Source organism: Mustela putorius, unplaced genomic scaffold, assembly GCF_011764305.1.
Source record: "Mustela putorius furo isolate JIRA1106 unplaced genomic scaffold, ASM1176430v1.1 tig00003853_pilon_pilon_pilon, whole genome shotgun sequence".
In the NCBI taxonomy this organism is placed as follows: Eukaryota; Metazoa; Chordata; class Mammalia; order Carnivora; family Mustelidae; genus Mustela; species Mustela putorius.
The window spans coordinates 20,139,353-20,278,889 of record NW_025422005.1 but is presented as its reverse complement, the minus strand read 5'-3'; the positions used below and the strand labels follow the sequence as shown (position 1 = coordinate 20,278,889).

General features: G+C 53.6%; 3 protein-coding genes across 19 annotated transcripts; all 3 read left to right on the top strand.

Moving 5' to 3' along the window:
* The first annotated feature begins 13,635 nt into the window (after positions 1-13,635).
* Positions 13,636-16,959, top strand: IFI6 (interferon alpha inducible protein 6). 2 transcript variants are annotated; one of them, XM_004741051.3, is made up of 5 exons: positions 13,636-13,759; positions 14,722-14,817; positions 15,162-15,245; positions 15,328-15,477; positions 16,594-16,776. In XM_004741051.3, the coding sequence occupies exons 2-5, from the start codon at positions 14,748-14,750 to the stop codon at positions 16,698-16,700; spliced, it is 411 nt and encodes a 136-aa protein (XP_004741108.1). In that variant the 5' UTR covers positions 13,636-13,759; positions 14,722-14,747; the 3' UTR covers positions 16,701-16,776. The 2 variants fall into 2 exon arrangements, with proteins under 2 accessions (XP_004741108.1, XP_044919974.1); XM_045064039.1 differs by having other exon boundaries at positions 13,648-13,759; positions 14,648-14,817; positions 15,328-15,520; positions 16,594-16,959.
* A 26,903-nt stretch (positions 16,960-43,862) lies between these two features.
* On the top strand, positions 43,863-63,586 carry FGR (FGR proto-oncogene, Src family tyrosine kinase). Of its 10 annotated transcripts, none has more exons than XM_013047110.2 (13): positions 43,863-44,009; positions 51,831-51,892; positions 52,866-53,092; positions 53,583-53,685; positions 54,501-54,599; positions 59,097-59,200; positions 59,426-59,575; positions 60,255-60,410; positions 60,488-60,667; positions 61,284-61,360; positions 61,622-61,775; positions 62,556-62,687; positions 62,800-63,586. In XM_013047110.2, the coding sequence occupies exons 3-13, from the start codon at positions 52,876-52,878 to the stop codon at positions 63,006-63,008; spliced, it is 1,581 nt and encodes a 526-aa protein (XP_012902564.1). In that variant the 5' UTR covers positions 43,863-44,009; positions 51,831-51,892; positions 52,866-52,875; the 3' UTR covers positions 63,009-63,586. The 10 variants fall into 10 exon arrangements, with proteins under 10 accessions (XP_012902564.1, XP_004741111.1, XP_044919973.1 ...); XM_004741054.3 differs by having other exon boundaries at positions 52,863-53,092; XM_045064038.1 differs by lacking the exon at positions 43,863-44,009 and adding an exon at positions 44,373-44,574.
* A 7,717-nt stretch (positions 63,587-71,303) lies between these two features.
* AHDC1 (AT-hook DNA binding motif containing 1) lies at positions 71,304-135,320 on the top strand. Of its 7 annotated transcripts, XM_004741059.3 has the most exons (8): positions 71,365-71,765; positions 72,000-72,094; positions 114,252-114,430; positions 114,802-114,878; positions 119,598-119,709; positions 119,850-119,887; positions 120,279-125,195; positions 134,869-135,320. In XM_004741059.3, the coding sequence occupies exon 7, from the start codon at positions 120,353-120,355 to the stop codon at positions 125,150-125,152; it is 4,800 nt and encodes a 1,599-aa protein (XP_004741116.1). In that variant the 5' UTR covers positions 71,365-71,765; positions 72,000-72,094; positions 114,252-114,430; positions 114,802-114,878; positions 119,598-119,709; positions 119,850-119,887; positions 120,279-120,352; the 3' UTR covers positions 125,153-125,195; positions 134,869-135,320. The 7 variants fall into 7 exon arrangements, with proteins under 7 accessions (XP_004741120.1, XP_004741116.1, XP_004741113.1 ...); XM_004741063.3 differs by lacking the exons at positions 71,365-71,765; positions 114,802-114,878 and adding an exon at positions 71,304-71,328; XM_004741056.3 differs by lacking the exon at positions 114,802-114,878.
* The last annotated feature ends 4,217 nt before the right edge of the window (positions 135,321-139,537 follow it).

Below are 139,537 nucleotides of genomic sequence, written 5' to 3'. Positions count from 1 at the left end.
TTGGGTGGAGAAATTGCTTGAATAAATAAGTAAACTTTAAGGGGAAAAAAAAAGCTGTGATCATTGGTAAAGGCTGATAAGAGCTTTGGCAGGGTGGACAAGAGCAGTTGCATGGGGTTGGCAGGAGGAAAAGCCTGACTGAGATCTAAGTTCAAGACAGATGGGGCAGGGGGAAAAAAAGGAGAGAATGGGAGGTGAGGAAGTGGAGTCAGTGCGTAGAGAGAAGCATTTAGAGGATTTGGAACACAACAACCAAGGATAATTTTAAAAGATTGTGAGAGGCAAGAGAAGATTTACCTTTCTATTTTCTCAAAGGGGGCTATTACAGTAAAAGGGAAATTTGATGGTGTGGGAGGAAGTTCAATGAACAAAGCCTTTGAGTAGGTGAATAGGGATGAGATCCAGGATACAAGTTGAAAGTTGCTGTGAACAGTAGTGGCAGGAGTAACTTAGAGTCTGTCCACACCTTCCCAAGAGCTGTACCTAAGTTCTGGGAAGTTTTTGAGCTGCAAACACATGTGGGTTGGAGCAGGGTAAAGATTATCTAGTCTTCGTCATCTGTCCATACTGACGTCCTCTTTCCCATCTGGTGTCAAGTCATTGGCCCATGTGTCTCGCTGCCATGTCCTCCTCAACTAGACAGTAAGTTCCCTTCATGTCTGCCAGCTATACATGCCATACCTGCTTTGCTCAAGGCGATTGTAGGAAATGTTCCACTGCTCCCTGAACCAGCCTCCAGCAATGAGGAGCCACACCCTTCAACCATTCCTGTCTTCTGCTCCTGGACTATGTTGGGGGTAGGGACCTCCATGAGCTTTGCCACCTAGGGTAAGACTAGGCTGCTGTAGCAACAGGAATGATCAGTATGGCTTGACCAAGACAGATGTCTATTTTTCTCTAGTGTAATTGCAATGCACAAAGTTTATGTCCTCCTGAAATTCACATGTTGAAACCTAATCCCAAATGTGATAGTATTTCGAGGTGGAGACTCAAAGATGATTAGCTCATGAGGGCTGAGCCTTCATGAATGGGATTAGTGCCCTCATAAAAGAGGTCCTCGAGAGTTCCCTTCCCATCCACCAGGTGAGGACATGGTGGGAGAACAGCAACCAGGAAGCGTTCTCACCAAACACCGAACCAGCTGGTACCTTGATCTTGGACTCTCCAGTTTAGAACTGTGAGAAATACATTTCTGCTGTTTATAAGCCACCCAGTCTATGGTATTCTGAAAATGAAAATGACAATAATGGTCGAAAGACTAATGTTCCATGTTGTCATCCAGGCACCCAGATTTCTTCCAGTGAGTTCCTCCACTGCCTGCCTGGTTGAGGCTAGTTCATGCAGGCTACAACTGCTAGGGAATGTAAAAACTACTTGGACTTTTTTCTCTTTCTCCACTCATCCTATGAGATCTCATGTAGCTCTTGGCTTTTCTATTACCGATGACTTTGAAATTTGTCTCTAGAGTGCCTGGGTGGCTCATTTGTTACACAGCTGCTTTGGCTCAGGTCATCCCAGTGTCCTGGGATCAAGCCCCCTATCGGGCTCCCTGTTCTGAGCAAAGCCTGCTTCTCCCTCTCCCATTCACCCTGCTCATGTTCCCTCACTCTGTCTCTCTCTTTGTCGAATAAATAAATAAAATCTTTAAAAAGAAAAGAAAAGAAAAGAAATTTGTCTCTAGTCCAACCTCTCCCCTTAACTTGACATGTTGTTATATCTAGAGCAGCAAGTTGTACAGATGGACACCACATTCAGTAGGCCAAATTGAGGAGTCTTTATTAAAAAGCCAGCGGCTGTGAGGGGACTTGTGCACTCCAAAATCTTGCAGCCTCGAATGAACTCAGGGGTAGACTTATAAAGGCATAAACCACATCCTGTTGCCAGTTTCTAAAAATTGCCAAGCACAGTACAGAGGCAAAAATGCTGGGGTAAGCAGATATCTAAGATCTAAGGTAGGGGTACATTTCCGGGAATTGTTTTATCTGGAGTATTTTGCGTTTTTTTCTGCTAAGGTTCCAATAACACGGGTACGGTAACATGGCTGCATTACGAAATGCCCACTTTTTACAAAAATGGTGCGACTTATGCTAAGTCCTTCTCCTAGGTGTCTCAATCTCCCTTTGGATGTCTAGAAAGCATCTCAAATTTGGTATCTCCAAAAAAAATATACAGCTCCTTCTGCAGTCCTCTCCCTTTCCGTTAACAACAGCTCCATTTTCCCAGTTGTTTGGCTGAAAAATCTTGGTGTCATCCCTGACTTCTCTCTTTCCCTCTTATCTCACCTCTGATCGGTCCATAAATGCTATTGATTGGTTCTATTATTGAAATAACAGGTTGAAATATTGAAATAACAACTCACTAGTTGAACTCCTGTTATCTAAACTCAGAAACCGAAGGGACACAAATAAAATTTTTGAAATATCCTTCAATATCAGAGACCTGACACCACCATGCTTAGATCCAAGCCCTGTGTTTTAGAGAACCCCGCATCACCACGTACATCCGTGCTTCAGGATTTGGAAGTTCAGCGTTAGCACAGCACAACCTGAAATCATAAACATCTAGGACTAGCACAGTTCATGTCCCAGGGAATGACGCTAAAATCTTGGGTCCTGTGTTCCCAAAACAAAAGTGAATTGTGTTAATCGCAGGAAAGGTTTACAGGTGGTGTCACTGCCAACATCAGAAAACAGACATCGCTTCAGAGTCTGCAGAAGGCTGAAAGAACAAACTCAGGCAAGAGAACTGACAAATTCATTGCCTTGCCAAAGCTTTCCTCTCTGATGGCATGAATGTAATAAATTATGGCACAACAAAGTATCATTTTCCAGTAGTGCCCAGTGTCCATTTTCTTGTTTCTCTTTCAGTTTCAATTCCAAATGAGAGGTACTCATAAATTACCTTGGCATTCACAACAGTTACACATGGCAGCTGAGGGATGTTTTCCAATTGAACAAATCTTATTACTCATCTGGGTATGCATAGATCTAGATGTAACATGTGTGAGGCATAGTACCAATTCTTTCTATTGGCATCTAGATGGATATTAAACACTAAAAGGGCAGAAAGTTTTATTTAAAAAAAATTTAGTAAGACTTGAGAGAATTTTCAAAACAAAAATGTATCAACTTTATCATTTTATTTTTTAAAGTATTTATTTAGGGGCTCTTGGGTGGCTCAGTCGTTGGGCATCTGCCTTCGGCTTAGGTCACGATCAAGCCCCACATCGGGCTCCCTGTTCCACAGGAAGCCTGCTTCTCCCTCTCCCATTCCCCCTGCTTTTGGTTCCTCTCTTGATGTGTCTCTCTCTGTCAGATAAATAAATAAAATCTTTTTTTTTAAAGGTATTTATTTATTTATTTAGAGCACAAGTGTGGGGAGGGGCAGAGGGAGAGAAGCTGAAGCAGGATCAGACTCCATGCTGAGTGTAGAGCTGGATGCCATGACCCTGAGATCATGAGCTTAGCCAAAATCAAGAGTCAGATGCTCGACTGACTGAGCCACCCAGGTGTCCCTTAAATTTTCATTTCATTTCATTTTTTTAAAGATTTTGTTTATTTATTTGTCAGCGAGAGAGAGGGAGAGAGAGAGAGAGAGCGAGCACAGGCAGACAGAGTGGCAGGCAGAGGCAGAGGGAGAGGCAGGCTCCCCGCCCAGCAAGGACCCCGATGCGGGACTCGATCCCAGGACGCTGGGATCTTGACCTGAGCCGAAGGCAGCTGCTTAACCAACTGAGCCACCCAGGCGTCCCTCATTTTATTTTTTTAAAGATTTTATTTATTCATTTGACAGAGATCACAAGTAGGCAGAGAGGCAGGCAAACAGAGAGGAGGAAGCAGGCTCCCCACCGAGCAGAGAGCCAGATGCGGGGCTCTATCCCAGGACCCCGGGATCACGACCTGAGCCGAAGGCAGAGGCTTTAACCTGCTGAGCCACCCAGGCAGCCCTAAATTTTCATTTTAAATGTCATATTAAGGTATTAATTTTTAATAGATGATTTAAGTATTTTGGAGAGCGGGGAGTCTTGATTTTCCCTCTGCCTCTCCCCCTGCTCGTGCTCACACGCACTCTCTCTCACAAATAAATAAATAAAACACTTTAAAAAAGAAAGAAATATTAGAGTGCACTTGTGATGAGCACCAGGTGTTGTATGGAAGTACTGAATCAGTATCTTTTATCCCTGAAACTAATGTTAGGCGGTTAGGCATGACAGAGAAGGTCCAGAGCAGATACCGGCCACAGCCTGGGAGCCACCCCAGAGGATTAACAGCCACACGTTCAAAGCCAGTTCTAAGGGCTAACAGAATAGGAAAGGCTGCAAGGGGCCTTCCAGGAGCTGAGCATGAGCATGAAAGGTGCAACTACACTGTATGTGAACTAATTGGAATTTAAATACAATCTTTAAAAAAAAATTAGTAATTTTGGTGAAAAAAAAGTCAAGAAAGATATATTCTAAGTGTGTTAATTTTCTCAGCCAAAAACCACTGGAAACACACCTATAGATAAATAAAATTGGGATTTATCACCCATTGCAATGAGGAAGAATAGACACATTGGGAAACATGAATGTTACAAACAGATCCTTTTATAGGATCTGGACTAGGGTTGAATGACTTGGGGAAAGTGACTCTGTGGATGTCAGAAGGCAAGGGCAGTTCTATAAGTGGGAATCTCAATACACAAATCTTTTTTTTTTTTTAAGATTTTATTTACTTGACAGAGATCACAAGTAGGCAGAGAGGCAGGCAGAGAGAGAAGAGGAAGCAGGCTCCCTGCTGAGCAGAGAGCCTGATGTGGGGCTCAATCCCAGGACCCCGAGATCATGACCCGAGCCGAAGTCAGAGGCTTTAACCCACTGAGCCACCCAGGCGCCCCTCAATACACAAATCTTATCCATAGGGAGACAAGACTAGCACGAGGGTAAAACTAATTGTTAAGAAGTAGCAGTCAGGGACGCCTGGGTGGTTCAGTGGGTTAAGCAGCTGCCTTCGGCTCAGGTCATGATCCCAGCGTCCTGGGATCGAGTCCCACATCGGGCTCCTTGCTCAGCAGGGAGCCTGCTTCTCCCTCTGCCTCTGCCTGCCATTCTGTCTGCCTGTGCTCGCTCTCTGCCCCCCACCTCTGATAAATAAGTAAAATCTTAAAAAAAAAAAAAAAGAAGAAGAAGAAGTAGCAGTCATGCGGTGCCTAGGTGGCTCAGTGGGTTAAAGCCTCTGCCTTTGGCTCAGGTCATGATCTCAGGGTCCTGGGACTGAGCCTCGAATTGGGCTCTCTGCTTAGCAGGAAGCCTGCTTCCCCCTCTCTCTCTGTCTGCTTGTGATCTCTCTCTGTCAAATAAATAAATAAAATCTTAAAAAAAAAAAGTAGCAATCACTCATTTTAGCTAAGGAGGAAAGGGTAGCTTGATATTCTGAGGGAGGCACAGTGATCTTGTTGCTATCTGTGCTACAATAGTGTATGAAGTGTCCTTGTTTTGTCTAATGTTATCATGGTCTCAGAGTAAACATGTAACCAGTTGAGTATTGGTATTCTGTGAGATCATTTATGTTCAGTAACGTGGTTCAGCTGTGAGTTACAGGTCAGCCCTTTTTTCTCACTTTTTTATATGGAATAAATATATAACAATTTATTAATTATGTATATTTTTTGTATCCCTTGTCCAAATATTTCCAGTCCATCACCTGAAAACCCAGATATGTAATGTGATCATGAAATGCCTTCACTGTGATAGACTTTCGGTCCCATAAAAGTTATAAGTCTACACATATTTTTTATTTTGTCATTTTGGTATACAGAGAGAATATATTTTATTTTATTATTTAATTAATTTTAAGTAGGTTCCATGTCCAACATGGAGCCCAACATGGGGCTTGAATCCACGAACCTGAGATCAAGACCTGAACGCCCAACCAACTGAGCCACCCAGGTGCCCCAAGCTAGAATACATTTTAAATTATATGCTGTGTCTTCATTTAGAGTTTTAAAATATTTAGATGTAATAGGTGCGCCTCTATTTATACATTTGTCCCAGCCTTTATAGATGTGCATGGTGGGCATATGATTTTCACTCAGCACATGCTACTTTTGCATCAGAATTCACCACCCAGGCTTAGAAACAAACAGATTTAGAGAGTAAGGGATATTCAAGATACCTCCAGAGTTCAAGCCCTCTCCCATCCCTGTTGCCAATACTCTGGGTCAAGCCACCCTAATTTCTTACTTGGTGTGGTGGAATTTGTATTCTGTCAATTTAGCTAAGCCAGAACTATGATTCCCAGAATTCCCTTTCTTGTGTAGCTCTGTGCGAGAATTTGCCACAGAGGAAGATTTAGGCAGGATTTGGCAGAAGAGAGACTGTAGTCATGCCTAGTCTTGGAAGGCTGATACAGGGTCAGATGCTGCTGTAGCTCATGCTTGTTTTCCCTGATCTGCTATCTCCCCTTATCCATGTAAGGCAGTAGCCAGACCCACAACTCCTCCAGCAACCCCCAGTTCTCTGTCTTCTGCTTCTCCAACTACAAGCTGAAGTGTGTGTATCGATGAAGGGCATCAGCTTCTATTGCTACTCCTCAAAACTGGAGGCTTGGAGGTGTGGAAAGACCAAAAAGAGATCTAATTTGTCCTTGTTGGTTCCAGTTCACCTTCAGAGGCCCAGTTTGACCTTGACATCCACCACTTCATGTCCATCTTTCAGAACACCCATGTCTTGGATCTGCCTTGTTGACTCCTAGCCCAGCACCAGATACACAAGCAGCAGCTTGTGTCATCTGTTTCATCAGCCCTCGTAATTGTATCAAGTTAAATACCTATAACAAACCCCTCATTTTATACTGATCCTAATGGTTCTGCTTCTCTGATAGAACCTCGACTGATACACCTGGCCTTTTGCAATTGACTCCTGGGCAGTCAGATTAATCCTGCTAGAACCATGTCACTCTAGTCAAATCCTTCCAGAAGCTTCCCACCTCACTCTAAGAAAATGCCAGTCTTTTTTTTTTTTTTTTTTTTTTAGGGTTTTTATTTGACAGGAAGAGTAAGAGTACAAGCTGGGGAGCCGCAGAGGGAGAGGGACAAGCAGGCCCCCTGCTGAGCAAGGAGCCTGGTGTAGGACTCAATCCCTAGGACCCTGGGATCATGATCTGAGCCAAAGGCAGACGCTTCACCAACTGAGCCACCCAGGCACTCCATAAATGCCAGTCTTTATTCTCACTGTCCTGGACTCAGTTTGGGTTTCTTCCAGCAGTCCCTATCCTTGCCTCGTCTCCAGACATTACCGGATGCCTCAACATTGTGGGGAGGAGGCAAATGCTAGTCCTTGGCATGAATTCAATGAAGCCTGCTGTAGTGGGAAGCACAGAAGCTTTGGCACTCATGTCTGACCCAAGTGGACCCATGAAGGCTCTGCTTGCCCAGAAACAGCCCAGTGGAACGAATTCACACGATTCCCAAATGCAGACTGTTAAGACTCTGTTGGTGACCATGAGACCAGAGAGTGAAAAATTGCTGAGAGAGAAATTCCTCACGCCTCATCCTTCTTATGGACTATTCTGAGACACGGTGGCTCTGTGTGACCTCTTTGAAGTGATCCCATGTGACTGAGCAACTGGCTTTGATTTTTGTGGGACTCTGGCCAGCGAAGTAATGCACTAACTTGTATCTTTCCTTCCTTCTCTGTTTCACTTCTCTTTTTCCCTAGCTGTGGGGATCGCAACTCCCGAGAAAGCATTATCATCCACTCTTAGATTCGGGCTCTGTTTTCTAGGGAACAGATACCTCTTCCAGAAGAGGTCCTAGAAAATAGACCTTCAGGGTATGATTCTGTGGTAGTTTTTCTCATGTTTGTGAAGGCAATAGACATCTCATTGTTGGTAGCAAATGGAGTGATAACCTTGCCCTTTGGTTGGCAACAATGATGAAAGCTTTCTCTTGTGTTGAAGGGAAGACTAAAAAAACAAAAACAAAACAAAACACCCCAAAACCAAAATAAAAACCCACAAAAAAACACATGCAGGATCAGGTAGGTTGTAAGTGGCACAGTTGCAAAGGATTCAATTTTTTTTTTTTAAGGTTTTATTTATTTATTTGACAGAGAGAAAGACAGCCAGAGAGGGAACACAAGCAGGGGGAGTGGGAGAGGGAGAAGCAGGCTTCCGGTTTGGGGCTCCAGCCCAGGATCACAACCTGAGCCTAAGGCAAATGCTCAATGACTGAGCCCCCCAGGAGTCCCCGAAAGGACTCTGAATTTGTAACTTAAGTAGGTCTCCTACATCAGAGTCAAAGTCCTGACAGGGAAAGAATAGGACCCTGAGACCTGGGATAGAGACATTAGGGCAGACAAACCTAAGAATCTTTATCTCTCAAATTCTCCTGAGTTTCCTGGGGAAGGGGGTAGAGAAGCCCCCGCCCTCTTGCCAAGGAAGAACAATTTCCTCAGACTGTGCATAATCTTACATGAAGCAGATGCCTCTTTTTTTTTTTTAAGATTTTATTTATTTATTTGACAGAGATCACAGGTGGGCAGAGAGGCAAGCAAAGAGAGAGGAGGAAGCAGGCTCCCTGCTGAGCAGAGAGCCCGATGTGGGGCTCAGTCCCAGGACCCTGGGATCATGACCTGAGCCGAAGGCAGAGGCTTTAACCCACTGAGCAACCCAGGCGCCCCAAGCAGATGCCTCTTAAGATGACACTTATTCTCCTCAAGACCTGCTCCCATCACCTCCTCAAATAACCGGGGTCAGTTTTCGGCAAATCCTGAGTGGGGAAATTTAAGTCCTGAACTGGAAAACTAAGCTACATATCAAAGGAATAAAAAAAATATATAGTTTGGGGCACCTGGGTGGCTCAGTGGTTTAAGCCTCTGCCTTCGGCTCAGGTCATGATCCCAGGGTCCTGGGATCGAGCCGCACATCGGGCTCTCTGCTCTGCAGGGAGCCTGCTTCCTCCTCTCTCTCTGCTTGCCTCTCTGCCTACTTGTGATCTCTGTCAGATAAAAAAAAAAAAATACATAGTTAATATATATGGGAGAGTTAATATATATGGGAGAGATCTTGGGGGTTTTAGACATGGTTGTGAGGGGGCAGGTATGGCAGAACGTAAGACTGGCGAATAGGGATCTCATCATCGTGGACCACTGTCCCATAGTTCAGGCTTCAAAATTATTTTTTTTCAAGATTTTATATTTGAGGGGTGCATGGGTGGCTCAGTGGGTTGAAGCCTCTGCCTTCAGCTCGGGCCCAGGGAGGGTCCTGGGATCGAGCCCAAGTCGGGAATCTCTGCTCAGTGGGGAGCCTGCTTCTTCATCTCTCTCTGCCTCTCTGCCTACTTGTGATCTCTGTCTGTGAAATAAATAAATAAATAAATCTTAAAAAAAAAAAAAAAGATTTTATTTTTGAGTAATCTCTACACCCAATGTGGGGCTCAAAACCGGAAAACCGAGACAAAAAGTTCATGTTCCACTGACTGAGCCAGACAGTCACCCCACAGTCTTCAATATTCTTGCAAGGATAGCTAGATCTCAGGGGCACCTGGGTGGCTCAGTTGGTTAAGCATCTGCCTTCAGCTCAGGTCGTGATCCTGGGGTCCCAGAATTGAACCCTACATGGGGCTCCCTGCCCAGCGAGGAGTCTGCTTTTCCCTCTGCCCCAAACCCCACTTGTGCTCTCTCTCCTTCAATCTCTCTCTCTCTCTCAAATAAATAAATAGAATCTTTAAACAACAACAACAACAAAAGGGATAACTAGACCTTGCTGCTGGTAGATAGTTTCCAAAGATGGTCACCATCAATTCCTTCCCTTCCTCTATATATGTGCCACTCTTCACAGCAAGAGACGGAGTCTGTTTTCCTCTTCTCCTTGAATCTGGACTGGTCTTGTGATTTGCCTTAACTAACAGAATATGGTAGAAGGACACCGTTCCAGTTCCAGAACTAAACTTCATGAAGACTGGCAGCTTCCATTTCCTCCCTCTTGGAAGCCAGCCATCATGTAAGACCCGCACTGAGACCTTCTTACTGTGAGGAAGTACAATTTAGCCATGTTGAGACACCATATTACAAGATGATTGGGGAAACTGTGTGGCACAGTCAGTTAATCATCCACATCCAATTCTTGGTTTCAGCTCAGATCATTCATGATCTCAAGGTCATGAGATCAAGCCTCACACTGGGCTCCATGCTCAGCATGGAGTCTATTTGGGATTCTCTCTCCTTCTCCCTCTGCCCCTGCTCCCTCTGCACCTTCTCTCTCATTTTCTCTCTCTCAAATACATAAATCTTTCTCAAAAAGAGATGACTGGGGGGCACCTGGGTGGCTCAGTGGGTTAACCTCTGTCTTCAGCTCAGGCCATGATCTCAGGGTCCTGGGATCAAGCCCCGAATCTGGCTCTCTGCTCAGCAGGGAGAGTGCCTCCTCCTCTCTCTCTACCTGCTTCCCTGCCTACTTGTGACCTCTGTCTGTCAAATAAATAAATAAAATCATTTTTTTTTTTAAAGAGGGATGACTGACCAGTCCACAGGGGTTCCATCTATCCCAGCTGAAGTGCCCTGTATGTAAGTGAAAAGGACATCTTGGACATTTCTTCTCCTAAAAACACCTGTAAATACCACACAAATCATATGGACACCCAACTAAGCCTAGCCCAGATTGCAGAATTGTGAGAAATAATAAATTGTTTGATTATTTGTTTGATTAAATAATTGTTGTTTGAAGCCTTTAACTTTTTTTTGGAGGGGGAATGAAGGTTGTTACTCAGCAATAAATAATTGAAATATGGTCTTAATACTTTGCAAGGATGGTTCTTTATTTTTTTTATTTTTTTTTAAAGATTTTATTTATTTATTTGACAGAGAGAGATCACATGTAGGCAGAGAGGCAGGCAGAGAGAGAGAGAGAGGGAAGCAGGCTCCCTGCTGAGCAGAGAGACCGATGCGGGACCCGATCCCAGGACCCTGAGATCATGACCCGAGCCGAAGGCAGCGGCTTAACCCACTGAGCCACCCAGGCGCCCAAGGATGGTTCTTTAAAGCAGGATGGTGGCCTACAATAAATCAGGTCAAGATCCTAGAATTTCCATGGTAGAGTATTTAAGAAGGGGTCAGAAAGTTCGAGGAGGTGGAAATGTAAGATCCAAGAACTCAGCACCTGATTATGTTCTCTAAGAGGGCCCAGAGGATACTCTCTTTACCAAAGCAATGAGGGGTTCACTGAGAAATGGACCTCAGCATCTCTGAGTAGCTTAGTGGTGTTTGTCTTTGGTAGGCTGAGATGAAAAGTAAAAGATGTGGCCATGGAACTGGCGTTCCCAATATGAACAGTAATGTTTGGATTCCAGAATGGCAGAGGTGGCATCCAAGGCCAGGTGACTATGATTACTGTCATGGGTAGCAAGGCCAAAGTGACAATAAGGTGCCTTGCTCTGCAGGGATCTATGGCATTAGAAAGAGAAGAATATTCACGATTTTCAAAAGATTATTAAAGACATGGAGTCTGACCTGACACAGAAACTAACAGACACAAAATACCAACATCGCTTTCTGGTTAGAGTGGGGACTAACAGAGGCCAGGTGATAGATGGAGTTTAGCCTAAATCCAATGGATTACATGATCCTGCAGAGACAATGTGGCTGGAGGCTGTCCAGCCAGATGGACTATGGAGATGGAATGGAAGGACAGCTGACTGGGTAATTCTCAATTTTGATTGATTGATTGATTGATTGATTTAAAAGATTTTATTTGGGGGAGCCTGGATGGCTCAGTTGGTTAAGCAACTCTTGGATTCAGCTCAGGTCATGATCTCAGGGTCGTGAGATCAAGCCCCCCACTGGGCTCTATGCTCAGCATGAAGTCGGCTTGAGATTCTCTCCTTCTGCCCCTCCCTCCCCCCACTCTCATGAGTGCACTCTCTCTTTCAAATAAAATATTTTTTACAAAAAAGCTTAAAAGATTTTATTTGTAAGTAATCTCTATATCTATCGTGGAGCTTGAACTTATAACCCCAAGCCTAATAGTCACATGCTCCTTGCCAGGTATCCTCTCTCAACTTTTATATCATTAAAAAAAAAATCAAAAGACACCTGCGTGGCTCAGTTGGTTAAGCGTCTGCCTTTGCCTCAGGTCGTGATCCCAGATTCCTGGTATCAAGTCTTGCATGGGGCTCTCGGCTCAGTGGGGAGCCTGCTTCTCCTTCTGCCTGAAACTCCACCTGCTTGTGCTCTCTCTCTCTCTCTGTGTGTCAAATAAATAATAAAATCTTTTTAAAAAATCAAGAGCTGATAAGTGGAAGACTGACATTAGCTGCCACAATGGAAAATCACAGTCCCTCATCCAGATCTGAGATCTAAGTTCACAGAACGGAACACCTTGACTGCAGTAGAGGTCATGCCCCATTAAGGAACAATTCTGCAGTGAGTGATACCATAGTTACATATAGTAAATATTCCTCCTATCCTTTCCCAAAGGGATCTGTTGTCATTTGCTGGAGTAACTGTGCATTGGAAAGAGAAGAATATTCACGATTTTCAAAAGATTATTAAAGACATGGAGTCTGACCTGACACAGAAACTAACAGACACAAAATACCAACATCGCTTTCTGGTTAGAGTGGGGACTAACAGAGGCCAGGTGATAGATGGAGTTTAGCCTAAATCCAATGGATTACATGATCCTGCAGAGACAATGTGGCTGGAGGCTGTCCAGCCAGATGGTCATATGTCCCATATTGTGGATGTCAACTAAGTTCTGAACTTAGCAACTCTATTACTTTGCAAAAGATCAATTTAAAAAATGGCCATGGTGGCAAAGACGGACGCTATGAATGGATCCCGAAACTTGGGCTCCCTCTCACCAAAGTTAATCCAGCAACTGCTAAGAAATAACTCAGCAGGGAACTGTAGGCTGCAGTTAACAACATAGGTCAGGGAGAATGGCCAGCCACCTAGTGGCAGGTCACTTACACCAGCCCCCTTCCACTTTGGAGAAGGCAGTGATTCATCCTTGTTAGAACTGCTGTGTACTCCAAACATGGATTGCATTTCTTACTCATTGTGCTTCTGCAAGCATTACTATCCAAAGGCTTAAGGAATTCTCAATCTATTACCAGAACCAGAGGACCCATTTTATGATAAAGGATGTGTGCCAATGGCCTCATGCACATGGCCTGTGCCAGTCTTACCATACACCCATCACCCGGAAGCAGTCAGCCTGAGAAAAGATGCAATCGAATGACTTCATTTCCACAAGCTTAAATCTGCTCTGCAGAGTGAAGATTATAAACAATAGATGATATTTTGCAGGACTGTTGTGGGACAGGAAAGAGATCATGTTCATAAGGTATTTTACATAGGCCCTGCTATGCAGAAAGTGCTCGATACCTGGGTAGGCATTATTATGAACTGAATTGTGAAAGGCTTCTGCATCCCAAGAGGAACTGAAGCCCAACGGGGTCTTGGATCCCACTGTAGTACGATCTGCTTTGAATACTCTTAGCTATTCAGAAAGTCCCTGGCTTCAATTACATGTTTCTGCCTGTGGATATTGCAGAGATGCCGTCACTGAGCAAACAGAGCTGGAGGAAAAGGAAAAAGAAAACCGAGGATGAGGCCAGGAAATGGAAACCTGGACTAGGATTGGTTGGTTGCCTGGGGGAGGAGGCAGTCCAAATGTGATTATAAAAAGCCAGCCTTCAGCTGGAGAGCTGTTGCCTCACTGCTGTTCCCATCTAACGTCGGGCTCTGGGAAAGGAAGATTCACCTTCTTCCCCCTCCAAGGTAAACCCAGAAGCTAGGAAGTGTGAATATCCAGCTGCCAAACTCTACCAGGCTCCCTGCCTGTGAGCCTCATGCCCGAAGAGCCAGGACACCCATTCCTCAGGGAGGCTATGCCCCTGGGTCCCTTGCAGTGCCATGGGCTAGGACTGGTCCCAGGAGATGGGTTGGGGGCTTTTAGGGGGTTGGGGTACAACACCCTAAGAGGCATGAGACTTAGGTCATAGGTACCAACTCAGCAATCTGTGGCCTTAATTAACCCTGGCACTTCACTTCTTTGGATTTAGTTGGTCATCTGTAAAATGGAGACCAAGCTACCTTACCTGCCCAAAGGACTGGACGATTTCTGAAACCCCTTTTAATGTAGGATCTAAGGTGACAGTGAGTTCATCTTTGAGGATAGATGAAGTTACCTGGAGTGGTTGTTAAAAGTATGGGTTTGGGCATCAGTCAACTGTGGGTTTAAATCCAACTGCCACTTCCTAGCTGGGCAGTCTTAGGAATATTACTTAACCTCTCCCAGTTTCAGCTTCCTTATCTATAACACGTGGTTGAGAACAATGGTACCTGCCCCATGGGGTTGTTATGGGTATAAATGACCTTGTGCCATAAAGTGCTAAGTCCTCAATATATGCGAGGTTATTCGTTTTTAATTGAAGGAAAATTCATTGAGCTGACAAAGATCACATTAGAGGTAAGCGTGGGGGGGGGGCATATGTATTTTCCTATTCTGTGCTATAATGTTTGAATTCTGACAGTCTTGAATGTGTGTCTAGGCTGTACAGTTTGTTGTGTTGTTGCCACGAGGAGATTAAAAGCCCGTGGCTCCTTAGGAGGGTCCTGGGCTCAATCCAAAGCAAATCGCTGCTTTTTATGGATTCGCCCCAATAGGACGGGGAAACCACCGAGCAGGTCCAAAAGGGCTCTGGAGACCATCTGTTTCCTCTCCCCCTTCTCCCGGCCAGTGACAAAGACTGAGCTCGGCGCCACCATGCGGCAAGAGGCGGTATCGCTCTTCCTGTGCTACCTGCTGCTCTGCGCGTGCTGCAGGGTGGAGGCAGGTAAGGGTCCCCGCACCTGGGAGGGCTGTGGGATAAAGAAGCCCACAGAGTTTCAGAGTCCCGGCAGAGAGTCTCAGGATCCTTGATTCCCAGACGAGAAGGGCCATTGCGATGGCCAGCTCCGGGTCGCTGCAGCCAGGGTCCCAGATTCGAATCCCCATCTGTCAATTCCTCCGTTCCACCGAAAGGTATCTCGGTGCCAGTTCTGCGCCAGGCACGGCGCCTCGGGGGAGGTCTCTTCCTTTAAGGGAGGCTCCCCGAAATGGAAGGATGGGGGTGGTTTTGAGCATCCGGCACAGAGTAGGGAACCCTGCTCCCCACTCCACCTTGTTCCCTCCCGATAGGCAAACGACAACGGGAAAAGGAAGATTCGGAAGGCGGAGGCTCCGGGTTATGGGGCGCGCTAACCTGCATGGCTGTCGGAGGAGGTGGGTCCGGAGGGCGCAAAGCTCGGGAAGGTGGGGCGCACCCCTGCCGCGGGCGCTCTCTCATCACCTCTTCTTCCTCCAGGCCTCCTGGCGGCAGGGCTGCCCGCGCTGGGCTTCCTGAGCACGGGCATTGCCGCCAACTCGGTGGCCGCCTCCCTGATGAGCTGGTCGGCCCTGGCAAACGGGGGCGGTGTGCCCGCCGGGGGGCTGGTGGCCACGCTGCAGAGCCTCGGTGAGTGGGGCGCCGGGCCCTCCTCCAGGGATGCCAGAGCCCGGTAATTCTAGCAGTCGGGTGTTACTACAATCTCCATCCTGCAATGGGGAAACTGAGGCACCGAGGGACTGAATAATTTACTTGAGTTCTCCCAGTGAATTAACACCAGAGCCAGCATTCGAACCTCGTTTTATGCCTCGCTTTTAACCACGAAGGCCAGGTGCCTCACTGATGCTTTGGCCAAGTCACAACAAGCCTCAGTTTCCTCATCTGTTAATAGGAATGACCATCATCAATATAACATTTTATGAATCTGCTCAATCAGGGAACCAGATTGGCAAAGAAAGGTGGTGGAGAGGGGTGCCTGGCTGGTTCAGTTGGTAGAGCATGTGACTTTTGATCTCTCGGTTGTGAGTTCAAGCCCCATGTTGAATGCAGAGATTATACTGAAAAAAAAATTTTTTTTAAATTTTTAATTAAAAAAAAAAATGCATTCGCTGCTCGCTCTTTCTTTTTCTTTCCCTCACTCACTCTCTGAGGCCTCCAAAATCCTAGAGAAAAGTTGCCCCTGGCAGACTCCCCTCTGCCTTCCAGAATCTTCCATCTGCTCTCAATTCTGGATGACAAAAGCTCAAAGAACCAGCCCAAAAGAGAACAGAGTCCTTCTCAGGAGGGGGCAGAAGAGAAGACACAGATCAGGCCACACCCCAGCAGTGGGAGGTGAAGGGTGTGGGCAAAGCTAGGAACAGCCCTGTGCTGCTCTAAGATGCTTGTACATGCCACGGGCTTGCCAGGAGGATGAAATCCCTTACTAGTGAACCCCCAGTCCCCACAGGGAGGTCTCCACTGAGGTGGCTGTTGTTAGCATTATTAATAACACAGTGTGCTCACTGCAGATGTGAAGAGAATGAGTTGTTATTTGTGTATTTTCCATCTCTGAAACATATCTCTGATTTGAGATGGCAAGTCAAGGGGGAACTAGGATGCACTTTGCGGAAGTCCTGCCCGGGCTCGGGGCCCCCTGTTTCTCGAACTGGAAACGAAGAAGTTGGACTTCACTAATGGTCTCCTGGCATTTGGATTCCCAGGTCTGGTGCCTGGGCCCCAAGTGACCTGGTGATGTTTGCTTCCCAGGGGCCAGTGGTGGCAGTGCCCTCATGGGCAAGATTGGTGCCTTTCTAGGCTACACCGTCCACAGATACCTGGAAAACAGCAAGGAGGAGGTGGAGGAAGAGGAGTAGCCTGCAGCATCAGGAACCCCCAAACTCCTTCCAGCTGTAGTCCAGAGCTTTCTCTGTCGCACTCCTCGGTGACAGAGTAAAATTCGATCAGAAAACGTTTTGCCGGGGCATCTGGGAGCCTCTGCCTTCTGCTCAGGTCATGATTTCAGGGTCCTGGGAATGAGTCCCACATCAGGCTCCTGCTTGGTGGGGAGCCTGCTTCTCCCCCTCCCTCTGCCATTCCCCTTATTTGTGTGCTCTCTCTTACTCTATGTCTCAAATAAATAAATAAAATCTTAAAAACAAATTTCGCCCTTCTGTGAGTCACTCTTGCTGTGAGAAGCCCAACAAGATCTGCCCCCGATTTGCCTTCTCCACACACCTTCCACCCCTTCTCCCCTGCAGCCAACCACAGCTTCCTGGAACGCAACCAGGTGGCTTTGTCTCTGGGCCTCAGCACGTGCTGTTCTCTCTGCCTCAAATGTCCTTCCGAAGCTCATAACCCAGCTGAGACAGCCTCTCCTCTGGGATTCCTTCCCAGCAGAGTCTTCTGCCACAGCGAGAGCACTCGGGCTCGATTTCACAGGGTGCCTGGGGAGGCAGAGCTCAGTCTGTTCTCAGTGGGAGAACCTTCCAGCTACTTTTCTGATTAGGCAGAGATGGAGAAGCCTGATCTCCATTTTCTGAGGAAGCACAGAGCACTCTCCCTTAGATGGAGACTCAAAGGCCAGGGAACAGCAGCTTTTTGAGGGCTCGGCTCGGCCAGTTCTCTTTCCCTCCGAGAACTCTGGGGACCAAGTGGACAGTTGGCATCTGGAGCCTTTATACCCTCTGAATGGAAAGAAATGTCCATCCCAAACCTTTGGCGAGATTCAAAGTTAGCCAAGGCCTGTCCAGGAGAACCAGGGTGACTGAACCCAGGTTGGGGTCGGAGGTGGGGAGCCTAGAGTTCCCAGAAATCAAATGGCACTGAAGACAGGCCTGGTGCCAGCACCTCAGTGGGCATACCAGTCTCCAGACCAGACCAGCCTCCCTCTGCATCCCTGGGAAGTGGTCATGTGTGAACCACAAAAGCTGGTCACAAAAGGGCCACCACAGCTGTGTTCAGGCCTCCCCCGCCCTGCCTCACCCCACTTATAATCCAGAAATTCTTCTCTAGTTACTGATGTGTATGGGAGGATGGTCCCTCCTGCCTGCTCCTGTCCCCAGATCTGACGCCATCTCTGTGCTGGCCATCATGTGCCTCAGCTGACTTGCCCCAGGCCCCAGAGAAACACTGCCTGAGGAAGAGGCGTGTAGGAGGGAGAGACACCACCTGCTCCTCACACACTCTCCAGGGCTTATGTCCAAGAACAAAAGCCGGGCTGAGTCCCCTGACCTGATACTCACCATTTAGGGCCTCAGCAGAGTCCTGTCTTGGCTAGGGCCATCCACAGAGGGGCCGAGAGTGGACTTCTGCCTACAGAGGGAGGGGGAGTCTCAGGCATCATACTCTGCTCCTCGAGGCCTACACCCCAGTTTAGACAAGCTGGGTTTGTCATCCCAGAGACACAGTGTATATCCCTCAACACCTTCAGGGAGGGCATTGCCTCTAATTTGTCTAGGTCTAGCCTAGGCCTGGCATACAGTAGGTGCTCATATATGTGGGCAGAATTGAACCTGAGGCCAGTCTCCTTTCACGTACCTGTCCCTTCACCTCCCCCAGTATTCATGAGAAGGATGACCAGACCTCTTTTTCCTTCCTTCAGGGACCCTCGGTAACACCCACTGTCACTACCATGTAGGCCTGAGGATGGGGAAGCTCAACCCCCTTTAATACTACTGGTCCAAGGAAACCCAGTAAACCCAAGTAAATCCTTTCCTGGAGTAAAGAGGCCTTTAACCTCTTAGCGTTCTCCAGCATGGATGAGGCTGGGTTTTTCAAACAAGGCCGTGGAGCATAGTTTAGGAATTTCCTCTGGAGTCCTACAGACCTAATATCAGTTCTATCACTTCATGGGAGTCAGTTTCCTCCTTTGTAAGATGAAGGGATAAAGCAGAGAGGAAAAAGCCGAAGAACAACCCGGGACTGGATCATGTGACTTCACAGCCAGGGTTTACTTTCCAGAGCTCACAGACCCTGTTCTTCTCTCCTCAAGGTGGGCACCCTGTCCCAGGAGCATAAGCCCCCTCACTTATTCATTTGACATTTTTTTCCCTAAGACTCCATTTATTTATTTATTTGAAAGAGAGCGAGAGCGAGAGAGCAAAAGAACACAAGCAGGAGGAGTGGCAGAGGGAGCAGGAGAAGCAGGCTCCCCACTGATCCGGGAGCACGGATGCAGATGCGGGGCTTCACCCCAGGACCCCTGGGCTTGACCTAGGACGCTTAACCGACTGAGCCACCCAGGTGCCCCAGCATCTTTTTTTTTTTAAGATTTATTTATTTATGAGGCACCTGGGTGGCTCAGTGGGTTAAAGCCTCTGCCTTTGGCTCAGGTCATGATCCCAGGGTCCTGGGATTGAGCCCCGCACTGGGGCTCTCTGCTCAGCTGGGAGCCTGCTTCCTCCTCTCTCTCTGCCTGCTTCTCTGCCTACTTGTGATCTCTGTCTGTCAAATAAATAAATAAAATCTTTTTTTTTTAAAAAAGATTTTATTTATTTATTTAAGATTGATTGATTTATTCAGAATGCCTCCTCCGTGGGGTCCACCTGCCGTTTCCCCTGCTCGTGCACTCGCTCTCTCTCGCTCTCTCTCTGGCAAATAAATAAGAGGTTTTATTTATTTATTTATTTATAAATATTTATTTATAATATTTATATTTATAATATTTATTTATTTATTTATTTATTATTTATAAATAAATAAATAAAACCTCTTATTTATTTGCCAGAGAGAGAGGGAGAATGAGAGAGAGAAAGAGAGAAACGAGGGGCAGAAGAAGATAATTTTAAGCAGACCCCGTGGTGATCATGGAGTCTGACTCAGGGCTTGATCCCAGGACCCCGAGATCATGACCCGAGCCGAAACCGTGTATTGGAAGCTTTAACCCACAGAGCCACCCCGGCACCCCTTCCCTTGGCATCTTATTCCCTTGAACATCTTCAAAGCCAGAGAGCGACAGACAGCTCTGTCCCCAGAATTTCAGACTGAAGCATCAGCACTTCTCAGACTGATGGCACTGAAAACAACCCATCTTTAAGGGGACACTTGTCTTCTTTTTTTTTTTTTTTTAAGGATTTTATTTATTTATTTGTTTGACAGAGATCACAAGTAGGCAGAGAGGCACAGAGAGAGGAGGAAGCAGTCTCCCTGCTGAGCAGAGAGCCTGACTTGGGGCTGGATCCCAAGACCCTGGGATCATGACCTGAGCAAAAGGCAGAGACTTTAACCCACTGAGCCACCTAGGCGCCCCAAGGGGACACTCTTCTTACCACAGGATCCCTTGGATCCAAGCAGGATAGCTCTTTGCTTCCCTCCTGCAGACATTCACTGGGCACCTGGCCTGTGTCAGACACTGTGCCAGCTGCTGGGAACATCATGGTGGAAGAGATCCAGTTCCTACCTCCTTGGAGACCGCAGAGCACAAACTAGGACCCCCCACCATGTATCTAGGACCCCCTTCTCCCTCCCTCCCTGTCACCACCTCCTTGCCCCCTCTCCTTTCACCCACCCTAGACCCCTGTGAGCCATCATGGGCCACAATCATCATGTCAACAAAGTGTGAGGCAGAAAGATGAACACAAACCAGAATTCACTAATGCAACAAGTCAGGAGATGCTAATGCACTTTGAGCCACCTCCTTGGCAATGGCCTTCAGAGAGACAGAAAGCTGAGTCCTGGCCCAGAAAGAAGGTGGTGCCTCTGGCAAGTTCCCTTCTCTGCCTTCTCTGAGCCATAGCTTCCTTGTTGTTAAAACATGGGGGCTTGGATATTATGGTCTCTGAGGTACTTCCTGCCCTAAAGCTGCTGAGCCTGAAGCACACGCTCCAGAATCCTCTTGTCTGATCCCGGCCCTCTGAGAGTGGATTTTATTTTTAGAAGCTGCCAAAAGCCACCTTGTGGTGCCAACTTTGGTGACTAAGGTGGGTGATGGTGCAAAGAGAGGCCATGTTTGGTCACAAATGAGAGTGACTAGAAACCAGCAGGGCAGTTCCTCACTCTGAGACCACACCCTAAGACAAGTCCCAAAATAGATCCCATCTGTGTGGCTGACTTGATGGAAAACAACATTGAGGTCCTCTGTCCTCATCATTTCTCTCTGGACCTCAGTGTCCTAGTCTATGAAATGGAAGAGGGGAGGAGTTGGACTCTCACCTAGACCTAGAATGTCTTTCCCAAGGACTCAAGTGAGAGGCGTTTTTCTCTTTAATAAAATCCCTTCACGTGGGGATTTCTTTTATTCTTTAAGGGCCTCCCTGGCCCCCAGACCCGTGAAAGTCTGCTCACTCACTCCCTCTCAGGGTAGACCTCTCGGCGCCCCAGGGCGCTATGTGAAGCTACGGCCACCAGGTGGCAGTATAACCCCGCCCTGAATCTCCCTCCGCTGGCATCATCCTTTAGCAGCTCCACCCCTACCACCCGCGCTCCCTGTGGCAGACCCCACCGCGGATGCTGAAGACCAAGATGAATCAGACCCTGCCCCTGCTCTGCAGTAGGAGCTCCTGAAGCTCACAGAAGTGGTCAGTCCTGAGGATGTCTGCTCCTCCTCTCCCTTGCATTGCAGGCCCTCAGCCCTGCAATGCTGGGATGTCCAAACTCCCCAGCACAGCATTCAGGACCCTCTAGAATCAGGTCTCACCTCCAGGCCTCCAGCCTGTGCATTTAAACGGAGCCACGGGGATCTAAAGGAAACGAGAACACACCACACACACTTCTCCTTGGCTGGGCCGCAGAGAGTGATGCCAGGTATAGGGTATCCCCGGATTCAGCCTTGAAGGGGGCCTGGGCCAGCAGTAACTGGAGGGAGCTGAGGCCAAGGAGGCCTGTGGCTTCCTGTGAAGAGCTAAAGAGCCACTTCCTTTAAACAGATGGCTATGGGGGAGGGGCAGAAGAGTAGGGAGTATGGGTTTCCTGGCTTAGGGGGAAAAGAAAAGGGCCCCAACAAGGCCCCATGGAGAGGTCCAGAACAGCTTTCTATTTCCCTTCCATCTGAGGTTTCTGTGGAGCAAACAGTGCAGACAGGGCAGGTCACCCTTTTCTCATGTGCTATGAAGCCACAGAGAAGACAGTCAGGTTAAGGGCAGGCTCAAGAAATGGAGCCTTGGTTACTCTAAGAAGCAGACCTAAGCACTTTGTCCCAAACAGCCAAGTCCAAGTGCTAAGTCTCAGAGCCCAGTCCCAGACTTCCAGATCCAGGGTTTTACATATATTAACTCATTTAATTCTGACAACAATCCTCTTGGGTGTTATTAGGATCCTTGCTTTTTTTTTTTTCTTTTTTAAGATTTTATTTATTTATTTAACAGACAGAGGTCACAAGTAGGCAGAGAGGCAGGCAGAGAGAGAGAGAGAGAAGGAAGCAGGCTCCCCGCTGAGCAGAGAGCCTGATGCTGGACGATCCCAGGACTCAGAGATTATGACCTGAGCCCAAGGCAGAGGCTTAACCCACTGAGCCACCCAGGCACCCCGATCCTTGCTTTTTAAAAGAAGAGATCAAGGCAGAGAGAGGTTAAATGAGTTCCCTAAGGTAAACAGCCAGCAAGTGATAGGACCAGGATTTGAATCTTGACAGCCTCTCTAGAACAGTACTTGGCACCTAGAGAGGAATCTACAAATAATTGTCCAATAAAAGTACTTAATCTTAATCTCTCTTGGTCCCACCCATCCCTCCGCACTCAATCCAGCAACCAGCCAGCCTGTAGATCCTATCTTCTCATTATTTCTTGAGTCCGCTCACGGCTCTCCACCAACATCATCCCCTCTGTCCCCAATCATCTAGCACACTACCCTCAGTCCTGGAGGTCACCTACAAGGTCTTCCTAATGGGTCTCCCTGTGTCCACTCTTGTCTATTCTCCACACAGAGCCAGTAAGATCTTAAAGCAAAACAAAATGACCCCCTGCTTCCAGCTCAAAGGCCCCCTGGAGCTGCCCATCACACTTAAAATTCTACTCCCTTACTCTTGTCTTCAAGGTCTTGAATAATCTGCTCCTCCAAAGCTCCAGAGTCTTACCTCACCTTGCTTTCCCTCCCCTAACTCTTTTCCAGCCATACTGGCCTCTTTATCCTTTCCAGAACCTTCCAAGTGCGTGCCAACCTCAATGCCTCTCCACAAGCTCTTCCCACAGCCTACAACACTTTTGTTGCCTCAGGAGTCAGCTCGAACAGAACTTCTCCAGAGACCCAAGCCCCCAATCTAAATTAAACACTCCGTTATCCCAGCAGCCTGTACCTTATGTTCCTAGAACGGATCACGATTGTAATAAAAGCATGATGGGTGTAAGCATTTGTTACTGTCAGACTTCCTCACTAGAATCCGAGCTTCCTGAGCACAAGCACAGGGTTCATCGTTATTTATCACTAGCACCCAGCTCAGCTCCTGGCACACACAGAAGGTGTCCAAGAGCTATGGTTGAGTGCATGGTCCAGACGGATGGACAGACAGATGGATGGGTGGATGAAGAACAACTGAGTGAATTAGTACATTTTAAAATTAGGAGACTATTCACTCTGCCTTTATTTCTCAGGGCAGGTATAATGTGTGTGACTCACCCGGGAGTTATTTCCACCCTTGAAGAGCCTGCCTCCACTACCCCCCACCCCGCACCAAGGCCTTTCCCAGGGGAGGCCACTGGGCGGGGCTTCCTGGACGGCTGCGTGACGTCATAGGGAGGCGTGCCCGGAGTCCGCCTCTGCTTCCTAATTGGGGGACGCGGGGCGGCGGCGGACACGCTCAGCGGCGCGGCCGTCGGAGCAGCTGCGCTGCGATGTGTTCCCCGGGGCCGGCATCCCGACCCTGGCGCCGCGGCAGCAGCTTCAGCGCGCCCGGATACCCCGGGGCACGTTCACGGCGCACCGAGCGTTTGGCGAGGCTCAAGCCGTGCTCCGGGGAGATGGGACGGCGGAGGTGACGCGCGCTGTGTCTAGACCGCTCCCCGCAGCGGGCGGGGCTGAGAAAGTGTGGCCAAGCTTCGGGGCGCCCACTGGAGCGCAACTATTTTGGGTCTCTGATCTCAGAGAGGAAAGTCCCAGAGACAGAGCCGCATCCTCCCCCTCACTCTGCTGCACATGCCCCGCCTCCGTCCCTCCTACCTTAAAGGTAGACTCGAAAGTGCTGCAGGACGAGGAGTCCGCAGACCTGGTTTCCAGCCCTACCTCCGAAATGAGCCTGAACGAGAGTCCTGCCATCTGCACCCGAGTCAGCTGCTTTGCGGAACGAAGCGGTACTGCATTAAATGATGTGATGTAACAGTGCCTAGCACTGGACTGGCACGTACTAGGTCCTCAGCAGATACTAGTTTCCTGCTCCCTGACCGGACCCTGCCGCTGATCTTCTCTGAGTCTGGAGCAATTTCACTTCATCTATGTCCAGGAGCCTCACTTCTCCATCTTATGACGGGAGAAATTTCCTTCCAGCCCCTACCTTCTGAGAGCTAAGACTTACTGACTCACTGAATCACAGTGATGAGCTGAGACGAGACACCACCTCCAGGTGTCACTTGACTTCTCTCAGGTTCCTCTGACAAATGAACTTTCTCATCCTCCCTGAGATGCCTCTAATGGGGTTGTGCCTTAGAGAGCTGGACTCCCCAGAGGTTCTGCTCGGTCTTAGGGTCTGCAGGGACTTTAAAGGGCATCTCAGATATCCTTCCTCAGTATTTTTACTGGGATTGAATCACTACCCCTCCCCCCCCCTCACGACCACCAAATACACACACTTCCACTGTGTAAAACCCTTTGGTGACTCCTAGTGGCCCTCAGGCTACCCAGCAAGACCCACGGGACCCTACCTGCATCTCTAGTCTCAGCCACACTCCCTGTCCTCTCTCCCAGCCAGACTCTATGCAGACTGAGCTGCTTTCAACTCTCTTTCCTTTCCTCCAGGTGTTTGCACAGAGGGTTCCCTCCCTGCCCCATCCTCTCACCTGGCTCACTCCTCATCCTTGACCATCATGGGGCAGGGTGGATCCTGACCTCTAAGATGGATCCCCTTTTAGATGACTGCTGGTAACTTCAGACCTCACCCAACTCAGTCAATGGCCTTTGCTTTCTGCCCTTCTGCCATGCTAAACTTTGAGTTCCTTGAAAATGAAGGGCTCTCTCTTGCCTCTAGGCCTTGTACCTCCTGTTCTCTCAGACCTAAACACTCTTCTCTTCCCTACTTTAACTTATACTGGTCCTTCAGAACTCAGTTTAGCAGTCCTTGACTTCTTAATCCCCTCCCATATCTTGTACCCTCTTTCTTGCCACGATTTAATGTCTGTTGATGAGTGAATCCTTGCCCAGGGCTTGTGTAGTATCTGTTTACATACCTCAGAGACAGGAAGCTCACTACTATTGAATCAGCCTACTCCATCTGCCCATTAGAAGGCCTGCCAATCCCCAACCAGTGCTCAAGAGATTCCCTGGAATTGGGGCACCTGGGTGGCTCAGTGGGTTAAAGCCTCTGCCTTTGGCTCAGGTCATGATCCTGGGGTCCTGGGATGGATCCCCACATCGGCCTTTCTGCTCTGTGGGGAGCCTGCTTCCCCCACCCCTTCCTGCCTCTCTGCCTACTTGTAATCTCTGTCTGTCAAATAAATAAATAAATAAATCTTTGAAAAAAATGAAAAAAAAAATTCCCTGGAACTGAGGCCCAGAGTGAGCAAGTACTTTGAGGTACTTGGTGCAGAGCAGGGTCCACTCACCTGTCCTGGGGGGTCATGCAGCTCACCTGACCCTAGTAGGCACCAGCACTGGCCAGATTCTCCATAGCCTGAATTCACTTGTAGGCCTGGGACTTGAGACACAACTCATGTTCCTTTTCACCCAGGAGCAGTGGACAGGGGACAGGATGTCAGCACCCTAATCTGGGTGGGGGAAGGCCAGAAAGGAAGTGTTTTCAGGCAACATTGGACTCCTATTGCCTCATTCAACCCCATGCCAGCCCTGTAGGGAAGAGATGCTATTCCCATTTTACAGATGCACAAACTGAGGTTTCTGGATAGATGCTATTTACCTAAAATCACACAGCAAGATAGTGGCAAAGCCAAGCTGTACTTCAAAGCCCAACCTCTTTCCTCTGCCCTTTAGCTTGGTGCCTCTTATATAAACCTGCCCTGCCAGGCCCATTCTGCTCAAAGCATCATGAAGTCCTGAAGGGTCTCATTCTCCTCTTCCCCATAGCTGGGTCCTACCCCCACTGGGGCATCAGCAGCAGTGCCTGGGCAGCAGCTAAGGGCTGGCTGAAGGTCAGGAGTCCTCTCTTCCTTCTGCACCGGGTCACTCCCCAAAACTGCAGAGAGACCCAGACCCAGACCAGACCAGTAGGCAGTGGACAAAGAGCTTCTTATAGATACCAAGTCCCTGAAACTGGGCTCGTCCATTTATTTGCTATGTTACCTTGGATGAGTTCCTTTCCTTCTTGGAGTCTCAGTCTTCAATTTACCATCTGTAAAGAGGACAAATTATCCCTTCCCAAGGGCTTCAGTGTGCCGGAATTCAGAAAAGCTGCTCTCTCTCCCAGACTACCTCACCCCTGAACCTTCCGTCCTTGAGGAACAAAGACCCTCTCCAGGGTCCCTGTGGTAGCAAAACTCCAGCCTAAACTGCACACAGCCTGTCCTTACTCGGGGCGCGGGAGAGGGGTCCCAGATCCTGGGTTGGGTGGGCACCAGCACTTCAGCCCCTTCCAGCCTTCATCTCTGCTAGGGAGCCAGCTCTGTTATCACATCTGCTCCCTCTACAGTCTGTGGCCTTTGCAGGGCCATTCCCCAGGGGAACCTGCGTCTCCTGCCTGCTCCAGTCTATCCTCCCTCCCTTCTTCCTCCCACAATGTTTATCCATGCCTGCTCGGTGCATAGATCACTGCCTGTCCTTGTAAAGCTCACAGTTCAGTGGGGGAGACGGACAAGGAAACTGAGTTACAATCCACTCACCCAGCCCAAATCCTGTTGACCTCCCTGCTGCAGCCCTCACCTGCACAGTCTGTTCTCCACGCTGCAGCCTGTAAAAAGGGAGGTCAGAACCCGTTACTAAGGTTGCTCCTTCCCCTCCCACAGCTCCCCATCTCCAGGGAAAAGCCAGAGCCCTTGTTACGACCTGCAAGGCCTGCCTGATCTACCTCATCGCCTCCCCCTCTCCCATCTGAGCTCTCCATTCCAGCTGCACTGGCGACCTTGTTGTTTTCAGCATGCCAAGCGTGCCCGAGCAAAGGCTCGGGCCTTTGCATCATTTGTCCCTGGTCCTGCTACTAGAGTCTTCTGCCAGGTATCCGCGTGGCCTCCATCCCTTCACTCAGGTGTAGCCACCTCTTCCGGGGGCCTTCCCTGGCTGCCTGACTAAATGGGACTCCCTACTCGCCTTCGGTCCTTTTATCTGCTTTATTGTTTTTCTTGCCACTACCAAGTGACATGTAATTATTGTTTATTGTGTGTTTCCTTACAGAGTATAAGTCCCATGAGATCTCCTTAAGGTTCACCACTCTCGGAGAAGAAAAAAGAAAGGGGAGGTGGAGAATACCAGGAAACTGCATGGGACAGGGGCAGAGAGGACAAGACTAACTTCACTACTATAGATCATATTTAAAGGGTCAATAATTAAAACAACTTGATTTGGGTGCAGGAGACAAGCAGACGAATGGACTGGAATAGACTGTCCAGAAATAGATTCAATGTACAGTTACTTAATATTTGATAAATGCAGCATCTCAAAGTGGAGAATGGATTCTAATAAACAGTGGGGGTTTTGCTGTTGTTGTTGTTTTTTATTTTTCTAATAAACAGTGTTAAGACAAGTAGGTAGCTGGGCGCCTGGGTGGCTCAGTCGGTTAAGTGTCTGCCTTGGGCTCAGGTCCTGGATGGAGCCCTGCTTTGGGCTCTCTGCCCCACAGGGAGTCTGATTCTCCCTCTGCCCCTCCTCTCACTCATTCAATCTCTCTCTCTCTCAAATAATAAATTAAATCTTTAAAAAAAAAAAGACAACTAGGTAGCCACGTGGGGAAAAAAATTAGATCTCTACGTCATACAGAGTACCTCACTAAGGATAAGCTCTAAAGGGATCAAATATTTAAATATTTAAAAAAACCAAAACAAAACCATAAAACACTAGTGGAAGAATGGGAGGAACAGTGGCGCCTTGTGGCTCAGTGGGTTAAGCCTCTGCCTTCGGCTCGGGTCGTGATCTCAGGGTCCTGGGATCGAGCCCCACATCGGGCTCTCTGCTCAGTGGGGAGCCTGCTTCCCCCCCCACCTGCCACTCTGCCTACTTGTGATCCCTCTCTGTGACAAATAAATAAAATCTTAAAAAAAAAAAAAAAGAATGAGAGGAACACATTGGAGAATCTATAATCTTAGAGGGGGAAGTCTAATCATGACTCAAACCCAAAAAGCCATCAAAAAAAGTTTGATTAGGGACCCTGGCTGTCTCAGTAGATGAAGCCTCTGCCTTCAGCTCAAGTCATGATCTCAGGGTCCTGGAATCAAGTCCCGCATCGGGCTCCCAGCTCAATGAGGAGTCTGCTTCTCCCTCTCCTTCGTCCCTCCCCATCCCCTGCTCGTGCCCTCTCTCTCTCTCTCAGATATATATTTTTTAAAAGTTTGATTAAAGTCAAGTAAGTACAAACCAAAACCTTTTGCAGGTAAAACACTCCAATCAAGTCATAAGACAAATGACAAACTAGAGGAACATATTTGCAACTCAGATCGCAGACAAAGGGTCATCTAATTTATAAAGCATTTCTGGAAAATCATTAAAAGGACCAACAACCTAATAGAAATAGGCACAGGATATGAATTGACAGTTCGCAGAAAGGTAAATACAAATGGCTTCTCAACATACAGAAAGAAGCTCAAACTCAGGAGAAACGAAAATCAGGGAAATCACTGAGGTACCATTTCCTATCACTCTGGCATAAGATGCCAAAGTTTAATAACATAGTCTGCAGCTCCTTCTGTGAGGAAGTCACATTCTCATGCATGCTGTCCTAGACGACTCTCGCACACGGGAATATACATCGGTAGAGGCCCCCAAAAGGGCATTTTGGCAAAAATATATCAAAATTCTCAATGCATCCAGATATCCTGGTTCTGGGAATTTCTCCTTCATAAATGCTTGCACAGGTGAGAAATGAAGTTTGCATGATGTTGTTCTCTGCAGCACTATTAGCAACAGCAAAAGACCCCAAATAACCCAATTGTCTATTAGTAAGGGGTTAGGTTAGGTAGAGGACTGCCCACCTATTAAATGAGACACTATATAGCTATGAAAAAGAATGAGAGAGATCTGTATGTCCTGATAGGGAAAGTTCTTCTTCTTCTTTTTTAATTCATGCATTTGAGAGAGAGAGAGCACATGAGTGGCAGGAGGGGCACAGGAAGAGAATCCTCAAGCAGTCTCCCTGCTGAGTGTGGAACCCAATGAGGAGCTCAAATTTCATGACCTGAGATCACCACCTGAGCTGAAATCAAGAGTCAGTCAGTCATTTGACTGAGCCCCACAGGCGCCCCAAGAAACTTCTTTAATGGACATTCAGTTTAAAAAGTGAGGTGCCAGGGGCTCCTAGGTGGCTCAGTGAGTTAAGCCCCAGCCTTCAGCCCAGGTCATGATCCCAGTGTCCTAAGATCGAGCCCCACATCGGGCTCTCTGCTCAACAGGGAGCCTGCTTCCCCCTCTCTCCATGCCTGCCTCTCTGCCTACTTGTGATCTCTCTCTGTCAAATAAATAAATAAAATCTTAAAAAAAAAACCAAACTGGGGAGCTCAGTTGGTTGAGCAACTGACTCTTTTTTTTTTTTCCTTTTTATTTATTTGAATGAGTGAGAGAGAACATGAGAGAGGTCAGTGGGAGAAGCTTACTCCCTGCCGAGCAGGGAGCCCAAATGTGGGACTTGATCCCAGGACTCCAGGATCATAACCTGAGCCCAAGGCAGTCACTTAACCAACTGAACCACCCAGGACCCAAGCAACTGACTCTTGATTTCAGCTCAGGTCTTGATTTCATGGGTTATGGGATCAAGCCCTCCCCCACTCCCCCCAAGGAGTTTTCTTAAGATTCTCTCTCTTCTTCTCCCTCTGTCCCTATCCCTGCTCATGAGCAGGGATAGTAAATAATATCTGTATCCCTGCTCATGAGCAGGGATAGTAAATAATATCTGTAAATATCTGTAAATAAATAAATAAATAAATATCTTTAAAAAGGAAGGTATGCAATGCCTGGGCTGGCTCAATGGGTATAATCATGAGTTCAAGCCCCACACTGGATGTAGAGCTTACTTAAAAAAAAAAAAAAAAAAAAAAAATAGAGGGACGCCTGGGTGGCTCAGTTGGTTAAGCGGCTGCCTTCGGCTCAGGTCATGATCCCAGCATTCTGGGATCGAGTCCCGCATCGGGCTCCTTGCTCGGCAGGGAGCCTGCTTCTCCCTCTGCCTCTAGCCTGCCACTCTGTCTGCCTGTGCTTGCGCTCTGTATCTCTCTCTCTCTCTAACAAATAAATAAAATCTTTAAAAAAAAAAAAAAAAATAGGGACACCTGGGTGGCTCAGTCAGTTGGGCGTCTGCCTTTGGCTCGGGTCATGACCCCAGGGTCCTGCGATGGAGCCCCTGCTCGGCCAGGAATCAGCTTTGCCCTCCCCCTCTGCCACTCCCCTACTTACACTCTCTTTTATTCTCTCTCTCGCAAATAAATAAATAAAATACTTGCGAGAAAAAAAAAAAAAAAAGAATGAACCCTGTTGACATCTCAGTTTTGGACTTCTAGCCTCCAGAACTATGAGAGAACAAATTCTGTTTGAAGCCATCTGGTTGGTGCTAATTTGTTATGGCAACCCTAGAAAACTAACGGCTACTTAGAAAGCTGTGCAATCTTGGGTAATAATTTAGCCTCTCTGTGCCCTACTTTCTTTATCTGTAAAGTAGGGCTAATAGTATTTACCTCATACAGTTGAGTTATGAGAATTAAATGAGTTAATCTTTTTTTCAAAGATTTTATTTATTTCTTTGACACACAGAAAGAGAAATCACAAGTAGGCAGAGAGGCAGGCAGAGAGAGAGGGGGAAGCAGGCTCCCTGCTGAGGAGAGAGTCCAACACGGGACTCGATCCCAGGACCCTGAGATCATGACCTGAGCCACCCAGGTGCCCAATCTTTTTTTTTTTTTAAGAGTCCTGACTCCCAGTTGCCACCTTGCTCTATCTCCTTCCCTGTTTTACTTTTCTTCAAAGCACACATCATCCTTGATATTAGGCTTGTGTTGATCGTCTCCTCCCCTTCTAAGTTCTAGGAGGAGAGGGACTACGACTGTGTCTGCTTTGTTCACAGCTGTAGCCTTAGTCCCTAGCACAGAGCCTGGCCCATTCAATAAATATTTGTTGGGCGGCTGGGTGAAATGACACACCACATGTAAAGTGTTGAGCATGGTGCCTGGTATCCAGCAGCCTGGTATCCCTTTTACTCCCTTCACTTGTCTTGGACATCTTCACGCTCTTGTGACCCACCCCGCACCCCAGGAGTACCTCCCATGTGACCACATGAGCTCCTTCTCTCAGAACCCCCTTATCCCCCAACTCTCCTCTCCAGTAACTTCACAGTTGGCTGTTGACCTGGAGGTGTGATATGCCTCTTTCATTAGACAGTAGTCCCCTGTGCAGGAACTTTGGGACTAAGGTTCAGCCTCATTCTGGCTCTCTCCTTTCCCAGGACTTAGCCTGTGGAGCCAACCACAAGGACCACGGTGTCATTTTCTAACTCTAGTAAGGAAGTCCAGGCTTGTTCCCTGCTCTGTCAATAAGTCCCTTCTGCAGTCTTACTGAAATCTTTCTTGCTGCAATAAAGAATGAATTTCCTCCTAGTTCCTTAGAACCTCTGAGAGAGCAGCTGGGCAATGTTTTCCTGTATTCTTTATTGGTTGTCAGAGACTTGGAGATGGGCCCTCACCATGGAATTTCCAGGTCAGGTTCTCAAGCTGAGCCACACCAGCCGGATGCTTGGCAGGAAAGATTTATCCTTTATTCAGCTCAGAGGATGTCAGCAGGCCCCACAGAGCTGCCAGCTCTTTAGAACGGTGTCCATCAGGTAATTGGGGGCCAAGCACAAGGTGTGATGGGCACAGTTGTGGCTGTTAATAAAGCTGGATGAGGGGAGAAGTGGATACCTGTGACCTTGACCTCCTTGCTTCCACCTACCCCTTCTTAATGTATTCATCCATTCATTCAGGCTTTCAGAGTACATGGAGAACCAACTACATGCCAGACACCCACCTCTTACCTTCCCTATCCTCGCTTTCCCTGTCTGTAAAATGGGAATAACAGTCCCAAATGTGGTCATTATGAAGATCAAATGAGCAAATGCACAAATGTACAAAAAGCCCTTAGGATAATACTGGCTCATTCTAAATACTTAATAAACAAGTTATTTTCAACATAATCAGTACTGAGAGATGCCAGCTCTGGCCAGCCTCTTAAGGGTCCAGAGGAAAAGGCTGACAAGGAAACAATATTTATAAAATAAACCCCAAGCAACAGGGTACAGTACTTTGGGGGCAAAGTGGGGCTGTGGGCTACTGGTCCCTTCCTTAATGCCTCTCCCTTCCCTTGATGAACTCAGATGCGGAATGATTTCTGCCACTGTACTTAGTCTCTCCTTCAGACTCTCCCAGGGCAGAGCTGCATCTCTTTCTTGAACCTGGTGGCGGGGTTATGTCTCTCCCATATGTTTCAAATGTAGACATTGCCTAACACTTATTCTGCACACTAATACAATACAACAAGCACTTCACATGCATCATCTCTGTTCATCATATTACATAGATTTTATTAATATACCCATTTTACAGGCCAGGAGACTGAGGCTTCTGGATTTTAAGCAATTTTTTCAAGGCCACCCAGCCAACAGATGGAGGAATGAGGATTTGTCCAGTGACCCACATCAGGGTTATGGAGAGAAGACGGTGTTAGTCAGTTCAGGTAGACCCTTAACCAAAACCCAGCTCTTTTTTACTCATTCACTAGCTGTGTGACCTTGGGCAAGTGTCTGGAGCTCTCGGGCCTCAGTTCCCCTATCCCTATAAAAGGAAGAGCAAGTCTACCTCACAGGGAGATAATGCATGTAGAACATCTAGAACAGGGCCTGATACACAGTAGGTGCTCAATAAAAGGTGATCCCCTCTTCCCTTCCTTCCTCTGGTGGAGGAAGGCCAGGCTGACCAGGCTGTGTCAGAGACAATATTTATGTTCTTTCTTCCCATACTGATAAGGCCTGGAGGACTACAGGAAGCTCCCCACCCCCACCCCAAGAGCTTTCTCCCCCCAGGGAGTCTGCTGGGGGGTGAGAGGATAGTCTTTAGTTTGATGGGAACATAGCACATTCAGAGAGGGGAGATAGTGGCCTCAGGCTGGCAACAGGTGAGAAACCACAGCCTTGTGCCACCTCATTGCACAGCATGTGTGGCTGGGGTATGGACACGGAAGGTAGAAATGTTGCTGCTCTGGCCAGGAGGGTGTATGGGGCTCTGTCCTGTGTTAAGTGAGCCGGGGCCCCTTACCTGTTGCAAAGTGGAACGTGTCACGTGTACAGCGGTTGAAGAAGTTGCCAGAGTCCCACTGATACTTGGTGAAGTGAGAGCCCAACAGGTCGCTAAAGCCGTTCCTGGCAGAACAAACGGGAATTGTTCTCTAAGGGCCGGAGGCCACCCAGAGTTGGCACATGTTCTTCCCCCCTGCCTATGAACACCCTTGCCAGCACTGAGCCCTCCTGGCCCCCAAGGGCCTCCGATCTCACAAGCTGCAGGATCACTGAGACAGATAGGCTCCCACACTCCCCAAAAGGGCTCCCAGAGTGAGCAAACCAGCAACGCTGCCCGCTTCCGTGCAGAATGGATTGTAGGCAGACTGCAAAGAGACCCCTGAAACCAGAGGGGTCTGTGGCCATCAGTGCTCCCTACTTCAACTGGGAACCCCACTCTTAGGAGAAGGTTGCTGAAAAGGGAAAGGGAGTCTTACTCAGAGGCAGAGGAATGGTCAGGTTGGCCTGACCCTTAATGGAAGCCCCAGAACTCAGGCAGGATTCTGCACTGGGACTGGCTTCTCCTTGGTGCCATTGACTTGGAGGCAATGGCGGATGTTGGCTTCCAAGGCCACGGTCACCAGCATCTCATCTCACCCCATCGCTAAGGGCTGCTTATGACTGAATTGGAGGTGATAACCTCCCCTGGGAGGAGACAGGAGCGATCATGAGACTGGACTCCCGGGGACACCCCTAGAATCTGGACTGCAGATTCACAGCTAAGGGGGGGCTCCCCTGGCAGTCTCCGGGCCCTACACCATCCCCAACACTGTTCTCACTCACCTCTTAGATATCCTAACCCCCTCCCCCACAAAAGACTCTACCCCTTCTGAAGAACTCCTACTCCCTCAAATAATCCAGCTTCTCCCAGGGGATTTTAGCCCTCTCCATAATATTCCAGCCTCCCTCTGAGATACTCCAGGTCTTCCCCAATCCCCACAATATTCTATCACCTTGTGAAACAACCCAGCCCTCCATGACATTCTGTAACCCCCACTACACAATACCCCATTATCTCTGACATACTTCAGACACTGCTGTGACGCTCCAGCTTAACTTTTTTTTTTTTTTTTTTTTGTGGGCAGCAAAGTTGATTGAGTGTTAGTACAGAGCTACTAAAGAAGGAGGGGACCCAAGAGCATTGCCCTCCAGCTCAACCTTAAAATGTGTGCTCCGACTGTCTTACCCCAGTTCCCCAAAACAGACCAACACACATAATATTCTGCACCCCACTTTAATACTCTAGCCCTCCCTCTTATTAGAGTTCTCCACCCCTGCAGCCCCCCCAACCCTGTGAAAATCTTGCTGCCCTTTCAGGAACACTCCAGCTCCACTTTGATACCTAACATCCCTGAATTGTTCTGTCCTGCCCCCAAGGAAAGAGAGATTCCAAGGCCTGCCCAGGGCACACCAAGAACTTGATCTGGCTCCTTGCTGGTTCTCCTGTCTTCCCGGGCCTCAAACGGCTACTGGGCATCAGGGTAGGGTAGTGTCAACACCCCTGGTGGGAGAAATCTTGGAGATGATCTCACTGCCTTCCTCATGGTACTCGCAGCCAAGCACTGCCCTCCTCTATAAACCCACCCCCAACTCCCAGAATAAGAGCGCCCCACTAACCAAAAACACGATAGTAGTCCCCAAAGGTTGGGAGCACCCAGGCCCTGGGGTGGCATACCCCCGACCTGCCAAGTCAACTTGTCATGAGTCCCCTGGCTGGGGCAGCCGTCCAGAGGCAGTCCCACAGACTCAGCCAGCCCCAGCACTCTGCCAGTTTTCCCCTTGCTTGACCTGCTCTGGGACACCTGTCCTGTGCCTCCATGGTTGATAAAAGGCCAGCTAAGCCAAGGCAAGCTGCCTTTCTATCAAGGAGCAAAGCCTCCGGGCCATCAAGGAGCAGAGCTGAGCTCCTGGACGTGTCCAAGTGTCACCCACTGGGTTGCCCTTCTGTGAGGGTGAGTCCAGGCAGAGCCTGGCAAGTGCCTGACCCCGGAGGGCTGCATGGCATGGGATCTCAATGCTGGATTGTGCAGGGCGAAGGAACCCGGTTCCAAACCCGGCTCTTCCGTGTGACAAGTCACTTTCCCTTTCTCAGCTGCAGTGGCTTCACCCTTACAGCAGAAAACCACTATCTTGCCCTTTCTCAGTTTGCTTCAAGGCTCAAGTGAGGTAGTGGTTATGGAATGAACCTTTCATTTAACAGATATATCAGTGTCTACTATGGGCCGGCTATGCTTTAGACATAGACAGAAAGTGTTTATGATTTCTCCCTGCATCAATCAGCGTATGAGGACAGATGGACCAGGGTAAGGAGTGGTTGGGGGAGAGATTCTAAAACTCTTGATCAGGGGCATCTGGTTTACTTAGTTAGCTAAGTGTCTGCCTTTGGCTCAGGTCATGAAGCCGGAGCCCCAGGACCGCCAGGACTGAGCCCTGGGATCATGCCTCACAGGGTCGCTGCTAGCCAGGAGTCGTTTTCTCCCTTTGTCCCTCACCCTGCTTGTGCTCTCTCTTTCTCTCTCTCTCTCTCTCTCTCGGTCTCTCTCTCAAATAAAGAAATAAAATCTTTTAAAAATTAAAAATAAGGGGTGCCTGGGTGGCTCAGTGGGTTAAGCCTCTGCCTTCGGCTCAGGTCATGGTCTCAGGGTCCTGGGATCGAGTCCCGCATCGGGCTCTCTGCTCAGCAGGGAGCCTGCTTCCTCCTCTCTCTCTGCCTGCCTCTCTGCCTACTTGTGATCTCTGTCTGTCAAATAAATAAATAAAATTTTTTTAAAATTAAAAATAAATAAATAACCACCCCTGACTGGCTCCTGATGGCTATTTGTATATCTGGTAAAGGTGCTTTCAAAGCCCTCATTTGTTTTACTCCCCATCCTGGAGGAAAGCTGTTACTGTTCTGGTTTTATTGATGTAGAAGCTAAAGCCTAGAATTAAGTCACTTGCCTCAGATAACACAGCTGGTAACTCATGGGGCCTGAACAAACTTCACTGCCTTTGACCAGGAAGGAGGTCAGAGCATCACCAGGCCCCCAACAGCCATTACCACTACCGCCCACCACCCACCCCCTTGGCCCTGTGCTGTGTGGACATGAGCCCTGTCTCTTCCTGGGGGTCTGGCAGAGGACTTCAGCCAGTACTTTCTCTGTTCCCCAGGAGTCTCCAATCATATACAGGCCAAGAGGACCAGACGGGCTTCAAGCAAAGACCTCTGGAGATTGAAGAGGTCTCATTGGGTGCCTTGTTCCTCTGTATGCTTGTACAGATCAGGAAACTGGGGCGCCTGGGTGGCTCCATGGTTAAACCTTCGGCTCAGCTCATGATCCCAAGGTTCTGAGATTGAGCCTGCATCAGGCTCCCTGCTCAGCGGGAAACCTGCTTCTCCCTCTTCCTCTCCCCCTGCTTGTGTTCCCTCACTTTTTTTTTCTTTTTAAAGATTTTTTAGTTATTTATTTGACAGGTAGAGAGCACAAGTAGGCAAAGAGGCAGGCAGAAGAAGAGGGAGAAGCAGGATCCCCGCTGAGCAGAGAACCCGATGCGGGGCTCGATTCCAGGACCCTGAGACCATGACCTGAGCCAAAAGCAAGGGCTTTAACCCACTGAGCCACCCAGGCGCGCCTTATGTTCGCTCTCTTGCTGTGTCTCTGTTAAATGAAGAAATAAAATCTTTAAAAAAAAAAAAAAATCAGGAAACAGAAGCCCAGAGACAGGCAGATACTTTCTCAAGGTCATACAGCCTGTGAGAGGCCCTGCCATTTCACCAGATGGAGGTTTTCCTACCCATAAATGGCCAAGCGTGCAGAACGCCCCCTACTGGTGGATACAGGAAGGGCTCAAGGTTCCCAGTTGGGAGAAAATCGCCCCTGCCTGGACGGCGATCTTGAGCGGGGGTGGGGGGGGGCAAGTGGGGTGCACCTTGGTGCAAAGGTTTGGTGATGGTGTGCAGCATCTTGGAGGCCCACCGCCCACATGTGGGTCTCAGCTTGCTCACTCTGGCGCCCTTGAGAGCAACCATTCTGTTGCTGAGCTGTTCTGACCACTGATTGGAGCGCTTCCTGCTCTTGAGCTGAAAGCACCGGCCTGAGCCTCCCCCAACTTGTCAGAGTTCTGCTTGTCTCGGGGGCGCCCGGAATGAGAGTCAGCCCCGCCACTGCGCAGGGGGACTCTATCAGAAGTTTCGCCTCTGAGCAGTCCCCTATTTGTCCTTCCGAACCCACTGGGACTCTGTCTCCTCTGGGAGGTCATCCCTGTCCCTTAAGCAAAACTGACTTCTTTCATTCCTGTTTTCAACCAGTATCTATAAAGCACCTACTTGGTGTCAGGCACTTCCTACGTGCGGGGTAGATCTGGAGACAAAATCCCTGCCTTAGTGGAGGGGGCAATCTAGGAGAGAGAGAGAAGAAAACACATCGACCACTACCTGCAATAGTGGGTTTTTCTCCAAAAATATCTAACCAAGGTTCACACACTATGTTTGGTGGTGATGCCTCTTTGGTCTCTGGTCTCTTTCAGTTTAGAATGGTTACCCCCATCCTTTCTTTCTCTCTCTCTTTCTTTCTTTCTTTCTTAAGTGACCAGGACAGTTGTCTCATAGAATATTCCATACTATAGGGGTGCCTGGGTGGCTCAGCGGGTTAAGTGTCTGTCTTCGGCTGTGGCTCAGGTCATGATCCCAGAGTGCTGGGATTGAGCCCCGCATTGGACTCCCTGATCAGCGGGGAGTCTGCTTCTCCCTCTTCCTCTCCCTCTGCTTCCCCCCCTGCTTGTGCTCTCTTGTGGTCAGTTAAAATCTTAAAAACGGAAAAAAAAAAAAAGAAAGAAAGAAAGAATATTCCGTACTGTAGATGGGTCTGAATTTCCCCTCACAGTGTGGTTTACCTTAATCCTCTAAACTCTGTATCTCTTATACCTGGAAGTTAGGTCAAGAGCAAGGGTTGGCAAGGGTTGGCAAGCTTCCAATAAAGCCAACTAAATATTTTTGGCTTTGTGGATCATACAGTCTCTGTTCCAACTATTTGACCCTCATTATAACATGAAAGCAGGCACATATAATACATATGCTGCTGGAGCATGGCTATGCTTCGAAACAAGTTTTTACTTATGGATAGTGAAATTTGGATTTACCCTAATTATCATATGTCATGCTGTATTATTCTTCCTTTGATTTTTTAAAAAATATTTTGTTTATTTATTTGTTTGAGAAAGAGCGAGAGAAAGCAAGTGAGCACAGGGTGGGGAACAGGGGAAGGGGAGCAGCAGAAGGAGAGGTGTAGGCAGACTCTGAGCTGAGCTGAGCACAGAGCCCAATGTGGGGCTTGATCCCAGGTCCCTAAGATCATGACCTGAGCTGCAATCAAGAGTCTGACGCTTAACCAACTGAGCCAGGCATCCCTCTTCCTTTGGTCTTTTGGAACCACTTAAAAATGTAAAAGCCTGGTGCCTGAGTGGCTCAGTTGGTTAAGCGGCTATCTTTGGCTCAGGTCATGATCCTGGAGTCCAGGATCGAGTCAAACATTGGGCTCCCTGCTCAACAGGGAGTCTGGTTCTCCCGCTCACCTTTCTCCACTAATGCTCTCTCTTTCTCATTCTCTCTCTCTCTCTCAGATAAATAAATAAAATCTTTTAAAAAATGTAAAAGCCATTCTTAGCTCAGGGGATGCACAGAAACAGGCAGAGGGTTGCAGTTGCATAGGACCCATGGTTTGTTGACCCATTGATTGCTTTTAGATTAAGCATCTGTAGCAAGAATTCTTCATGGTGATGATGTAAACTTTAACAGTCATCACGTGAGGAGGCACACAGTGCCAGCTGATTCCATTTATGAGGTGTCCACTGAATGTCCCCACTAAATAGGAAAGGTCCCGTTTGTTTGTTTGTTTGTTTGTTTGTTGTTTTAAAGATTTTATTTATTTATTTGACAGAGAGAAAGTTCACAAGTAGGCAGAGAGGCAGGCAGAGAAAGAGGGGGAAGCAGGCGCCTGCTGAGCAGAGAGCCCGATGTGGGGCTCCATCCCAGGACCCTGAGATCATGACCTGAGCCGAAGGCAGCCGCTTAACCCACTGAGCCACCAAGGTGCCCCTGTTTGTTTGTTTGTTTTAAAGAATTTATTTATTTATTTGACAGACAGAGATCACAAGTAGGCAGAGAGGCAGGCAGAGAGACAGGGGAGGGGAAGCAGACTCTCTGCTGAGCAGAGAGCCCGACATGAGGCTCGATCCCAGGACCCTGGCATCATGACCCTAGCCGAAGGCAGAGACTTTAAGCCACTGAGCCACCCGGGTGCCCTGGAAAGGTCCCGTTTGTAAATACAGGATTAAGCACCGTGTGAACATTCTGTTCTTTAAAACCTTTCACCTGGAAGAACCTGGGTGGCTCAGTTGGTTGGCCATCTACCTTGGCTCGAGTCATGATCTTGGGGTCCTTGGATTGAACCCCACATCAGGTTCCCTGCTCAGCTGGGAGCCTGCTTCTCGCTCTCCCTCTGCCTGCTACTCTGCCTGCTTGTGCTCTCTCTCTACTTCTCTCAAATAAAGTCTTAAAAAAAAATTAAAACCTTTCACCTGGTATTTTCGGCATCTACTGTGCACTGAACTGTGTTTCCCCAGAATTCATATGTTGAAGTGTTAACCCCCAGTGTGAATGCGTTTGAAGATAGGGCATGTACAGAAATAATTAAAGTTAAATGAAGTCATAACGGTGGGGCTAATCCTATTGGACTGGGGTCCTTCTAAAAAGAGACACCGAAGAGTCCACCTTCCAGGGCGCCTGGGTGGCCAGTTGGTGGAGCAACGGACTCTTGATTTCCACTTGGGGTGTGGTCTCAGGGCACGAGATTGAGCCCGTGAGATCGAGCGTGTGGAGTCTGTTCATCCCTCTCCCTTCCTGTCTATCCCTCCCGCTCGCACACGAATGTGGGTGTGCACTCTCTCTCCCTCTAAAATGAACAAAATCTTTAAAAAAATAACAAAAATGCTTTTCTTAAAAAAAGAGAGAGAGAGAATTCACCTTCTCTCTGCCATGTAAGAATGCATCAGACGGGCGGCTGTCCAAAAGCTGGGAAGAAAGCTCTCGCCGGAAACCAGTCCCACCAGACCTAGATGTGGGACTTCTAGCCTCCCTAACTGGAAGAAATAAATTGTATGAGCCACCCAGCCTATAGTATTTTGTCATGGCTGCCCAAGCTCACTCGCACATCATTGATGATTCTTGCCTAAATTGATTATCTAACTGGGGCTGCAAATGGGGTTTTTCTAGTTCTCACATTCCTTCTAGTGTATTAGTTGGCATTTTTCTGCAAAGAAAAGCTTTCCCTCATCAACTAGGAATGAACTGCATGCAGTTCCTCCTAAGAAGGCAGGATAAATGCTTAATTCTCTGAGGGAAGGTTTTTGGTTTTTCTTCTTTTTAAATGAGAAATTCTAGAATCTATTTGTATGCTATAAGGATAATTCTGTGGAAAGGGAGAGATGGATGATGCTTGAGAGTGGGTTTCAGAAGGTGGGAAGTACTCAAAAGGTGAGGGCATTTGTGAGCGGTAGTGGGGAGGGAGGAGGAGGGAAGGTAGAAGACAGAAGAAAGGATGAGAACTGGTTCTCTGGGCAGACCAACAGGGCCAGCTTACTGGGAAACCCACTGGAGGATTGTGGGGTCTGGTTCATGTCCTTTTGAGGCTGGGAGGTGTGACCCTGTCTGCCTGGTAAATGCTTTTCTCCTCCAACCCCAGGGAAGGTGGGTAGTTGGCTTGCTACAGGCTTGGGGACTTCCGGGCAAGAACAAGGGAAGGGGAGGAAGGAAGACCAGGGCACGCTCTTTGCCAAGGAGGATATAAGGACGGACAACAGAATCTAGGCTGCTTGAAAACAGAAGCGAGAATAGGAAGAGAGTGATGGCTAGATGAGAAATGGATGGCAGGTCTCCGCAGGTTTGCTGGACTTTGGTATTTGGTTGTGGTATGAGTTTTCAGAATTGTTCCAGTGGAAAATGTGAGTGAGGGGGCTAGAAGGATAGGGGGGATCTCAACAGGCCCCTCCTATGGCCTCTTTGTCCCGTGCCCCCCAGCCTCCTGTGCCACATAGATGGCAAGGACTAGAGCCTGATTCCTATTTGAGACCCCAGCCCCCAGCCTAGCACAAGGAAGTCACAGGAAAGGTCTGAGGTTTGATGGAATGTTTGAATAAATGACGACAAACACTTCTATGGCTCTTGCTATGTACCAAGCGCTAGTCTAACAGCTCCTTGATTTTCCCCAGGATCCCTATAAGATAGAGTCTACTAGTATCTCCAGTGTATAGATGGAGATACTGAAGCACAGAAAGGTAAAGTAATTTGTCCAAGGTCATAGAGCTAGGAGAGGCAGAGCTGGTCTACAAACCAGGCAGTCGGGGCCCAGAGTCTGTCCCTAACCACCAGTTTATGCTGAATGGATGAATGAGGGTTCTAGACTCTGCCTGTCTGCCCTGAGTGATGCCAAGCATCTCTTGAGGTCAGAGTCCTGATCTAATCAAGAGGTTCATAGACAATAAACAATGAGCTGAGAAATACAGCTTTTTAGATTGTGACAACTGCCACAAAAGAGACAAACTAGGCGCTGAGAGACTGGGTGGGTCAGGGAAGGCTTCTCTGAGGAGTCATTCTTCAGATCAAAGACAGACGGGAGCCGGTCCTGTGAAAGGCAAGGAAAAGTGTGTTCTAGGAAGAACGAACAGCATGTGAGAAGGCCCTGAGGCAAAAATTCAATGTTTTTCTGGGAACTAGGAAAAATTCCAGTGTAGCTGAGAAGAAAGATGGCCCAGGTGGGGCTGGAGAGGGAGACAGGGACAAGGCACACAAGGCCCAGGAGGCCATGACAAGGCACTTGAATTTTACTGTTTTTTATTATTATTGCATTTTTAAAAATTTTTATTTATTTATTTGGCAGAGAGAGAGATCACAAGTAGGCAGAGAGGCAGGCAGAGAGAGGGGGGGAAGCAAGCTCCCCGCTGACCAGAGAGCCATATGCGGAGCTCCATCCCAGGACCTTGAGATCATGACCTGGGCTGAATTCAGGCACTGGACCCACTGAGCCACCCAGGCGCCCCTTATTATTGTATTTTATTTTATGTTTATTTATTCCAAGCAAACTGGGAGGTAAGCCATTAGAGAATTTTGAGTGAGGAACTGACATGGTCCAATTTGTATTTCAAAAGCCACTTGTTTGGCTCAGTCTCCCTTTGGCTCAGGTCATGATCTCAGGGTCTTGGGATCAAGTCCCAAGTCAGGCTCCCTGCATGCTTTCTCTCTCACTCACCCTTTCTCTTAAATAAATAAATAAATAAATAAAATCTTTTTAAAAAATTATAAATAATTTTCTTCTTCCATTCATTTGCTTATTCAGTCACTGATTCTTGAATTTTTTCATTCATTCTTTACCTCTTACCTTCAATTATTTATCTTTTCATTGGGCTTTCATTTGTTCATCCGTTAGTTCCTTTGTTCCTTGATTGATTCATGCATTCCTACACCCAGAGACCGCATGCTACTCTGTGTCAGTACTACTCTGGGTGCTAGGAGCATTGATAAGAACCAGTCAGTCCTTGCCCTCAAGGAAAACCCTGGAAGCAGGGGTCACCGTGTAGAAGGTGCTGAGTACTCCACCGGGTATAGGGGTGACAGTCAGGAAAGACCTCTTGAGAAACCAGAACTTGAAGGATGACAGAGAGAGCCTGGTAAATTGGGGGATCCCTTACGGACAGGGATTAGTCTCATTAATCTCTGTGTCCCCTAAGCCTGGCACCTGGCAGACAATGATAAATATTTGTTTGTTTGTTAATTGACATGTGGACCAATAGCGAGTTAGGGAGTGTTTGCTGATGGCTTCGATGCTGCTCAGCTAACATGGAAGCACCATTCCCAAGTCCCTGCACCTTTACGTCGTACCCGGCATCTTCCTCCCCATGCATCTTCCTCTCCATCTCTCCTTCCATTTTCCTAAGGGAAGAGCATTCTTATCTACATCCCACAGTCACATCGGGACATACCTGAGCGTGCATGCACACACACGCTCACATACACACACACATCCCTGCTCATACATAGAAACACAGGTGCCTGCAAAATATGTCCCAGTCAGTTGTTGATTACAAAATTGCAGTCATCGATTTCATTGCCTACAATCACACACACACACACACACACATCTGTGCTCACACACCCTCCCTGCCTTCCCCTCATATCACAATACACATACTTCACCAAACAGCCCTCCCACACACACATCTCCTCCTCCCCAGAGGAGGAGGGATTCTCCTGGTCCTTGGTTTAAAGGTGAGGAAGGAAGGGTGATGGGAGGTGAGATTGAACCCCAGGTATGTGGGGGGTGGTGATCAGGGATCCCTCCTAGTCACATAGGCTGGGAACTGTGCTAGAGGATGACACTCAGTTTCTCTAAATCTTGGGTGTGGCTGGAGGGGGAGGTTGACAGTCTTCCCCTTCCTCAGGTGTGGCCTGAGGGCCGATTCCTCTGAAAAGCAGTCTCCTGAGAGAAGGATCCCCCGCTGCTCCCCACCTTCCTACAGTCCTGTGCCCCCACTTGTCCTGCTCCTGAGGGAGGCGAGGCAAGGTGATCCGATCCGCAGTGGCTCTGGCGACAGCGATCTGAAGTCAACGGGCCGGAGAACTTGGGTAAGACCTGCCCGCATCTGGTCCTCAGTTTTCCCAGTTGTGAAAATGGGGTGGGGTGGGCTTCAGTAATAGAGAAAAGTTCCTTCTTAATCTGAAATCGAATCAGTCTAAAACAGCAGGTGCTTCTGAGGCTGAGGAACCTGCCCCTCTTGGAAGGGGGCCTTTAGAAAGGCTGTGCTGGGGCCTTTGGTCTGCGGGGAGGAGCTGGGGTGCAGGGAGAGGGCTGGGAGAGCCCAACCCCCTCCCCCCATCACCCGGGGGAAGGCTGGCAGTGGGGGCGGGCGGGCCTGGGATCTGAGGGCCCCTCCCCGCCTGGGGCAGCCGGCTTGGGGCTGGGGCGTGACTGCGAGTCCTCCCCGCCGCCGCCGCCGCCGTCGCCGCCGCAGGGCTTCAATAAGAGAAGTCCGAGGCGGCTTCCTCCTCCCGGCCCAGAGCGGGCGGCGGTCAGAGGCCGGCAGCTCCTCAGTTACCCCCACCCCGTCCCCCACAACGTCTGCACTCGCAGCTGCTGGGAACCCGGCCGGCTTGCCTGGGGTCCGTCCGAGGCGGCCTCCCCGGGGACCAGGTAGGCGGCCGTCAGGTGGGGCTGGACCGGCCGCGCGGTGCTCCGCCTCCTGCCCGCGGGCGCCTCGGTGGGACGGCTGGGGGGGGGGTGCGGGGAGGAAGGCTGAACTGGAGGAGGAGGGACCTCACCCCCGAAAAGGACCTGGAGGAGGAGGGACCTCATCCCCGAAAAGGACCTCAGGAGGGAAACTGAGGAAACCAGTAGAAGGAGACGGATAAAATCGGGGGGGGGGGGAGGCTGAAGGAATATGAGGAAAGTAGATTAAAGAGACCCCCTAAAAAGGTCTGGTAGGGAAAACGGTAGGCAAACGGAGGGAACCTGTAGAGTGAAATTAATAGAATTTGGGAAGGGGTCTGAGTCAGGGGAGAGGGACTAGGGAGATCCTCCCAAGGGGATTGGGGAATAAATTGAGGGGACCTTGAAAGTGAGGCGCCGGGGAGAAGCTGAGCGTTCTGGAAGAGGGGAACTAGGTGTGTGTGTTGGGGGGGGGGGGTGTGCTGGGAGACCAGGTGAGGGCGTTTGCTGGAGGAGGTCAAGGAGAACCATTTCTGGAGGATGCAGAATGTGGGGCACGATTCCGGGAGTCCGAGAAGTCCCCCCTATCCCAAATCAGCAGAAGTCGAGGGTGAAGACCGTAGCCTGGTGGGGCGCGGAGGCTGCCAAGATTGCAGTCCCCCACACCCTCCCGCGCCAGCACTGGTGGGCGGGTCCCGGATGGCGAGGGGACTCCTCCAAGGCGCTAGAGGCGTGGGTCCCGGCTTCCTGGGGAAGTCCCCGCCCTCAGCAGGGATGGGCCTCTCTGGGTGCCCCCTTCCCGCCTCCAGGGGCGGTCTCGGTCCAACGTTCCCCAAGGGATCCGGGAATTGCTGGCAGCCCCGACGGAAATCCTGCTTTTGACCGCAGTTGCCCGGAGAGGCTGTCTCCGTAGCAACCAGAGGGTGGAGAGACAGAGCCCCGCTTCGCTGCTGTTCGACGCGTTGCCTATGCAGCCCCCTTGGTACCCCTCCGCCCGCATTTTGGATCCTCAGTCAGGGGCAGGTTTCTGCGCAGAGGAGTAAGGCAGTGAAGCTCAGTGTTCAGGCATCCTGGGGCGAGGATCTGCAGTCGCAGGGGCTTAGCCAGACCGGGCCCTTGATTGCTGTGTGATTTTAGACAAGTTATAGGGCTTCTCTGGGCCTCATTTTCCTCAATTGAATTATGGGGGAAATCACCTTTGTCCCTACTTAGGTCCCATCACCCGCTCTCTCCCCGAATCCCCAGAATCAGGTGCTTTAGAAAGCGGTTTTTGCAGAGTGTCCTGGAGGGGTTAAGAGTTATTCCTGACCTAGGCGGGATGCTTTCCTTCACCTTCTCATGGAGGGGTTACAGAAAGCCTGTCAGGGCCTCCAGGACCAGCACACAAGTGACATCTAGTAAATAAATGTTTGTGGATCTGTTGAAGTCCCATACTGGGGAAGTCAGCAGGTTTGAGGTCTGTCCCCAACCCTTATGGTACCATCCCCAGTGATCCCTGAGTCTTTTGGTATCCTTGCATCTGTGATGTAATGGGAGAGCAGGGCTCTGTTCTCACTTCACGGATAGGAAGAGCGAGGTTCAGCAGTCAAGGACTGATTGGGGCCAGAAGCAGGGATTCGGAATCCAGAGCATCTTGTCCCTGATGTGATGAAAGAAGTAGCCAGAGCTGAGACCTGTGTTCCCTCCTCATCCCTGCTAGACCCTTGTAGCCTTGTGGATAGGGGACCGCTGACTGATGAATTGTGGGAGATGTGGAGTTCATGGGCGGCACGAACCCAGTCGGCCTGAAGCTGTGAGTGGGTGGTCAGAGTGTGAGTATGATTTGGGTTTTGAGTGAATGAGCACAGCCTGTGAATGTATATGTGGGTGCTTGGGTGTTCTCTAGCCACCTGGAGCTACTGTGGCCAAAGGAAGTGGCTAGACCTTGGGAGGCTGGGTAGAGGGACCCCAGAGCAGGGGAAGGAGAAGCCAGGTCCCTTTCTGCACCAAGCAGACCTCAAGTGGAGAAAATTCAGCTGACACCTTCGGGATCACATGGGGGATAGAGCTAGGGCCCCTCTCTCACATGCCCCCACCACACCGGGCCCACCAAGTGGTAGAGTCAGAGTCAGGGGTATGTCTTCTTAGGCCTTGGGTGTTAGGGGTGAGGTGTTGTAAGGTCTCCAGAGAGAATGGCGGCGTGAGATAGTTAGAGGCTCAATGAGAGATGAGGCTTCTGTGAAAGGGTTGGGGGTTAGTAAGAGACACTGGAGTTCAGGGAGGGGCGGAGGGCCTCTATGGGTGAGCGATGGAAGCCTCATAGAGGGGATGGGGCATAGCCAGGCTGAGACTTGTGCCCTGCCCCTGGCCACCCCGGAGCCCTGAAGAGTAGCCGGAACTCTTGCAGGACGGTGGTTTCCTGCTGCTGCCCAAAGTCCCAGTTCCCTCTTTCTTGAAATCCCCCAGGTGACTGAACCAGCTCAGCCCTCCCACCTCACCCTGGGAACTCCCTCCCCCCCCCCCGTCGCCCCCCTCCCCCCCCCCTGTCGCCCCCCTCCCCGGCCCTGCTGCTCCCCCTCCCTGGGCCTTGGAGGAGCCTTCCTCAAGATAAAGGAGTGGAAGTGAAAGTTTGCTGAGCACCAGCTATGTGCCTGGTACTTTCACATTTGATGCTCAGAAGCAGCCCCCTGAGGTGGAGATTTATATTCCTATTTGCTAGGCAAAGAAAGTACAGCTCAGCGATGTGAACCGACTTCCCCAATGTCTCCAACTAGTTGTCAGGCCATGGAGAATTAAGCTTAAATCTGTCTCCAGGTCCCACAGATACTTGGCAGGGGTTGGGGGGAACAGGACGTCCTGTGTCTACATTAAAGCCCTGATGCGGCTTCGGGAAGCAGGGACCTCAAGAAAGGGTGGGTGGGCCTGGGGCTCTATGTTCTGGAGCAGGGCTAGGTCTGAAGCAGGCTCCCTGCCGAGTGGCCAGCTGCCATATGGCAGGGGAGGTACGTTCCCTTGGCCATGGGCTGGAAATATGACGTAAACTCGTCGGGGACAGCGTGACCTTCCTGCGCAGGCTCTGAAGAACACAGCCACGGTGTGAACTGAATTCTGGACCTGAATTAATGGGCCTGGCTTTGAATCCCCTGTGGGGCTGTCTGACTTTGAGCAAGTCACTTTCCCCTCTACACACCAGAGGGAGGCGAACTGATAAATGGTTGGGGGGGGCGCATTCTAGCTTTGCTGCTTATGGTTTTCAGACTCACTTGGCCACTGCACACGGGGCCAGAGGCATGTCTCTTCAAGCCTTCCCCACAACAGAAGGTACAGATACAAAAACTGAGGCTTGGAGAGCTGATAGCCTTCATGCAGGGTTCCAGGCTAATAATGTAATATAAAGAACAGGGACGCCCGGCTGGCTCAGTCAGTAGAGCACTTGATCCAGGAGTCATGAGTTCAAGTCCTACGTGGGGCAGAGAGCTTACTTAAAAAAGAAAAAAAAAAAAGTGGGCGCCTGAGTGGGTTAAAAAAAAAAAAAAGTAAAAGAATAGGGCTGGGAAGGGACACACAGATAGAGATGTTGAAGGCAGGAGCACCCTGGTCCAGGGGTGGACCTCAGCTCAAATACCTGCAACCTGATTTTGATACAGATGAGGCTCTGGAAACTAATTCCCATCAACCAGGTGTTTGAGAGGCATAAACAGACCCAAGTCCCTACAGTGACCAGAATGCTCATGGCTTCGCCTCTGTGGGCTGCATTGAGGACTGAGAGTAGGTAGCATAGGGCCTGGCACATTGTAGGTGCCCTTGAAGGGATACACATTATTGCTTCTACTAGGGCTACAAAATAGAACTGTGCTTAGAATGGCTTGGTGTTGCATTTTTGCCTCCCCTTACTTGCTGTGTGATCTTGGGGAAGTTACTTAACATCTCTGCGACTCAGTTTGCTTATCTGCGACTCAGTTTGCTTAAGTGTAGTTATGAAAGCTCCTTCCTAGGGTTATTAATGAGATCATATGTGAGAATTGCTTGGCACAATGCCAGGCACTGGGTAAGTATTTAATAAATTAGAAATTTTTAGACCAATAGTTATTGCCACCCAGACTTCTAGGAAGTCAAATGACTCTCGGCAGAGTTGGTGGCACCGCTTAGGATCCGAGGTGGGCGAGGAGGGAGAGTGCTGGGGGCTGTCTGTCTGCTGATGCCTGAGCACAGAGAACCCAGCCTGCTTCTTCTGCCTTCTCTCCTCTGCCTTTGACTCTTTGGTTCCCCGAGTTTCTCTTAATTTCTACCTTTCTCTTTTTCGGTCCGTGTCTCTCTGTTGTCTTTCTATTTCTCGTTTCTGTCTCTGTTTGTCTCTTTCTTTTTATTCCTTCCTGGCAGTGAGCTGCTGGAGCCTGCGAGCCCGGGCTCTGGGGAGCTGATTGCATGAACCTTTCCGCAGCCCTGCGCTCAAGAAGTCACCTCGGTTACTTGAAATCAGCCATGGTGGGAATATTTATACAACAGAAATCAGCAAATGCTACAAGTCAGGGCCTTTTTTTCCTTTGAGAGTCAGTATGCCAGCACACCATACTGTGTTTTTCTTTTCTCTCTGTATCTCTCAGTCTCTGTCTCTCTCTCTGTGTCTTCTCTTTCTCCGTTTCTCCCATCTCTTTCTTTCCTCTGACAAACCAGGTGAGTGTGGTCACATCCAGCATGCCCCCCCACCAATGTCTTGGACCATGCGGATGCCAGATCCTGTGCCCCACTCCCTCACCCCACACCCCCCAATCCCGTTAGCATACCGGTACCCAGAGAGCCATGCCTAGCCCCGAACTTCAGTCCCCAGCAGGCCGAGGAGTACCACGTCCCGAGAGCTGGTCCCCACTGCCTGTTCCTCACACTGTCCACCCTATCAGGGCTCTACCTCAGCCCACAGAGACCTCTACCTCCTTCTCAGAGGCTCACAATTTGTACACAGCCCCCCTCTCACCGACACCCTAAACCCATTCCAGGCATGCAGCATGTGGGACTCCTGTTAGACTGACTTAAAAATGGGGGTGGGGAGGGGCGCCTGACTGGCTCTGTCAGTGGAGCATGTGACTCTTGATCTCTGGGTTGTGAGTTCGAGCCCCACATTGAGCCTACAGCCTACTTTAAAAAAGAATTAAAAAAATAAAAATGTTGTGGTGATATTTATCTGGGTGTTTTTGGAAGTGGCAACCTTGTATCTATGTGGGGACCCAAGAGGTTGTACTCTGTAATCCGTGTCTCTTTTCGGAGGTGCTCTGTATGGGTCTATGACTTGGGAGAGGACTCTGTATATCTCTGTGTGTCCCTCTAGGGGTTCTGTGCCTCTGTGCATGCTGGCAGGAATGGCTGTCATTATCTGTTTCTGTGACCAGGCGATGGAGAGAAGTGGCTCAGGTTCTGGAGCCAAATGTTAGGATTCATCATGTGTGCGACCTCAGGCTGGTCTCTCAAGCTCGCCATGCCTCAGTTGCCTTATCAATAATAGTCATACGTCAGAGTGTCGTTATGAGAATAAAATGCAATAACGTATGTCAAGTGTTTAGTGCTGTGGTCAGCCCCTCATGAGAGCTATAAATCCTGTCTGTGCTGTTCTCGCAGAAAGGCATGTGCAGTGTGTGCATGTGCACCTATGCGTATGAGTGGGTGAGGGCCGGGGGTGTCTGTGAGGGGGATGTGGCTATCCTCGAAGATGTCCGGGTATAAAGGAGCTCAGTGTCTCTGTGAGGTGCGTCCAAGAACGTGTCAGGAAGGCTGTGTGGATCTGGGTGTAGGCCCAGGGAGCCATTTGCAATGGGTTGGTGCCTTCCTGTGAGAAGACCTCATTCTCACCCTGTAACCTTTGTTTTCTTCTTACACCCATCTGTCCCCTCAGCGCCTGAAATCCCTTCCTTCCTGGGCCCTGGATGCCCCCATCTTCACTTATATCCTCTCTCTGGCCCTGACCAGCCCTCAGTGTCCTGGGGCCTTTCAGACACAGTGGCTGCACCCCAGGGGAGGGGTTCTGAGGTGAAGATCTCAGCAATGGCTTAGTGAACACAGGCTATTTTAGTTCTCACCACAGCAGCCCTCGCAGTTCGCCAGCTGGGTGTCACTCCCCTACACACACCGGAGAACAGTTACAGTGAAGAGTGAAAGGGGCTGGCGGGTGGAGAGGAAAGATTAGGACACCGATGTGACAGAGTCATTGGCGAGGCGGCTGGATCCGGTAGAGCTAGGAAGGCTTCCTGGAAGAGGTGAGCGAGCATATGCAGTAGGAGGAGCAGGACACAGAGAGAAGGGGAGGAGGATGTCCATAAGGGAACTGGACTTGGGGGTCAGGAAAGGCAAGGAGGGGGCACTTGTCACAAGGGTCCTCAGCCCCTCTGGGGGAAGTCAGGGTTCACTGGGTTGGCCCCACCCTACTACTCTCCATTTCTCTCACAGCTTAAGAAACCCTCTCCCCAGCAGTTCCTCTCTGAGTGTTGCAATGACAGAGTTTCTGGTGGGGCGTGGGGAGCCCTTGCTCAATGACCTGCCTGTCCTGTGGCTCAGAGGATGTAGCTTTTGGGAAAGTCTCGGCTCATGTAGGGGGGCTCCCCAAGGAATCCTGGTGGCTCTGGCTTCTGACCTGGGCCTTTCCCTAATGTGGGGATAGGAGTGAGCTGTGGAGGTAGGTGTCCACCTTCACCTTGCCACCAGGTGTGACCCTGGCACCGTTGGGGATCACGGAGCCCAGGGTGGGAGCAGACGTGGCCTGCAGTGACGGGGTGCCTGGGAGGGAGCCGAGCACGGTGTGATAGAAATCCAACGAAAGCGGTGGGTCTGACACAAACAGTTAAGTATCTGAGGAGGCGTCTGTCACCCTGAGAGGTAGCCTGTGTGCCTGCACATGCGTGCGCGTGTGTATTTGTGCGTCAGAGCTTGGCCTCACATGAGAGTTCAGTTGTGTTAGTGTGTTGGTGTTGTTGGTGAGCACACTCACTCAAGTGTCCACTGTGGGTGTTGGTGTGTGACTCTGTGCTGGTGTGTGTGCGTGTTGGTGAGCTGGTGTGTCAGGTGGCTATGAGTGTGAGAGGGTTGGTGTGGGTGGTGTGTCACGTGTGAGGGTGGATGTGTAAGTTTGCCAGGGGCGGTGGGAAGGAAAGCGGAGGCAGAAGTCATGCTGGGACAGAGCCCAGGCCTGGCTTCCTGAAGAGGGCAGAAGCTGGCAGCTGTTTTGCAGGAGCCTTGGCAGAGCCTTCCCCTTCCATGTCCTTCTCTCTCGCGCTCAGGTCTCTGGCCCCTCCCGAGGACCATGCCGCAGCCCTGCTGACCCTGCAGTAGGGGCCTGAGGGTGAGTGGGGAGGGAAAAACTGAGGGCTTTGGAAAAGGGGTCAGGAAAAGGGGTGGGGTGGCCTTCCTGAGCCCCACAACTCATCCCAGCCCCCTCCTCCTCCAAGAGCCCTGTTGCTAGGTAACAGATGGGGGAGCCACAAAGAGGCAGCTTGAGAGGCCAGAGGCTGGACCCACAACAGGAAATGGCCTTGATCCCCCTCTGCAGGGAATCTCCAGGTGCAGACACACAGAGCTCACACACACTCACACACAAACCTGTCTCGAGACCTGGACACACACATCACAGAGACATTCACACATACTCCCATACACAGACCTGCATACACACACACACACATACACACACACAGAGGCACATACTCTCCCACACAGGGCTATGCACGTTGTCATACACATGGACACAGAGGCACCTACTCACACAGACCACCTGATAGACACACATGCATACAGAGGAACACACATATGCGCTTGCACAGAAACAGCATATGCACGTACACACTCAGAAGACATGAACACACACAGAGCCTTCACATGCCCAGAGACATGCACCCACACCCATATACTCACATAGACACACAAACATTCACAAGAGACTGCACACGCATAGACATATCCACGGGGAGCTCACAAATACTTAGAGACACACAAAGAGACAAGCATATCCAAGCACCCTGAAGAAGTCACAAAAACACGATGTACTGAAGCAAGAGGAGGCAAAAATCGATCGATAAACACAGCAGCAGCCCAAAGCGCACTAAGGGTATACAGTCTGTCTGCAAACCTATGACAACAGCTGGGACGTAGACCCAAAGGTAGCCTTACCTCACCTTTACCCTTCACCAGGGCAGACCCCAGAGGGGAAACTGCACGCCCATGTGAGTGTGCGTGTGCACGCGTGCATGTGTGTGTACACGGGCAGGGGGCTTATCTGGCAGGGGCCCCAGAGTGAGGCATACCCCATTCTGTAGCAGGGCACCTGGAATGGGCTGTGTGTTCTGCAAGAAGTTGGAGCCAGGGCTCAAGGAGGATGTTGGCCTGGAAAGTGACTTCAGGGGCAGTGGGGCCGCGGACCGCTATGGCCCTGACCCGACTCAGGCCCGGACCGTGTCCTCCTTTGCCCATATCCCCAACTACAACTTCTCCACTCAGTCCACCAGCCCCGCCTTTCTCGATGGGAGCACCATCAGGGGCATCTCAGGTGAGTCTAGTGGGCTGGAGGCAAGCTCTATCTGGCCCCTGGAGGAACCTGGGGGAAAGGGAGGCATCATTAGGACCCTCGAGTATGATGTGGGAGACACTGCCCTGCTTTCAGAGCACGGTCTGAGGAAGAAAGTACAGCCCTAAATCGGAAATCCCAGTCTGAGGGGAAGACAGCTCTGTTCCCATCTGAGAGAGGGCCCCTGATGACAGGCCCAAGCAGGGAGTCTTGGTGGGGAAGAGGAGGAATGGGTGATAGGAGCTCCCCAGGGTGGGAGGGATGGTCTGGAAGGCATGTGTCCTGAATCCATGGGAGGCCAAGCTGTGAAGCTCAAATCAGAAATCCACTGGACTCCAAAGGCTTTTGGGGACCAGGCGCTGCAGCCATGGGGAGGCACAGAGCCTGGTTGGGGAACGGGACTCTGGGGGGTGCAGGCCCCTTGGAGCCCGCATCCCATGCCCTACTCTGCTGAATAGCCCTGACTCTACAGGGACTGGGGTGACCCTATTCGTCGCCCTGTATGACTATGAGGCCCGGACAGAGGATGACCTCCCCTTCACCAAGGGTGAGAAGTTCCACATCCTGAACAACACGTAAGTAACCAGGCCACCTGGCTCAGGATGTGGCCGGGGCTGGGAGCAGGACCCAGAGAGGAATCCTGCCTGATCCCTCAGAAAGCAGCCTAGTTGGGGACACAGATATATGACAAGAACAACTCTGAGTAATCACTATGTAGGGGGAGCATGAGGACATATGGGCCTAGAAGGAACACTAATATGGTCTTGAGGCTAATGATCAAGGCAGCCTTCCTGAAGGAGGTGATTTCTAAGGGGAGACTAGAAAAATGAATAGGTGTCGAAGGAAGAGGCGAGAAAAGAGGAAGAGAGAATGAGAGAACACGAGAATAAATGATAACTTCTAGAAACCACCAAGTGGTTTGATCTTGGTGGATCATAAAGTATGATGTGTAGAATGGACAGAGCAGAAACTACAGAGGCAGGGGAAACAGATTCTATAGAGCTTTTTAAGCCATATTGAAGAATTTGGATTTTATCCAAAAGGAAATATATTGTCCTTGGGGGTAGGGGAGGATTTCAGCGGGGAAGTGATGGAGTTACCTGTCCACTGCCCACTCAAACCCCAGCCCAGCTAAGGAGCCAAAGACAAAAGCCAGAAGGCCCACACATCTCCAGACATGTTGCTTCTGCAGGGAAAAGTCTCCTGAGGTAGTTTCAGTGGCTGAGAACAGAACAGACAAGAGCCTGGGGCAGCGGGGGGGAAGGGGGGTTGTCCAAGGTGAGGGGCTGGCAGGGCTAGTCTTCTCCTGAGCCTTCGCGTGCCCCTGCCAGGCTCCAGGGTGCTCCAGGGTGCTGGGCTGCCACTGATGCCCTGTGTCCTGTGTCTGCAGTGAGGGTGACTGGTGGGAAGCTCGTTCTCTCAGCTCCGGACAAACTGGCTATATTCCCAGCAACTACGTGGCCCCTGTGGATTCCATCCAGGCTGAAGAGTGAGTAGGGGGTAGGAGGTGGCTATCCCTATGGACAGGATGGGAACCTGGCATCCAAAGGCACCTCTGGGTCACAGCCCCACTCTGAGCCTATCTTCTTACCTATATTTCTGTGAGGTCATTGTGAGAATAAGGGAAGAGAATAATGACGTTTATGAGAGTAAATAATATTTATGTACCATGTTCTATGTTCCCGGCACTATTCAAAGGGCTTTCTGTGTATTAGCAGAGTGAGGAACTAATATTATCCTGCTTTATGAATGAAGCAAGTGAGGCACAGAGATATTAAATATTCTTCCTGAGTTCACATGGCTAGTAGGTTGGTGGAGTTTGTATTTGAACCCAGATAGTCTGAGGGCACTTGCTAAGCATTATACATATTGACTGTCAGTGATAACAACAGCATACGAGCTTTAAAAAACTGTAAAACCCTAAACAAACACAAGGGGATATTACTTAGAATTAACTCTGTTAAAGGGGCACCTGGGTGGCATCCGACTTTTTTTTTAAGGTTTTATTCATTTATTTGAGAGAGAGAGAGAGCATGAGAGGAGAGAGGTCAGGGGAGCAGCAGACTCCCCGCTGAGCAGAGAGCCTGATGATCGTGGGACTCCAGGATCATGACCCGAGCCAAAGGCCATCGCTCAACCAACTGAGCCACCCAGACACCCTTTTATTTATTTATTTTTTTAAAGATTCACTTATTTATTTTATTTTGTTTTGTCTTATTTATTTATTCATTTTTGAGAGGAAGGGAAACAGTCTCCCTGCTAAGCAGAGAACCCAATGCGGGGCTCGATCCCAGCACCCTGGGATCATGACCTGAGATGAAGGCAGAGGCTTAACCCACTGAGCCACCCAGGCGCCCCACATTTATTTCTTTTAGAAAGAGAGAAAGAGAGCTAGAGCAGGAGGAGGGGCAGAAGGAGAGGGAGAGTGAGAGAACAAACTTCCTACTGAGCCCAGAGCCAGATCCCATGACCCCAAGACCACGACCCTAGCTGAAACCAAGAGTCAGCCACCCAACAGACTGAGTCACCCAGGGGCCCAGCATCTGACTCTTGATTTTGGCTCAGGTCATGATCTCAGGGTCCTGGGACAGAGCCCTGCATCTGGCTACAGCTGAGTGGAGTCTGCTTGTCTCTCTCCCTCTACCCCTCCCCCCACTCACACACCCGTGCATGCTCTCTCTTGCTTGCCATCTCTCGAATAAATAAATCAATCAAATCTTGGCGAGGGAAAGAATTAATCCTATTAATGAGACAGGAAATTATCATTCATAGTGTACCATTATAACCTAAGATATGACAACAGGGACTTTACGTACCTTTAGTCATTTAATTTTCCTAGTTGCAATATCGATATTATTGTTGTCCCATTTTACAGATGAGAAAACCAGGGCTCATAAAAACCTTTTTTTAAATCTGTGTGCATATATGTATACATGTATGGGAAAAGAAAAGATTGGAGAGACTGCAGAGTGGGAGACACCAGAACTTGGTGACTAATTTGCCATTGCGTTTGGGGAGTGGGAGGAAATCAAGGGTGACCCAAAGTCTTCCTGAGGAACTGAGTGGGCGATGGTGTCATTTGCTAAAGTGGGGAACGTATGAGCAGGTATAGGTGTCTGGGTTCTGGTGGGGGGACTTGTTGGGTTAAGGTTCGCAGAGAGTGACACCCTGGTAGAAGACTGCCAACAATAGAATTCGGCTGTGCTTTGTTTCTGTTTCTGTTTTTAAGATTTTATTTATTTATTTGACAGACAGGGATCACAAGTAGGCAGAGAGGCAGGCGGGGGGTGGGGGGGTGGGGGGAAGCAGGCTCCCCACTGAGTGGAGAACCTGATGTGGGGCTCAATCCCAGGACTCTGGGATCATGACCTGAGTTGAAAGCAGAGACTTTAACCCACTGAGCCACCCAAGCGCCTCTCAGCTGTGCTTTGTATGAGAGGTGCCGGACCCAGGCCAGGCTAGGCCGCTGAATTAGCCCAGAGGAAGGGGCATCTTTTCATAGTTGGCACTAAGGCTCTTTGTTTGCTATGGCTCTTGCAGAGGGAACCCCTGGGTATTCTTCAGAGCGGAGGTGACAAAGCTGCGTGGGAGGGTGAAGGATGGGGGGGAGAGCGAGAGAGAGATTGGCCCTAGGACTCAACTTTGGAGAAAGCTGCCTTGAAGGAGAAGTTGCTGTTGAAAAATCAGGCCAAGCCAAGTCAGAACAGCCAAGAGGGTGGAGGAGAGGTTGCAGGAAACACGAAAGGGAGTGTCAGAGGCTGCCACTGGATTTGGCAATGGGGGTGACCTTGGTGAGAGATCTCTCGCTGTGAAGTGGGGGCGGGGGCCAGACAGCAGAGCCTGGGGCGGGGGTGGGGGCTGGGGCGGGTAGGAGGTGAGGAAGTGGAGACCCAAGTGTGAAGTGCTTTTTCAAGAGAAGGGAAGGTGAGAGATAGAGCAGAATGTTGGTGGCAAGTTAGGGCTTAGGAAAGTTTTGGGTGGGGGAGGAAGAAATGGGTGTATATGTAGAGGTTGGTGGGATGGAAAGGCTGTGGGGGGTGGGGAAGGGACTGTTGGTAGGGGAGAGGTGTCCCTGAGCAGAGGGGAGTGGTTGGGGTCCTGAGCCCAAAGGCCTTTATCTGGGGAAAGTGGTAGGAGTCATGGGGGAGGGAAGGGGTGAAGATGCAGAAAGTGGGAGGTATTGGGGGTTCATGCTTGCATCCACAGCTTAGAGGCAGTGTCACGAAGCCCTGAGAGGCACTCCGTGCAGTGTCATGCCTAAGAGCCGTGTTGTGGTTAAGAGTGCAGGCCCTCGAGCAGACAGCTTGTGTTCCTATTCTGGCAACACAGTTTAAGAGCGTGTGGCCTTGGGCAAGTTGCTTAACCACTAGTAATCTCCATTTCCTCATCTGTCTAGTGGGGCTTAATAATAGGACCTTCCTCACAACGTTGTTGTCAGAACTAAATAAATAATGGGGCGCCTGGGTGGCTCAGTCGGTTAAGCATCTGCCTTCGGCTCAGGTCATGATCCTGGAGTCCTGGGATCGAGTGCTGCTTGGTGGGTTCCTGCTCAGAAGGGAGTCTGCTTCTCCTTCTCCCTCCACTGCTCCCTCTGCTTGTACTTCTCTCTCTGTCAAATAAATAAATAATCTTTTTTTTTAAAAAAAGAACTAAATGAATATAACATGTATTAAAGCAGCACATGACAGAAAATAAGTACTGCTATTATTAAGTTAATTATTAAGGAAGTAACTACTATCAAGGGTATTATGGGTCAGGCCTTTGAAAAAACTTGAGAGCGTGTCCCATTTACACAGTCCTTCAACAGTTCTTCCTTCCCCATCCTTCCTCGTCGCCTGGACACACCACTTGCCAGTTCCTTCCCTGTTCCCCAAACTGTGCCTAGTTCCTAGGTGTGGACTGGCTTATTTATTTATTTTAAAGATTTTATCTATTTATTTGAGAAAGAGAGAGAGCATGAGGACATATGCGCATGCGCCCACGCAAGATGAGGAAGAGCAGGGAGGGGAAGAATGTACACATGCATGCATGGGGGGGTGTTGGAGGGAAGGAGGGGCAGAGAGAGAGGGAGAAGCAGACTCCTCAATGAGCAGGAAGCCCAACACATGGGACACATGGCTCTATCCCAGGACCCTCCAGATCATGACGTGAGTCAAAGGCAGACGCTTAACCTTAAGCCACTGATCCACCCAGGTGCCCCATACTGACCGATTTATAATCAAAGGACATCTGAGTCTGCTATGATACTTGTGGATCCCCTTCAATTCCCCTTGGGGTGCTTTCACAGTGGATTTAAGGCTACAGTTCAGTCCCGGAAGAATATCCGAGACAGAACAGGAATGCTTGCCACCTGAACTTGAAGTCTAGCCTTCAAAGAACATCCAAATTTCAGAGAGTGGAGGAAAAGCAGCAGTCAGAGCGAGGCAGGAACAGTCAGCAACAGGGGGAAAGAAGCAGCAAAGACTGTTGTCTGGAAGTCACAGGAGGAAAAGATTTGGGGGTTGGGGGTGGATGTGGGAAGAAGGATCTGAGAGATTGCCTGAGTGGTGGGAAAAGAACTAGACTCGGCAGTAGAGAATTTCAGGTAGACCTCATCAACCAGTCCTGCAAGAAGGCCACTTCCCCTCTCTGAGCCTCAAGTTCCGCCTCTGCAAAGTTGAGCCCACAGGGGAGCAGTCGTGAGATGCGTTAAGGAACTGGTAGCACCCTGAGGAGGTCACTAGTGACTGGGGTCTTAGCAGTTTTAGTTGAAGAGAAACCCAGAGAGCAAAGAGGAGAAGCCTAACATTTACTGGTCACGTACTTGGAGCCCAGGATCCCACATTTCCTGTCTGTCTGCTTCTCCTGACCAGGATACGAATCAGGTGTAGGAGCCCCGTTTAACCAGTGAGGAAATTGAATCTTGGCTAGTTAGGTGTTTTTCTGCAGGAGGCTGAGTTGGGGGTTGAACTGGGTGTCTCTGACTCTTGCTGGCCCTTCCCAACAGGTGGTACTTTGGAAAGATCGGGAGGAAGGATGCGGAGAGGCAGCTGCTCTCCCCCGGGAACCCCCGAGGGGCCTTTCTTATTCGTGAGAGTGAGACTACCAAAGGTGGGGGCCTGGGAAGGGGCAACTGGGAGGCCCAGTTGTTAGGGTGGGCTAGAAGCCGTGGTGAGGGGCTTGGGTTAGGGCCTGGGCCCAGAACGGGACTGGGGTGGAGGGCAGAGATAGACTGGGTCTGGGTTCCAGGGGGTGTGGCCATCCTACTGGGGCCTCTCAAGCTCCAAGATGGAGAGCAAGGAGGAAAGCCGACTTGAAGGCGACCCTTGCCCACAGGTGGCTACTCCCTGTCCATCCGGGATTGGGACCAGGCCAGAGGCGACCATGTGAAGCATTACAAAGTCCGCAAGCTGGATACGGGTGGCTACTACATCACCACACGGGCCCAGTTCGACTCCGTGCAGGAGCTGGTGCAGCACTACATTGGTGAGGGCTGGCTTCCCGGGCTGGTGTGTGCTTTGGGTCCCCGAGCCAACCCGCTGAGAATTAGGCCCAGAGAAGGAAAGGAGGCCCCAAAGCGGTAGTGGCTGGGGGCTGAACTGGAGCCCAAGTGTTTGGGTTCCCAGCCCAAGATCCTGCTCCGTAGGATTCCAGAGGAAACCGGTGTAAGGCTGTCCCCGGCCGAAGGGCGCCCCCTACTGTCTAGCTGAGCAGGGCGCCAAGTAGACCTGACTTGGAGGATGGGGTTTAGGGTTGAGAGGAAGCTGAGAATCGATGCCGATGCTGGGTTTCTGCTTCGGTTAGTTACAACAAAGGTGAGGTCCCTGGAAGGGTGAGGGCCTCATGTCCACACCTCGGTCCCGAATCCCCAACTCCATTTCTACCTGTCAGAATCCCACCCAGCTTCCTACCTCCTGTAGGAAGGAAACCAAACCCTGCAGGGATCATCTCTCCCTCTTGGGGCCACTTCCTTCCCTGGGCACCAACACAGTCACCTACTCAGTGGGTCAGGTGGCCTTCTGCCCCAGCCTGCAACCTCACCTGTGGCCTAGTTCCTCTCCACTGATTGGGAAAGGGGTGGTGGTGCCTGGGGTAGGATGAGGAATGTGTGGGGCGTCCTGGCCTGCCTGTGACCTTCAACACCCCCCAACACCCCTGCTCCCAGAGGTAAACGACGGGCTATGCCACCTGCTCACAGTGGCCTGCACCACCATGAAGCCACAGACAATAGGCCTGGCCAAGGACGCTTGGGAGATCAGCCGCAGCTCCATCGCGCTCGAGCGCCGGCTGGGCACCGGCTGCTTCGGGGACGTGTGGCTGGGTACGGAGGTCCCGGGGGCAGGGCGAGGGCTTGGGACATCAGGGAGCCCGTGCTGACGAGCCGCGACCACATGGCAGGCATGTGGAACGGCAGCACGAAGGTGGCGGTGAAGACCCTGAAGCCGGGAACCATGTCCCCGAAGGCCTTCCTGGCGGAGGCGCAGATCATGAAGATGCTGAGGCACGACAAGCTGGTGCAGCTGTACGCCGTGGTGTCGGAGGAGCCCATCTACATCGTGACCGAATTCATGTGCCACGGTGAGGGGCGGGGTGAGGAGGCGGAGTCTGGGGGGCGGGACTTGGGGCGAAGTTCAGAAGGTTGTCGGGGGCGGGGGGGAGGGGAGGGACCTGAGGGGCTACCTGTGATGGGACCGGAGACTTTGAGCAAGAGTCGGAGAAAGAGGCCGGGATGAGTGAAATCAAGTGAGTCCTGGTAGTGGGGGGCGGGTCCAAGTTTAAATAAGGGGCTGGGGGCGGAGCCTCGGTCGTGGGGTGGTGGGTCTCCCCTGGTGGTGGGGCTTGGACAAATGAAGATCGAATCTGTGATGAGGAAAGATCTGGGGCGCAGTCTGAGTGGGGCGTGTCTAGGGGGACCGAGGAGGGGAAGAAACGAGCTGTAGACAGTCTGGGTGCCTATGGGAACGAGTCCTGAGCGAGATCTGTGGGGGGTTGAGGGAGCCGGCTGACTCCTGGTGGGGGCGGGTCTAAGTGAGAGGGCGGGGGACAGGGGGCGGGGCAAATCTGTGAGATACTATCTAGGTGGGGCGGAGCCAAGGGAGGGAAGGCGGGCCTGGAGCTGAGGGTGGTCTTGCTGATATTTCTTTTTTTCTTTTTCTTTTTTCTCTTGCTGATATCTCTGAGTTCCTTTCCTCAGGTAGCTTGCTGGAGTTCCTTAAGGACCGGGAAGGCCAGGATTTGACACTGCCCCAGTTGGTGGACATGGCAGCCCAGGTAAACTGGGACAGCAACCTTTATTTCAGACTGCTCTCCTATTAACCTCCACAAATCCGTGTGCCCTCAAACACCTGCCCTACCCCGGGAAGTACATCCAGCCCTATCCACTGAATCATCTGTGCGACTGGAGGCAGGGCACTGCCCGTCTCTGAGTCTCAGTCTCCTCATCTGGAAAGTGGGGTTTTCAGGTGATCTCTCACACAAGCCATGGTGTTTCTGTTCCCATTTCTCCATAACTTGCCCCTCCACCCCCGCTAGGTGGCTGAGGGCATGGCCTACATGGAACGCATGAACTACATCCACCGTGACCTGAGGGCAGCCAACATCCTTGTTGGGGAACGGCTGGTGTGCAAGATTGCTGACTTCGGGCTGGCCCGTCTCATTGAAGATGATGAGTACAACCCCCAGCAAGGTGGCGTGCCTCACCTCACCTTCCAAGAGCTCCCTGGCACACTAAGGGGCTGTCATGGGGCCCCCCATATTCAGGAACCATTCCCTCCGCTCCCAGAACATCTGGGATTCTCCCATCCTGATGTAGTAGAAGAGGCAACTCTAAGTTTGAATCTCTGCTCCTCTACTTACTAGCCAAGTGGCCTTGGGCAAGTCACCTGACCTTTGTGAGCTGTTTTTTCTCATAATTAAAATGAAAATATTCAGAGAAAAGGAAGTCAACAGATATTTATCAAGCACCTAGTATACGCCAGGCACTACCGTAATTCTCAAGGGAAAGACAGTGGAGTGTAATGGTGTGAACTCTGTAGCCAGAATGTCTGGGAGTGAATGTGAACACTTCAAAGCTATGTGATCTGGGCAAGTCACTTAACTAGTCAGTGCTTCCTTTTCCAGATCTGTACAGTGAGGATAATAATAGTATCTACCTCGCAGGGGTTTTGTTTTTTTATGAGGTTAAATGAGTTAATGCCTGTAAATCACTAAAACAGTGCCTGGCAGGGGCACCTTGCTGGCTCGGTTGGAAGAGCATGCAACTCTTGATTTCAGGGTCGTGAGTTTTGAAAGTTTATTTATTTCAGTAATCTCTACAGCCCACATGGGGCTCAAACTCACAACACCAAGATCAAAAGTTACAAACTCTTCTGATGGAGCCAGCCAGGCACCCCACCATGCCATTCTCTTAATCCAGCAGTTCCAGGGACCTCCTCAATGACTCCCCCTTCTCTCCCAATCTCTCCAGGGGCCAAGTTCCCCATCAAGTGGACAGCCCCGGAGGCTGCTCTCTTTGGCAGATTCACCATCAAGTCAGATGTGTGGTCCTTTGGGATCCTGCTCACTGAACTCATCAGCAAGGGCCGAGTACCCTACCCAGGTTTGCTGGGGTGGGGAGGTGGAGAAGAGTGGGCGGTCATGGGGACAGTTTCCTCTTGGTTGCCTCTTTGGAAGGGGCTAGGCCCCCTGATTGACAGAGCCTCTCCCTCCAGGCATGAATAACCGGGAAGTGTTGGAACAGGTGGAGCATGGCTACCACATGCCGTGCCCACCAGGCTGCCCAGCATCCCTGTACGAAGTCATGGAGCAGACCTGGCGTCTGGACCCAGAGGAGAGGCCCACCTTCGAGTACCTGCAGTCCTTCCTTGAGGACTACTTCACCTCCACAGAACCCCAGTACCAGCCTGGGGATCAGACATAGCCTTTTTGGGCATTCACCACTTTTCTGGGGTGCCCACCAATCCCTTCCAGTCCCCAGGGCTCTGGTCCCAAAGCCCCCAGGCTTAGAACCCTATAGGATCCTAGCATGTCAGAACAAGCAGGTTGCTCTGACATCACCTAGGGCACCCCACTCTTTTTAAAGATGGGGCCATTTCAGGCTTAGAGATCATCCCTGACTCTGGCCCCAAGCACTATTTCTCCCCTTCCCACTTAGGCTCCTACCTCTAGACTCTCTCCCCACCTCTCCCCCAAAAGAAATGCTCAGACTTTGTCTAGTTATTTATAAAATTGTATATCCTTTCCATCACTCTCCTCCTATCCCTGCTTTTTTACCGTATCATCCCACCCTGAGTTCACTTCCTAGTCAGTTCTCTTGCATCTGTAAATTGCAAAGACAGGGAAGGTTTTTGCTGGATCCCTTTCTTGCTGGGTGGACGCTGTGGTCTGGGCCTGGGGTCCAAGCCCAGGGTGAGGGAGAGGCTTGCTGAGGACCCACCGCCTCTCTGAATCACGTGTGTGTTTATTGCTTTTTGTAAATAAGAAAAGTGACGATATGAATCCTTGAGCCATGAAAATCCCTTCTGTTAGAGGGAACGGTGGCCAGAGGAAGATGAGTGTGATTGCTCTGGCTGCTGGGAGGAGGGGGAGGTGAAAGCGTGCCCTAATGCCTACTGAACACAGGGAACTCACAGTGTGTTTGGGGGTACCCGGAAGTCCTGAGGCTTGTCCCCATGTGAGTTTAGGACAGGTTGAGAGATGGATGCAGAAGAAAGGCAACTGGAGCTCCAAATGTCCCCTTCGTTACTGAAGTGGCTTTCAGACTGTGTGCCGTGGGTTTGTTAATTCCCTACTTGATTTCAGCAGATATATCCTTCATCACTGGCACAAGAGCAGAATCTATTAGGCCTCTCTTTACAAGGGCAGTGGAGAAGACCACAGTGGACTCTCTGCAGCTCCCCAAGAAAAGGACAGAAGGGCGGGGCAGGGGGAGAGGTCTGAGAGCTAGTCTAGCTCATTGGATTTCACTCCAGTCAACTCTGACCCCTAGAGGGTTTTGGAGGGGATTGAAGGTTGGGTCACAGGACTGGGGGCTCCTATTGGCATGTAGTGAGACAGGGATTGGGGGTATTAAACAACTCGCCAGGCACCTGAGCAATGAAGAATTGTCCCATGTCCTTGCTGCTGCTGTGAGAGACTCTGGCCACTGATGTGCCTCCAGATGGAAACAAAAGGAACAGGAATAAGGGTTCCCACCTGTCCCATCAGGAGGTCATGGACTGCTGACTTCTGAAGGGAATGGACGGGGTTAGGGGTAGGGAAGAGTCTGGGAGCTAGGAGTCACTGCTGCAACTGGCAGACAATTACTAAGCATTAACTCTGGGAAGGTCCCTTTGCTAGGCAGGACCCCAGACCTGTCTCTGTCCTGGAGGAGTTCACAGCCAGGATGGGGAGAAAAAGGAATAATAATAACTCACTTATTAAGCACTGCATGCCAGAATGTGTTTACATCCATCTTTTCATTTAATCCAGTTCTGAGTCTGATTCTATGACTAGCCCCCATTGACAAATGAGGAAACTGAGGCTCTGGGGTTACATGGTGTACCAAGGTCACACAGGTGCATGGGACCAAGTTGGGACACCAAGGTCACACAGGTGCATGGGACTGAGCTGGGACGTGAACCTAGGTATCACACCAAGGCCCACGATCTTTCTAGACTCTGGGCTTTGGGAAGTGATCTGATCTACCCCAGGTAGATATTTGGAGGATCCTTCCCCCTCTAGACATTTTTAGAAACGTTCCCTGGAAATGCCCCCACGTTGAGTATCCTAAGGAAAGGGGAAAAGTGGCCAATGCAGGTTGAGTTCCCCGTACTGAGCTGTCTTGGGGATCCCTTTATGGGACCAGTAAGATGGAGAGAGGCCAAGAGGCTGCTAAGAGGGGTGGTTCCAGGGGTGGGATCCTTAGCTTTGCACACTCGAACTCAGGGTCCATGGCTTCCCAAGAGCCTGTCTCTGGCTGACTAAACTCACAGGAGCCTGACACACAAGCCAGAAGTCAAATGTGTCCACCTCCACGGGGTAAGCAGATCAGAGCCCCGCCCTGGAGCTGCAGGCCTGGTGTGAAACTTGCCTCCACCACTCGCTCACTGATCATATAACCTTGGGGAAGGTTATTAATCTCTCCATGCCTCAGTTTCCTCCTCTGTGAAATGGCAATAAAATGTTCAACTCATGTTCGCCCTCTCTGTCACTACCACTTACAGATTACGTATTCTCTGCTGGGCATCCTGCTAAGCGCTTGTGACCATTGAAACTTCACAGAAATCCATGAGGAGAAGGCTGTTGTATCTTCATTCTACTAGGAAGGAAACTGAGGCACAGTGAAGCAAATAGTTTTAAGTAGTAGGGGCAGGGGCTTGAACTAGGCCCTCTGACTCCAAAATCAGTGTGCTTAATCCCTACAGCTCTTTCTCCTGGGACCAGAATATTCTTGCCTGTCCAACGGGGCTATGCCTCGTACCTGGACACCTATTTGGTTTAAATGAAGGCCCAGCAGAATAGTGAACCTCTTGGAGTTGACCCTCAGTGCTCCGCAACAGAGACCAGAGCCCATTGAGCTTGGAAACCCTGTTTCTACTGGTTCCCTACCCTCCCTCTAATGCGGCCAAATGAATTCTCCCTTGCACCCCCTTTTCTGTGCATCCTTCTGTTCCCTTCTGATAGAGCACAATGCAATTGATTAGACCTCTGTTTTCTCAATTTCAATCACATCCTGGCCCTGCCTCCCTGAGATTACAGGCGGGTCACCTTGATTGTGGTTTCCACCGTTCACAAAACTCTTTAGTCATTTACGAAACCATCTCTCGCCTCATTCACTCCCCCACCTGGCTCTTCTCCTCTGTGATGCTGTGTGGGTTTTACTGGCTTAAGACTCAGAGGGCAATTTTATTTCCAAGTTCGTGGTGGGGGAGGAGGACACCTAATTGATGAATGTTGGGTGTTTCACAGGCATCATCTAATTTGATCCCCACTATGAGGCTGTGCAGAAATGTGATTATTCCCATTGTACAAAAGAGGAAATGAAGACTCTGAGAGGCTTCAACATTTGCCCAAGGTCACACAGCTGGATGGCAGAGTCAGAATTTGAACCTTGCACTTCAAAGTCTCATGCAATCACACTGTGTCATAGTCTCTTATTTAATGGAGCAGCATGGAAACCTATAATAACAACCCAGAGTCAAGTTCGGGGAGGGCATAGTGCAGATGAGTCTGGAGCAACCCCATATATGCCGAAGGTTATATTCATAAAAGAACCAAGTCATTTAGTAATTTTGCACACATTTACTGATGTCTCCTGTAAGCTAGTCCTGACCAGGAGGCAGAGCAGTAAATGATTACAACACTTAGGGGCAAGGTCATTCTGGAGGCCAAGGGAGACTTCTTGGAGGATGTGAAAGAAAAGTCTGCCCAATGAAGCAGCCAGAGGGTGAGATCATCTCACATGAGGGGAACAGCATGTGCAAGTGCTCAGAGATATGGTAGAGCAAGGCCAAGTCAGGCAAGTGCAAATAATTATGTATGGGAGGATTGAGGGTGCAGATGAGGCATGGAAGAAGGTTGGGAGGTCAGAGGCAAAAGGCAGAAGGGTCAGAAATCCAAGGGGTATGGCCCCTTAGTCATGGAGAAAAGTCACAGAAGAAATCTGGGTGGTGGCCAGGACTTATTGGGGGTACCTATATTGAATCCTATTGTTTTGGTACTGAGTTGGGTGGACCTACTACCTACTATCTACTCCAGTAGTTCTCTCCCACTCCCCATTTTACACACACACACACACACGCACACGCACACGCACACACGCACACACGCACACACGCACGCGCGCATCAGCTCCTGGACCGTCCTACAGTGGTGTCCATACTCCCTCTAGTGTCCATTCTGGGTACTACACCCAGAACTCAAGGAAACTTTCCCCTGGGAGGGGAAGACTAGGTCCCTTTTGGAACTTCCCATTTGAGGATGGGAATTCCCTGCTCTCTTAATGGTAGCGAGAATAGGACAGGCACAGGCTGAAAATGACGATAAAGGGTTTGTAGGAGAAAAAGGTCGGGTCCTAATTCAGCTGGACAGGAGGAAGTCAGGAAGGCTTCTCAGTGGAGGTGTTGCTTCACCAGAAACTTGCAAAGGGAGTAAAAGTTTGCTTGGTAAAGAAGGAAGAGAAGGACATTCTAGACTCGACAGAATTAAGTGAGCTCAGAGGGGACCATGCAGGGAGTTACAATTAGGTAGGTGTGACTGGAGCGTAAAATTTGAGGGGCATTACTGGCTAAAGATGAGATAACCAGGTAGGTTACCATGGGGCATGTCTGCCATGCATTCGGGCTAGGATTCTAGGCCGTGGATAATGGGAAGCCATAGGATTTTGAGCAAAGGAGTAACAAAGTCAGATTCCTTTTTCAGAATGAACCCTCTGGTGACCGGTGCAGAGGAGGAATGGGAGGGGAAGAGGTAGGACAGGGATATACCTCATGATACAAAGAACCACACCAGATCCCACTAATAGAAGGACGCATAGCTTTGAGCAGGTCTGTGAACCATACATATCGATACATGTGATGTGACCTCCAGACGCGTCTGGGGGATCCCAGGCTGAGCACCCACAGACAAACAAATCCATAGTAATACACACTCAGATGCATAACTCAGGAGCATGAGCCCAAGGGAAACCAAGGACATACAATTACCTCCAGACACAGCCTGACAGTGAGAACCACACATACCATACCCTGACAGACCCAGGAATTCTCACGTGCATACTCTCTCTCTCTCTCTCTCACACACACACACACACACACACTCACTCACACGCAGTGTGGCTGTCAAGGGTCCTACCCTGCCCCCTTCTGTGGACCCATCCCCCCTCCCACCCCCGTCCTTCACCACCTCCAGCAGGAACAAAGCTGACCTTTGCCCTCTGGCCTCTGGCCTCTCCTCCCACACCCCTTGCCCAGAGGGAGGAGCTGTTTGAAGTCTGGGCTGCAGCTGGGGTTTCCTGTTGCCTGGAGGAATGTGGGAGGACATGGGGGGTGGGGGAGGCTAGCCCAGGAGGAGGGATAATGGGGGCCTGGGGGCCTTAGTTCCCACTGTACCATTATGAGGAGGGGCTTCCTGCTTCCAGGATCTCTAGGGCCCCAGCTCTGAGCTATTCCCATCCTGAGGAGGGGAAGACCAAGGCCCTAAAGGCTCTTGATTCCTGGACCAGTAGCTCAGAGGCTTAGAAGAGTCCCTCAACTTCTCTCAGCCTCAGTTTCTCCTTCTGTGGACTGGGCTGAACCACTCTCTAGCAAACCACTCCTCCCCTGAGGTGAGCTCCAAGAGTGGGGCTGGCCCTAGAATTTCTGTAATTGGGGAAGGCAGTGCCCATGCCCACCCAAGGCTCACACTTCCCTCTGCCTTTTCCGTGAGCCCCAAGGGCCTGGCTCCAGGCTGCTGTGACCTCTCAGTTATTGTCATTGTTATTCTCATGACTCAGTCCCTCAGCTCACCCTTGCCAGTTTTCAAAGTGCTCTCATATCCTTGTGCTCAGTAAATCTCCACAGCCCTGCCTGTAAGACAGGGAAGGGATTACTCCTCTATTTTACACGTAGGAGTATTGTGAGACTCGGAAAGGTGAAGATGCAGGCTCTCCGGGAACAGCAGGTCTTCTCCTTCAAGTCTGCCTTCCGGGGGAGCTTAGAGCTCCCGAGCCCAGCCTGTGGGGACTCTGACGCTATTTCTGAGGACTGGGTAGCCCCCTTTAAGATTGCAGCTATCGGAGCAGATGCGGAATTTTGACACTAGGTGGCAGCAGCAGCCCACGGGAAGAATCTGCCAGAGTTTGTCTGGGAAGACCGCCGCCCCCCCCACCTCCCACAACCCGACATCATTTAGAGAAGCTCCAAGAGAAAGACCAGCCTCTAAATGACGGGGGAAATCCTGTAATGCCTGGTGTCCCACGATGCTCAGTACCTTAGGGGTCAATAGTAGCCACCCTGTCCAGCTGAGACAGCCTGCATGGAAGGCACGTGCTTGGAAAACACAACCTAACTTCTCTTACTCTCTCTTTCCAGGTGCCACGGTCCACCCAGCTGGTCTTGCCCTCTGAGCCTCATCACTAAGTCTCTCCCCTCTTGGGAGTTTCCCAAGTTCCTCTTCATCTCAATCTACCTGGGGCTTCCCATTTTCCCTAAAACACCCAGCTTCCTCCCAAAACTTGGATCTGACTAGGTAGGATCTCCATGCTCTGGGGCAAAGCCTAAGGACTAAGCATGTATGTCATGAAGGTGAGGGTCGGGGTGTGTGGCGTGGGGAGAAAGGGGAGCCTCTTCCACCCTCCCAATGTTAAAGTGTCTCCCATAGGGTACCAGCTAGAGCAAGATGCTAAAGCCTCATTTATTTGCAATAACTTTAGTTTAAGGCTTTGGACCCAAAAGTGCCCCTCACAACTTAAACCACTACTTTCATTAATATCTGACCTTATAATACTTCCCATTCAATGAAGAAATCTCTGAACCCACGGTTTGCCTACAAAAAGGAGCTGCTTCCCAGTGGGGGTCTCTCCAGCTGGCCATGCCAGCCCCCTGATGCCAGATAAACAGGTGAACTGTTTACACTGTTTAGAACCCTAGATCTCTCTCATTGCTGCTGCCCTCCTAGCCCCGCCTCCAACAAAGGGCCGAGAGAGAGTGCTCCCCAGAACCCTCTTCTTTTGCCCTTTGGGGTTTCAGACTGTCCTTAAAGGAGGTGCTTGGGATGGGGAGAGGTGTAGGGAAGGTGGTGACAGGGGAGTTGTAGTTGGAGAAATGTCACCACCTGCCTTTGTCACACTCTGGCCATCACCTGCAGGGTCAAAGGAGGAGTCAGAAACAGGTGGCCCAAGAACAAAGGCACTTGTGGAAGAACTTTAGAAGGAGGAGCGAGACAGACAAAGCCAGCAGACACAGGGCCAAGGAATGTCAGACACACAGAGGAAAAGGGACTAGCAGAACACTAGTCAGGGCTGATGTTGGTAGATACTAGAGACAGGACAGTGACCCTGCATTGTTCCTCTTGGTGTCCCGGTGGGTGTCCCCTGTGAGCCCTGCATATTTCCGTTAACATCTGTTGAATTGAAGTACCAAGGGAGGACACACGGATGCTGGGAATGAAGGTCAGAGACCTGGGAGTCACAATCCCCTGCTATGGCCCAGAGATTAAGCAGTGGGCTTTGGGATCAGACTGTCCCGGGTCCAGCTCCCAAATGAGGGAACCTGGGCCTAGCTCCCCCCATCTCTAAAATGGAAATGACAATCGCACCATTTCACTGGGTCTTTGTGGACAGAGGGGCCCTGCTGTGTCCAGTAAATCGCAGCAGAAGCAACAGCAGTTTCCCTTCCTGAGCTGTCCAGCCACTTCCCCCTCGGTAACCAGGCCCAGACAAGGCACATTCCCATCTGTGGGGATAGGCCAGGCAGGGGGCCTGGAGCTAGGGGCTGGATAACAGATGTGACCTGAAGAGGAGGTAGGTGAAAGTGCTGAGCCCAGCCCCCAGGCCGCAGCAGGAGCTCTGAACTGTTGAATCCGAATCTTGCTTCCTGACCCAACCAAACTGCTCAGTCGGATTCAGGAAGGGGGAGGGGTGCTGTTTGTGGATTAGCCAGGACCTCTGTGCTCTGGTCACCCTTGGACTTCTAGGAAAACTAAGAGTTGGAGGGGCTAAACCCGGAGGTCAGAGCTTGGGACCGGGGTCCCTGAATGAGGAGGAAGCGGTGGTGGGGCTTTGAGATTTCTGGAGCAGCGCTCACGTCAAAACGTCGTGCTTTACTCAGTAGGAAACCTTTCAGGAAGGGAGAACGTCCCCAGACTCGGAAAGCCGGTCCTCCCCTCTCTCTTCTTCGTCTATCATTTAATTGGGGCGCCCCAGAAAGTCGCAGACCCTTTGGCTAATCCCTTGATTCCCTATTCGACTCATTCCATCCTCAGACCCCGCCCCTTCGCTCCCACCCGCAACCTCCGCTCAAGCCAGAGCTCCCCCGCAGGGAACAAGGAACGAGGGAAACACCCCTGGTCTTCGGGAGAACCAGAATCCTTGGTAAACGGAGGACGTGCCCCTCTCCTGGACGAAGGGCCCGCGCTCAGTCCCCGCGGGCTCCCGGCCGCGCCGTCGGGGCAGCGGCTCGGCCCCGCCCGCCCCGCACGCCGAGCGGCCGGGGTGGGGACTACAAGTCCCGGCGTGCCGCGCGCGCGCTCCCCCCTGGGGTTCCGGATGGTGAGCGGCGAAGGTAAGGCGAGCTCGCAGAGGCAGCGGCGGCGGCGGCGGAGACGGAGAGAGGCAGGCAGGCAGGGCGAGGGCGAGAGACGGAGGGAGGGAGCGAGCGAGGCAGACCAGACAGACAGACAGGCGGTTGGGCGGGCGGGCAGAGCGAGCCACCCGCCAGGCTGCGCTCAGCCCCGCTCGCAGCGGAGAGAGCAGAAGGCAGGAGGAGGGAGGGGAGGAGGAGGAGGGAGGGAGAGAGGGAATCCAGCTACCACCACCCAAAGCCAGCGTCTGCTTTCTGTCCTCATTTCCTTTTCCCACCCAGCTCGGAAAGCAGAGAAAGGCAGAGAGAGCGAGAGATAGAGACAGTCAGAGAGACAGACAGACAGCCAGAGAGCGGGAGGGAGGAGGGCGGAGGAGGAGGAGCAGGAGGAGGACTACGCGGGGCGCGTTCCCTCCCAGGTTTGCAATGGGGGGGTGGGGGCGGGGGTGTCCAGGGCTGTGAGAGTGTGTGCGCGGCGGGGGGAGCGAGGGGGGCGCAGAGAGCGAAGGAGTGATCGAGGTGGGGGGGGCGCCGCGGGAGCGGGGGGCCGTGTCCAGCGGAGTTAGCGGCGGAGAATGTGAGCCGAGACGCGAGCCATGCTGTCAGCAACGGCGGGCGGCTCAGGGCTCCTCCACGACTCCTCTCCCCAGCAGCCGGGCGCCCGCGTCGCTGCCGCCGCCGGAAGACTGACGCCCCCCGAAGCCCCTCGCCTGGCTCGGACCCACGGAGCCGGCAGCCCAGCACTCCGGTGAGTGGCGCCTCCTCCCGAGCCCTAGACCCCGCTGGGGACCGGCCGGCCGGGCTCTTTTGTGCAGCGCACCGGGGGGGGGGCCCGCGCCCCCTCCGCGCGCCCCGGTCCGGTCCGCGGGACCCGGTGGCTGCGGTGCCCGCGGTGCGATCGGTCTTTGTTTCCACCGGGGCCCGCGGCTCGGCTGGGCTCGGCTCGAAGCCTGGCAGGCAGCGCCGGGAAGGGGGAGGGGGAGGTGGACGAGAAGGGGGGGCGGGGAGGGGGGGTTCTCGGGTTTCCTGGCCGCCCCGCAGCTCCCCCGGCTCGGGGGCGAGGTGCGCGCCCAGCGCTGCCGCGCGCCCCCTCCTCCTTCCTCCTCCCTCGGTCTTTGGATTTAAAACTGCAATTTGCTCTCCAGCTTGCTGAGAATGTGGTGGGGGGGGGGGAGAATGAAGGGGGGACCGTGGGAGCGGAGAACAAGGCTGGATTTTAGGAACGGCGCTGGGAAAGGGGGAGACTGCGGAGGGAGGAGCCCCTCCCCTCCAACCCCCAAATCCCAAGGTTCCGCTGGTGCTCTGGGAGTTGAGGGGCGGGGACCTAATGACCCGGAGGGGGTGTGGGGCGGAGGAGGGATTTGGGGGTGGCCAGGGCCGGAGGGGTTGGGCCGCGTGCCCGGTTACCTGGCGAACAAAGTCGGCTCACTTTTGCATAAATAAATAAATAATCGCCTATCAATGCGTTTCCTCTGGGGCTCAGATTGAATTGGGCCCCCTCTTCCCCAGGGGGTGGGGTGCTGAGTGACAGCTGTCAGCCCCCTGGGCCGGGAGCTGGGGGTGAATTGCTGAATCCCTATGCCTTTTGGCTAAGGGCGCCTTCTCCTGCTGGGTCCTGGTCCCCGGGCAGAGCCAGAGGGGCAGGGGGCTGGCTCGGAGTCTAGGAAATAACCTTGTTTCCTGTTCTACAGGAAAAGGGACAGCGACCCAGAGTTTGGGGGCTGGGGATGAGGACTAATGGGAGCTGGAGGGGTTCCCTAGTAGCCTGACTCCCCCAGCCTCCTGCCAGGCGAAGGGGCCAGCTGAGGGAGGAAGGATGTGGGCCTTGCTGGCCGGAGGCGGGAGCTGGGGCTGTCCCTGAGGCGGGCAGCGGGCACAGAGCAGGAGGAGGGAGAGAGAGAGAGAGAGAGAAGCGGGGGCGGGAATTCTCTACCGCAGACCCTGGGGGCCAGGGCCAGATGTGGAGGGGTGGGGAGTCCCCCCTCCCTCCTAGCTTGGGGGCCCTGGGGCTGGGCTGGGAGGGGCTGAGCCTGGTGCCCTCGGTTCTGCACCAGTGCCTGACTGGCAGGGCCAGCTGAATTTGGGCCCAGGCGTCACCCTGGGAGGCAGGGCCAGGCTGCACCAGCCTGGTCCCTGAGCACAAGGAGGGACCCTTGGGGGGCCTGTGCCTGTCTGGCTGGGCAGGCGTTTCCCGCCGGACCAGTTGGTGTCAGGCGGGACTTGGCCCCAGCTCCCTGGGCAGAGCTCAGGGTGTGAGGACAAGCTTTGCCTCCGGGTCAGGGTGGCCACATTCTGTCCGCTGCTGCTGCTGCTGCTGCTGCTGCTGGCGGGGCGGGGGCATGTGCCCGGGCCTGGGCAGAGTCCTGCCAGGAGTATTTGGGGTGTTTCTATTGTTGGCTTGTTCCTGTTCCGTGTGGCCCCGCGCGTGTGTGTGTGTGTGTGTGTGTGTGTGTGTAGCTGTGTGAGCTGGGGCTTTCAAGTGAAAGATTACCAGTCTGTCCATTCCCCCCCACACCTCTCATGTGGAGGGGGGCAGGCTGGGTTGTGGTGGTGAGCTGTGGGGGGACCCCCCAGGTGGCATGTGCGTGCTGCTTGCCATCTCCCTCCTTTGAGCAGATGTATATTTATTTTTATAGCAATGGAAAATCAAACTGGATAGTAAGTTGAATTCATTTTTTTTCTCCTGCTGTGTCAATAGTTGGAATAACCCCCAGAGACTGGTGAACTTCTTGCCCCAGAGCTCCCACCCTTCTGAGGTTTGCATAGATCAGTGAGGGTATGAGCTTAGGGGGACCAGTGGGCACCAGTCCAAACCGTGACTCTTGTCCTTCTTGGTCTGGCACTGGGGCAGGTGCCTGGGTGGGCGGGTCCTCCCCCCTCCCCAGAGCCCCCTCCCCAAACCTGCCCCAGGCCCCAGGGTGTTGTCTGGCCTCAGCCATCTCCTTGGTCAGTACCTAAGCTGTGCCCAAACCCTTGGGGACGTTCTCCTGGTGGGCTCCCTCCTCCTGCCTGGGCTCCCGGCCCACGTGCTGATATTTATTTTCTGTAGTAAAATCCATTTTTAATGCCGTTACTTTTGAAATAATATAGAGAGAAACAAATGTGATGTGTTTAAGTTGCCCTCTGTGAGTTTTTAATGTGATCTATGGCTGAGGTAGTGATGGAAGGAGCTGTTGGGCTTGGAGAAATTTGGTGTCATAAAGAAAAAGAGCTTGCTGTTTATTACGGTTGCTGGCCTGGGGGGTCTGGAACAGGGTCGGGGGGCAGGGAGCCCCAGCACCCCCAGATGCTGTGGGTGGACAGCATAGCTTCTCAGTTTGGGGGTATGCACGTTACAGGGCTGTTTTGCATTGATTCCCAGACCTTGAGTGGGACTTTGGTGAGGGGGGCTTGGGGGTTGGGGGGCTCTGTTAACCCCATTCCACCTGCTTAGATCTTGGCAGGGAGGCTTTTGGACCCCCTGCTGAGCTAAAGTGGAGGTCTACTGTTGGGAGGTTGGACTTCAATCCTACAGGAGATTAAGGGGTGGAATCGCCACCTGAGGTTGTAGCTGTATTCCAGGCTTGAGGAGCCAAATGTCCCTGGCTGGAAACTTGGGGGGGTGGGGGGTCGGGGGGAGCTGCTGCTCTGGACTGGCAGAGCCCTAGAGGGACACTGCTGGTTCTCAGATCAGTCTGGAGCATTGACTTTGAGCCACTCCCTCCACTTGGCTTCTGTTTCCCATTGGCTAGGGGCTTTCTCATGGCTAACCTGATCTCCTTCATTTCCCTTCATACCCCCTATGTCCCCCCCCCCGCCCCCCGCTGACCCCCGACCAACTTTTTTGTTTTTTTGTGGAATACAGAGCTCTGTGTCTCATGCCAGTCACCCAGACCAGGGGGTGCTGTGCTATGCCTTCATACCAGATGCCCAGACACTTCTGGTCTGGTTGAGTGAGGTCAAGCAGACTCACTATTATGGGATGGAGACCAGCTCTGTCTCTGGGCCCCCTGGGTCTCTTGGGACAGCTCCGAAGAAAGGGGAGCCAGGATGGGGAATGCAGGAGGGAGCAAGGATAACATTGTTGCTAATGCCAGCAGATGGGCCCCCCCAGGGAGAGAGCTAGGGGACTGAGCGAGGAGAGGGGAAGAGAGACCCAGACAGCCACATGCCAGGTAGAGAAAGGGAAAGATGGTGGCAGAAGCCAGTGATGAGGGAGTGAGAGAGCAAACAGTAGAGGGGAAGAACCAGGATCACAGCCCCTGGAGGTGGGGCCCAGGGGACCAAGAAGGCCCTAGGCATGTGCCATTCGCTACCCCACAGCCTGGAATGAGCAGGCATTGTTTTTGGAGGAGAGACAAGCAAATGTCTCTGGGAAGAAGGAGGAGGACAGGTGGACTAGAGAGGGAAAGACGCCCACAGGAGGAGGGAGAATAGGGATCCAGGGGGATTCCAGGGGTCACTTGTCTAATGGTCCTGCCCCAGGGTAGCCTCTCCCTTCTGCCTTCTCCAAAAGTCTGGGAACAGAGCAGAGCTATTCTTTGGACTGGGGGGCGGGTCCTGAGGCAGGTAGGTGCCCACAGGTTCTGTGTGCTCCATGCCAAGAGGCACCTGGGATTTTAAAGGCGGGGAACATTAGAGTCCCAGAGATGCCAGGGGTATCGTCCATTGGACCCCCTCACACATTGTTTGAAAGGAGAAATCCCAGTCTAGGGAAGGGACTCATTTGCTCAGGGTCACAGATACTTGGCAATGCCAGGCCTGGGACCTAGGCTTTTTGCACTCTAGCAGTCTGTAGTTAGAGAATAAGGACAGCTGCAGGGGGCCTCCTGGGTGCAGAGGGGGCCTGGAGCCTGGAGAGAGGAGCAGGCGGGCACCCTTGTGGCCAGAGTCCCCCCAGGGGAGGGGGAGGCGCCGCTGCCGGGAGAGAGAGGGAGGGAGGGGAGAGAGGAGGGGAAACAGTGAGTCAGGCTTCCAAGAGCTGAGGATGAGAGAGCCAGGGCTGGGAGGGAGAGGGCAGGGAGGACTGCTCAGAAGCTCAGAAAGGGAGGGGGCCCAGCCGGGGGCAAGGAGAGCTCTAGAGGGAGGGAGCCGGCCTCTGGCCCTGGCCCAGCAGTAGGGCTGTGCAGCGGGAGCAGCCAGTATGGACTTTGCTCATGGTAGGTCAGCGTCCCTTTCTCTGTGATTCCACACCAGGGTCTCAGGAGGAATAACTGTGACCTCCCATCCCTTCCTCAGTTTCTCCATCTGTTGTGGGACTGTGGGATTTGGACTGTTCTCGGAGAGAGAATGGGGGGCACAGAGCAGACTGGGAGGGTACTGAGGGATGTCACATAGCTCCTGGCTGGGTGCTGGAGGTCCTCTTGGAGCCTGCCACCAGCACAGGGCAGGGCACATGTCTCTGGGGTGGGGCGGCTTCTTGAGTCGTCTGAGTTGCTGGGTGGGAGAGTGGGGGTGGCAGGCCATGTGTGCTAGGGTTTGCTCTGTACGTGCGTGTGTGTGTGTGTGTGTGTGTGTGTGTGTGAGAGAGAGAGAGAGAGGATGAGGTGCTGGCCTGGCAGTGGTAGGTAGGCTGCATGGGGCCTCTCAGAATGGCGAATGCCTAGACAGGATCAAGGTCCCCACATGCCCAGAACCAACCTCCACTTGGGGATGGAGGAGATATTCTTATATCTCCCCCCTCAAATCCCTATGGGTCCGAGGTTCTAGAGAAACTGGGAGGCAGGAATGGCCCCTGTGGGAGCTCCACATACCTAGAGCTGGGAAGAGAACTAGAGACATCCCCAGGGACTGCCTGGAAGGGAAGAGAGAAGGACCCCCCTCCCACCCAGCTGACAAGAAACTGTGAGCTCTTAGCCCCTTCCCTCTCCCTTATCCTGGCACCCCCCCAACCCCTCCCTCCCGGATCCCAGAATCTCTGCCATTGGCTAGGGGATAAGGAAGGTGGGCACTGAAGATCCCTCCCCTGCAAGGCCTAGCTTTGGGGGGCCGGTGTTGTTGAAGTGAGGCCCCTTGCCTCCCCCCTTACCTACCCATGCACAGACTCAGCTGCAGGGAGGCCCTGCTTTCTCTCCTCTTTCTGCTCTGGGGTCCTTGGCCTGGGAGCCCAGAGGAGGGGCCGCTTCTGCAGCTGGCTGGCCCCGAACTCCCAGCTCAGCCCAGCTGCTACTGAAGCTTCCAGAAGCTGCAGCTCTGCATCACGCTCCCCCCCCACCCCCTGAGCCAGGAGAGGCCTTTGCTGACCTGGGGGAGGGTACCTTGGGGAGCGAGTGGGCACCCTTAGAAGGACTAACACAGACAACCAGACAGATGGGTGGTGGAACAGATGGACAGAGACACCCACGCACAGGCAGACGGAGAGAGACGGACAGATGGACCAGGACAGGGAGAGATGGACAGACAGAGGTGCTGGCAGAGAGAGGAGGAGTCAGAAAAATGGAAGAGCCTGGGGAGAGAGAAACAGACAGAGAGACTGAGACATGGAAACACAGAGATCCCAGAAGGGAGACAAGGTGACTGAGATAGGAGGAGGAGAGACTCAGGGAGAGGGTGAGAGACAGGAAGAGATAAAGAAAGGGGAAACCCAGACATAGAGAAAGAGAGAGAGGAGAGGCGGAGAGGCTTGAGGCTACAGACCACAAACAGGGATTTGATGAGAATCTGGAAGGTGTTTTCTCCTGCTTCCCTCCCCAAACCCTTGGGCCAGCCAAGTCTCCATTCCTTCCACCCCCGGCTCAGTTTCCAGCTGCTAAAGAGGTCAGAGAGAAAGAGAGAGAACAAGAGAGGGAGAAGCACGCAGAGAGACCCCCTCCTCCCTGCTTTCTTTGTAGGGGAGGGAGTTACTCAGAGCAGTTTTCCCAGCCCTGACCCCTGCTCCAAGATGGACATATCACTTGTGTCAGAAAATATCACACTCATCACTCACTGGGTGTCTCCTTGTGTAAATGCACTCCCATCTTCATACCTGTCCGCACAGGCCTACACACACACACACACACACACACACACACACACACACACTGTGACGTGAATCTCTACCCTCACACTCATCCCTCATCTCACAGTGTAACTGGGGAACGCATACCTATACTTCCTCATCCCTAAAGGCAGTGACACGCATGCCTCGTCATGGGGTCCCAGGACGTGCTGACACATGCATGCACACAGTCACACCTTCACCCAGACAGTGGCGGTCACGCCAGAGCAGAGGGAGGGCTCTGCCTGGAGGTGAAGTTCAGTGGTCCCAGGTGTCAGTGTGAGGGTGGCGTACCCTCCTGCTCCTTCCCAGCCGGCAGTGGGGGGAGGCTAGGGGGCCATCTCGGTGAGCGGGAGCCTTCCTCAGGACTTGGCTGGTGGGCTGAGTGACGGGAGAGACACTCTCTGAGCGCTGGGGAGGCTGCGTGTGTGCACCACCTGCAGACATGTGCACGTATGTCTGGGTACAGCGTGGCGGGTGCCTGTGACGGTGGGTGTGAGGAAGAGATGATCGTGTGTGAGGTGGGACATGGGCGTGACGGGGAGATCCAAGGTGCGTGGAGCGTGTGGGGGTGTGTGCGATGGCTGCTCGTCAGGCATGTGTGTGCTGACGTGTGTGCCTGTCACAGGTGTGTGCTGCCACCTGGGTCTGCAGAGTTGGGGGGGTGTCGTGAGTGTGTGGACGCACAGGTACAGGGCCCTGGGGGCGAGCTGCATGTGTGTGAGGGTGCAGTGTCACGCAGATGTGAAGGTGTGGGGGGGGGTGCGTGTGGGTGTAGGCAGTGTGCGCGTGTGTGCGTGTGTGTGTGTGGAGGGGGTAGCTGCCTGGGTGAGGCTGCAAGCTTGCAGCCAGGCTTGGAGGGCTGTTTTCTGAGGCCAGGATGCTGCTGGAACAGAGGCCATCCGCACGAACACACGCGAAGGGGCTCTGAGGCTCACAGTTGGGCACTGACCCACACAGACGCACAAGGACAGACATACCCGCCCCTGTCCTCCCTCTTCCTCTCTCCTGGCGTCAGTGGTTTTCAAAGGAGCCTCCATGAGGACTGTTTGCTGTGCAGCTCCCCCCAGCCCCCAGCCTGGGCCTCTTCAAACACAGTGATGCCCTCCAGGCAGCTTTGTGGAAGCTCCTGCCTCAACCATCTGAAGGCAGATGGGTGGGTTGAGATCCGCTGCTGCCCCCCAGGGAGCGAGGAGGCGGCTCTGCTCCTCTGGCCTGGGCGCAGGCTGAGACAGATGGACGAACCCCCCCTTCCCCGTTCTCCACACCCCCTCTCAGGGTCTGGGGGTGGGCAGGCACCCTCCCCCACCAAAGAGGGGTTCCAGCAGGCGGCCCCTGAGCAGAGGCTAGGACTCTGCCCGTCATCTCCCCAGAGGGGCACCTATCCTCACCCTGAGCCCTATCTCGTGTCTAAGCACAGGGGCCCAACTGTAGCCCCCAACACCTGAATATCCAGCTGCCCCTCCTCTGCTTACCGCTCCAACACCCCTAAACACACCACTGCTCCAGCTACAAACACTTCCACACATATCCACCCTTCCAACACCCCACTGCCCCATATATACACCTGGCCCCAGCATGCCCCAAACACACAACCACCACACACCTTCCCCCCCACACACACAGTTATAGCCCTAGTCATGAACCCAAACCCAGATTCTTAGGATCCCCAGCATCCACCCAACACATACAGACACACATTTATTAACTCCCTCTTGAGCCCCCCACCTCCCTGGATACACACAGGACCCCAGAGCAGCCCTAACACCTTCCCCGTACTCGAACTTTCCCCAACACCTCACCAGACGCACACTCAGACTCTCCCTACAGCCCTAGCGTTTCTCCCAGCTGCAGCCCCACACCTCCCCGAACACACCAACCAACCCCTACACCTTTCTGGACACACAGCCTCCCCCACTCACCACACACACGCACACTGCCTGCTCAACACCCACTCAAACAAGAACACCCTCTTCAGCCCTACCATATACCTTGAACACAGACATAGCTTCGGTTCTGCTTCACTTCTAAACAGATAATGTCCCCCCAGCTTCTCATACCTTCCCAGGCATGTGCATGCACACACCCCTGCACACACACGCACACTCCCCCATAGACCCAGCACTTCAACAGGCTGTCCCCTGTATGTCCCCAGCAAGCCCCAGCTCCAGTCCTTTCCTTGGCCATCTCAGGGCCCAGGGACAGCCCCACACCTTGCAGCTCTGTCCTACCCCCGCCCCCCAACATACCTCAACTCAGTTCCTCTGTAGCTCTCACCCCCAACCCCACACATGCCAGCACCCCCCCACAGCACTCTCCATCACAGCTCCCCCACTCCACATCTTGTCCAGGCCCCCTCCCCACCACACACACCCTCCCAGACAGCCTCAGCCAGCCCTGCACACACACTTGCTTGCTCTTGTAGCTGTCTCTCCCTCTCTGCTGTCCAGTCCTCCCCCACTTCCCAGAGCCTCCTCTGCCTGGGGAGGCATCTCTGCCCCCCCCCCTGCCCCAGGCCTTTCATTCCTGGACAGTGAGGCTGTGCATCTGGTTCAGAGCTGCCCCACCCAAGACCCTGTGCTCTGGGCATCCTGGCCTGGGCTTTGGGGGTTTGGGGCCTCTTTTGGGGGCTCCTGGCACCTGGTCACCCTGGTCTCTCAGCCAAGAACTCGGAGTACCCAACCCTGCCCCGGCTCTGGCATGTATGCTGGGGGTGTGTGTAGGGGGATTTACCCCGGCCTGCACATTCTCAGGTGCTTGCCAGCCTGCCCCCCCACCCCCACCCGGGCTTACCTGAGAGGGACATTGGGCCTGGGGCTTCAGGGAGAGAGATGGGTGAGATGTTGGCTTGACATGCCCCCCCCCCCCAATCTGGGCTTCGGGACTTGGTCTCCCTGGGAGTCAGTTCCGACAGTGAAGGTTACTTTACTAGATGCATGATTTTAAACGGAATCTCCACCATCTGTTCCACCCCCTAATTACAGATGCACAGAATCCGCCTCAGAGGGCAGCGTGAGGGGAGTGATTTAGAGGCTGAGCTGCTTCTGCCTGCATTAGGGCTGGGAAGATGGGGGGGGCTCTGGGTATTGCTTGCAGCCCCCCACATCCCATCTCTTTCCCAGGGGCCCCTCATGCCTTTTCTTGCTGGGAGAAGGCTCGGAGAAAGTTTCCCCCAACCCCCAAGATCTGAAAGAGGAAGCCACTGCATTACTGAGGGAGGGGTCCCCAAGATACCGCCTGTGTCCCAGGCCCCAAGTCCTGGGATGCCGGCTCCATTAGAGCCTTAAAAAATTCAGTGGATCGATCTCCTGCCTGTTTCTTTGCCCTGGGGAGCCACAGACTCTGGCCCGGCCCAGCTGTCTGCCCACCCCAGGGGTAGCCGAGATCGGTGAGGCAGAGCGGGGGTCAGAGCGGAGAGGTGGGAGCAGGTGGGAGAGGTGGGAGCAGAGAGGGGGCCTCTCGGTTCCAGCAGCAAAGGACACGGGCTGGCATACCAAGACCCAGCAGGTGTGTTCGCACATCTGTGCCCCTCCACCTTGGTGCCACTGTGATGCCTAACCCCAGTTTGAGCCGTGCTTTGTGGGGCTAGACCAGCCCTGGGAGCCAGAGGGGCCAGGGCCTGAGCTCTCAGGGTTCCGAGGGTGACCAGAGGGTCACCGGGCTACATACACTCTGAGGACCAGTCCGCCTTTGCCCACAGGTGCAAGGGACCTGGCCCCCAGCCCGCTTGGTGGTGGCAGTGGCGGGCACACTGCGGTAGATGCTGGAGCATTCACTGCAGGGAGAAAGGGAGCGAGGTTGGGCTGGAGGAATTTTAAAGATTGCTGCAGGCAGGAGGGTCTCTGGAACCCCGTGGAGCGGGCAGTCATGCAGAAGTAATCCTATCGCCGCCTGCCTGGAGGAGTGGAGGGGAGAGGGGCCAGGGAGGGGAAGGATGGAGCAGTAGCCCCGTTCCCACCTCAGCCCCTGCCCTAGCCAGCTGCGGAGGGCGCCAAGGACCCTGGGGGCCTTCCCGGAGGAGGCACCTTGTCTCCTCCATTCCGCTGTGGCATGTGCCCCCTGGAGGGGCAGTGCTGCAGCTGTTGCTCAGCTCCAAGCTCCGGGTATTATAAATAATGCAGCTCAGAGGTGGGGGCCAGCTCAGCCCCCGGTCACCTTGGGTCACCCAGTGTGATGTCTCCAGCTGGCCGGCCTGTGGCAGAGCCCCTCTCCCTTCCAGCCTGCTCCTCCTCTTCCGCTGTGTGAGTTTGGGCCAGAGGCCCAGCCTCTCTGGGCTGGGGTTGTGGGGCCGGGGGGCGGGGGGGGCAAGGAATGTGGAAGAACCCAGAAAGCCCTGTCCTTTTGTCCCACCCCCAGCCCTCACAGGTTAGCTGGTAGCTTGCTCAGCCAATCCAGGCTGGGAAGGGCAGGCCTGCTCTAGTGGGGCCTCACCCATTCTGCCTCCTCCATTTTGCAGATGGAGTCACCGAGGCCAGAGAGGGAAGGATGGCCAAGGCCAGCCAGCTGATGAACCCCTCCTTCCCGCCCCATTCTGCTGTCACTCAGGCTCTTCTCAGCCTCAGCTCAGCTAAGAGCAGGGCCTGGGGGGGGGGTGGGCGGGGGATGTTTGGGAAAGTGGTTGCGGCTGAGAGGTTGCCATGGCGATGCTGCAGGATGCCGAGCTGAAGTGGGGGTCCTACAGGGTCTCTGGGGCCCCCAGCTCCACACCCCTGTGGTCTTCTCTCCATCTCCTGTCCCCCACCCAGATGCCTGTCAGGCGGCTTCGGTGACAGGCCGGGTGGGTGACAGGTGGTGCAGGTGATGGGCTGGGTGGGTGACGAGCTGGGTGGGTGACAGGTGGTGCGGGTGCGAGGCAGGCAGGTGACAAGCTGGGTGGTGACGGGCCCTGCTGATGACAGGCAGGGGGTGTGGTTGGCGAGGATGCCGTCTCCTGGCTGGTGGCCTGTTGGAGCCCCCCGCCCTCATGCGTGTGCACACACATAGACTCTGGGCGCAGAGCTTGGGGCTAAGATACTAATGAGGCTTATTACGTGTGGAGGGGCAGGTGCCCAAGCTCACTAATGAGAGGCCTTTAACAAATAGGGGAGACAGCTGGGGGCTTCAAGGAATTTGGCTGGCCCTCCTGAGCTGAGGCCCTGGGGGTCCCAATCTGGCTGGAGGATGGCTCATTCTCCAGCCAGGTTGGGACCCCTCCTCACCTCCCTTGAGGCTGCTTGGGTTCGTGTTAGTGCTACCATGACAGGAAAGCTACCATCGTTCAAGCATTTCCTCTCCCGCACCAAACCCTAGGTGCCTGTTCTCTTTTCAGCTCGACCAGTTACAGGAGGGAGGCCCCATTACCCATTCTACAGATGCACAAACTGAGGCTGAGAGAAGGCAAGGGACTTTTAACACAGTTTCTGTTACAGCTGGAATTTTAATTCCGGTCTTTCTGTCTGTCCCCAGAACATGCCCTTAACCACCCCACCAAGAAAACTCAGGTTTTAGTCCAGACTCAGACCCTCTTTCAGGGCGTCAGTTTTGCACTTCTGGAAAACAGATGTGTGATGGAGGGGTACTCACCATAAGATCATCAGGTCTGTCTTGGGAGGCTTTGGAGGGCTCTGCCAGGTACCTACCTGCCTCAGTGTCACCCCATGTGGCCCAGATTCTGGACTGGAGAGAGGGCAGGGCTAAATGCTGAGAGAGCTGAGCTGAAGAGGGGACACCTGGGATATATGAGCCATTTCCTGCCCTGGGCGATGGGGAGACCAAGGCCTGGAGAGGAGCAGCAACCGCCCAAGGTCACACACTAGGTGCGCTAGAGGGCCGCGTGGGATCCCAGGTCTCCCTGCCGCTTGAGAGGGCAGGGCAGGGTGTGGTGCTTGGTGGGGAGAAGGCCTCCTCCTGGGCCCCACCCACCAGCCTTAGCTTCTGCCCTGGAGATTGTGAGCCCCCAGCTCCTAGAAGGGTTGTAGGGGGCCGTTGGCTGCGTCTTTAGGGCCATGCCCCCTCCCCATCAGTCTGGGTCCACAGTGTCAGTTGATCCCCTCCCTTTGGAACCCATTGGGGTGGAAACTCCCTGGCAACACCTGATGGATGGATTAGGACCCTGACATTGGCCTGGGGCCACAGCATGACCCTGGAGGGACCAGGCTGGGGCTGGGGGCTTGGAGGGGAATTTAAGAGAGAAGAATTAGGCTCATAAATCTTGGAGCAACTCAGTTCTCCTCCTCCTCGACCTTAATCTCTTACCAAACCTGCTCTCCAGCTGTGCATCCAAGACTGGGGCTTGAGGGACTCCTCCTTCCCATACCCTTTACCCTCCAACTGATGTGCAGCCCTTCCTGGAGTCGTAGGTACCTCTGACAGGGAAGAAAGAGTTGCAGGATTGGGCAGGATTAAGACCTTGCGTGTCCAGGCTACTGGATTTGGCTTCAGATTCATAGTGGCAGGTAGGGCAGAAGGCTTCAATGCCTCAGTTTCCCTAGTCTTGAGTTTTAAATCCTCTCTTGGTGCCTGTCCGCTCAATCAGGAAGGAACATTAAAACCAAGAGGGATTTTGCAGCTGCAGGACACAAGGCCCTGTCCTCAGAAGCCCCAGTCTGAGATGAGAAGCACAGCCCTGGCCTTGGGAGCCCTCAAACCCAGAGGTGAGGTCTAGAATCCAGTCTGGGCGTGTGCTGAGGTTCAGGTGGGAAGTGGGTGGTGCCGGGTAGCTGGCCTGTGATGGTTTTCTGAAGCAAAGGCTTTGGCTAGGGGGAGGCCCAAGGTGGGGGGGTAGGTTAAGGGGGTTGGTTTGCCTAGGAGCTTGGAGAGCCATCTTGGTTGGGGGGTGGCTGGAAGTGTCGGCTTTCCCACAGGCCTGGGCAGCATTAAACTGAAGTTCTGGGGCCTTCTTGGCTCCCCAGGGAACCCACTGCTGCCTGGCCCTGGGGACCCAGGCGTCCTGGCGGGTGAGGGCGGGTCTCCAGCAGGCGTCCTGCCAAACCCCGCAGCCTGCTCACTAGGAATCTTGTTGCTGAGAGATGGAAAATCCCGGGCCGGGCCTGCAGCTCATCCCTCCCCTCCGGGAGGAGGAGGGGCCCAAAGACTCCTTCCTGCATTTCCCCCCTCCCATCTGGGGCTGGGCTCTCCTTGGTAGTGGGTGGGGCTGGGGGGCCCAGGACAGGCCTCTAAGGCTCTCCGTCACATGTCCTGGAGCCCAGCCCAGCCCAGCCCGCAGTGGGCACCAGGGCACTCCGGAGGCAGAATGGGCCTGGTGCGGCTGAGAAGAGGTGGGGGTGGGGTGCCAAAGCCAGAGGGGGCCTGGATGGGGGCCGAGCCTGGCCCTGGCCCCACTGGCTCCCCCAGGGCGGAGGGTGAAGAGTTGGTTCTCTCCTTGGACAGGAAGACGAATGATCCCATTATGGGAGCGTGATTTTATTCCACGTGTCACGGAGTCTGAGATTAACTTGCTCACCAGTCTGTGACAAACCCCTCACACCCTCACACCCAACACACACACACACACACACAGACACACATATCCTTGGTCTTACTAACGCACATCCCACAGGCACAGATAAACATTTCCATAATACAACACACAGCAGAGTCTCACACACAGAGACACAAGCAGACACTCACACTTAGCTCTAGACCCACAGCCTCAGAAGCACAACATTCCCTCACACCGAGGCCACACAGACCCACGGCTCCAAACAGGCCGCCCAGGGGGATGCTTGCAGCCCTACCGGGACAGGGACAGGCACAGGCCAAGAACGCCCAGTGCCCTGTAGACACAGATAAACTTAGACACACACAAACCCAGACACAGTCATGCGGACAGGCACAGACCAACAGCCACACACACTGAGACAAAGGCCCAGATACATACAGAGACAAAGACAGGCACAGACACACAGCCGGCGGTGCACACACAGGCACAGGCGTGCACACCCGGACACAGACAAAGACAAATAAATGCCCAGAGGTTTAGCTGTGGACAGATGTAAGGAGCACGCACATCTGGGCCTCCTCGACCTCCTTGCCCGGGGACATGGTAATCTGGCGCCTGTGGCTCCAGGGAGAACTCTGAGGAATCTCTCAGTCGGAGCCCCCCACCCTGGGCCCAGGGCCAGCCCCCCCAACTCTGGCACAGGGCCCGTGGTCGAGGCCACGGCAGCCACACCCTCAGTGGAGCTCCAACATCTCTACCCTGCCCTGCCTGTCGGACACATACAGGCCCGCCGTCTCCCCCTGCACAGGCTTAGCGCCGCACCCCCCTGCCCACACAGCGTTTCTCACTCGCACCGCCCCCCAGTAGTCCCCTTCTTTCTGGTTGTCTCTCTCAGCCACTCCCCGCCCCCCACCCCGAGCACACATGCACCGCCTTGAGCACCTACACCCACAACCCTCACGACACACACCCTCACCTGTTCTCACTCAGACCCACCAATCCAACATGCGGGCTCTCTCCTTCCTGTGTGCCCTCGCCTTCTTCTCCATGGACCCCCCCAAGCCCATATACGGGCACTCCTTTACATCCTCACCTTCTCCCTCACAGACTCATTCACAAATGCAGCACACACACACTCCCCGACACACATCCTCACCACTTTCTCACATGCGTGCGCGCGCACACACACTTTCAGAGCCTCCCTCACACCATCGCTTTCCTTCCTCTGTCTCTCACAAACACTCCCTCTGCCAAGAGTGTAGCTCTGCCGCAGAACAGCCCCTGACAGCATTTGTCACTGTTCTCCACCACGTCCTTGGCCTTTCTGGCCTCGGTCCCTTCTCCTCCACCTCCAGCCCCGGACACTGCGGCCTTGTGTTCTTCTGTCATTGCTCTCTTTAGCCAACAAATATACACGGAGCATTCAATCAACGGTGCTGATTGGGCCCTGATTATTGGTTAAGCACTGGGGACCCAGGGGACACAGGTCCTTCCCGCATAGAGTTCTCAATTTTGTGACTGGTTTGTTTGTTGCTTATCTCACCTGATGAGATTTTTAAGGTAACCCTTGGTCTTGTATGTTGAGGGATGTGTAGGAATTCACAGGAGAAGTAGGGGCAAAGTGTTCCAGACAGAGGGAACATCATATGCAAAGCCTGGAAGTAAATCAAGGTACGGTATGGCAGGAGCACAGGGGCAGTGTTGAGACTAGAGGAGAAGATGCATAGAGAGCAGAAGCCGGGTGTCCCAGACTTCAGATGCCTTGCTCACAGGTTTGGATCTCATCTAGTGGGCCACAGGGACTCATGGGAAGACTTTAGAGCCAAGACAAGGTGGGGAGAGATGGGAGGCAGGGAGGCTAGTTGAGAGGCTTGAGGAGTCCAGATAGGAGATGATGCTGGTCTGATCTAGAGGAGGCAAATGGGATGGGAAAAGAGAGACTCATTTAGGAGCAAGGACCGGTGGTGTCCCAATTCCTGAGCTGTGACCTTGGGAAGGTCCCACAGCCTCTAAGTTAGGCCCATCAGCTGAGGATGGGACAGAACAGGAGCCGGGCTCCTGGGTAGTAAATGCCCAGTCGGTGAGAACCACTATTGTCAGTATCCATGGGACATGGGGGACATCGAATGAAGAGGTGATTTCGTGAGCACCTACTGCATGCTAGTACTGTGCGGGGGCACAGAGGTGTGGTCTGTGACTCTGGGCACTTCACACACCCGAGAACCACAGGAGACAGGAGAGAGCTGAGCATGGAGGGGAAGGCAAAGCACCCTGGAAGATTAAAGAAGGACGAGGCAGCACATGGCAGGGTCTGGGTGGCTCATGGTGGCTCTGGCATTGAGCCAGACCGTGAAGAGGCTGGTTGAACTTGGGCAGGTGGAGGTGGAGGGAGAGCTTCGGGACCGTGTGGACAACAGCCCGAGGGCAAACCAAGGAGTCTAATCTGGCCCCTGTGGGAGACACAAGATTGGGGAGTCTTGGGGTAGAATCATAGAGGAGGGGCCTTGGCGGCCAGGCTGGGGTGGTCAGCATGGGGTGGATCTGTGGTGGTGACGTGGAATGGGCCCATGAGAGACTCCCTCCAGGCGCTGCTGCTAAGCTGTTGCTCAGACAAATGCCTTGCCCTCTTTGGTCTCAGTGTCCCCATCTATGTGATCAGGTGATCAGTGCTATACAGGAGGAGATCCTGGTATGACATCCCAAGGGTTGGTCTAGCCATCTTTGCAGGACATCTTCTGGCCTGGGATTCTGGGCCCCAGCAGTGCTTTTTTCCTGAGCATTTGGAGCAAAAGAAAGGAGCAAATTGAGGGGTTCCCCAGAGACAGATTTGAGGTCTTCTGAGCAAGAGACCCAGGAGCTTAGCATGAAAAGAGGGGCATTTTTGCCAGGGTCTGACTCCAAGTCCCAGAGGTAACCTAGAAGAGAAGGCCAAGGTCCCTCTTCCCTTCTGCCCTGACCCACGCAGTGGTAGATGTGGGCCATATGCCCAGGAGGGCACAATGCCCAGGCCCTGGCCCAAGGGGTGTCAGGACCCTTCCTGCCCACTAAGGGAGGAGCAGGGCTGGAATTCAGGAATGTGGCCTAGGGCTTGGAATCCCCTGGGGTTGAGGAGCCAGGAGGCCCTTCTCAGGCTGGTGGAGGCACGTAAATGCCTGTGCGTTCCACCATTGATACCTGGGGTCACCAGAAGTTGTGGTATAAGGCATGTTCTGTTGACCAACCCCCCCCCCGCCCCCACAGCTGCCCTGGATCCTAGCTGCAAGGGGCCCTTTAAGCATCTTACCTGTGAGGTGGGGCTGGTAGAGAATTAATTTCCTGTGCTATTTTAATTTTGCTGTATTTAATTTTCTGTTTATTTTAATTAATTAACGGCGGGTAATCGTCTATCCTAACTTGCTGCCTCTGGCTCCTCTTCCTTTTCGGAGGGGTAGAAGGCCAGGCCAGGTAACTGCTGAGTTAGTCTTGGGGGAGAGGGAGAGCCCTGGGGGCATGTCCCTGTTCCCCTTTGCCCTTCTCAACCCAATGGTCTTCTCCACTCTCCCTGGCTCTCCTCCAAAGGGCCCTCCCCACCCTCCCTCACTTGTGGTCCCTCCTACTCCTCCCTCCCCTCTCCCCAGTATGGCTCCAGGGCTCCCTGTGCAGTAACTTGGTGAAGAGAGGCCTGGCACAAGGCCCCTGCCTCCCTCCCCCACCTCCCCAACAAATAGATTTTAATGTCATAGGGTGGTGGTTTAAAGGATAGGGAGCTTGGCTTGCAACCCGTGCTATACTTAAGGGCTGGTTGGGGAAACTTTCAAAGAGGGGATCTGCTTTAATGGCAGCCCCCTCGCCCACTCCAGTGCCCACAACAGCATACCCATCTGTGTGGTCAGGCCTGTAGGATGCTGGCATGTCCGTCCATCTGTGAACACATCCTTGGCACGTTTTCAATTATTGGTTAATCTCTAGAATGGACTCTCTAAAGGAGGATGATCCCCTATAGAGATGAGGAAGTGAGGTTCAGAAAGGCTAAGTGATTTACCCAAGGTCACACAGCAACTAAGAGTGGCAGGGCCTGGATTCTGGCTGTCATCTATCTGGCTGCAGAGAAAGTTAACAGTTGGAGGGAGGGGATGGGAAGTGGCTTGGGATTAGGGTAGGGGTATTAGGACCGGTAACTGGTGTCCTCTAACTTTGGACACTGTGGGGAGAGGAGGAATGGGTCCTTGCCACAAGGGGCTTCCTGAGGTATGAGGTCCGGCTTCCATTTTCCTGTGTGTCTTCAGTTTTCTGTTTGGATCTGAGGTTTGCTTTGTCACTCTCACTGTACCCTACCAGGGGGATCCTTTCGTGGCTAGGTGGAATCCATTTATCATATTCCAGGCACTTTTCTAGCTTTAGAAATAGATGCTCATTTAATCAGCTAGTAGCCCTGTCATTATCATCTTCATCTTGCATATCAGAAAACCGAGGCTTAGAAAGGTTAAGTAACTTGCCCAAGGTCCCACAGCTCGTACCTTGGGACAGCCTTTGAACTTGGAACACAGAGATCCAGAGTCCTTGTTCTGAGCTACCACATATCCTACCCTCTTCATGCTGTAGGTGGGAAATAGGAGCCCTGAATTCCCCAGAGATGTGGAATCTTGGGGGAGCCTGGAGCCTAAGTTGAAAGGGAGATGTGGCCCCACTCTCACCAACCCCAAATCTGCTAAGACCTGTTCCATGGGAGGAAGCAGTTAGAGCGTGAGGGTGGGCTTAGCTAGGAGGTGCAGATCAGCTACTGGAAAACCTTCCTTGGGGCCTGGATCACCTGCTGCTGTGCGGGCTGGGGTGGGGGGAGGGCAGTGAAGGTGGACCTCAGATGGCGCCCTCAGAGAGCTTGTCTCCCGACTGGAAAGACAAGGGAGGTGTGTCTGAACAGTTACCAGCAGTTGTATAAGACAACAGGAGAAAAACATCACAAAATGTGATGCAGAAGAAAAGAGTTTTGAGCTTTGGATCCCCATGTAACCTTAGTTACTCGACTCCTTTCTGAGCCTCGGTTACCCTGTTTGTCCAGGGGAAGTAAGCATGGCACTGACTCTAGGATTTGATGAGGCTCACATGAGATGAAGTGTGAAGGGTTTGAGCTCAGGAGCGGGGGCTCAGTGAACATCCCATCTAGATGCTCAGGTCCCACCTCTGGAGAAGGAAAGGGCCTCTCCCCGCCGCTCCACCCTGTCCCAGGTCTGCCCTTGGAGCAGATCAGGACAGGAACAGTGAGGGTGAGGAAGGCCATGAGCATCTCACCTTTGGAGTCAGGCCACTTGGGTTTAAATCCCAGAGATGCTGAGTCGCTTACACTGTCTGGACCTTGATTTCCTTGTCTGTAAAATGGGTATTATAATAGTGGCCCCCCCCTGTTGGCTGTTGTGAGTATTAAACTAGTTAATTCATTTATTCAGTAAGCAATAGTGAGCACCCGCTAGGTGGCAAGCATATTGCTACTCATAGCAAATAATAAGTGGTCAGTACATGTTAGCAGTCTTACTAGTATCCTCATTACATTAAGGGTGGCTTGTTCAGAGAGGAGGCTGAGGCTTTTAGAGGGGATGAGCGACACAGTAGAATGCTGTAGAAGTAACAACAGGCTGATTTATTATTGAGCGCTTACTATATGCCAGGCACATTAGCTCCTAAGGCAGGTACTTGTATTGTCCCCATTTTGCAGATAGGAAACAGGTTCAAAGAGGCATACAGACCTGCCCAGAGGAACACAGCTAGAAAGGGCTAGGGCTGGAAACTGAGAGACTCAGAAGCCAAGCTCTTAATTACAAAGCTGTAAACCTGCTTAAGAGATGGTGTGGAGTGGGGGCAGTGATCTAGCAGAAGAAGGAGGGAGAGACCTCACCAGGAGGGAGACAGAAGTGAGCGAGGCCTCCAAATTCAGGAAGGAGTGAGGGAATGGACCAAGTCAGCGTTTGCTCCCCCAGTGGTTTTTCCCAGCAATAAAAAAGGTATGAGCTCAGGGAAGGGAGCAAGTCAAGACCGGAAGATGTAGATCTCGAGAAATGAGCACAGTGGACAGAGGTGGGGAGCCCCTCAGTCCAGGTGGAGCACACTGTTATCAGCAAAGGTCCTGAGGTGAGAACGAGCAGCTTGGCTTAGGGCTAAGAAGTGGAGGAAATGGTTAAGAGAGGTCAGAATAAGGGTTGGGAGGACTGGTGGCCTCAGGGGCAGAGGGAGAGTGGAACCCCAAGGAAATGGGGAGGGTGACAGATTCAAGAAGCTTAGCTAATATAGAAGTAGAAATAAGCCCCCATCTGAACAGGAAATAGAGCAGAGTGATCTAGAGGGCAGGCTCTGGAGTCCAGTCCTAGCCAGGCTGCTTCCTACCATGTGATCAGAGCAAGTCACTTGAGGTCTCATTTTTCAGAATGAGGACTCATGAAAGTACCCATCTAAGATGGAAAGACCCATGAGAAGTGGTTAGCACAGTGCCTGGCACGCAGGGAGTTCTCCATTCATTCATTCGCTCATTCATTCATTCCTCAACTACCAAGTGCACACTTAGTGTCGGGGACTTTTCTAGGGCACACAGCAGAGAACAAAGAAGAGTAAACAGAGAACAAGGTAGTATCCCTGCCCTCAAGGAGCTGACATTTAGAGGGTGAAACGGTTAACCCAGAAAGAAGTAAAATGCATGGTGTGTGAGATGTTGCTAAGTGTCACAGAGAAAAATGAAACTGGGAAAGGGCTTGGGGAGGGCCAGAGTTGCAGGGTGATTGCAGTTTTAAGTAAACTCATAAATGGAGGTTATTGGTAGTATTATTCATGCAGCAGGTTTTTGTTTTGTTTTTTAAAGATATTATTTATTTATTTGACAGAGATCACAAGTAGGCAGAGAGGCAGGCAGAGAGAGGAGGAAGCAGGCTCCCTGCTGAGCAGAGAGCCCAGCTTGGGGCTTGATCCCAGGACCCTGGGATCACGACCCCAGCCAAAGGCAGAGGCTTTAACCCACTGAGCCAACCAGGCGCCCCATCGTGCAGCAGGTTTTAATAGAAAAAGTACCTTCCAGTCTATAAGGCATTTTTCCTTCATGAGAATCACTCAAGATGTAGATATTGCTGTCCCCATTTTATAGATGAGGGTGTTGAGGCTCAAAGAGGGGAATCAGACTCAGGAGTCATAACTCCGAGGACAGTGCTGACTCCCTAGGACTCCCAGCAACAAGGGAGTGTTATTCCCAAAAGTCTAGAGGACAGAAGGCCTAACGGGAGAAGGGGAGGCTATAGCAGCAGAGAGGCCTGCTTCCCGGAGCCAGAGCTGCGGTCAGCATACCCCGGCATGGCCTGATCAGGGTGAGTTCAGAGCGTGGCTGGACCCAGGGGCAACCCTGAGGGCAGAGCGGGGGCAGCCGGCTGGGCCTGAGACACTGTGTGATTGAGCAAAGGGGCAGAAGCCATCCAGAACGGAGTGAGCATGTGGGTGGTATGGGGACCGTGGGGAGGGGGAGAGAGGCGAGGAAGAAGTCAGCTCCACTGACCAGATAAGAGGCCACAGCGAGGAAGAGGTTGGTGGGGGCCAGGGTGGGCTGTGGAGGCTCTTGAGTGTCAGGCAAAGGGCCTTGGCAGCAGTAGGGAGCCATTACAGGTTTGGGAGCAGGGACATTGTGTCCTGAGAAGGAGACTGAGGCAGCTGAATGTGGCATGAGGTGGAGGGGGCTCCGTGGAGGCATTTTGGAGGTGGGGAGCCCACTGGGGGACTGTCACAGCTGAGCGGGCGAGATATGGCAAGGTCAGATCGGAGAGACAGCTTGGACTAGTGGGAGAGGAGCCCGGGAGACAAATCCCTGACCAATAACCTTCCGAGCTCTGCCTCACACTTTCTGAGGGGCCCTCGGTTAGTCCTTTTCCATCTGTGTGTCCTTGTTTCCCCATTTGGATTGAACTGAAGACCCCTTTTTCTCCTCAACATTTGAGCTAAGGATCCATTTTGAGAAGACAATGGGTCTTCTCTTCAGAAAAATACAAAAACAAAATTCTGTGAGGTTTTACAAACCTGCCAAAGTCCATCCATGGAACCAAACTAGATGATCGGGAGTAATAAAAATAGCAATTAGCATTAAATGCTTATACCAGGCCAGGGGCTGGGCAAAGTGATACACATCCTGATCTTGTTAAGTCCATTCAACAGCCCTGTGAGGTAGGTAGGTACCGTTATTATTATTCTGCTTTACAGATGGGGAAACTAAGGAAGCCTAGAGAGGTAGAGTGACTTGCCCCAAGCCAAAGCTGGAGTTGAAGCCTGGGTCTGTCAGTGCGAGAGCCCAAGATTTTCACTACTAAAACGAAGGCTGGGATTCTAGGTTGGAAGAAGGGGACGTGGCAAGGAGGGGTGGGTGTGAGAGGACTTTCAGAGAAAGCTGTGGAAAAGCAGAGCTGAGGTGAATGGTGGAAAAGGGGTGTGTAGTGGTGCCATCCAGACCTGACGTGATAAGCATCAGGTGGTTGGGGGTGTGGAGCTAGAGATGAAGACTCCATTTAAAGCCCCCTTGTCGGGGCGCCTGGGTGGCTCAGTGGGTTAAGCCTCTGCCTTCGGCTCAGGTCATGATCCCAGGGGCCTGGGATCGAGTCCTGCATCGGGCTCTCTGCTCGGCAGGGAGCCTGCTTCTCCTCATCTCTCTCTCTGTCTGTCTCTCTGCCTATTTGTGATCTTTCTCTCTGTCAAATAAATAAATAAAATATTAAAAAAAAAAAAATAAAGCCCCCTTGTCTAGCTGCTGGCGGATTGGTATCTGTCCCACATGACCCCCAGCTAAGTGACCTGCTCTGTCTTCTAGGTGAGATTCTGCTCTGCCCCCTTGGCAGAGGAGGGCTTACTACTAACTCTTGGACACAGCCTCCTGTGCTGTCTCTGGAATCATCCCTCCCTCCCCATTCTCAAATGGGCTGTGATCCCTGTAGGGCACTTCAGAAGTGGAGACACCCTTTCCATCCCAGAAAAGAGTAACCCAGGCCATCTCCTGAGATCAGAGTGGAATCTGGGACCCAGACAGCATGTGGTGCATGTCAGGCTCTGGTTTAGACCCTGGTCAGCAGTATCCTCCAAGGAGGAAGGGATCTAGATTAGACTAGATCATGGTCTTAGGCTGGAATCTAGATTTCTGGTGGGTTGGACTTGTTGGTCATTTAGAAAAGAGGTTGGCAAAACTTCTGTAAAGAGTCAGTAAAAAAAAAAAGAAAAAAAAATTTAGGCTTTGTAGACCACTGGGTCTTAGTCATGAGTACTGAGCTCTGTTATTGTACTTTGAAAGCAGTCATAGACAATGCATAAATGGATGAGTATGGCTGTGTTCCCATCAGACTTGAATTATAAAACAGACAGCAGGTTGGATTTGGCACTCGGGCCATAGTTTGCCAACCCTTACTCTAGAACCCCATTCTTCCTAAGGGTATCTTGATCTTCAATCTTACTAGATAGCAATCTAAGCAAATAAGGTTGTGGTGTTAGACTGTCAGCCTGGTTAACATGGAAGAGAGATCCACGGTCTTGCTGGGATCTAGGGGTTAGGAATTGATGAACAAGAAATTAGTAATAGAGAGTGGTTTAAAACAAACAAAGCCATAATCTCTGGTGGAGCCTAGATTCACAAAAGACTGGGGTGGAGTGGTGTGGGGTGGTGAGATTTAGACCAACACATATGGTTGTGGTCTGAATATAGGGAAGTGGGTGAGCTAAAGCCACACAGATACTGATCTAGAGCAGGCAAAGTCTTGGCCCTAAGCCAGAGTACCATAGGATCTAGAACAACACTGTCCAATAGAAATGTAATGGGAGCCATGTATGTAATCTAAATTTTCTAGTGGCCACATTAAATAAAGTAAAAAGAAATAAGTGAATTGATGTTAATAATATAGCAACCCAGTATATCCAAAATATTATCACTTTAATACATATAATCATTATTTAAAGTATTGAGATATTTTACTTTTTTTTTTTTCATATTTCAGACTTCAAAACATGATGCATATTCTGTGCTTATGGCACATCTTAATTCCAATTAGCCACGTTCCCAGTGCTCAATAGTTAGTTTCTACCATATTGGGCAGCACAGGTTTAGAAATGGGCTTTTCTTTGGGACCATGATCCAGAGGAATCATCAGCCAGAATGATCTGGAGTAAATAGAGTTGGACGCACCAGAGGTTATACTCTTATAAGGTTATACAGAACTGGGTGTTGGCTGGCTCACCCTGGGAGAGCATCTTTTGCTGGATTGGGAGTTGGAGGGGGGTCCCTCCTTTAGTCCTGACCAAGTGGCCTCCAGCTTTTCCCTCCCTCATTCCAGTGTCACCTCTGAATCTGGAGTCTGGTCTGGCCTGGCAGGTGGGGGTGGGGCAGGGTAGCAGCTGGACCCTTGAGGGAGCAGGAGCTCCACCCCTCCAAGCCAGCTGCTGCCAGCCTTCCTGGACTGGCTCTGTGGAAACAGGGGGCCCAGAGACAGAAATAAACTGCCAGGTTTCCGGGGCGGAGTGGGGGGCCTGCCAGCCTTTGTGCTTCCTTGCTGGAGGTTGAGTGGGGGCAGGAAGCAACTCCATGCTCTGTCGCAGGCTGTTACCCCTCCATGCCATCTCCCTTCATCCCTAGCTCCTCCACCTCCATGGCTCTAAGGCTAGGCTAAGTCTAGAGTTTGGTGGATTGGTGACCCCTCTGGGCCCAGAAGCTTGGGTCAGTCCCTTGGGAACAAAGGGTGATTCCTAGGGCCCTGGACATAGCTTTGCAGCCATGGGGATAGTGCCTGTGAGCTCATTTCTAAGACTCCATCCTGGGAACCCTGCTAGCTGCCCCAGGGCAGAAGCTGAGCAGATTCGGAGGGCTGCAATGGGGTGTTAGATAGGAATTGGAAGATCTGTGTTGGATGCTCACCTCTGCCACTAACTGGCCAAAGGTAACTTTGGGCAAATGACACTCTAAGCCTCAGTTTCCTCCACTGTAAGAAGGGACAGGGTTTGTCCTGCTTGTCTCAGGGCACTGTAGTTCAGTAGTTAACTCAGACTCTGGAGCCTAAGTTTATCTGACTCTGGCCCCTTCCATTGGACCTTTCTTTGGTAGATCACTTAACCTTCCTGGGCCTCAGTTTCTACATCAGGAAAAGGGAATATTACCTACTTTATGGGAACCTTATCTTCAAGTGAGTTAACCAATGCAGGGCAAGTGCTCAGTGTTGGCTATTACTATTGGTAATTGACAAGTTCAATCGGGTTGTAAGTGAAAATGCATTATTCAGATGTAAGGGATTCTTGCCCTGGAAAGAGTTCTCTCGGACCCCCTCATTTTATAAATGGAAAAACGGAGGCTCCCAAAAGGGAAGGCGTTTTGCCCAAAGAGAGGCACAGAGCAAGCAAAATCCTTATTTGGTACTACTATATAAAGCCAGGTGGCACATCCCCAATTTACAGGTAAGGAAATCGAGGCCGGTGATTGGCCACTGGGGCACAGTGGCGCTATCCAGTGAGGCCTGAGTCCGTCGCTGGGGCGGGAGTGCCCAGGCTGTCAGTGCTTGTCCGAGGAGGGGCGTACAGGTAGCCGGCGCCCCGCAGCCGCCGCCAGAGCCAAGCGCGCTATTAATAATCCCGCCGCTCCGCCCGGGCCGAGAGCGCAGGTCCCGACTGCCGCCGGGCGCCTCCCGGGCCTGGACCCGGGCCGGAGCCCGAGCCGGATCGCGGCGGCCCTCCTCTTCCCCCCCGCCACGTGACACACACACCCCCCCCCCGCCAACTCCGCGGGCAGCCGAGGGCCCGGGCTGGCGGAGGGCGGGCCGGGGGCCAGGAAAAAGCCGAAAACACCGAGGTTGGGCCGCTCCCCTCCCGCTCAAAATAGCCCCCGGCCGGGGCTGCCACGCATTCCGCCGGGCCCGGGGCGCGGGAAGGGGCGGCCGACCCGGCCCCCGCCCGGCCCGACGTGGCTGTCTCGCCGGGTTGGGGTGGGGGGGTGGCGAGGGCGGGCCGCGCGGCCGGCCGGCATGTGGCTCTCCTTCGGGGAGCCTTGGCAGCCCGGACTGCGCGCTGCGCCGGGATGATGGAGAGCTTCTGGAATTTCCTGCAGCTGGAGAGCGCGGCCGGCCGGGGGAGCGGGCTGAGCGCGCGGCTCGGGAAGGGGCGCCTCGTAGCCCGACCCTAGGGGGCGCCTCCGCGGCCAGGGCTGTGGTGGGGGGAGATCTTACCCGCCCCCCGGCCGCGGGAGTGGAGGGCTGCACACCTCCCCTCCCCCTGCCGCTCGTTTCGGGTCTGGCGGGGGTCCAGTCCCGCCCCTCCCGGCCTGGGCGGCGGAGAGGGGCCAGGTGCAGGCAACGCCCCTCCCCCAGCCGCCTGGTTTCCCTCTCGGCCCGTCACCTCCTCCAGGAGTCAGAAGCTCCGCGGCCTCATCAGGAGGGGGGGTGGCAGGGATCAGGGGGCAGCGCAGGCCTGCCAGGTAGCCTGAGAGGCGGCGGCGGCGGCGGCGGCGGCGGGAAAACTCGGAGGCGGACCGTTCGGGCCCGAGAACGGCAGGGCTTGCGGACCAGAGCCTCCCTGCTTGAGCAAGAGGCGCCTCAGGGCTTCTAGGAGGGAGGCGAGGCCATCCTCTCTCAACAAACCCCCCCCAACGGTCCTCACCCCCGGCAGCCGCGGAGCCGGTGGGGGGCGGACGTGCCGGAAAAATCCTGGACGTTTTCTGGACGTTGGCGGCAGCCTTCTTTGGGGGCGGATCTGCACCTTGCAGGTCCTGAAGTCCAGAAAGGGCTCCCGGGAGGGAGGGGGGTTCCTTTTAGAGGAACCCTGAGATCCAGGGGAGTAGGTAAGTGACCTCTGAGGGCTCACTTTTGGCACTGTGAGTAGGGGGAGGGAAGGAGATCTACCTTGCCCTTTGTGGGGGAGGGGAAGGGATGCTTTCCCACACTTTGCTAGTTCCAGTACCATTTGGCCTCTGCAAACTGTTGAGCCTTTTGGCAACTCCGGCACCTCCCTCGCCTGGGGTGGACTACCTCTCCCTTTGCCAAGGGTCCCTGTTCAGCTTCCATTTCTCGCCCCAGCCCATCACACCCTCACCATGTTCAACAAAAGCCTTAGAGCAACTGGCAGTGTGACCTTGAGCTAGTCCCTTCACTCCTTAGTCCCTTTGCTCATCTGAAAAACTAGATAATAGTAGGGAGGCTGTGGCCTTGTTATGGAGCTTAAAGTTGCACAATGTTTAAAGCAAATTACCATAGTGTCTGCACAGAGTGAGGACAGGAAATAAATGGCACCTGTGTAACACACCGCCTCATTCAGAGCCCTTAAGTCTTTGAATCCCCTTCCCCTCTAACAGCCCTGCAAAATTTGGCTTCCCAAGGTAAGTAGTGGCTCTCAATAAGGCAGAGGAGGATGGAAAGATGTTGGTTTCATTGTGTTCATTTATTCATTGAGCACATAGTTAACGTTGTTCAGCTAGCTCCATACTGGGGGAGAGACCTCTGCATGTGTGTTGGGAACTGAAAACTAGGACAGGTCACTAAACTCTGTTAAAGCTGGAAGGGCCCTTAGAAGTCCTTCCTGCTTGGTGAGCTCTTAGTACAGATGGAGAAACTGAGGCCAGCAGAGGGGGCCTGGTCTCACAATACTCCTGCTGTTCCTAAGGGGTGGGGGTGGGGCCTGGAAAAGAGCTCTGGGCTGGGGGAAGCTGAGGCAGCCCCTGGCCTGGCTCCCTAGGGTATGGCCTAGGCAGGCTGAAATCGAATTCTTCTTTCTGCTCCCTCCCATCTCTGTGCTGACCTTTCACTCCACCTCTGCTAGAGGGGGTGCGGGTGGAGCCCAGATATCCAGATTCAAATTCAGATCCCTGTTGGCTCCCCCCTCAGCCCAGGATGTTGGGCCTGGGCCTGGGCCTGGGCCTGGGCCTGGGCCTGTGTCAACTCCCACTCTTCCCTCCCCTTTATGCCCCCCCCCCCCAGTTCTCCCTGTTTCCTGTTGGATTGGCCTTCCTTATGTACTGGAAGGAACTCAAGGCTCCATTTGTTGTCTGTGTGAACTTGAGCAAACTGCCCCACCTCTATGAGACTCGATTTGCTTTTCTGCAAAATGGAGTTGATATAAAAGCTACCTAGCAGGACACCTCTTTCCCGAGCATCCCAGGCTTCCTGGCAGAGAGATTTATTTAAATAATAAAAGGCAGCGAGTCCTTAGAATGTACCTTGAAGGCCAGGTATGGAGAACAGATCAGTCTTCCTTTACCTTTGGTTTGGCAGCTGGTTTAGGTCTCAGCTTGGTGGGGGGGCCGCGAGGGGGAGCCTGGACTAGGGAGTTGGGTAGGGATATGAGTGTCCATCAGATCATTTGGCATAGTCTAGATTCGAGCAAATTTTTGTGGCCCAGATTCCAGGGCTGCCAGATGCCTGCCTCTGAATGCACGGCTGGTCAGTTCTCAGAAACTCCCCTTTAAGACTGTAGACTCTCTCCCATTGAATCCAGCCCCACCTCCCTCTGCCTCAGGGAAGCCCTCCAGGGCTGCCTGTATCCCTATAGTTTCTCTCCAGCCCTTAGAGAGCTCTCAGTGAGGGACTGCAGAAGAGAAAGGGACTGGAAGCCACAATGGGGCTGTGTGACTTTGGGCAGCTGCTTCCCTTCTCTGGGCCCTGGTTTCCTCCTGCATAGCGGGGAAGGCTGGATTAGTGACTCCCTGAGGCCCCTTCCAGCTCTGACAGGCTCTGAGACTGTGTTGACTGATGTATCCTAGGAGATAGGAGCACACAGAACCGAGTCAGATGGGAGATTCCTGTGGAGGTATCCCCACCTCTAGAAGACTGGAGAGACTCCCTTCCCCAGACACACCATTCAGGGACACTGGCTGAGATTGTGGTGGGTGGAGGGGGCATATCACCCAAGTGAGTGGTGCTGCCGATTCCCAGGGTCCCTGTTGTCAGTAGAAAGGCCCAAGAATAAGAGCTCGTGTCAGCCCGGGCTGTGAGACTGCTTGCTTCTAGGGGAAGGGAATGTGTGTGTCAGTGACCAGTCAGCCTCCAGGGATTTGGGGGGGGGGGTGAGGGGAGGCTTGCGGTGCCCAGGGCAGCTAGCTTGTGGGATGGTGTGGCCAGAAAAGCGACTGCAGGGGCAGTATATGGGGTGGGGGGCAGTGAACAAGACAAGAAAGCTGGCAACGGGAAAGAAAGAAACAGATGAACCAGAGAAGCCAGGCTTTGGGTTAGGACAGGCCTAACTTCCCAGCCTGACTGGGAAGGTTGGGCACAATCTGACTGTTCTGCCTGTGCCTAGGTTTGTGGGCTTGTTTGTAGGTGTTGAGCTGAACTGCACTGTTCTGAATCGCAGTTGTCCTGTTGTATGGGGGGCGGTGTTCATGCAGGGGTGTTGTCAAGGTTTCCTGAACAGTGAGTGTCTGGCTGTTGGAGGGGTGTGTGTGCACAGGATGGTATTTATTGTACGACAATAGGCAGCCCGTGTCCATTTGGGGTGCTTATCAGATTGTGCTAGAGGCATCGGTTCTAGCTGTTAGAAAGCTTGGGCTACATTAGGGAGATTGCCTGGCTGTAAGGGAAGGTGTTTTCAAGCTGCAAGCGAATCCTGGCGCTGTTTTGGGTGCCTCTTCCCCCTCCATCTCTTGGGGAGGGAGGTCTCCGGTCTTAATCAGTGCCTCTGCAGGTAGGCAAGCAGGCGGTTGCTAGCCTGCTCACACTTGCAGTAATTTTACCACGGTGCCTAAGTCAGGAACAGGCGTGAATTGACCTTTTAACCCCTTCCCTGCCGCAGGATTAGACTCTGTTTCCTGTTCAATCTCCTCCAGTACCAGTTCCATCCCGCCTGGGGGGCCCCCCCAAGGAGCGGATAAGCAACCCCCCCATCTGTTCTCTCCTCCCTCCTCCCTGTTGAGCCTTGGGGGGGGCCTGAGGGCCAGGCTGGTGCAGGGTCTGGCAGGAGCTGAGGGCCCAGGCGGGAGTGATAAATATTGAAGAGGAGGGATTTCGGTGTGGGCTGGAGCAGCTGCAGTGGTTCGAGTGTCACACTATCTCTCCCCAGGTTTACTGACCCATTTCCATTCACGCGGCTGCCGGTTTCCTAGCAACGGCAACAGTCCCCCCAGAACAGGCGGAGTGTGTGTCTGCCATTAGCGACTGCCGCAACTGTGTCAAGGTTACCCCGCTCCCTGCAAACCCACCCCGGCGGGTTTGTTTTCTGCCAGCGCCTGGCACTCACGGTGCCAGCCAGGGAGGGGGAGGGGAGGGGGCTGGGGGCCAGCCCAGGGGCTTGGGTGGGGGTGGGGGGCCGAGGAGGAGCTGCAGTTCCCGGTCCAGTGGGAGCCAACTTGGACTGAGGCCGAAGCAGCTGCCCCCCCCCCCCCCCCCCCCCCCCCCCCCCCCCCCCCCCCCCTGGTGGAATTCCTGAGCCCGGGGGGAGCAGGGGGCGGGGCTGTCCCTCAGCCCTGACCCCCGAGATTCCAGAGCCTGGGGGGAGGGGTGTTGGCCGAGGGGCCTCCGGGAAGCCTGCCTGATCTGACCCCACCTGGCTCGTTCTGCTCCTGCCCTGCCCTGGCTTCCTCCCACTTCTGCACAGCGACGTGCTCTTCCCTGCTCGGCTCACAGCTCTTTGTCCCAACCTCTGTGCCTAGTCTCCCCCATCAGACTCCCCAGGGCAGGGTTATATTTCTCCCATCAGACTAGGGGCTCCTGAGGTTGGGGTTCGTGATTTGTTCTTTCCTTCTCTCTCCTCAGCACCAGCTCTTGACTGTTTTTCCAAATGTCATGGGAGATGAGATTAAACAGTTGGGGTGGCAAAGGATAATTTTTCTTACCGGGGACTAGAAGGGCAAATCCCTCATTCCACCTCCTCAGTAAAGTCAGTTCTGCTTGCATGACACCCCCCCCCCCCGCACTGCCCCGCAGCACTCAAATGGGAGTGGCCATTACAAGTAAAGTTACCTCTCTTTTCACCCTAAAAGCCTGGCTGCAAAGGGTTAAAGCAGCTGCGCAGCCCCCCCCAATCTTGCCTTGGTATGTGAGCTCCCCCAGGCTTGGGGGATGGGAGGATGGGGGGTCTGTCGCCTTATAGCCACTCATGTGGTCAGCTCAGACCTGACCAGTCACATTCCTGCCCAGGAGGACTGGGGCTTGGGGGGGGGCAGGGGCCTGGAGGGGACTGGGTTGGTAGGAGTGGAAAAGGGGGGTACCAAGAAGCTTGAGCAGGGGGCTGCTGAGAACATGGAAGTATTTGCAATATAAACCTCAAGAAGCCTGACTCTACCTCCCGTTCCTCTAGGCCTCAGTCTCCCTGTCTGTCTTCCCTGTTTGCACCTGCCAAAACATTCCCATGATCCACATAGCTGTGATACAGGTACAGACCTGGTCCCAGTTCTAAACAAAGAGAAGAGTGTGGCAGAAGCGGTTTCTGACATGCAGGGCAGCCCAGAGACTTGTGGGTAGCCTCCAGTGTGACTTTCTGGGGCTTGGAGGAGGTCGGCTGGGTGTTTGGCTGGGTCAGAGGCTCTGAGATCTAGGGTACAGAGCAGGCTGTGCTAGACAGTAGAAAGAGACCTGGGCGGAGCCCCAGGAAGCCTGGTTCTCTGCCCAGCCCTGTGACTGACTCCCCCATGGCCTCAGTCTCCCCATCAGAGGGGCTTAGGCCTGTGGTCTTTAAAAGTCCTCCTGTTCTCTAAGTCAATGGCTCCTGGTTAGGGATGAGGAGTAAGGGGCAATGGTCTGGAGGGATGTGGGAAGCTGCCAGCTCAAGGGGGAGTTTGCAACGCGATCCTAGAGCGAAAATAGCCCAGGTCATTTTCAGCTGCTTAGGCTGAGGGAGGTATCTGATCCTGGCAGGGCCGGGCAGCTTGGGCAGGGGGCAGGGAGGAGCATTCTGTCAAGCCCTCTGGGAAACTGGACCCCAGGATGGGAGGGTGGGGCGAGGTTGGCGTGCTTAGCTGGGTTTCCAGGACCCTCTGGATCCTGGCAGATTCTCCACCCCCTCCCATGAAAAGATAAGGAATGCAGAGGGTTAACAGGAGGTGAGGGCTGTACTCTGGTCCCCTTTGGGTCCTGGCCTGGATGAGGTGAAAGGTCAGCCCCAAGGAGTCCAAGCACAGCTGGGGCAAGAGTAACCTGATCCTTCTCCCTAGCCAGGCTCAGGGGATCACAGAGCCGCCTCCCCCAGGAAAGGTGCTTTGACATCCCCAGGAAGGAGTTTGTTTCGACTTGTTCCCAGCAGGGGTTAGGGGTAAGGGAAGATCATGGCCCAAGGGGTCAGGGAGAGCTGCAGGCCTGGTGCCCCAGCCAGTCTGGCAGTGCTTTGTCATCCTGGGGTCAGGGGAGGTGGAGGTGAGCCTGCTGGAAAGGTTAGAGGGAGCCTGTTCTGGCCCTGCTCTACTTGGTGCCCCATTTATAATGACTGACGGCCAGCCCTGGAGATGCAAAGCTTAAGAGGTAGGACACTCTTTCCCCTCGGCACACGTACACTGTCTGAGGAGTGAGAGAAACTGCCTGATCCTAGGCAGTGACATTGACATGTATTTGGGGTGGGGAATTACACCTTGACTCTGAGATGGGTTTGCCCTCTGTGGTTTTGTGGCGGGGTGGGGGGGTGTAAGAGTGTAAGGTGGTGTGATGATTGGCAGAAACAATACCGAGAAGAACAGGGGCTCTGAAGTCAAGTTTGTCTTGGGTTCAAATCCTTCTGCCCTAGGTGAGCTAGTTAACATAAACCCCAGTTTCCCCACCCACAAAATGAGACTAATACCATTCCCCACAAAGGGTAATTAAAAGGATTGGCACAGAATAAGTGCTCAGTAAAAAGGAACCTTAATGGGTTTCATTGTGTGCTAAGGTCACACATGATGCGGTGACCCTGCTGAAGCTGGAGGTCTGACTCTGGCTGGAAGGAGTTGGTGAGCTACAGATGGTCTGAGGGAGGGGATAATTGTGAGAATGTGACTGCATCAGTGTCTCTAGAGCTGCATGTGAGGCTATGGGAGTATCCAGGTCACTTGGGGTGGGATGGGGTGAGATGAACGGTGTTGAGCCTGTGGCAAACGGTGGTTGGGGCAACGTTCTTAAAGCTGACCCCTTGAGCTGGCAAGGGCCCCTTAGTCCCCACCCCGGCAAGCTTTGTGCAGCAATGTGTGGGTGTAGCTGTCCCCGGAGTGTGGCCGTAGGTATGTTTGAGAAGACGCAGGCATCCCAAGAAAGAACAAGTCGCCTTTTGTACGCATGCAGCCCGGGGCTGGGCTGGGCCCTCTCTGGGGGATCCCCTGTTTCCGCGCCCAGCTCCCCGCCCACGGACAGCGCCCCAGCCCCACCCGCCACCTGATGGTGGCGAGGCGGCCAGGTGGCCTGAGCGCCCCCTCCAGGGGTCTGTGCTTCGGGCCTGGGGTTAGGGGTCTGGGACCTGAGGCAAGGGGAGTGCCCGAAGCCCTGGCACCGCCCCTCGTGACATCACTCCAGGTACTACCAATCCCTGGGAGCCCTGCCCACGGTGCCCCGCCCCCAGGCGCCAATCTCCTGCCATCCCGAGGCGCAGTGGGTGGAGGAGGAGGAGGAGGAGGCAGGGCAGCCTTGCGGGGCAGGGAGACCACAGAAGGCCGCCTCCTTCCTACCCTGGAAGGGGCTCAACTGGCGACCCTGAGACCTTAGAGCTCAGCTCCCCTTCAAGGACCTCACAAGATCTCTCTTCCGGAGCACTCTACCTTCTTGCTCACCTGTCCAAATCTTAACCAGGTACCACTTTCTTCAGGAAAGCCTTCCAGAATCCTGCCCCCCGCCTTTTTCCTGATTACCTACACCCTTTTAGTGACCCTCTGTAATAAAGGGCTGCTAGTACACTACTGCTTCTAGCTAGCTGCAGTCCACCGGACAGCTCACTGTGTACCAGACTGCTCCGTATTTTTCCTGGAATAGCTTACCTGATGGATCTCAGATTGTTTTCTATTTTGTGTAAGAGCCTTTCCCACCCACCGGATCGGGAGTTCCTCTGGGCACAGGTTGCAGACACAGCCTGGCTCAGAATAGGCGCTACCAGATGTTTGGTGCTGGAGGATGGACGAGGCTCCAGAGGGAGAGTACCCAGAAGTCACACAGCAAGCAGGTAGACCACCCAACACTAGAAATGGGGTTTCCTGGCCCCATTCAGGTTTTTGGTTCTGGTGTGTGCCTGAGTCAGGAGTTGCACAGAAAGATGCCACAGACCTTTTTCCTCTAGGAAGGCCTTTGCCTAGCCGCCGAAGATCAGAAGGGCCCCGAAGTCTGTCCTCTTCTGCGATCCATACCAGAACTCCTGACTTCTGGGAGGCAGAGGTGGAGATGCTGGGGGAGCTGGGATGGCTTTCACAGCCAAACGGGCAGTTCTGGGCTGTTTTGTGGGCCCAGTAATTGGGGGGTACTGGTTCTGGGGACATAAGGATTTAGCTGGCAGGTGGGAGGTTCCAAGTTGGGCAAAGAGGAGTTGCTGGGAGCCAGGGTATGTGGGGGTTCAATGCAGGAGAGGCAGAGATTACGCTGGGCCAGCACTCCCAGCACCAGCCTGGCCCTGAGGAATGCTGGGAGGCCCGGGGGATGGAGCCAGGCAGCCAAGGTGTCTCCGGTGGCACAGAAGCAGTTAAGAGCTGCCTCAGCCCGTTCCTTCAGACAATTAGTGACATCTCGCTTGACAACACCACACTGAGCCGATGCAGACCTCAGCCCCCCTCCCAGCCCCCCCACGGCCGCTTCAGCTGTTTATTCTTGGGCTTTAACAATTGGGATTCTGACTTGGAGGAGCGGGCGCCCCGCACTGCCCTCTGACCCTCCGTCGCCTTGGCAACTGGAGCCCGGTAGGCCTGGGCTCTGCGTTAGGATTACAGATCCTGAATTCACAATCTTGCTGCTCCCCTGCAAGCAAAAACAGCAGCAGCAGCATGCGGGAGCTTCAGCTAGACTGGAGGGGATGGAGCTTGGAGGGTCCCCAGGGGCTAGCCTGCGGCAAGGGAGGGGGAAACCTGGGAGACCCACAGGCGACCTGTGGAGTGGTACCCACCCCCCCTCCAGCCTCCATGGGGTTGAGCAGGGCCCAGAGCCCTCCTCAGTGCCAACATCTCCCATCCTGTCTCTGGAAACTTTCTTCCTGGTAGAGCCCCGAGGGCAGGGTGAAGCTTCTTCATCGCCACCCCCCTTCCCCTCAGTCAGCCCCCTACCATGCCCAGAACTCCAAGTGCCAGCCGGCTGTGCCCCTGCCGGCTGTGCCCCTGCCGTGCCCGCAACCATGGCAACAGGCCCCCCTCCTTCACCAGCTCTGCTCCTTCTCCCCCCCACCGCCCCCCAGCAGCCAACTGCCCCAGCTGAAACCGGAGCCGATGCATCTGTGAGCCTCATGCCCAGACCCACATTCCATTTCTGTCCTCTGTCCCCCCCCCCCAGCTCTGGCGACGACATCTCCCCCCTCTTTGTGCCCCCTCCCTGCTCACTCTGTGCTGTCCCCCCCCACCCCTTCCCACACACTCTATCACTTCGTGTCTCCCCCTTCCTCCCGCCCCATTCTCTGAGTGTGTCTCACCCTCTCCCGACTGTCTCTGTTGGTCTCTGGGTGTGTCAGTCCCTGTCTGTCTCCAGCTCCCTGTGGTGTCCTTAGTTCTCTGTGCCTTGCCCTGTCTGTGGCAGGCTCCTTCTCCATCTCTTCCCCTCTGTGTGGATCTTGCTCTCTCTCTCTCTCTGTCTTTGTCTCTGCCTCATCCTGCTTGTCTCTCTGTCTTTGTCTTTTTCTTCCTCCTCTATCCTTCTCTTCTGAGTCCCTTTTGCTGTGTTCCTTCCTCCAGCATCCTGTCCTCTCTCCCTCCTTCTCTCTCTCTCTCTCTCTCATCCCCTCCCTCCCCATCTCCTTCTCTTTAAGCCCCATTCTGCTCTGTGTCTCTTGCCCCCCACACTCCTCCTCTGTCTCTCTCTTCCTGAATCGGATTCCGCGCCTTCCCTTTGCCCTCCCTCTCTTTCTCTTCTGACTCTCTTTAAATACATAGATTTCTTTCAAGTTGTCTTCCTCTGTTTTCCATTTGGTGATTTCCCCATGGCCCTGGGTTTGGAACAGGGATGGGGGCCCTCCAGAGTCTCCCCAAAGGATTCCCTTTTCAGATAGGGGCCAGATGTGCTGGAACCTGTAGTTGAATCTGAGATGGGAAGGGGAGGTTCTAAGGCCATAGAACCTACAGGAGGTGGGGTCCCAGAAGCCAAGAGTGCCAGCCCTCCCTTTCTGGGGTTTTAGAATGCAGATTCCAACCATCTAGTCTACCTTCTAGGAGCCCAGGTCAGGGCAGAAGGTAGTTTCAGGGGCTGAGCTGGCCCAAGAAGCCCCCTCGCTGTAAGAACTCAAAGAAGAGCATGTCTGGGTCTCACAGATCCCTGGGATTGGTCTCCTCTCCTGCTACATTGATGACTGTCTCTGACCGTACCTCAGTTTCCCCCAGTGGCACAAGGGTGCCTTGCTCTATCTCTGACTTCTTTAAAGTACTTTGAGTTCCTGGAACAGTTAAAAGTTATGCAGAACAGGGAAGGGGTAGAAGGGCTGCTGCCCCTTGCTTACCAACACCAGGGGGGACTCCAGCACAGAAGAGTCTGTCTGGGGCAGGGTTAGAATATGGGTCTCATCCCCTTAAGTATAGAGTGGTGGACAGTGCCCCACCTCCCCTTGCCCCCCACTCCCCAGGAGTATCAGACCCTTCTGTCAGGCCCTCCCTCTCAGTCTGGGTAGTGGCTCTCCTCCCTGCCACCCTCTTCAAGGAATGAACTTGGAGTCATGAGAAACAGGCCCTGGGGTGGGGGTGCCAGGTCTCCAGGGCCTAGCCCTTGCCTCTGGGTGTGATGAGACCTGGTCAGGCAGACAGTTCTAGGACCCTGGGGTCTGGGCACTACTCACCAAGGGGCCGGCAGGGGAGTAGGGGTGCCTGGGGGAGGCGGGTTGCACGCAAGGCATGCTGGGCCCCCTCGGTGGGTGGGTGGGGGGAACAAAGCTGGCATCGAGGCCTCAGCTAAAATTAGCCGCTTCCCTGCGCGGGAGCGAGCATGCCTGCCAGCCGCCCAGATCGCCGCTGCCTCGGCAGGCCATCTGTCGCCACGTTTTGCTCAGTCCCCCAGGGCTCCCCAGCTCCAGCCATCCCCAGGGGCTAGAGGGACTCTGCTCTGAGACTGTCCCTGGCCAGGGCTCTGGGCTCTGCTGCTGTCATGCTGTGTGACCTCAGGCTAGGCCTGTCCCTCTCTGGACTCCTGTAAGATGGGCGGGCTCTGAAAACTGATATCCCAGATACCCCCAACCTTCTAAGCACCAGATACAGGCCTTGGTCATGGAGGCCTGGGTTTTGGGCTGCCTCCCTCCCTGAGCTGGCCCTCTGCTCTAGAGTCTGAAGATGAACCAAGTGGGGTTTGGGGTAAAGGTCGGGATGCATGGGAAACTCCCATTCAGTTCACTTGGTCTTCACAGGAGAGGAGGGCAGCTCTGTAACCAACACCCCAAAATCTTCCCTTTGCCCCCCCCGCCCTCAACTTATTACTGATCTCCAAGGAGTCTTACGGAAGCAGTTCAGGTGGGAAACCTAAAGCTAGAGGGCGAGTTCAGCAGATACTAACTTGCTCTGTGGCTTGGACGAGTCTCTCGCCCTCTCTGTTTTCCCCTCCTCAGTGAGAAGCTCCTATTTTTTGAGCACCTGCCCACTTCACATCACATTGTCTTGTGAGGTTGACATCATTCCCACTTTCCAGCTGAGGAAACTGAGGTACAGAAAGCTGAGGTTCCTTGTGAGGAAACGGTGGGTCCAGGGACTGGACTGCGAGGTCCTTCCCATGGTTACCAGGACTCTGCCTGCGGGCTCCAGACCCAGATTCTTTCTGGCCCTCCCCTCACCGCTGCCCCTTCCTCCTCCCCATAAGCCATAGAGACTGAGCTGCTGCTCCAAGGTCACTCAGCTTGGCCTGGGAGGAGCTCAGACTTGAACCCAGGCCCCTTGGCTCCTGGCCTTCCTCGATCTCTGGCCAGCAGGCTGGGCCTGTTCCCTGGGTGAGTCATGCCCCTGGACTTTGGCCTCCTTGTCAGGCTCTGTGGCCTGAATTTGGAGAGGGGGCCTTCCTAAGGACCAGTGCAGGTCTGAAGCTGTCATCACACCCCCTCTCTGTCCTGGGGCCTGAGGTCATGGTAACTGCACCCCCCAGTCTGCCTCCCTGCCACCCATCTCTGAGAACAGCTCCTCAAGCCCCAACAGCAGCCCTCCCTCTGCCACTCCTTCTGCCCCCTCCCTGGAGAACAACCACATTCACTTAGAAATGGGGCAGGGGTGGCAGCGTGGAGAGGTGGTGTTTCCAGGTCGTCTGCATGCCCCAGGGCCACTTGCTTCCCTCCCTCTCTCCCCCAGCACCAGCCAAAGTTACCCAGGAGGGAGGCCGCAGCGCCTCCCCTCCTGGTGTCCAGGGACCAAGGTCGTGCACAGAGCCCTGTGCGCCTCCACCTCCTCCTGGGGCCAGTGGTGTTTGTCACTGGGGCAACATGCGGCTGTGCCCGGCTTTGGCAGTGCCGGGGTGACATTCATGCCCTGTGAGCTGTGACGCCTCTGCAGGCAGAGGACAGCATCACACTGGCTGTCGCCAGCGATGGGGGAGCCATGGCAGGGTTGGGGGGGGGTCACCTGTCTGAAGCAGTCAGGGGGTATGTTGTGTGCCCATCTGGTGTCTGAAGGGAGGACCCCCGGGGAAGGGCTGAGGTGGTGTCCCTGACTCACATTGGGTGGTGAGCATGGTGGGGGGGTGGGGCTGTCCCTTCCTCAGACCTGAAAGATGAGGCTTGTCTGTGTGTGTGTGTGTGAGAGACAGGTTCTCCACATTTCACATCCATTAGCGGGTGTGGGAGTGCCTGGCCATGTGTCTGTTACACTGAGGTGAGGCTGACAATGTGTGTTCCTGTCTCCTGTTGTCTGGGGGTATCAGATGTGCCCATCTCACGCTTTGGGGGAAGTGACAGGTTACGTGCTTAGCTCATCCCGTTAGGAGGGTAGTCACCACCCCACATGCCTGTCTCTGACTGTTGGGGATGTGTGAGATGTCACCACGTGTCCCTCTCCTGCTGTTGTGGGGAGTGACATGTGTGATTCTCTCATGCTGTTGGGAGATTGTCAGTAACTTGGGAGCTCGTCTCTCACCCTAAAGAGACAACATGTTGCCCAGTGGTATGGGGCCCGCTGTTGGTGGGGCCTTCCCATGCAGGCCGCAGGGCCCTCAAAAGCAGACAGGGGAAGCATTCAGAGCCCTGAGCACAGGGACAAGTGTGTTGGGTTGGTGGCTGGAGCAGAGGGGGTGCGAGGGGGTGTCTGAGTCCCCCCCATGACCTTCTTTCTGCCCCAGGTGCCAACCCTTGGGACTGTTTCCCGAAAGGAAGAGGACCCAGTGCTCTTCAGGCCCTATGGCAAGGGGCCTCTGGGGCAGAAGCAGGTGTGACTGGGGTGGCAGGGCACCCGCCAGCGTTGGTATGGGGGTCCGTCCATGTCCCTGCAAGCGTGGGGGGGACCCCGGTCCCTGCCTCTTCTGCTCCTGAAACTGTTAAACTAATTAAGGCTGTGGAGCCGCAGGATTAATCGGGGCAGCTCGGCGCGGGCCGGGAGCTCAGGTAGTCGATTAGTGCGCCGCGGAGGATATTGGATTTCTGAACCGCAAGTCAGCACTATTCGGCCTGTTATCTCGCCGAGGCTCGAGGGTCAGGAGGCGGGAGGCTCCAGGCTCGCTGGCCGCCCCCGCCCGGCCCGCTCGCAGCGTCCACTCCCCCTGCCCTCACAGCGCCGCCGGGGCCATCTCTGTGCCCTCACCCAGCCCCTCTCTGGGATGCACCCCCATGCCTTGTCCCTGTCGCCCTCCTGCCCCTGGGCCCCGTGCTACTCTCCCCCTTTGGTCCCTCTGAGTCTCTAACTCGCACTCTGAGCCTCTGACCAGCCTCTCCACCTGCCTCTCCACCTCCCTGCCCCCCAACCCCTGTGAGCCCCTCCCCATCACTAGGCTCTGCCTCTCTGCTTTTGTGTTCCTGCCTGCCTGTCTCACGGTTTCTGTCTGTCACTGCCTGTCTCTGTCTCTCATGTCTCTCTGTCTCACCTTCTCTCCCTCTGTGTGTCTCTGTGTCTCTTCCTCTCCCTCTGGGCTTCAACCTCTTCCTCTCCCTCTTTCTCTCTCTCTCTCTCCTCCTCCCTTGCCTTCTCTCTCTCTCTCTCTCTCTCTCTCTCTCTCTTGTGTGGTCTCGGCTGGTGTCTGCAACCAGAACAAATCTCCCCCAGCCAACACCCCCTGAACAAGGAGGCCAGAGCAGCTAATGGGAAACATGTGATTCTGCCTTGCGCCTGGAGCACCGTGAAGGGAGCCTTAGTCCCAGCTCAGCCCCCCTGTGCCCCCCTTTGCTGCATTCCCCCCCACCACACTACCCCCACTCCCAGCATCTCCCCCAGCCTATGCGGGCACAGTTGCAAGTTCCCCAGTTATTCCCATTTCGGGGGTGGTGGGGAAGCTGGCGTTTATCAGTTGGGGAGTATCAGGTTGTGGAGGGGCTGGGAGCAGCTTTGCTCTTGAGGTCCCTCCAGCCCACAGGGCCAGCCAGACCCCATGCAGACTCCCCCCCGCCCCCCCCCCCCACCATATGTAGGAAAACAGGGCCAAGATGCACTGAGCTCTGGGGGCCTGGATGGGGGGCAGCCAGTCCACCCCCACTGGAGGGCTCTGGGGCCACCCAGATTTCCATCTTTTCCGCCCTCCTGGGCCCCTAGGGAACTGCAGAGGTGGGGGCTCCCTGAGGGCTTGGGAGCTGCCGGGCTGCATTTCTGTGCCCACCCAACCACGGGGAAAGGGGGGATGGATCAGAGGAGGGAGGCTCTGGCAGGTTGGAATTCTCCTTCTCTGCCTGTGGATAAATTGTCCCTAATCCAGGCTTGGGGAGTTGTCTGGCTCCTACAGAGAGAGAGAGAGAGAGAGAGAGCACGCAGGAGATAGGGAGGGAGGACGGAAGCAGGCACACAAACAGTGACACAGACACACACTGTTTCACAAAGGGTCTCTCGCATGCGATGCACACGCGCGCACACGCACACGGACCGAGGAGATACACAAAGGCACTGCACAAACACTGAGTCTCCGCTGTGCTGCCAGGCACACCGTGGCACACAGACCCCCTCGCACATGTTGACACTGACACGTCGCTGTTGTGGTGCAGACACAGGGACATGGCCCAAGGACCCACTGACACGCAGGCCCTGAGTGATGAGGGCATACAACACACGCATACAAGGACCCACTCACGGGCACATGGTGACCCCCAGCAGAACTGACCCACGGGAACACCGTGACCATTCACACTGTCAGCCTTGACCCTGAAAGCCCAGAAAGCAGGAGGTAACACTGATCCACAGTGACACCAGTGCCGGCAGTCACAGGCCTCGAGATGGGAAACCTGCAGGGACAGCAGAGGATCAGCCACACGCACCGCCCCCCACCACCACCACAACGCATCCAGAGAGCTCTGAGACAGGCAGAAGCCGGTTTAGCTCCTGACACAGCGAGATGCAGAGAGACGGGCGGAGCATGTACACATGCAGACACACACCACAGTTGGGGTTGGGGTGACTCCAGAGGGGCTGACACACGCTCCCGTGGCCTCACAGACGTGCAGACACAGGCTCAGCTGGACATACACACACAGAGCTGAATAGACCCAGATAAACACAGCCACACGTATAACTGAAGATGCTGAACCCAGGTACACATCACCTCTTCTCTCTCACACACACACATACACAGGTAACCACATGCACCATACTGAGCAAGCATAGGATCCCATGTGTGTACATTCTTAAACACACATGGACACATGCACATTTAGAAATGCACAGAAGGCTGCATAGACCCAGGAGCCCACATACAGGTGTATTTACCCAGACAGGAATGCTCTGTGCCACACATACAAATTCCCAGGCAGCCGGAACCCGAAGCAGTCCATGAGGCCTGGTTCCCAGACCCCCTCTGGGCTCTAGTACAGACCCCAGGGAGGCAGACAAATGTGCAAGAACGGGAGGCGGGTGAGAAGGGCCATGGTTATTAAAGAAAACAAGAGGCCTAACCAGTTGCCCGTGGAGGAGAGTGAAGGCCAGCAGCCTATACACACCACCTGGAAATCTGCATTTACCATGTCTTCAAATAGCAGTTCTCACACCTGCATTCTGAATAAGCTGTTAGCGTATATGGTTTCCCCAAATCATGCCTCCCCAATTCATAATATTGCCCCACTTTATAGATGAGAAAACTGAGAGCCAGAGAGGTGAACTGACTTGCCCAAGATCATACGCTGAAGGTTGAGCCAAGGACTGTCTGGCTCCCATGCATGTGTGTTCAGGTTCATGCATGTACCTACGTACATGTACAAAGATATTGCTTCCCAGCAATCTGGGGTGTCAACAGGTGTGCAGTTCCCCAGTGGCAGGTGATTTCATTTTCTGCGAGACTGGACCCCAGCCATGCTAGCCTCCTGGTCCCTTTATCTGGCTCCTCCTGTGTCCACGCTTATGCCTGGGTGTTGTGTTTGCTTCCACAGATGGGAGCTTGCCTACCTGTCTACCCATCGGCCTGGACCCCAGAGCCTGCCCAGCTAAGTGCGTGCAGAGGGCCCCGGTTTCGGGGCAACTCTCAGGCTGCCTCAGAGACCACCCTGGAATCTCTGACAAAGACCGGCCTTTCCTGCTGAGCCAGACCTTGTCTACACAGCCTGTTCAGGTAACAGTGTACGGGGAAGCCAGTTCTGTGCCTGGGCCACTCCCAGAAAGTAAGGGTCAGGGGGACTGACTTTTCAGTCTTAGCAGGAATCCCCCACCCCTGGCTTAGGCCAAAAAGTCACCCATTATAGAATCAGAATATATTAACCCCACTTATTCAAAACTCCCCATTATCCAGAAAGGGGAACTGAGGCCCATGGATTATGCGGCAAGTCCCCTGGAGTCCTGCCTCCTAGTCTGGGGACTCTTCTCAGTACCTTGTGGGCCTGAGAGAACTGGGAAGAGAAAAGGGTTGTGACAGTGACCAGAACTCAGGGCAGAGTTAGAAACCAGAGTACGTGATGTGTGCTGCTGACCACCACCACCCCCCAGGACCCCTGTCTGCTGGAGTCTGGAAGCAGAGAGCTGGGAGGCCAAAGTGAGGTGCCAAGAGGACCTGGGTAATTCAGGTAGGCTAGGTCATCCTTACGAGGTGGGGTGGGGGTTAGGACCTGCCTCCCAGTTCCCAGCCCTGATCAGCCCACCCAGGCTCCAGAGGCCAGGTGGGGCTGCCCTGCCCTGCAGAGGCAACTCCCCGAACTGACACAGGGAGCCTGCAGGCTCCAGGAAGCTCCCTAGAGCCCAGCCTGCTTGGGGACTCCACCCAGCCTCCAAAAGAGCATTCCTGGGGCCTGAGGTCTAGGGGTGGGGCCTCCTGGGATGGTAAGGGTGGGAGGTGTGGCTATGGAAGGATGCAGGGCTCTGTGTACCCAACTGTAAATGCACAGGGCATCGTGTGTGCGAGCCCTCAGGCTTGTGAGTGAGCCGGTGTGTAGGGCTCTGTCCTTAGGTACACAGGGTTCCGTATGCAGGAGTTACATAAGTGCTCTGGGCTGGGGGACATTTGAGGGAACTACAGGGGAGTGTTGAGTGCAGCATTCAGAGTGTGTCCTGGGTAGGTGTGGGAGTCCTGGAGAGTGGTGGGGGCCACACTAGATGGTATATGTGTGCAGGGCGCTAGTGCACACTGAATAGGTGTGTAACCAGGAATCTGAACACACTGGGGTGATATGTGGGCACACTCTGTCGGTGTGGAGTGTGTACACGGGATCTCCCTGCATGTCACCCGGGAAGCTCGCGTTCAGGGTTCTGGGCGCACACTTGCGGGTGGTATGTGTGTGTGTGTGGATCCATTTGTGCTTTGGAGGTGGGCTGGGCAGGCCTTCAGCAGAGCTGGTCTCAGCAGTGCCCAGCCTTGTGGCCAAATCGCTGAAGTCACTTCCTTTCCAGCTTCAACTTTCCAGGAGGAGGAGTTCTTCAGACCTGGGCGGGGAAGGGGGGGCGGGCCGAGGAGCTCTCAGGGGAAGGAGGTGGGCGGGGGTGAGAGGCTGTGGGGAGGGCCTGGTGGGGCTGGAGGAGGGAGTCCTCCGGGAGACAGAAGGAAAGACTAGGACAGGAGTCTGGAAGGGCCAAGGGCAGGAGGAGATGGGGGTGGAGCAGGGCGGGAAGCGCAGTCCCTGGGTGACCTCGGAGGGAGGAAGGGAGGGCCGCCCGGCAGGGTGACCCTCAGGTTCAGCCAGAGCTGGCAGTGGTGCCTGCAACACCTGGCACCCAGGGCAGGGGGCTGGCAAGGGGCGGGTCTAAGGAAGACCTGCTTGCCAGGTGCCCCACTCTGGGCAGGAAGGGGGTGGGCGAGGGCTGCACAAAGGAGCTCTGTGTGGCTGGGGTAGGGTGGGGTGGGGTGTGCTATACCGTGGGGTTGGGTGGCGGGGGCTGATGACTCTAGGAGGCCAGGCAGGACTTGCTTCCCCTTGGGGGCATCGGTGGCTCTAAGGGGACACCTAGTGGTGAGGGAGGGTAGTGCGTTTGGATGACTGAGGTGGGAGGGGATGAAGAAGCTGGGAAGGGGTAAATTAGAAGTCAAAAATTAGAACGGGTGATGAGGGTTGGGACTGTTGGAGGAGGCTGCAAGGGAGGGAGCTGACTCTCTGGACGGTGAAAAAGTTTGCACCGGAGGAGTTAAATCCAAATTCAGACTTGGGCTCTTCCAAGTCCTGGCTGTTTGTCTTCAAGGGCATCACTTAACCTCTCTGTGCCTCTGTTTAAATACCAAATAAGTGACAGCTGCTGTTAATTATTTTCATCAGTGTCCTCTTTGGTAGACTTTTGGGCTGGAGTCAGGTTGGAAGATCTTTGGGCACTAGTGGGTGGGTGGGAAGGGGCAGAAGGAGATTGAGAAGGGTGCTGCAGATCCTGGGGGATAAAGGCTCCAAAGGGAGGTGACAGGGGAGGGCTCACAGCAGTAGTAATAGCCCCTTTGATACACTGTTTTTCCTTTGAGGACATCCCTGGGCCTTGAATCCAGGCTGGGAGGGAAATGGTGTGGGGGGAGGAGTGTGCCGGCTGGAGAGAGGGTCATGAGGCCGGAAGTGAGAGCTGGGGCTGGCAGCCTGGCTCCCCTGGGGAGGCTGTGGGTGGGGGAGGGGGAGGCGGGCTGGGGAAGGGGTGGGGTGGTCACAGCCGCAGCGGGGGAGGGTGGGGCTGGGGACTCAAGGATGTGGGCTGGCGCTTCCCGGCACTGTGCACAGCAGGTTGGGGCCCCCAGCCCCCTCCCAGGCGGTTGGTGTCCCCATGGCAGACTCAGACACACTGACCCAGAAGCACACTGTCAGACAGAAGGACCCTTTTGACTTTGTTCACAGACATGGGATAGGTGGTGCCCTTGGGAGGGGTCCAAGAAAATGGCTGCCTGGGTGTGGTGGGGAGGGGAGCCAGCCGCTTCCCTCAGATCCTGGAGGCTGCTGGAGAGCGCAGTGGACAGAGTCAGGAGGTCTGGCAGGAGGACATGCCCAAAGGTCTTCAAGGGGGGGGGCGTGGAACAGAAGCAACCACTGGAGAGGAGATTTTCCCTTCTGCCAAGATCACACCCTCAGGGCCCCAAGTGGGAGGTCTCCAGAGCAGGGAGGCTTGGTGAGCCCCACCCTCAGGAAGGGAGGCATCGCAAAGACTCTCGGGAGCCACGGGTCAACCATACCAGGTCAACCATACCTTTGGAAATGGGACTTGGAGGGGCCAGGGTCTGCGCCCGTTCCCTCCTTCGTGAGCCTGTTACTCACAGTCCTTCTTGCAAGAGCAGTGGGTGAGAGCCTGGCCTGGGAGGAGCCAGTCTGCAGCCTACAGCCTACAACCTGGGCAAGAGCAGGACCCTGAGTGATGGAGCAGTCCGGACAGTGACGGGCAACCGAGGCCTGGGAACTGCAGAGGGAAAAGGGACAGTGGTCAGAGGGATGTTCTGTCTGGATAAGCAACCGAAGGGCTCTCCCCAGGCCGTTTTGTGACCTTGGGCAAAGGCCCTTCCCTCTTTGGATCTCAGTTTCCTCATCTGTAAAATGGGAAGAGCACAAGGTGGCACCAGAACCTGATACCCATGAGGAAGCTGATTTAAAGTACAGATTCCCAGATGTCCCTTCAGATCTGTGAGTCAGACTCCCCTGGACGAGGGCCTGGGTATCTGGAATGTTACACAGCTCCCCCAGGCCCAGGGTTTGGAAGCCAACTGGCTTGGAGATTTTAAGGTTCCTCCCAGCCTTAAATTAAACCTCAGCTCTAGGAGCAGCGCCTTCAGGAGTGGCGGAGGGAGAGCTGCAGAGCTGGGAGGGGAAGCAGGCTTTGGGCTTGGGGCAGATTTAGGAATCCTGCCACTTTGCAGCTATGTGACTTCAGGCAAGTCCCACACCCAGCACTCCGAGCCTCCATGGGGATAATCGGCCCTGCCTCCTGGGATGCTGGGGAGATTCAGTGGGTCACATGTGTGGAAGTGCTTTGTAGGTTGCAAAGCACTGCCCACCACAGGAGAGTGGAAGAGCGTTCCTTTCCACACCATCTTGTCCCTGAGTCGACTCCATGGTCTTCCTGAGCAGCTGGTGGGAGTCTGCATGTGTGTGTGGTGGGGGTGGGGGTGGGGGTTGACCCTGGGGGTCAGGTCAGAGCCAAACACTAAGAAGTGATCGGGGTCAAGCTTTCAGACCCTCCCCGTGGTCAGGGCCCCGAGTCCCCAGGCTCCCTTGGGAGTCAGACATGCCTGGATTGAAATCCCAGCTCTGCCCTGACCAGCTCAGGGAGTTAGTCAGTAAATATTTATGTAGCATCCAAAGCCCAGGCCCTGGGGTCAGAGGATACAGTGGTAAACAAGACAGACACAGGGCCTGCCCACGAAGGGCCCACATTCTGTGGGGGAGACTCGCGAAAAGCCAGTCATACAAGTAGTTGGTTGCAATTGTGATAGATAGTGTGAAGGGGAAGTAGAAAGGCCTCTGAGAGTTCACAGCAAGGGCCAGACTGTGGCCAGAGGTGCGATGGGGGGCGGGGGACAGTGAGGGGAGTCAGAGAGGGCCTCTCTGATAAAGGTGGGAAAGGGGCAGAGAACATCCCTTTCCACGTGCTTGTCCCTCACCCTCTCTCCACACCCTTCTTGGGTCCCACCTTTGGGTCTCGAGAAGAATGAGAGAGAACCACCGGGGAAAAAGGCAGGGCTGATTGCTCTCTGCACCTCATTCATTCATTTATAAGAAACAGTTAATACTTCCTGAAGCACCCTTATGGGCCACATGCGGGTCACGGTGTTGGGAGATACACACAGAAGTGAACAGATAGAAATCCCTGCCTTCGTGGAACTCACCGCCTTCCAGTGGCTGGTTTCCTCCTCTGTGAAGGTGGGAATGGTAATCCTACTGATCTCAGGTTTGCAGGGGGCTTAGATGAGATAATCCACATAAAGTGCTTATTAGCCCACTGTTTGGCAGTAGAGAAAGTGTCCCCAAAGTGTGTGAGCTTTTGTTGTTGTTGACTCCCTGGTATGATTGTCACACCTCTGACCTGAGGCACTCTTCACTTTTTCTTTACAGCTCTTATCCCACTAATAATTAAATCATTTATGATTATCTGATCACTGTCTGTCTACCCGGTCTTTGTGCAAAGTAGGCACTCCATAAGTAATGAGTATATGAATGAATGCTGTTCCTTCATCTCTGAGCCTCCATTTCTTCATCTGCAAGATGGGGTTATTAATAGCCCCTACCTCACAGGATTTGTATGAAGAATTAAGTGAAACGATGCCTGGACAGCTTCCAGCCCAGCGCCTGGCGCGCAGTAGGTGCTCACTAAACCTGAGCTGCGATGGTCCTTTCCAGGCGCTGTCCACACCCCGAGGCCTGGGCTCAGGCCGAAGTTGCTCCACAGCACCCCCGGCTGACAGCCAGCAACGGGCAGAGCCCCCAGGCACGGGGGCCCTCTCTCTCCCAGGTCAGCAGGGTGCGTGCCCTGGAGGGAGCACCAGGGAGCTGGGGGTGGTGTGTGGAGGAGATCAGGCCAGTGGGCACAAATGGTTAGGCTGTGGCCACCTGACAATTCAGATCCCCTGTTTCCTGTCTTGTCGCCCACAGAGATCTCCAGTGTGACAGCCCAGGCGGCAGAGCCGAGGGTGAGTGGCCGGGCTTCTGAAATGGAGGTGGGGGGCAGGTGGTGGGTGCGTAAGAGGGAAGAGGTCATGCCCTGGGTAGGATTTCCTGGCCTTCTCCTTAAGTTTGATCTGGATGGAGTGGTCACCCCAGCCTGCTGATGGCCTTCCCTCGCCCAGGCAGGCATCCTCTTCTCTCTGAGCCCATAGCCAGGGTCTAGAAGTTCCGACAAGTGGAACTGGGGCCCCTGAGGGGTTCCTGGTGCATGCGGTGGTTCGGGAAAAGGCTGGAAGTCAAAGCGGGGAATAGGGTTTGAGGGGACTCCCAGGAGGGGTGGCAGGGCCTCCCTGAGGATGTGGGAAGCCGAGGTCTTGGGCGTTCCATGAGGGCCTTCTTGCCCGTCCTGCCCCACAGGTCCTGGTCCCGGCTTCTCGCACCCTCATGTCAGCCCCGGCCCCGCCCGGCGGCCCGCGGAGGACAAGGTCAGGATGCGTGTGAAGCCCCAGGGCCTGGTGGTGACTTCCAGTGCCGTGTGCAGCTCTCCTGACTACCTCCGGGAGCCCAAATACTACCCCGGCGGCCCCCCCACCCCACGGCCCTTGCTTCCCACCCGGCCCCCTGCCAGCCCACCTGACAAGGCCTTCGCCCACACCTTCTCTGAGAACCCACGCCCACCCCCACGCCGGGACCCCAGCACCCGGCGCCCACCAGTCCTTGCCAAGGGGGACGACCCGCTGCCCCCGAGGGCAGCCCGTCCGGTCTCCCAAGCCCGCTGCCCCACCCCCGCGGGAGACAGCAACAGCTCCCGACGGCGCTGGGACAACGGGCGGGTGAAGCTGCGTCCAGTAGTGCGGTTGATTGACATCATGAAGGACCTGACACGGCTCTCCCAGGACCTGCAGCACAGTGGTGTGCACCTGGACTGCGGTGGCCTCAGACTCAGCCGCCCCCCTGCCCCACCCCCCGGTGACCTTCAGTACAGCTTCTTCTCCTCACCCAGCCTGGCCAACAGCATCCGCAGCCCCGAGGAGCGGGCTGCCCCCCACGCCAAGTCAGAGAGGCCCAGCCATCCCCTGTATGAGCCTGAGCCCGAGCCTAGGGACAGCCCCCAGCCTGGCCAAGGCCACAGTCCCGGAGCCACAGCCGCGGCCACCGGGCTGCCCCCGGAGCCTGAGCCAGACGGCCCTGATTACTCGGAACTCGCTGACGCCGACATCCTCAGCGAGCTGGCCTCCCTCACTTGCCCCGAGGCCCAGCTGCTGGAGGCCCAGGCCCTTGAGCCACCATCTCCTGAGCCAGAGCCTCAGCTCCTGGACCCCCAGCCCCGCTTCCTGGACCCACAGGCACTAGAGCCGCTTGGGGAAGCTTTGGAGCTGCCACCCCTGCAACCCCTTGCTGATCCTCTGGGGCTACCAGGCCTGGCGCTCCAGGCCCTGGATACCCTGCCCGACTCCCTGGAGTCGCAGCTGCTCGACCCTCAGGCACTCGACCCGCTGCCCAAGTTGCTTGACGTCCCTGGCCGCCGTCTGGAGCCTCAGCAGCCCCTGGGGCCCTGCCCGTTGGGTGAGCCCTTACGCCTGGACTTGTGTTCACCCCATGGCCCCCACGGGCCTGAGGGTCACCCCAAGTACGCCTTGCGGCGCACTGATAGGCCAAAGATCCTGTGTCGCCGGCGGAAAGCTGGACGGGGGCGCAAGGCTGACACCGGACCGGAGGGCCGCCTGCTGCCCCTGCCTATGCCCACGGGGCTGGCGGCCGCCTTGGCTGAGCCCCCGCCACCACCGCCTCCACCACCTCCCGCCCTGCCAGGCCCGGCCCCGGTCCCAGAGCTGGAGCCAGAATCTTCCCAGACTCCCGTGGTCCCCGCCCGCAGAGGCAAGTGCCGGGGCGTGCGGCGCATGGTGGTGAAGATGGCCAAAATCCCCGTGTCGCTGGGGCGGCGGAACAAGACCACTTACAAGGTGTCCTCTTTGAGCAGCAGTCTGAGCGTAGAGGGCAAGGAGCTGGGCCTGCGCGTGTCCGCGGAGCCCACCCCACTGCTGAAGATGAAGAACAATGGACGGAACGTGGTGGTGGTCTTCCCCCCTGGGGAGATGCCCATTATTCTTAAGCGGAAGCGCGGCCGCCCTCCGAAGAACCTGCTGCTGGGTCCCGGCAAGCCCAAGGAGCCAGCAGTGGTCGCAGCGGAAGCGGCCACCGTGGCTGCGGCCACCATGGCCATGCCGGAGGTGAAGAAACGGCGGCGGCGGAAGCAGAAGTTGGCCTCCCCCCAGCCATCATATGCAGCAGACGCCAATGACAGTAAGGCTGAGTACTCCGACGTGCTCGCCAAGCTGGCCTTCCTGAACCGCCAGAGCCAGTGCGCTGGGCGGTGCTCACCCCCCCGCTGCTGGACACCCAGCGAGCCCGAGTCAGTACACCAGGCACCCGACACGCAGAGCATCTCCCACTTTCTGCACCGGGTGCAGGGCTTCCGACGGCGGGGCGGTAAAGCAGGCGGTTTCGGTGGCCGGGGCGGGGGCCACGCTGCCAAGGCGGCCCGATGCTCCTTCAGTGACTTCTTTGAGGGCATCGGCAAGAAAAAGAAAGTGGTGGCGGTGGCAGCTGCTGGTGTTGGGGGTCCCAGCCTCACCGAATTGGGGCACCCACGCAAAAGGGGCCGAGGGGAGGTGGATGCCATGACCGGGAAGCCAAAACGCAAAAGGCGGTCCCGAAAGAATGGGACTCTGTTCCCAGAGCAGGTGCCTAGTGGCCCAGGCTTTGGGGAGGCTGGCGCTGAGTGGGCCGGGGACAAGGGTGGTGGCTGGGCCCCTCACCATGGGCACCCAGGCGGGCAAGCTGGCCGAAACTGTGGGTTCCAGGGGACCGAGGCCCAGGCCTTTGCCTCCACTGGGCTTGAGAGTGGGGCCTCGGGCCGCAGCAGCTACTACGGTACCAGCGCGCCCGCGGGCCAGACCGAGCTCAGCCAGGAGCGCCAGAACCTCTTCACCGGCTACTTCCGCTCACTGCTCGATTCGGATGACTCCTCCGACCTCTTAGACTTCGCCCTCTCAGCCTCTCGTCCCGAGTCCCGGAAGGCATCAGGCGCCTACGCAGGGCCCCCCACCAGCACCCTACCTGCCCAGCGGGGCCTGGCCACCTTCCCCAGCCGGGGGGCCAAGGCCAGCCCGGTGGCCGTGGGCAGCGGCGGGGCCGGTGCGGACCCCTCCTTCCAGCCCGTCCTGCCCACTCGCCAGACCTTCCCGCCAGGCCGGGCGGCAAGCTACGGGATAACTCCAGCCACTTCAGACTGCCGGGCATCCGAGACCTTCCCAAAGCTGGCTCCCCCGCCGTCAGCTGTGGCCCGCTCGCCTACCGCCCACCCGCCCGCCACCACCTACCCACCACAGTACGGTGGCTATGGGGCCGGACAGAGCGTTTTCGCCCCAGCAAAGCCCTTCACGGGCCAGGACTGTGCTAACAGCAAGGACTGCAGCTTCGCCTACGGCAGTGGCAATAGCCTGCCTGCCTCTCCCAGCAGCGCCCACAGCGCCGGCTACGCCCCACCGCCCACGGGTGGCCCTTGCCTGCCACCCGGCAAGGCCTCCTTCTTCAACAGCTCTGAGGGGGCCCCCTTCTCCGGGTCCGCCCCCACACCCCTGCGCTGTGACAGCCGGGCCAGCACCGTCTCTCCCGGTGGCTACATGGTACCCAAGGGCACCACGGCCTCGGCCACCTCTGCTGCCTCTGCCGCCTCCTCCTCCTCGTCCTCCTTCCAGCCCTCGCCTGAAAACTGTCGGCAGTTTGCGGGGGCTTCTCAGTGGCCTTTCCGGCAGGGCTATGGAGGCCTGGACTGGGCCTCAGAGGCCTTTAGTCAGCTCTACAATCCTGGTTTCGACTGCCATGTCAGCGAGCCCAACGTGATCCTGGACATCTCCAACTACACGCCGCAGAAAGTGAAGCAGCAGACGGCTGTGTCCGAGACCTTCTCGGAATCGTCCTCCGACAGCACCCAGTTCAATCAGCCGGTCGGCGGCGGTTTCCGGCGCGCCAACAGCGAGGCCTCGAGCAGCGAGGGCCAGTCAAGCCTATCCAGCCTGGAGAAACTGATGATGGACTGGAACGAGGCATCCTCTGCCCCCGGCTACAACTGGAACCAGAGCGTCCTCTTCCAGAGCAGCTCAAAGCCGGGCCGTGGACGGCGGAAGAAGGTGGACCTATTCGAGGCCTCACACCTGGGCTTCCCGTCCTCTGCCTCAGCCACTGCCTCAGGCTACCCATCCAAACGGAGCACCGGGCCCCGGCAGCCGCGAGGTGGACGGGGTGGTGGGGCCTGCTCAGCTAAGAAGGAGCGGGGCGGGGCAACCGCCAAAGCCAAGTTTATCCCCAAGCCACAGCCCGTCAACCCCCTGTTCCAGGACAGCCCAGACCTCGGCCTGGACTACTACAGTGGGGACAGCAGCATGTCGCCACTGCCCTCCCAGTCGCGGGCCTTCGGTGTGGGTGAGCGAGACCCTTGTGACTTCATGGGACCCTACTCCATGAACCCGTCCACTCCTTCTGACGGCACCTTCGGCCAAGGCTTCCACTGCGACTCGCCCAGCCTGGGTGCCCCTGACCTAGACGGCAAGCATTTCCCACCTCTGGCGCACCCACCCACGGTGTTTGACGCTGGTCTGCAGAAGGCGTACTCACCCACCTGCTCACCCACGCTGGGCTTCAAGGAAGAACTGCGGCCGCCACCCACAAAGCTGGCTGCCTGTGAGCCCCTCAAACATGGGCTCCAGGGGGCCAGTCTGGGCCACGCGGCTGCTGCCCAGGCCCACCTTAGCTGCCGGGACCTGCCACTGGGCCAGCCCCACTACGACTCCCCCAGCTGCAAGGGCACAGCTTATTGGTACCCGCCAGGCTCAGCTGCCCGCAGCCCACCCTATGAAGGGAAGGTGGGTACGGGGCTGCTGGCTGACTTCCTGGGCAGGACGGAGGCCGCGTGCCTCAGTGCCCCACACCTGGCTAGCCCGCCAGCCACACCCAAGGCCGACAAGGAGCCACTGGAGATGGCCCGGCCACCTGGCCCACCCCGTGGCCCTGCCGCCGCCGCCGCTGGCTATGGCTGCCCGCTCCTTAGTGACTTGACCCTGTCCCCTGTGCCGAGGGACTCGCTGCTGCCCCTGCAGGATACCGCCTACAGGTATCCAGGCTTCATGCCGCAGGCGCATCCCGGCCTGGGTGGGGGCCCCAAGAGCGGCTTCCTGGGGCCCATGGCGGAACCTCACCCCGAGGACACATTCACCGTCACCTCCCTGTAGTGCCAACTGAAATGCCGACTGGACCTCGAGGTTTTGTTCCTGGGTGAGTCTGGGGGTGTGGGTAGAGTGGGGAGAGGCCTGGGTAGGCGTCTCGGGGCAGGGCCGGGGGGGGGGGCGGCGATGAGGACATTAGCACTCGGGCAAGGGGAAGGGGTACAGAAGTGAGAAGGAGGATTTAAGGACAAGATCAGGCACCCCAATAAGAGGAAGTTGGGATTCAGGAAGGCGCCTGGGGTTAGATGTTGGGGACAGTCTTCGGGAAGAGGTGGGGTGCTCGGGTGGGGAACCCACTCGGACATTCAGTAACTGAGATGGTTGGAGAACCCTAGGTTGGATGGGGCCATCTGGTTCAGTTCGTCAAATATTTATTTCCCTTGCCTGTGCTAGGTCCTGGGCAGGTGCTACCTGAATCCCCGGAAACACTCACCCCATGACCTCTTGCCAGGGAGGACATTTGCATGGCCCCGTGGGAGATGAGTGGAGAGTGAAAGAAGCAGGGTGGATAATTGGCCTCCAGGGCCCACCCAGGGTGCTGACCCAGCCTGGCTAGCTAGTTTCTCTAGGAGCCACATTTACTTCAGGGTGCCTGGCCAGGGCCAGGCTGAGGGTGTGGTCACTATATCTTGGTTACACTCTGCAAGGGCTTTACAAAATGGTCTGAAGTGTCTTTCCTGGTCTCCTTCAGGGCCCACCCAAAGATTATTTTTCACTGTCTCTGACCCGAGGCGGGGCTCACAGTGGTCGGAGGCAAGTGGGATGGGGATCCGGAGGTGGACCAGGAAGGCTGAGGTCCTGCTTGTGCCTGACCAGCCCCCACCCACCCAGTGGCTCCATCCCCAGGCTGGATAGTTCCTGCCTAAGAAAAGCCAGTCTCCCTTTCCTACAGCCAAATGCTTTTCCAAGAGTTCAGTTAAATTTTGCTGGATGTTTTGATCCTGTGTTTTATCAGGCATGGTGTCCTCATGAGGTAGAGTCAAAGTTTTAGTATTCTCAAGGTTTTGTTTTCAGAAACGGAAAATAAAAGAGGGGAAACGCCCCCAAAATGGGTTAAAAGGGACAAGGTCAGAGGAATCATTTTTTCAAAGCACAAGGTGCTCCAGGAAACACAGCCACAACTGGCCTATCAGATCCCACTGCTTGGACAGTTCTGTTTGGACAGAATTGCCCCGGATGTGGTGGGTGCTGGGGAAGTGGCCTAGGGGCCTGTCTGAGCCCTTCGCCCTCCACCCCTGCTGCCACCGCAGCCTCTTGGGAGAGCCTCTTCCTGGAGAAGGAACAGCAGGGCTCCTGGAAAGTCCCATCCCTGTGCTGGGGAGGCCATTCAAGGCCAGGGTGACTCCAGGTCCTGAAGTCGTGTCAGTGGAAACTTATTATCCCCTTTCTGCCTGACCCCAGGTCCCTTGGTGCCTGAAGGTGGCCAGGGGCAGCACGTGGGAATTAGGAGGCCTAGGGAAGGACCATTCCCCAATTGGCCATCAACATGCTTCGTGTCCTTGACCACACTTTTACTCCCTCTGGCCCTGGGCCTCTGTTTCCCCATCTGTTCAAGAAATTTGGCTTTGATAATCTCGTAGGTTTTGCAATTCTGCGTGGCATGGACAGTGGACCAAACTTTCTCTTTTTTTTTTTCCTTTTTTTTTTTTTTTGGCAGCATATTTTCCTCCTAATGAAGCCAGGCCAAGATTAAAATGGCCTTCCATTCCCCATGCGCCTCACTGCAAGCCGCAGAGCTGCAGATCTGAAGCAGGCCAGGGAGAAGCTGCTTAGGGTTTAAAATGTCAAACTCTTGATCCTCCTCACTGGAGGGGAGATGTCTCGTGGATAATCCAGAAATGTGAAATAATCCAAAAACCGTTCCTCCTGGGCTCTGGATGGGAAAATAAAACGAGTGTGGGGGCTGGGTGTTTGAGCAGGTCACAGCTCAGTGAGATACATAATGGAACCATCCAGTGAGGCCTGAACACAGGAGGAACTGGGATGCCATCCAGCCCCACATTCTGGCCACACTCCCCACTCAGGGCTGGGAGTTGATAGTGCTGTCGTCAGACTGATGCATTCAGTTCTGGAGACATCTGTCCATCCCCTGCCACGAAGCAGGCATTGGGGACACCCCACTTAGCACCACAGATGAAGTCCTGGTCCTCAGAGGGCTTTCAGTTGAGAGAGAAAGACAGTATGTAGGCTGACACAAGGCATTTGGTAAGGATTATCATAGGAAGGGCTGCGAGGAGATTTCGGGAGCCTGCAGCAGGCTGACCAGATCCTGAGGTCGACACCTGAAGGATGAAGGGACACCGGCTAGACAGGGAGTGGGAAGGGCATTCTGGGCAGAGGGAACAGCAGTGGGTGAAGCGGGGGGCAGGAAGGAGCTCAACCTTGAGGAACCGATAAGAGGATAGTAATTACTCATTGAGTGAGCAGGCAAAGCAGGCAGGGTCAGATCATGTGGGCAGGGCACCGGAAGGAGTTTGAACTATATTCCAAACCCAGTGGGGAGCCACTGAAGTTATCAGCTAGAAGGCTAACCCCCATACCCACACATACAGGACACACCCCCCCCCGCCCCAGAGCAAGGGCTGAAGGAGGGAGACCTCATTCGCCAGCAGGCAGTGAGCATTTGGGTGTGGGGCACTGGAGAAGCACGGGTTCAGCTCCACCCCACATCTTGAGCCTTTTGCTGCCTGTCCTGATGCCAGGCACAGAGGAGACAAAGCAGACACGGTCCTGTCCTCAAGAGTTCAGCATCCACCCCGGGAAGATAAAACAGGTACACAAAGAACCGGAAAACAGCTGGTGGCAAGTGGCAGGTGCCCAAAGGCAGGGAGAAACAAAGTTTGTGTACTAGGAAGGTGGGTGTTCAGGTCACAGGTCATCTCTCAAGAGTTTTTGGTGAGAAAAGGGACCTACGTCTGTGCTGGGCCCTTCATGCAACACTGCCCCACTAAGCCTTCATGGCAGGCTGGAAACGGTAGTGCCTGCCCCTTGTCACCCCATCAGAGAGTTGAGGAAGTGGGTGCAGCTGGGAAGCTTGCCCAGGGGATCCAAAGTTAGTCTGGTGGAGTCGGGATTCGAACCCAGTAATGCCCCTCCCACCCAGAACCTGGGTACCCTGCCATACCACTCTCTGAACACCCCACACCTACTGATTCCCCATCTGCAAAATGACACTTTGGTTGGACACTCAAATGTTTCAGGGTCTGACATTTTATTTTATTTTTTAAGATTTTATTTATTTGAAAGCGAGAGAGAAAGCATGGGGGGGAGGGTCAGAGGGAGAAGCAGACCCCCCGCCGAGAAGGGAGCCCAATGCGGGAGTCAATTCCGGGACTTTGGATCATGACCTGAGCCAAAGGCAGTTGCCCAACCAGATGAGCCACCCAGGTACGCTGGGTCTGACATTTTAAGCGGATTTTGAGGTTCTGTGGAAGACGCTGCATTTAAGCTCAGCTTTGAATAGGCAAGATTTGGATGGACAGAGACTTGAGGGGAAAGGTGTTCTAGGCAGAGGTAACTGTGGGCAAGGGGAGGGTCACACCCCACTATGAATTAGAAGAGGAAAGCCCAAGGGAGCCAGAATGGAGAATGTGGGACCCCCTTGGTCTGGGAGCTGAGCTGGTAGAACAGAGGGAAGAGGAAGAGGGCGGGGAGTGCTGGGGTCCCAGCGCAGACCTCTCCAGACCCTGAGGTGGAAAACCCAGCTAGGGAGACCGACTCCACATTGGGCCCTCATAGCTGAAGTCAGTCCTACCACACCCTGTGCCATTGGGAAGGGCCCTCCAAGGTGCTCAGGAGTCCCCCTCTCCGCCTTATTCCCTCTCCGGCATGGACCTGAGGCCAAGAGAAATGTCACAGGTCCTCCAAGGTTACACCAGCCTGGGGCCCAACCAGAGCAGGAAGCAGTTTCCAAGGCCTCCGGCCAACCAGGGTCAGCAGGCATGCCCGGACCTGGGCCAGGCCCCAGTTGCTCCGGGCTTTGTCTCTTCTGCGTCTTGAAGCCTTAAGAGGTCACTTGATCTTGCCTCTGGCTCTGAGCAAGGAGCCCTCACGTCAGGGGTCAGCCATCCCTGCCCTGCCTCTTGTGGGCTTCTCTTCACACTCTGAGGTCGTCCTCCCTCCCATCCTATGTCTTGCCTCTCCCGCGGCCATTTTCAGGCCAAGCCTTCTTGTTCTAAGCCTTCATTTCCTGGAAATACAATCTCCCTGTGAACATACTCTCTCACACTCCTCCTCTCCCATCTCCCCACATCCCTGTGGACCCGGAAGAGCCCAAGGGAGTGAGGCCCTGGAAATGGAGGGGGCCAGCGAGGAGCATGCCGGAGGCACAGACCAGCGTTTGTGCAGGGCCTGGTTCCATCCCTTACCAGTTACGTGACCTGGTGAGTCACATCACCTTGCTGTGTCTCTAGTGAGAATTAATGAGATTACCCATGAAGCCCGGTCCCTGGCACACAGTAAGCATGTAGTCAGTGGATGGTACATGGGTGGACGAATGCCTCCCACCAGCTGAATTCTGTCACCCAGTCTGTGTGACTCATACACACCTCTGACCCTTTCCTCCTCGCTCAGGACTCTGTGGGTAGCCAGCCTCCTTCACCTGCTGTCCCTGTTGTCTCGTAGGAAGGATTTTGTGTCTCACGTGGGTGTGGGTCCTTTGGTGGGAGGCTCTGAATCACCACCTAGTTTTTGGCCTTAGCAACTGGGCTGATTCCTCCCTGGGGGGCCCCCGAGGCAAGGTAAGTCACCAATACATATACACCCCGCCCCCTGCCAAGGGACCTAAAGCCTGATGGGCAGCAGGACCCAGACCTCTACATGACCCCCGTCAGCCAGAAACCCTTCCCACGCAGGTCCTTACATCAATCCCCTCTCTCGGTGCCTCGTGTCTTTGTAAACACGCCATGGTTATATCTTGGCGGACTTGCCATCTTTGTCGCCATCACTTTTGCTGCCGTAGTGCCCTCTGTGCTAGAGGGCAGGGCGAAGTAGGTTAAGTCTGTGCTCAACACACGTGAACACGAGCCACCTGCCCCAGGCCAGGCACTATATCTGCTGCTGGGGAGACCACTGAATGCAACCAGCGGTGTCCTGCCCTCGTGGAGTTCACGGGCTGTCAACAGGTGTCCACTGAAAGTCTCCGTGGGAGCATCATTCTCCAGGACAGGGTCTGAAATGGGCCCCCTGGAAATTCCAGGGACCCCCCACCTTGAACCATGAGCAGGGCAGGCTGCAAAAGCTTCCTGGAGCCAGAAAATCAGAAAATGAGTCTTGGGGGCGTCGGTTAAGTGTCCGATTCTTGATCTCAGCTCGGGTGTTGATCTCTGGGTTATGAATTCAAGCCCTGCGCTGGATGTAGAGCCTATTTTATTTTAATTAATTAATTAATGTATTTATTTATTTTTCAAGATTTTTTTATTTCTTCATGTAACAGAGAGAGAGATCACAAGTAGGCAGAGAGGCAGGCAGAGAGAGAGGAAGGGAAGCAGGCTCCCTGCTGAGTAGAGAGCCCGATGCAGGACTGGAGCCCAAGACCCTGAGATCACCACCCAAGCCGAAGGCAGAGGCCCAACCCACGGAGCCACCCAGGTGCTCGGAGCCTTTTTTTTTTTTTTAAGATTTTATTTATTTATTTAACAGAGAGAGAGAACACAAGTAGACAGAGCAGCAGGCGGGGGGTGGGGGTGGGGGGGAAGCAGGCTCCCTGCTCATCCCAGGACCCTGAGATTATGACCTGAGCCAAAGGCAGAGGCTCAACCCACTGAACTACCCCAGTGCCCCGCCTATTTTATTTTTTTAAAAAAAGAAAGTGAAAAAAGAGAAAGTGGGTCTTGAACAAATTTAAAGCTTCAGAACTGTAGTCCTGGGTCAGTCATCCAGTGGCTGCCGTGTTGCTGCCCTGAAACCTGCCCCCAGCCCCCATCTGTTCCCCTCATTGTGGCCCCCAGAGTGCTAGTTCTTCAGCATTTCTGGACGCATGGTGTCTGGAGTCCCCCAGATATTTACTGGATGAATGGATTCCAGCCCATTTTCTCCTGTGCCTCCATTGCTTCCCATCTGTCGACTGCATCCCCTCCACACACACACACACACCCCCGCCCCGCCCCGCCCCTCCAGTCTCCTTGCCTGCAAAGTAAGGGCCCAGCCACTAGCCTGGTATTCCAGATATTCTGCTCTTCCTTTTCTGCCCTGACCTCCTCCTCACATACCATCCCTTTCCCGCCCTAGAATGTGGAATTAGGAGGGAGCTTTCTTTACCCCAGTGTGCCCTGTGCCTTGTCCCTAGCTTTCCCTGGTCTGGGCTCCCCCTTTCCTGCCCACCATCCATCTCCCACCTGTCAGTTCCTATCTTTCATTCACGTGTCACCTCCTCCAAGAAGCGCTCCAGGATCTTTCCCAGGCCCACTTAATCTCCAGCCCTTTATGCATCCATGACAGCCCTTCCCAGGAATGTCCTCACCACATCATCGGCTCCTTTAGTCTGGTTGCTCACTGCTGTGCATGTTCCCTGTCTTCCTCAGCTCCCCCATGACCTGTTCAGCCCCCTACTTTACTTAAAGACTGAATCCCAGAGAGGGAGAGGGCTTGCCCTAGGTGACACAGCACACCCAGCTCAGACGCTCACGCGTTCTCTCTGACTTCTGCTCTACTGCCTTGTTTGTGTTAGACCCCTTTCTGGAGGGCAGAGATCTGCAGGTGGAAGTGAGACCATAGCTCCCGGCCTGGCAGTCAGTGGGCATGAATACCTGTCTGCTGGTCGCTGGAATGAGTGCACGGATGTGTGCGCCTTCTGGGGGGAGAGCTGCTCTCCGTGGACGGCCTGATTTATACGTGAGCTGAGCACTGCGAGTGCCTGCTCAGCTAGCCCCTGATGATGCTCCCAGTGCAGCCCCTCCTGACAGGCAGAGACCGCTTCCCACCTCGGCACCTCAGCCAATAAAACTGCTGGGCCCTGAGGACTCTGTAGAATGTGGCTCTGCAGTCCTCGATTATAGAGGCACTAAAAGGTTAAGTCTCAGGAACAATGGCTGGTGTCCTGGGGCGCCAGGCTCAGGCTGGCACTGGGGATAGAGAGGTACCGCATACAGGTCTCTGCCCTGGAGGAGCGTGGAAGGGAATGAGAAGTGCACCAGTAGCTATGGTAACAGGGTGGCCTTAGGAGGCATCCTGGAGGTGTGCAAGACCTGAGCTGGACCGCGCCGAGCCGCTCAGACTTAGAGCGGTCATCACTCTGGCATTCAGTCAGCACCGTCTCGACCCCAGCGTGTGCTGGGCACCGTGCTCAACAGTGGCCTGAAAAGCAAGGGTTCCTCCTGCCAAGGCAGGGTTAGGTGCCCCGCTTGGTGCTCCTGGAGCCCTCCGGACATCCCTTGGCACCTCCCCCATCTCTCTGCCTTGGGATTGCTGGTTCTGGGGTCTGCTTTGCTTCCCTCTAGACTCCATGAGCCCCTCAAGGGCAGGGGCCAGATCTGCCTCCTGCGCTGTGTCCCCATTGCCCAGCGTGGGGCCTCGCCTGGCACCACAGCCTTAGTTCTGTTTTGTGGAGTTGAACCCAGTGAGATCAGGGTCTCACGGGGCTACGGGGGATCCTCCCTTCTCCCGGCTCAGGACCCTCTGGAGTTGATTCTCTCCCCAGCCCTCACCCCCACCATCCCCACCATCCCCCAGATGCTGGCCAAGTCCTGAAAGGTGGGGAGGGCAGGGGGAGGAGGAAGGTGAGACAGGGAGGGCTGAGCAGAGGGCGGAAAAAGCCTCCCTGCTGCCTGGCCGCAGGCACCGCGGGAACAGTTCTGGCAGGAGCTGCCTGCTGGGCTGAGATCACCATGGAGACCTGGCTTGGAGAGGGTCACTGGCAGTGGCTAAGGGCCGGAGGGGGCGGGGGCAACAGGGATTTGTGCAGAGGCTCCCAGCCTGCCCCGGGGCCCTTCTGGGGAGCAGGGAAGGCTGGGGCTTAGTATAGTCCACTTGCTGAGTGGTTTGGGGCAGCCGGTCCTGAATCTCCCCCTCACTTGTCACCCAGGCACACACTACCTGTCGCCCCAGCAGAGGTTCCTTAGCTTGGCAGCTGTTCTTCAGCCGAAGTAAAGCTGCCCTACAGAAAAGGCCTCTAGCCCACCCCCCCACACGCCCTGGCTGAACACATTCCCCAGATATAGTCGTCCTGGCCCTAATGGATACCCTCCTTATGGCTCCAGGTGGTCTGCTTATCACCCGAACTGGAGGACTGTCCATCCCATTGGCACCCCTGGCCCCAAGAGCTGCTTTTCCACCATTTGCCCCGGTTCTGATGCAACTGCACCCTAAGAGGCGCACCCCTTCCCCCATCCTCCGCTCCATCCTCCATCCTGGATGGATACTCTATCCTCTGCTCCCTCGCTCCCTCCAGCCTCTGCTTGCCACCTGGGCTGATAGACTGGGATGGGGGCTGCCTCTACCTATTGGGAGCCCACCTGGTTCCCCTGGCCTTGGGTCGGGGGCGGGGGGAGTCCTGGCAAGTCCAGCCTCAGGACAAAAGTCTTCCCCAGGGCTGACTGCCCAGCAGACAGCAGCCGAGGCTGAGCAGAATTTAAATGTGGCCCTGTTGGGAAGGGGAGCCAAGAAAGGACAAGAGGAAAGGCTTTCTGTGGCCGCCTGCTTCCTGCAGGCGTGGGGGAGGGGGGGTGTTCTGCTAGGGGGTGTTAGAAGGCAGTTGTAGCTCCCCCCACCCCTTAATTCTGGTGGGCTGGTCACTCACCGAGTGCAGGGACAGGGTCTTGAGAATAACGGAGTCCATCCCTGTCCCTCTGGGCATCTTCCCACTAGCCTCTGCAAAGCCTGGAGAAGGGATACTTCAGAGCTCCAGCATCTGGTGACTGTAGGGTCTGGGAGCTTGGAAGTTTCTGAGCCTCAGCAGCCAAACACAGATGGTATTGTGTTAGGCCATTTCTTTATTCCTTTATTCAGACAAACATCCCCGTCACCTTGCCTTTGGAAGGAACCGAACGGCATTGGAGGGCACAGGGAAAGGGTTAGAATTAGAAGAAATGAAAGTGCACAGGTGTGCAGTTCATACCTGTCTGTGCTCAAGCCCTTTGCTCCCCACTGTGTCATTCCTCAAATAGCCTAGCTTGGAGGAATTACTAAACTCATTGTTACATGAGGAAACCGAGGCTTGGGGCACCTAGCTGGCTCAGGCCCCAGGAAAATAATAATGGTGTATAATCAGCATCATTTCTTATGTTTCCTGTACCAGGCTTAAGCCATCTTAAGCCTCTGAATCCTCCCAACAAACCTATGGGATAGTTTGATTATCAACTTTTTACAGATGAGTAAACTGAGGCTCATGGAGATGCACTGACTTGCCCAGCATCCTAGAGCTGTCCAGGGGTGGTGCTGGCATTCGAACTCAGCTGTGTCTGACTCAAGAGCCCAAGTCTCTGGCAGATTGCGCTGCCCGGAAACCCAACCCCTCGCCAGGAGCCTCCTTCCCCTCTCAGGGAGGCGGGCTGTGGATACAGACCTGTTTTACAAATGGGGAACCTGAGTTCCGAGAAGACCAGGAACAGTCCATTGTCTCACTAGGGGCTATTTGGAGTGCTCCGGGAGAAGGAACAATGTGATTAGCTTCTCCCAGAATCCTGGTAGGAACTGAGTGGGGGTCCCACTCTTAGCCTCTCTGTTCTTAGAGCTCAGTGTCTGTGCCCACCACTGACTTCTGCTTCTTCTTTTGTGTTTCTTTGCAGCTTTCAGAAAACCAACGCCAAGATCCCTCCCAGCGTCCGCATTGTCCTCTGGCAGGAGCGCTTGCCCCTCCACCTCCCCCCCCACCCCACCTGTCCCCCTTGCACTACCATCTCCCCACCCCACCCCTCCCCGCCCATCTCCTCCACGCAGAAGCCGAAGGTGAGCCCTTTCTGCACAAAACCAGCAATTGTAAATACTTTTTAAAAATGTACAAAACTTAAAAACAAAACACAGTTTTAGAAAAAGACAAAAAAAAAAAAAGAGAGAGAGCGAGAGAGCGCGCGAGCGTGTGCAAGAGGTTGCGAGCGGGGGCCCCCCGAGGTGTCCAGAGCCCCTGCAAGTATGCACTGAGACATTTATCTACAGGTCGTTTGACAAAAATGAACAATATCCTATTTATTGTATATACTGTTTTATTATAAATCGTGGATTGTATATTGCATTCTGTAAACCTGCTGTGGTCCCGTGGTGTGCAAATTCGCATGGTGGGGGGGAGGGGCAGAACCTCTTGCGGGAGCTTTTTTTTTTCCCTTTCTTTCTTATTTTTCACTCTTTTGGGTTTTCTCTTCTGTTGTTGTTGTTGTTTTCTGTTTTGGCAGGACACACCCAAAGATCCAAGTTTGTATTAAAAAGAAATGAAAAAAAGCAAAAAAAAAAAAAAAACACCTCGTGTCTTGTGAAAGGGGGTGAGGGGGTGAGTGAAGGGTGGATGGAATGGAAGGCATGGTTGGGTTTTGTCACCAGACACTGGCTCCCCAGAATTGAAATACCCCTTCATGTGTTCCCACCTTCTGCCAGAGATCTGAGACAGCTTTGCATTGGAGGGTACCAGACCCCTCCCAGATTACAGCCCAGGCCCTGGGTCTCCCCTGCCGCAAGGGGATCCCAGCCTGCTCCCCAGGGCTTCTTGGCCCCTGCCCATGCTTTAGGTCCCAGACCCAGGGATTCTGCCTCCTAGACCCTGTCTTGGTCCTGGGTCTCCCCTGATTCTGAAACCCATGTTGTGTCCCATGTCCTAGGATCCCACAAGTACGGGAATGCTGGCGTCTTAGACCCCTCTTCTCCCCTTCTCCCCTCAAGTCCTGTGTGTCCTCTCCTGGAGGGATCCCTGTTATAAATCAGGTCTCGAAGTTTCTTTGCTTCTGGACCCTCTCATTCCATCCTAGATCCCAGGTCTCTTGACTCCAGCCCTTTTTTCTTTTTTCTTTTTAATTTTTTTTTTTTCAGCGTAACAGTATTCATTGTTTTTGCACCACACCCAGTGCTCCATGCAATCCGTGCCCTCTCTAATACCCACCACCTGGTTCCCCCAACCTCCCACCCCACCCCACCCCCCCACCCCCCACCCCGACTCCAGCCCTTTCATTTGTACTGTGTCATCCCAGCTTCTGGGCCCTACAGTTCTCCTCTGGTTCAGGGGACACCTGTCTTTGAGATGCTCATGCCTTCCTAAGCCCAAGAACTCTTATGGGGGAACCCCTTTTCCCACAAGGACTGGAGTACCCCCTGTTTATCTCTCATTCACCCCAGGTCCTTTGGCTTTCAGGCCCCCATTTTGCCTCAGCACACCTGATGTACCTGCTTCTGCCTGTGCAAAGTCCAGAGTTTGACTAGGCCAGTAACCCCAATATTTCTGCCTTCCCCATTCTTACCCTGAACCCCAAATGCTGGGTCTGTTTCCTCCCAGCATTTGTAAACTATGTATAAAGAAAACTCAATCCTGTGCATATTTCTGGTGGACCTGGAAAGGCTAAATTGTTCCCCACTCCCTGACTTTGGGAGCTCTTGACTGCCCTTAATCAAATTAATGCCCACTTTGGGCTGCCTGGTCTTTAGCAAGCAGCTTTTCCCATAGATCAGCTGCTGATTGTGGCTCTCTGTCTCCCCACTGAAGATCAGGGAGACCCTGAGGAACCCTCTGAGAGACACACACCCCCAGCTTCTGGGGACCCTTACCTGAGAGAGGATGTCTGAGGATTCAGATGGGGCAGGTAAAACAATCCCCCAAAACCACAGCCTCTCTGCCGAATGTGAGGCTTATCCACCCCCCCAAGTCCCTCTATGTGTCCCCAACTCTCAGATGAAAACATTGTCACCACACTCCCTGGTGAGGCAAAGACAACACAAGCTCAAGGCCACAATCTAGTATGCTGTTGCAAGCGGAGGCAGGGAGCAGTAAGACCCAGTAAGAGTTGGGAAGGGGATCTTTTGTTCCCAGAGGAGTAAACAGCATGTGCAAAGGCCTGGGGGTGGGGGCGGTGGGGCAGGTGGCCACCACAGTAGGTAGGTCTGCACTTTGTGCAGGGGGAGAGGACAGGGAGGGGGCTTTGGCAAGGTCACTTTGGGGCCCAGAGGAGGCTGGTTGGAGTAGGTGGCATGGAAGAAACCAGTGCAGGAGGTGACAGAAGCTTGTTTTCAGCCCCTGAATCGCCTACAGGGAGAAAATAAGTGTGTTCGTCACTGCTGAGGAAGCAGAAGCAGCTTGGGGTCACTGTCCAGGTTGGGGCAGGTTGGGGGGGCGGTGCTCTGAAGGCTCCGTAGGGGGAGGGTGCCCAGAGGAGTTTCTGTGAGGAAAGGGGCAGGAGGGGGAATTCAGTGGAAGGGACTAGGGCTCTACTTGAAATGGGGAGAGAAGGAATGAAAGCTTGTGTGCCCAGGAATTGGTGGGGGTTGGGAGGGACAGCCCATGAAGGAAATGGGAGTTTAGGGAGGTGATTATAGCCCAGCGAGGGGGCTCATTAACTTGAAGAGGGTTTTGGAGGAAGGTGGGGATTCACTGCAAAGAGTAGAGCTACAGTTTCTGGGCTGGGAGAAAATGTTGGAGAGGGAGCTCCTGGAAAGTGAAGTTGGGGGGGGGGGTGAGGAGAGAACAGGAGCTCAGGGAAAGGAGGGGCTCAGTCTGTGGCTTAGTAAGGGGTGAGGAGGGCAGAGGTGCATCTTGGAGAGCAGACTTGGGAGATCTGCCAGGACCAAGGGCCCAGCCTTTGGGATGGAAGGCTCTCTGACCCTGTCCAGGTGGGTGGGGCAGGGATGGGGGGGGTCACCCTGTTCTGATCTGTTCTTTCAGAAATTTCAGCCTTACCACAGCCACAGCCCTGCACCTGATTGCAAAAAGCATCAAGACAATGTGGGTCCCAGATGTTTGGGTTTCACCACCATTAGTAAATACTTCCCTGTTTTTATTCCTTAAAACAATCCTTCAGGTAGAGAAGATACTCATCCCATTTATAGATGAGAAGACAGGTTCAGAGACCTGGAGTAAGTGACTTGTCCAAGATCACATGGGAAGTGGGAAGAAGTAGTCTGAGACTTCCTCTTTCATAACAATTTAAAGAAAAAAATCCTGCTGAAAAAATTCACACAGAAAAAAGATTCGCTTAAAGGTTAAGTAAAAAAACAAGAATAGGAAATCATTTCTTTAATTATGTGCCAGGTACTATTCTAAACTATATAAAATTCATGCCGTCTCCACAACAATTCTATGATAAGGCTTTATTGTAATTATTCTCCTGTTTTACAGACCGGAAACTCAACTCATAGAGAGGTAATTTACAAAGACCACTCATTGTGATAAAAGGAGAGTTCAAACCCAAATAATTTGTTGTCGAGTCTGCTTGCTTTGCTGTCCTATTAAAAGTGAAAACCCACTCTACTCACATCCCTGGTAATAACCCACATGTCTACATTTTCAGGTCCATTCATGGAGATCAGTGGTTCTCAGCCCAGAAGTTCTGATTTCATTGGGCTGGATGGGGTCTGGGCGATGAAATTTTTAAAAGCTTACACTGATGGTTCTGATGTGCCAAGTGGAGAACCACTAACCCAGCTATTGTGCTGAGTGTTTACACACAAGCAGCCACCTGTGTGCACACACCTATATTTAATGTGTTATCCTAGGTGTTCAGGTGTTTGTAAGATGCTTTTCTTGTGTATGCACTGTGGTATCCATTAGTGCTTTTCACCGAGTGGCTGTAAATTACTATGGGTTTTCCGAGTGACTGTTAGAGGCACTGTAAACACATTCATTCAACAAATATTTCTTAAGCACCTACAGGATTTCAGGCAATAGCCCAGGCACTTGGGGATGCAACAGTGAACAAAACAGATGGGGTGCCTGCCTTTGAGTGCATCATCTTTTGGAATTGACAGACTGGTCTTTTGTCTTTGCCTATGTGTGGCAGGGGGATAGCTGCCCTTGGAGGTTGCTGAAGGGTGGTGAATGTCTAGCTGGGAGATCTTAGGAGGGTGAGACATGCTGGTTGCTATGTGCTTGGGGCAGGGGAGGTGGCCAGGGGGCCTCTGGCCCTACTTGTAGATGAGTTAGAGAAGGAGACCTAGGGCATGTATCTAACTTTGAATGCGTGTGGCTGCCTATGTGGCATGTGTATAAAGATGTGCATGAGCTGGACCTGTGAAAAGGTAAACAACAGGATGAAGGGGGTGTGATGGGGAAGGGCTGTGCACAAGGTAGGCACCAGCGCACATGCACACACACAAACACACATACAGCCAGCTGCTGCAAGGAGGATACTGGTTTCCAGTCCCAGGGCACCGACTCCCAGGGCCAGGAGAACTCTGCTCCTGCTCCTCCGGGTATGTGGAGGAGGCACAGCTGGGGCTGGAAACTCCAGAGTGGGAGGAAGGGAGGGAGAGCGAGGGAGGGAGGCT

Bases quoted from the DNA above. Each gene is read 5' to 3' on its own strand.
- IFI6 (XM_045064039.1), top strand. From the start codon at position 14,748: ATGCGGCAAGAGGCGGTATCGCTCTTCCTGTGCTACCTGCTGCTCTGC. The intron at 14,818-15,161 runs GTAAGGGTCCCC...CCCTCCCGATAG, and splicing joins GTGCTGCAGGGTGGAGGCAG to GCAAACGACAACGGGAAAAG. The intron at 15,521-16,593 runs GTAATTCTAGCA...TTTGCTTCCCAG, and splicing joins TCCAGGGATGCCAGAGCCCG to GGGCCAGTGGTGGCAGTGCC.
- FGR (XM_013047110.2), top strand. From the start codon at position 52,876: ATGGGCTGTGTGTTCTGCAAGAAGTTGGAGCCAGGGCTCAAGGAGGAT. The intron at 60,668-61,283 runs GTGAGGGGCGGG...TCCTTTCCTCAG, and splicing joins GACCGAATTCATGTGCCACG to GTAGCTTGCTGGAGTTCCTT. The intron at 62,688-62,799 runs GTTTGCTGGGGT...CTCTCCCTCCAG, and splicing joins GGGCCGAGTACCCTACCCAG to GCATGAATAACCGGGAAGTG.
- AHDC1 (XM_004741063.3), top strand. From the start codon at position 120,353: ATGCGTGTGAAGCCCCAGGGCCTGGTGGTGACTTCCAGTGCCGTGTGC.